At 41.8% G+C, this 144,179-nt stretch overlaps 2 protein-coding genes across 3 annotated transcripts in view; one reads left to right on the top strand and one right to left on the bottom strand.

Moving 5' to 3' along the window:
- The window catches only part of MFSD14B (major facilitator superfamily domain containing 14B), a 45,238-nt gene extending 11,423 nt beyond the window's left edge, over positions 1-33,815 (bottom strand). The window contains exons 1-7 of one of the 2 annotated variants that reach the window (XM_038402635.2): positions 33,303-33,815; positions 21,022-21,117; positions 13,261-13,323; positions 9,379-9,506; positions 8,157-8,271; positions 2,994-3,212; positions 2,389-2,502 (exon numbers count right to left, since the gene is read on the bottom strand). In XM_038402635.2, the coding sequence (XP_038258563.1) occupies positions 2,389-2,502; positions 2,994-3,212; positions 8,157-8,271; positions 9,379-9,506; positions 13,261-13,323; positions 21,022-21,117; positions 33,303-33,467 (900 nt within the window). In that variant the 5' untranslated portion in view covers positions 33,468-33,815. The remainder of the gene's footprint in view (positions 1-2,388; positions 2,503-2,993; positions 3,213-8,156; positions 8,272-9,378; positions 9,507-13,260; positions 13,324-21,021; positions 21,118-33,302) is intronic. The other variant, XM_043514498.1, reaches the window with a different exon arrangement.
- Positions 33,816-47,471: 13,656 nt separating this feature from the next.
- On the top strand, positions 47,472-141,913 carry LOC119855830 (acyl-CoA-binding domain-containing protein 6-like). The gene is made up of 19 exons (XM_043515468.1): positions 47,472-47,665; positions 48,544-48,612; positions 52,048-52,120; positions 52,467-52,509; positions 55,984-56,062; positions 62,941-63,029; positions 72,422-72,568; positions 78,018-78,069; positions 91,262-91,362; positions 94,006-94,091; positions 100,574-100,655; positions 103,272-103,357; positions 105,891-105,978; positions 110,276-110,324; positions 112,331-112,418; positions 115,558-115,658; positions 126,649-126,733; positions 137,269-137,373; positions 140,188-141,913. The coding sequence occupies exons 2-19, from the start codon at positions 48,551-48,553 to the stop codon at positions 140,290-140,292; spliced, it is 1,521 nt and encodes a 506-aa protein (XP_043371403.1). The 5' UTR covers positions 47,472-47,665; positions 48,544-48,550; the 3' UTR covers positions 140,293-141,913.
- Positions 141,914-144,179: the final 2,266 nt, after the last annotated feature.

Here is a 144,179-nt window from a genome sequence, read left to right as displayed (position 1 = left end):
TCCTGGGCAGAATTTAAACCTGTGGCAAAAACCTATTACCAACTCAACTCCATCTGTCCTGACTCCTAAAATCCTTACCACCTCTGACTCCTATTCACAGTCCTCAGTCTGCTTCCCCTCTGCCTCCAAGTACTGCTGCTTCCTCTTATCTTAAAGAAATCCTCACTTGACCCCACTTCTATCTCATCTCCCTTTCAGTCCCTCTATATCCAAGCTCCCGAGCAGACTATCCCCAGTTCCTTACCAATTTCTCCTCCAGCTCTGTCTTCAATCAAATCTGGTTTTATCCTTCCCACCATGGCAATTCCCCCACTAAAAGGCAATAATGACTTCTCCAAGTTTCAAGAGTCACTTAGTTCATTTAAGATAATGAGCGAAGCACGTCTTGAGACTATCTTTTCCATGATTTCTGTGACTTGATTCTCTTCCGACTTTGCTGACTGCTCCTCTGTTACCCTGAATGGATCCTCTTGCTGCTTCCTCCGCCCGTGTACAGTTCTGTCCTCTAGGGCATTTTGTGTTGCCTCCACACCTTGCCCCATCATTAAGGCTAAGTTTTTGTCACAGATATTTTTAGTAAAAGTCAGGGACAGGTCATGGGAAATAATGAAAAATTCACAGAAGCTGTGACCTGTCCCTGACTTTTACTAAAAATAACCAAGACAAAATGGGTAGGCTGGGTACCTGGGGGAGCTCCACCGTCCTCCCCGCTGCAGCTGGGAGCTGCCTAGTCTCCCTGCCACCTGCAGCAGCCAGGAGCTCTGGGGATCCCTCTTGCCACCCACGGTGCATGGGAGCAGTGGGAATCCCCCTGCCATCTGGGGCAGCCATGAGTAGCGGAGATTCCCCCAAGCCGCTGGCACTCACGGCAGCAGGGATTCCCCACTGCCGCCAGGTCCACCCGCAGAGGTGGGGGTCCCCCTTTCTGCCAGCAGGGGCAGGGAGCAGCAGCAATTCCCTCTGCTGCAGGGTTCCCCCTACCACAAGGGCAATGAGGAACGGTGGGCGTGAGGAGCGGCGGGGGAGCTACGGCACTCTCCCCGGCCACCCGCAGTGGCCGGGAGCTGCTGGGGTACCTGCAACTCCCTGCCTCCGCAGATGCCAGGGGACCCTGCAGCTCCCAGCCGACGTTGGCTGAAATCACAGAGGTCTTTGGAAGTCATGGATTCCAGGACTTCCTTGACTAAATCGCAGCCTTACCCATCATCTGCCCACTATTCTCTATTTATTACTCCCTTTGTCATCTCCATTTAATACCACTTCCTCCACCTTTCTTCCTATGTATTACACTCTCTCTCACACCTCTCCGCCTTAAAATTTCATTTTACCTCACTTTCCACACTGACCACCACTTAGATCTATGCCATTTACTCCTCCACTCAGCATAGAAGTATCAGAACATAAAAACAAAGCGAGTAATATTGTATCACCCATAATTTCTCTACCCTCTTCTCTACCAAATGCAAGAACATTTGTCAAACTGCTTATAAATGCACATGAGTACATTCACTTTACAGAAATGGTGCTTCGCATTCATATTAAATGGACACTATTAGGAAAACCCATGGAATTGATGCTGCATGTTTATGATTTCAGATTTATGGAAGAAAGCACACTCGAAAGAAACAGACTGATGATTCTTAAGCATATAATTGAGTTGTGAACTCTTAACTGTAATGCACTATAAAGTCATTGTGCTACGAAAAGGTTATTAATCATCATTTCCCTGCCTCACCTAGTCCAATTGACGATGTTCTTATATTTTCAGTGCTTTCAGCTTTAAAAGAAAATCTCTGTTCTTGCTGTTTCTCTACTGAAAAGTAAACTTATACTGAGAGGCAGGCTAGAATATTCAACCATCCTCAAGCAGCTATGCAAAACATTAGGAACATAAATGCACTTTAAGAAGAGGATCTTTTATTACTCAGAAGGGAGGGGAAAAGCAGCAAAGGAGGAGCAATTCTAGCACAAATTTAGCTTGTTTTCATTAAAACCAGTGCTATTCTAGAAGCAATACATATAATGCTATTAAATATACTAGATTGTAAGCACTGGTTCAATACTAAATTAAAACTAAACTTCAGTAAGACCTTTCCAGAACCACTTCAGAATTAAGTCATGCACTTGAGAAGTTTAGATTAAAAAAAGTCTTTAGATCATTAAAACCTACAAAAAGTTTTAGCAATAGTTACGTTCCCTCAAGGAAACCTTGTAATTGTTGTATACGAAGTACAATGTTTCATACTTTATGTACATACGGTACTTTAAAGGCACAGTTCCCCAAATGGAATATAAATTTAGAAATAGGACTCTGGCAATCCTGATTGAAGTGTAGCTTGACAGACTGAAAACATGACATGCATTCTTCAGTGACCAACAGTTACTCACCTGTCGCAAATAGAGAAAAAAGCTAGAATACTGGCCAGCCTCCGGCAGGTAGGACAGAAATACTGTGATACAGATCAGGAGGACTGTAGAATCTTTCCCAACTTTCTTCAAGGACTATAACAAAGAGAAGAGAAGGAAACATGAGCCAAACTGAACTACTCTCAAAGCTCCTTGTAAAAAGGGATAAAAACAGTAGTTCATTAAATTTTCCATTACTTCATTCACTTGGGATTAATTCTATGGAACAGTTAAAGGGTCACTATTACAGTAAAAGTTATTTAAAAACAAGTTTCCTTACTTGTCTAACATCTCACGAAAGAATTTTAACTTGATTCTCATTTATTTGTTTGCTTACTTTACACTTTATTCACCATGGACAACAGGAGCAGGCTAGTTAGAGTCACTTTGTCCTCCTGCAGTTGTATAATATTGCAATGGCTGGGGAAGGGACTGGCAAGGAAATAGTTAATGTAAATTAAAAAGATTTTTGCAACTGTAAGATTAATGTGTATTAGTTAAATGACTAATTTACCAATAAAATTACATTATTCCTGATGTTTAAAAATACTTAATAATTAAAGTATTTATAAAAATGTACATCTTACTGCAAAGGGATCTGCTTGTTCCCAGGTTATAGGGGCTCCCCATGAAGCAGGTCTCATTTTTTCAGGCAGAGATTCTGGTACAGCTAATAGGATGAAACAGATATCCAGGACAGCCACCACTGTGGCCACTAGTACTACAAGGTTATCTCCTTTGCTCGCAGACAAGTATGCTCCAATAGCAGGACTAGTTACCAAACTTGCTGCAAAGGTGGCAGAAACCTAAGCATAAAAACAATTTTATAAGTTAAATTGGTTTCATTACTACAACATACAATTAAGATTAATATAGCAATTTTAAATGGTTTTGAAAATACAGGTACTCCATTTTAAAAAAAATTACAGCTGGCCCAGAAAATGGATGGGGGGGGGAAGAAAATCTCCATTTTCTACAAGCAAAACCTGGAAAGCTTCCAGTTGAAAAACTTTGATTTTCATCCAAAAATTTAGTTTTCCAATGGAAAAAAAAAGAAAATCAAAAGTTTCAAGGAAGGTAGACACATTTTCCACAAAAGTTCTAATTTAACTGAAAACCAAATTTCCCAACGGAAAAAAAATTCAGCCAGCCCTAGTCAATATGCACAACTTCAACTGCTTTAACCTTTTTGAAATCAAGCACCCACATTTTGGGATAACTGATACCAGAATGTGTTATGCAATGCCTTGTCTACACTCAAAACTTGTACTCTTTGTGCAGCAGGACTACAAGTGCATCACTGTGAGCACTACTACAAACAGGTACTTCCATCGTTTTATGAAAATCTGTTCATGGCTGATAGCACTTCATGGTTCAGATGCACCAGCGCTAAAATATGGGTAACAATTTCTCTAGTGCAGGCATATCCTAACTTATAAACGCAGTAGTGTATATATCTGATTCAAATCCTAAATTAACAAAGTTCATGATTTTAGGCTTACACTATGTTTACAATGAAAGTTGCATTTTTCTTATGCCAATTAAGGGATTTCTTCTGATTAAAAGTTACAAGTTATGGTACTTAACACCATGCTGCTTGCTCTGCGGCAAGCTGAACTCACAGCAAAACCCCTTTATTTCAGTGGCAAACTGGTAGTTCTTTGGCAGGTACAAGAACATTTGAAAATTGAAGAAGTTTTCCTTCAATAAAATAAAAATGAATACAACTAATACCTTGTGTTGGGTTAATAAAAATTCTAGAGCATTCTGAAAATGAGGCATTTTATAACTGAATTTAACATAACTTGTAGAAGCTGGTGGAAGGGGAAGATGAAGAGCTGGAAGTTTTGAGAGCTGGGCAAGAAGGAAGACAACGCATAGTCGTTACATTTAGAATTGTTATAGTTATAACCATAAGAGCTAGAAACTTAATTTTACATATTCTGAGGACACAGAACCATAAAAAACAGAATTTACCACACTTATGTACAGTAATAAGATTGATTAGAAAAAGGCATGATCCTTACTGGAACAATTTATCACATCTTAGAGAGTCTATTCCTTTCTACAAATTTGTATTGAGGAATTCTAAGAGGGTTTTATTTTATTTTATTTTTTTGAAGGCCTAAGAAAGGGAAATGATCCCTGACTTTTAGCTATATCACATACATTTGCACAATTTAACAGTAGTAGTCTTTTTCAACTATGATTAATAAAATGAGCCAGGAAAGAACCATCAACTTTCTAATCGATTAATTTCTGTCTTTCACTACACCTGTGTGACTTTACAGCTAAGTCTCCTCTTCCCATCGCTGCCAGATGGACACTTGAGCATTTTTATTCCTGGGACTTCCTATCTGGTCTTTCTAGCTGATCTTTTAACAGCTGAAAAGTAAGAGAATATGGTACAACATGCCATGAACTGGAGTCCTGAACTAATATTAACCCTGAAACAGACCCTTTTAGTGTAGGGATGAAGGGAGAAATTATGTTTGAAGGCCCATTACTACACACCTCCAAATCTTGAGGTATGCAAGTATCTACCTACATTGTTATAGCTTTGAAGGAAATCAGACAAATTTCCTCTACTCAGACTCAACTGGTACAAAGTCGCTGCTTCCAAGTACTAAAATAGTTCAAATTCTAGTTGACTAGAGAAGGCTATCGCAAATGAAGTACTAGGAGGCTCCTAGCTATTTGAGAAAGATGACGACAACACTTGTGGCGAACAGCTACAAGACCTAAACCCATCTTTAAGAGCACATATGATGCAGAGATGCAAATAATTGAAAATAGGTGTCTACCTGCCAAATATATTAAGCTCCAACTGTTTGCATTCAATTCAACAAACTAAAACACAATTTATCTATACAGTTGAATTTCCTGCTCAAGCCATTCACTCTGACCCAATGTCCAAACTAACGAACAACAGAACTTATTTTGCTATGACTCCTACTTTCTTCAAACTTGTGCCAAAGTACTGAGAAGATTCTTTGTGACATTTTTAAGCAAGTTACTGTTTTTCAGAAGCAGAAGTAGTTTCAAGGGTTTCCTAATGCCAATGCATTAATGAAGTAACAGGAAATAGGTGCTTAGCACCTGTACATCTCTGCTCCAATGAGTTACTGTTGCCAAATAATTAAACAGCAGCTGATGTTCATTTTCAATTTTAAAAGAGTTGTACACTGTTAGCCAGACAAGAGAGGGATTGTTTGATGACGTGCCCTCAGAAGAGGTTTCCTATTAAAAGAAAGAACAGGAAAACGATTCATTTGAAAAGATTAAGGAAACATCCATTATTTTGGAGGATAAAATGTCAGTCTCCCAGTCAAACCATTCCATTCGGTCACAAACACAGATGTTACAAGGTGCTGCACAACATGAATGTGGATTTTTTAACTGATCATCATACTAGCATTGTCTGGGAGAAAGGCCAGTGTTGCCTCCAAAAACAGACTCAATAGTTCGAAGCAGCTAATTGATAGAGGAAACAATTATGCCATCTATGGAAGTGGAATTTCTGTATCTACTTATACTCTTGAATTCCATGCCAGCTCAATTAGTCAAAAAAGACTCTGAACTTACCCTGCACCACCTCCATTCCAAAACTTTTTTTTAAAATACATGTACATTTTTTCCTGAACAAATGTGGAGGACGACGACAGGGGAATTTTCTTCATTTAATCATTAATGTTATGCTAATAGCTAAAATTACTAGAACATTTCTGATAAATCTGTGGCTTTGCCAGACAGCAATCAAACAGAAGTGACAATTTACCTCAACCAGCAGACAAAAATGGAAAAACTCTAGAAGAGCCACCTATCCTCTAACAAAACCTCAAACAAGTGGCTTTTACAGCATTCTAAGTAATCAATCAAACTCAGGCTATTTAAGACCAAGGCAGGAGCAAGTTCCAGAATCCGAGGACCCTCAGAAAGATCACCTGGTCAGCATTCTCTCTTAAAAAAAAAAAAAAAAAAAAAAAAAAAAAAAAAAAAAAGGAGATTTAACTTGAGTCCACCCATTGACTGCAGCTGTAGCAGTGTCATGTCATTAAGCTCTTGATTTATACTCTTGTCCAACTCCAAAATAAACAGGCCTCATTTCACAAGGGAGACTGAATCAAAGCACCTTTCCTTCCTTCCTTCCTTCCTTCCCAAAAAGCAAAACTCACCCATTGGCTCAAGTGGCACATGATGTTATCCTGAGCAAGATACTTATTGGGAATCTCAATGAAAAACGCTGGCAGCAACACAAAGAAATGGAGGGGAGGAAATTGGTCATGTTCCTGCCCAAGCCACTAGGAATGGGCCCACTGAAAGCTGGATCAGGCTGAAGATGCTTAGCTTAGGCACTTGCCTAAATGCATAAGAGGAAACCTACACTTGGATGCCAAAGCTCCCTTTACTCCAGGGAAGAGGATAAACATGGTTAGTCCAAGTTAAAAATAGAAAAGACAATTATGTCACTGCACGATGCAAACAGTAAGAATTAAGTTTACAGAAACAAAAAAAATCAACTTATTTTAAAGAATTAATACAGATACCCCACGGTTATGTTAGCTTGCAAAGTTCAGTGCAGACATGTGGCTTATATAATTTTTACACAGCAAGTGCATGCATTAAATTCTTTTTGTACAGTTCCCAGAAAAAGCTTCATTAAGGCAAAATTAAGTTTGAGCAGTCACATCAGTAATTAAAGGGTAAAAATCCTTCTAAGAATGTTGTACTTAATAAAAACAATTGTCAAGAAATTCAGAGTCAACGTTAACCTTTCAAGCGTTAACTTTGTGTAAGACTTAAAACTCTTTCCCTTCAGGTGTTCTGGTTTCATGAGCGGTACTTAGATGGTTTGTATGTCTAAATACACTTAAAGACACACAGGGGACCAATCACGCCCTCAGAATTTCACAGAGCTGGGTCCAAAGCCATTTGTTGCAAGTTAGTGCAGTTTAAGGTTAAGAGTAGAGAGAGCTCCTCTAATCTGGTCTAGGACAGATTACTACAAAGCTCTGTCGGTTCTCATCTTCTCTTTTGCCCCTCTCCTGGTTTGCCAGTTCCAACATGACCATGTGAGGAGCCACCCTTTGCTAGGCAATCCCTAGGTTCAGGCAAAGCCAAGAAAGCTCTGATCCTGCTCTTCCATGAGGTATCTCCGCTGGCAGATAAAACAAGCAATGGAAATCAGAGCTACCAACCCATCCTGCCCCCACAGTAGCAGGCAGCTAGCAGATGAGTTGCTGAGCATCAGAGAAGTGACCAAAAATTGTTTAGAGATGCTCCTAGGAGAAGCAGTGCTTCCTATCGACTATTTACCTATAAGTCATATACATACATAACCCCTTTACTGTAGTATCTGAGCACCTCACAACCTTAAATAGATTCATCCTCCCAACACCACTGTAAGACGAGTATTATCCTCTTTTTACACAAGGGGAAAGAGGCTAATTGACTTGCCCAAAGCCACTAAGGAAGTCACAGGGACTTGAACAGAGATCTTCCAAGTCTACACTAGTCTAACCACTGTACCACTCTTCTACCTGTAGTAAAAAGGCTGATTCAAATATTTCAATTTTAATGTCAGAAAATATGGATCAAGAAACATTTTAACATATAATTAAACAAGTTTTCTTCTTGATACAATCTCCCTCAAGGGCCAGAATTTAGAGCCTCAAGGGCCACAGGTTAGCAATCTGTGCCCTAAACAGCTCTACTGTACAAGAATTTACATTTTTTAATATACATCTTACCAGTCCATAGGCAGTACTTCTCTGATCTTCTTGTGTTATGTCAGCTACATAGGCAAATATTACAGAGAAGGTAACAGAAAAGATTCCAGATACTGAAATCATAGCAAAGTACCACCTAAAAAGTCAAAAGGAGAATTAGAAAATATTCCCAATTTATCTTCTACTACAAAAACGCACTGTTTATGCCATGAAAATATTTGTTAATATTTAGTCTAGAACAACTTTATATATAATTTAAAATACAGGTATCCATAATGTTAACCAGTCTGTAGATTAACAATATATATTGTAAAATCTGTACCAATGAAGCTGTCAAACATCAAAGTATATTGATCTAACGAAAACAGGAGCATTTTCTTTTTCTAGAGAATTATGAAAAGAAATTCCCAATTTCTGACTGACCTCTAATGAAGGATAATGATTCCCATAAAATTATCGAACTGTCAAGGAAAAGAGCAATATAGGCTATGATGAATTTCAGTTGTGAAGTAGAACTGTGAAAACTTAATCCACAGTTGCTCTAAAGTGGAAAAGTTTTTCTGCAAAAAAAAGTTACTCTGGAATCACCTTTCAGTGAGTTAGTGGTAGTTAATCCCCATGTATTAAAGTTATAGACGCTTTCAAAATCAAGAGCATGATTACAGGCTCTAAGTCAGCAGGTGTAGAAAGTTCCCTTAATAGCTTTGCTTCCCCAAAATACTGCAAATAAAGGTAAAGGGAAATAAGGGAAAGGGAAAACAAGGCAATAGTTAAAATTTCAGAGCTCTATAATCAAACGCCAAAGATTTTCTGCATTTTATACTTCACACTGTTATTCGCCCATTTAGAATTGCTACCATGAGACATTAATTTGGCTTGTAAAGTATATTTAGTATACTGGTTATTAGTGCACCCCTGTAAAGGTCTCAAAGAAAAACGGTAGTAGAGCTTGGTGTTGAAAATTGCATAGTGCAGTCATTCAACGCATTCTAAGCATTTTTAGCAATTACTGCTGGACTTTTGTGTGTGTGAACATAGTCACTAAATCAGTTTACAGGAAACATTGCTTCTTTAACACCCCTATACACAAAATCAATGTTTAGAACATGAACAAAGAAGTGTCAGGATGATTTCATCATCTCTTGAGAAGTAAATCATTTTCTTATTGCCTAATTATCCTTACTTTTCAAACACCAATCTGCCTGCAATTGAGTTTGCCACAGTCCCCTGCTGTACCACTTACCATGGACTTATCCTCATTAATGGAATTGGTACACAAGTGAAGAAAACTGTAAGAAGAAGAAAAGACTTTCTTCCCCACACATCAGATAGAGCACCTATTAATGGAGCACTCATAAAGGATAAAAAACCCTGTAAGAGAGAAGAAAAGGTGATTTGTAAATGTATTTGAGGCATAAACATTTTTTTTAAACTACAATTTAAATTGAACTGATTTAATTTGTGATTTGATTCATAGATGTTGTAGGATTAGGAAACATCAGAGCTAATGATCAAGTGTTTTAGGTTTTATTTAATTTATCAGACAGGGATAAAAACCTTCTACTAAAAACCTATATAAAAATAAAGCTTATTGCAGCTAGAGGACACTTATAAAACTATATTCTTCCACTAACTTTCTGCCCAATTCAATTATTCAATTCTGTGCGCCACTATAACAAGGTTGGCCTAGGTTTCCTTTTCTGTGGCATGGAACTGGTTAGGCAATGGAACAACCTTTCCCCTGGTTTTGTACCCACGTTTATTATTTGCTATGTGCTTAAACCCTTCAGCTATTTCAGCTAACTGATATTCTAGCTAGGATTCCTTCATTTTATCCACAATTGGATAAATCATCAAATTCTTGACAAAGGCTTCAGATGTACAGTCACAGGACTAGCAGCTTTGCAACTATCAATAAACTCTTGGTGTTATACAAAAAAACTAAACTACAGTACTTAAAATGGTTCATTTTCTTCTTCTAATGTAATTTAATTTGGGGAAAAGATTCTGGAGTAGAGAGAAAGCAAAGGAACTCAGAACAACAGTTGTTTTTGTTTAAAAATGAGGACACCTTGGAGACTAACGAATTTATTTGGGCGTAAGTTTTCGTGGGCTAAAACCCACTTTATCAGATGTATGAAGTAGAACATACAGTAGGGAGGTATAAAAATACACAGCATATGAAAAGATGGGAGTTGCCTTACCAAGTGGGGGGGTCAGCGCTAACAAGCCAATTCAATTAAGGTGGAAGTGGGCTATTCTCAACAGTTGACAAGAAGGGCTGGAAATCACTTTTGTAATGCTAATGACGCCAATGTAAATAAGGTGGCCCATTTCAAACAGTTGACAAGAAGGGGAGAGTATCAGCAGGAGGAAATTAGTTTTCGTAGTCTTTATTCAAACGTAATTTGACGGTGTCCAGTTTGCAAATTTATACATACCTCCCTACTGTATGTTCCACTCCATGCATCTGGTGAAGTGGGTTTTAGCCCATGAAAGCTTATGCCCAAATAAATGTTAGTCTTTAAGGTGCCACAAGGACTCCTTGTTGTTTTTGCTGATACAGACTAACACGGCTACCACTCTGAAACCTGTCAGTTTTCGTTTAGTTCTTATTCAAAAGAGTTTCATTTCACTATAAAAACCACATAGGACTAATTTCCTCTTTTGGTTTCTTTGAGATGTCACAGGACAGGTGGTGGGTTTACTTTTTGAAACATGGCCAATTTGTATTTTTCTACTTTATGTTTTCTGTAGTAGTATATGTTATTTACAAAATTATGTTTATATTGTTTTTCCTTTGTGAATTGTTTTGTGTTTTTCTGGGTCTTTTTTAAACAAAGGGTAGAATGTCCGTGCTTTTAGGTCCAAGCATGATTCAATTAATTGTATCTTAATGGCAGAAAGCCTAATGTACTCAGATAATGCTTTAATAAGTCTACAATTCATAGATATTAAGGTCAGAAGGGACCATTATGATCATCTAGTCCGACCTCCTGCACAGCGCAGGCCACAGAATCTCACCCACCCACTCCTGCAAAAAACCTCACCTATGTCTGAGCTATTGAAGTCCTCAAATCGTGGTTTAAAGACTTCAAGGAGCAGAGAATACTCCAGCAAGTGACCAGTGCCCCATGCTACGGAGGAAGGCGAAAAACCTCCACGACCTCTTCCAATCTGCCCTGGAGGAAAATTCCTTCCTGATCCCAAATATGGCGATCAGCTAAACCCTGAGCATATGGGCAAGATTCATCAGCCAGATATCCAGGAAAGAATTTTCTGTAATAACTCAGATCCCACCCCATCTAACATCCCATCACAGGCCACTGGGGCTATGTACCATGAATATTTAAAGATCAATTAATTGCCAAAATCATGTTATCGCATCATACCATCTCCTCCATAAACGTATCAAGTCTAATCTTAAAGCCAGATAGGTCTTTTGCCCCCACTGCTTCCTTTAGAAGGCTATTCCAAAACTTCACTCCTCTGATGGTTAGAAATCTTCATCTAATTTCAAATCTAAACTTCCCAATGACCAGTTTATATCCATTTGTTCTTGTGTCCACATTGGTACTGAGCTTAAATAATTCCTCTCCCTCTCCTGTATTTATCCCTCTGATATATTTACAGAGAACAATCATATCTCCCCTGAACCTTCTTTTGGTTAGGCTAAACAAGCCAAGCTCCTTAAGTCTCCTTTCATAAGACAGGGTTTCCATTCCTCGGATCATCCTAGTAGCCCTTCTCTGTACCTGTTCCAGTTTGAATTCATCCTTTTTAAACATGGGAGACCTGAACTGCACACAGTATTCCAGGTGAGGTCTCACCAGTGCCTTGTATAACGGTACTAAAACCTCCTTATCTCTACTGGAAATACCTCGCCTGATGCATCCCAAGACTGCATTCTATCAATTCAAAAACATGGGATGGAGTTATCGACATGTGAGAAGTCAGTGTTTGCAAATGGAAAACTAAAAATTTCAGCCTTCAAAAAGAACAAGCAAAAAATTGCATGCTCAAATCTAGAGACAAAGTCCTATTGCCGCCTTCTACATCAAGAATTAGATTCATTCATGAACAATAGGTCCATCAATGGCTATTAGTAGGGGCCTACCAAATTCATGGCTGTGAAAAACACGTCACTGGCCGTGAAATGTGGTCTTCCCTGTGAAATCTGGTTTTGTGTACTTTTATACCATACAGATTTCATGGGGGAACTGGGGTGGGACGGACGAAAGCGCAGAAGGGTGACAATAACACCACCCCTTACAATAACCTTGCGAGACCCCCCCCACACACACACACACACAGCGCCCCGTTTTGGGTCAGGACTCCTACAGTTACGACACTGACATTTCAGATTTAAATATCGGAAATCATTAAATTTAAAATTTTAAAAATCCTATGACTGTGAAATTGATCAAAATGGACCATGAATTTGGTAGGGCCCTGGCTATTAGCCAAGATGGCCAGGGACTCAACCCCCATGCTTTGGGTATCCCTAAGCCTCTGACTTCCAGAAGCTGGGAGTATACAAAAAGGGACAGATCACTCAATTGCCCTGTTCTGTTGGTTCCCTCTGAATCATCTGGCATTGGCCACTGTCAGAAAACAGGATACTGGGCTAGATGGACCATTGGTCTGACCCAGTATGGCCATTCTTATGTACATTTCTTTAAAAAAAATATGAGATGCTGGTTTACCTGAGAAAGAGGGAGAATTAGGGGAAGAAATGTGAATATCTGTCATGTACTAGCACTGTTTACCAATTCAGGATTTGAAAAATAAGAGCATAGATATGAAGACTGTAAATATTAGGAAAATGGATCTTGTCACAGTTGTTCAACATATGACCTCTGTTTGCAAAATAAAGGTATTTAAGTTTCCAAACAATGCTTCAAATGTTAATTAAAAACAAACGCCAACGCCTTCGAACTGATGCATAAGCTTGTAAAAAATACTTATGGATGAGGAAAAAAAATGGTTTAGACATCTATTTCAACTCCAAGCATTCTAGACGTTACGATTAAAAATGAAGTGAAAAAGGTGACTGAAACATGGACATCTTTGTAACTCATAAGCACAAAAAGATTATGTTCATCTGTCTATTTAAGAGTCTTACCTTAACACCCTGAATAAGACCATTCATTAGAAATGTATGCTGAGGAAATGTTTCATGTAAGACCTAAAGAGAAAGAACATGTTAAAATTTAGATTGTGTGAATTAAGAAACAAAAGAAGGGAAAAGAGGATTGATAACATTTTTGTCATCATTTTTTTCCTCACTAATAAGGAGTGTACTAATACAAACACAGCTTCACCAAGCCTTGTTAAAAATTTATCTATCAGACTCACAGCAGAACTCTTAGGGTTTGTGTACAGGAGTAAATTATACTGGTTTAAGCTAAGATATGAATTTAAGCTAATATATTTATACTAATATAATCCTTGAGCAGGCATCTATTCCAGGATAAAAGTGTTTTTCCTTCTATTTATCTCATGGGAAGAGATTTAAACTACATCAGAGGAAAAAAGCCATTCTTAATCCTGGAATCACTGTGTCCAGTCAGGGTTCATACTAATATACCAGTATAGTTACACCAAAATACTGTAGTACAATTATACCAGAATAACTGGCTTAAGCACTGCTATATTAGGTAAACACCATTTTCAGTCTAATTTGATTATAATTATTCTTATTAGCAGGATGACAAACTATTTGAAAGGATGTTGAAAAGTTAGTAACTTAGTAAAAAAAAAAAAAAAAAAAAAAAGAAGATCTACAATTTGTATAGCCAACTATACTGCGATGAGTAAAGAGCCTGTTGGGTCTCTAACAGTTATGCAGATAGAAGCTATTGCTAGAATATTACCCATGAGGCATTTTACCAATATCTATAACTTAGCTTTGTCTATTAGAAGGGGACAAGTGCATATAAAAGTTTTATGGATTAGTGTTAGGAAGAGAACTGGATGTTACTTGTTTAAATCATCATAATTTTTAAACCTCTTCACAAAATGTCAAATAAAATGCATCCATATACTTCTATACCAGGGTTGGCAACATCCATAAAAGTTATTTATATGTATATTGAACACATACCAAAAACCAGCATTATGCCACAGTTTATGCCACATTAATAGCTTTCTTTCTAGAGATAATTCTGCTGATAGGATTATGTTTTTCATGCGTCTCCTCTTTTATTACCAGGGCTATTTAAAATCAACTTTTCATCAGCTTCTGCTTTTAATTAATCTTTTAAATCATAAACAGAAAATTAGGACTCCAGGTGGAGAAGAGGGACAGCAGAGCAGCTTTTAAAAAGATCCCAACTTCTTGCAAGTCTCTCATCATAAAAATAAAGGAAGAAGCCCAGCAAAAGTAGAAATCAAATAATTATCTTTAAACAGAATATCTCAAGTTTTTTTTCCTATGAAGCAATCACCACTCCGATGGAAGTCCCAGACTTCGGAATCAACCACTTTTCTCTCTTATATTTAGTTGGTTTTGGTAGAAAACTGTAGGAAGTAAATTAGATGTTTAAAAAACACTCTGATTTTACTAAATCTATGTGATTCTTTCTAACATAACTCATGGACGATGGTTGAGGTCTGAGGGGACTGGAGGTACAAAGTAGCTATCTTTAGACAAAAGAAAAAAGGACCCAGAGAATTATAGTCAGCCTAACTTTGATATCTGGAAAGATACTGGAAGAAATTATTAAACAAATCAATTCATAGGTATCTAGAGGAGAAGAAGAAGAAGATTATAAAGAATAGCCAGCATAGATTTGTCAGGAACAAATCATGCCAAACCAATCTTTTTCAGTGACAGAATTATTGGCCTAGTGGGGAGGTTGTAGACATGATTTATTTTCATTCTAGTAAGGCTTCTAACAGTCCCACATGACATTCTAGAAAACTAGGGAAATGCGATCTAGATGAAGTTACTAAAAGGTGGGTGCACAACTAGTTGAAAGACCACACTCAACAAGTAGTTATGGTTTGCTGCAACATAGGGAGGGCATACCTAATGGCATCCCAGAGGGGTCTGTCCTGGGTCTGAAATGTTCAATATTTTCATAAATGACTTGAATAATGGAGTGGAGAGTATTCTTATAAAATCTGCAGATGACCCCAAATTGGAAGGAGTTGCAAGCACTTTGGAGTACAGAATTAGAATTCAAACTGACCTTGAAAAATTGGAGAATTGGTCTGATTTTAACAAGATGAAATTTGATATAGTGCTTGCATTTGTCTGCAACTCGGAAAGAAACATCAAATGCACAGCTACAAAATGGGGGATTACCAGTTAGTAGTACTGCAAAAAGGGATCTGGGGGTTATAGTGGATCACAATAGGAGTCAACAATGCAATGCAATTGGGAAAAAGGATAACATTCTGGGATGTATTAATAGGAGTGTTGCAAAACATGGGAGGTAACTGCCCCACTCTACTCAGCCTCAATCAGGCCTCAGCTGGAGTCCAGTTCTGGGCACCACACTTTAGGAACAATGTGGACAAACTGGAGAGCGTCCAGTGGAGAGCAAACAAACATGAGAAAAGATTTAGAAAACCTGAACCATGAGAAGAGGTTTAAAAAAATGGACATGTTTAGCCTTGAGAAAAGAAAACTGAGGCGGGCCATGATAACAGTCTTTAAATATGTTAAGGGCTGTTATAAAGAGGACTGTGATCAATTATCCATGTGCACTGAAGGAAGGACAAGAAGTAATGGGCTTTATCTACAGCAAGGGAATTTTAGGTTAGCTATTAGGAAAAACTAACAACAAAGGGAGTTAAACTCTGGAATAGGGTTCCAAGGGAGGTTGTAGAATCCCCATCACTGGAGGTTTTTAAAAACTGACAGGACAAACAGATGTCAGGGATGGTCTAGGTTTACTTGGTCCCGCCTCAGCACAGGGGGCTGGACTTGATGTCCCTTCCACACGTAGTTAGCTTTTTGTTGTTAATACCGTTAAAAGTGAATTTAGTGCTGGCGAAGAGCATTGAGATTAACAGGACTGGAAGCCTAAGCCTTCTATCTAAAGAGCCTATGTAGCAAAAGGTATCAAATAAAAAGCTTAATTTCATTGTCATGACAATATACACCACCACCATTCTGGAGGGGACCCTCCTAGGGAACAAAGTAATGTTGGGTTTCATGCTCTTTGAATCTTGAATCTATTGAAAGATGACCAAGATGTTGTATGGACACTTTTCAATGAGAAACAAGACTGAGGGCTTGGTACACTTGCGAGTTACAGAGCAATAAAGGAGCCCCGGGCACACTACCTCACTACCCGTCCACACTGGCAAGGTACGTAGAGCGCTCTGTCTCCGCAGCTACAGCACTGCTGGTACTCCACCTCGCTGAGTGGAATAACGTTTGCGGCGCCACCGCTGCAGCGCTGCAGCGCAAGCGTGGACACCCTGGTCTGTTATTGCGCTGTGATCGGCCTCCGAAAGTGTCCCACAATGCCTGTTCTACCCATTCTGGTCATCACTTTGAACTCTCCTGTCTGCCCTCAGGGTGACCAACTGTCAGACCCCACCCTTTAAATTCTCTGGGAATTTTGAAAATCCCCTTTCAGTTTGCTCAGCCAGGCGTGGAGTGCTCTCAGCGAACCTTCCCAGGTGACCAGGCCTCCACGCACCAAGTAATCCCCAGTATGGAGCAATGGCGAGGTGCTGGACCTCATCAGTGTTTGGGGCGAGGAAGCTGTCCAGTCCCAGCTGTGCTCCAGCCGCAGGAATTACAATACCTTCGAACAGATATCAAGGGACATGATGGAAAGGAGCCATGACCGGGATGCACTGCAGTACAGGCTTAAAGTGAAGAAGCTGCGGAATGCTTACTGCAAAGCCGGAGAGGCAAACAGTCGCTCCGGTGCTGCACCCGTGACCTGCCGTTTTTACAAAGAGCGGGACGCAATACTTGGGGGCGACCCCACCTCCATGCAGAGTACCACCATGGACACTTCTGAGCCCAGTTCAGCAAGGCAGGAGGAGGAGGAGCAGCAAAGCGGGAACAAGGGTGCTCTGGCGTAGGAAAACACCCCGGAATCCCTAGATGCGTGCAGCCAGGAGCTGTTCTCAAGCCAGGAGGAAGGCAGCCAGTCGCACCGGCCAGTGCTTGGGGGAAGGACAAACACCAGAGGAGGTTTCCGGTAAGCGGCTTTTATTTTGGGAAGGAAGTTATTTCGTGCCGGCTCTTGGGGCGAGGAGGGTTAGGGCTGCGTGCATGCCTAGATGCGGAACAGGTCGTTGATGTGCTCTCTCATATCGCAGTAATCAGCCTCAGTGATCTCTTCAAAGGTCTCAGCCAGAACTTGGGCAATGCGCTTGCGCAGGTTTTTTGGTAGAGCCACTGTTGTCCTCGTCCCAGTAAGGCTAATTTGTCCGCACCACTGTGCGTGAGGGGCGGGGGGACCAGCGCTGCACACAGGCAAGCTGCATATGGGCCAGGGCGGAAGCCACATTGCAGCAGTCAGACATAGGTGAGGTTTTTTGCAGGAGTGGGTGGGTGAGATTCTGTGGCCTGCGCTGTGCAGGAGGTCGGACTAGATGATCATAATGGTCCCTTCTGACCTTAATATCTATGAGTTGTAGAAGACCCTCTCTTACTTCCCTGGTCACCCTCAGCAGCAAGATATCTTCCAGGATGAACTCCTGTGGAAAACGTGAGGACAGTGTTCAATATAATGTGGGGAGGGCTTTAAACTAGATTCACCAGGGGAAGGAGATCAAAGCACCAAGGTAAGTGGGGACATGGGATACTGGGAGGAATCACGAGGAGGAGAGCGCGAAAGGGGAGGGCTCCTGCCTCATACTAAAAGCAGGACAAACAGCAAGTTCTCTAAAGTGCCTATACCCAAATGCAAGAAGCCTGGGAAAGAAGCAGGGAGAACTGGAAGTCCTGGCACAGTCAAGGAATTATGATGTGACTGGAACAACAGAGACTTGGTGGGATAACTCACATGACTGGAGTACTGTTGTGGATGGATATAAACTGTTCAGGAAGGACAGGCAGGGCAGAAAAGGTGGGGGAGTTGCATTGTATGTAAGAGAGCAGTATGACTGCTCAGAGCTCCGGTATGAAACTGCAGAAAAACCTGAGCGTCTCTGGATTAAGTTCAGAAGTGTGAGCAACAAGGATGATGTTGTGGTGAGGGTCTATTATAGACCACCGGATCAGGGGGATGAGGTGGACGAGGCTTTCTTCCAGCAACTAACAGAAGTTACTAGATCGCAGGCCCTGGTTCTCATGGGAGATTTCAGTCACCCTGATTATCTGCTGGGAGAGCAATATAGCGGTGGACAGACAATCCAGGAAGTTTTTGGAAAGTGTAGGGGACAATTTCCTGGTGCAAGTGCTGGAGGAACCAACTAGGGGCAGAGCTCTTCTTGACCTGCTGCTCACAAACCGGGAAGCATTAGTAGGGGAAGCAAAAGTGGATGGAAACCTGGGAGGCAGTGACCATGAGATGGTCGAGTTCAGGATCCTGACACAGGGAAGAAAGGAGAGCAGCAGAATTCAGACCCTGGACTTCAGAAAAGCAGACTGACTCCCTCAGGGAACTGATGGGCAGGATCCCCTGGGAGAACAACATGAGGGGGAAAGGAGTCCAGGAGAGCTGGCTGAATTTTAAAGAATCCTTATTGAGGTTACAGGGACAAACCATCCCGATGTGTAGAAAGAATAGTAAATATGGTAGGAGACCAGCTTGGCTTAACTGTGAAATCCTTGCTGATCTTAAGCACAAAAAAGAAGCTTACAAGAAGTGGAAGATTGGACAAATGACCAGGGAAGAGTATAAAAATATTGCTCGGGTATGCAGGAGTGAAATCAGGAAGGCCAAATCACACCTAGAGTTGCAGCTAGCAAGAGATGTTAAGAGTAACAAGAAGGGTTTCTTCAGGTAAGGGTTAGCAACAAGAAGAAAGTCAAGGAATGCGTGGGCCCCTTACTGAATGAGGGAGGCAACCTAGTGACAGAGGATGTGGAAAAAGCTAATGTACTTAATGCTTTTTTTGCCTCCGTCTTCACGAACAAGGTCAGCTCCCACACTGCTGCACTGGGCAGCACAGCATGGGGAGGAGACAAACAGCACTCTGTGGTTCGGGACTATTTAGAAAAGCTGGACAAGCACAAATCCATGGGGCCAGATGTGCTGCATCCGAGAGTGCTAAAGGAGTTGGTGGATGCGATTGCAGAGCCATTGGCCATTATCTTTGAAAACTCATGGCGATCGGAGGAGGTCCCGGACGACTTGAAAAGGGCTAATGTAGTGCCCATCTTTAAAAAAGGGAAGAAGGAGGATACTGGGAACTCAGGCCAGTCAGACTCACCTCAGTCCCTGGAAAAATCATGGAGCAGGTCCTCAACGAATCAATTCTGAAGCATTTAGAAGAGAGGAAAGTGATCAGGAACAGTAAGCATGGATTCAACAAGGGCAAGTCATGCCTGACTAATCTAATTGCCTTCTATGACGAGATAACTGGCTCTGTGGATGAGGGGAAAACAGTGGACGTGTTGTTCCTTGACTTTAGCAAAGCTTTTGACACAGTCTCCCACAGTATTCTCGCCAGCAAGTTAAAGTACTACGGGCTGGATGAATGGACTATAAGGTGGATAGAAAGCTGGCTAGATTGTCGGGCTCAATGGGTAGTGATCAATGGCTCCATGTCTAGTTGGCAGCCGGTATCAAGTGGAGTGCCGCATGGGTCAGTCCTCAGGCTGGTTTTGTTCAGTATCTTCATTAACGATCTGGAGGATGGTGTGGATTGCACCCTCAGCAAGTTGACACAGCTGTCAGTGTGGACAGACTGCAGCGCTTTCCCTACAGCGCTCTACTAAGGCGGGTTTAATTCACAGCGCTCTACATGTGCAAGTGTAGCCATAGCCTGAAATACTAGCATATCTTTATCATTAAGATGCCGTTTGATAACTCAGAGCGTATCTACACTTAAAACACTACAGCGGCAGAGCTGCAGCTGCACTGCTGTCTACACTAAAGTGCTACACTCATTACAGTCACAAAAGGATTCTCCCATCACAGTCATTAATCCACCCCCTGGAGAGGCAGTTGCTAGGTCACAGGAAGAAATGTTCTATCAACATAACCCCTGCTGTAGACAGTGCTAAGTCACAATAACCACACCACATACCTCAGCTTGTGGATTTTTCAGACCCCTCAGAGACAGTAGTTATGCCAATATAAGTTCTCTGTGTAGACCAGCCCTTAAGCAGTCTTGATTTGGAAAAAATTTACATCTCTAACCTGAAGATACAAGGCTCCATATCCTGTTGCCAAACCTTTAAATGATCTAATCATCTGGAGAGTAGCTGCCTTCTATAAGGGTTTAAGCAGCTGTAAAAATCTACTCTAACATGAAGATCTTTAATAAATTTTACTGCAAATTTTATGTTGATATAACCACCCACATTTCAGTAAAAATTATAATATTCACTGCCCATGATTAGTTATAGTCTTTATATTATAAAACAAAACCTCTGCAGTTAATTTTTTCCTTTTAAATACTTTTTGCTCTTATAAAAATGAGGATTTGACAACACTGACTGAAGATACAGCACCATAGGTGCTCTACCAATGAATTGCAGATCAGACTTGCAGTCCCTCTGACAATCCAGCTGTGATCCCATTTAGCAGAATACCAACTGTACAAATAGTGATGACCTGATATAAGCAAAAAGAGTCAGAGACCTCAAATTGCTTTATTAAGACACTGGGGAATAAAAAAAACAAACAAACCTCATTTAAAACCAGAGCCCCCAGAGAGTATGAACAGGCTCTCCAAAGTAAACAAACTGATCTGTGACATCATCATAGGGAAAGAGAAACAGATTGGCAATACTTACTTTTAGCATGGGAGTTGTCAATAGTCCCCATGCAAAGAATTCCAGGAATATGACCACCACAGCATGGTACACACTTGGTCGACCAATACCTTGTTGCTAAAAATAAAAGGATATTTAAATATGAATAATGCATATCTTTTGAAGTGACTTCCCAATTTACGTAACATTTTGAAACAGTAAAAAGCTTTCAAGGTGACCTACAATTTAAAAAACCCAAACACTTTAAAGGTGATCTGAATGAGCCAAGTAACCAAGGTAAGAGAAATTGATCACAACATAAAAAAACCTTCCCTTCCCACTACTCTAAAGGACCACTAAAGCCCTAACCTGAAGCCACCCGCCATTCCCCATTTGATATGTTGCTTTAGCTTTCTAAACCTAACAGCTATAGGCAGTATGAATGATTTGTGGAGGGGAGTGAGCAGATCCAACAATGAGGTCTAGGGGCAATGCCCTAGGAAGAAGCTAAGCTTCCGCACTCAGAGAAGGAGGCGGCTTCTTAGATTTGTCTAAGACAGTGGTTCTCAACCTGTGGCCCATGGGCCCCTTGTGGCCCAGTCAGCACGGCTGCAGCCCATGTGACATCATAAGGGCCATACAGGTAGCATTGGGTGCGGGCCACATAACACATTGTAGGCTGTATACGTGACCCACAGTGGTAAACAGTTTGAGAACCACTGGTCTAAGAGTACTGCCCATGAACCTTCCTCAGGAGTTACTCTAGCATATCTGAAGACCTGCTTCCTCAACCTCCAGTTGATTAGGAGAAACACCTCCCCACTCTTAAACCTTCCTCTATGTCAGGAGAAAAGTTTCTACTCTTCTATCCCACCTCCAGTCTCCTTTTTTATTCCTATGAATAACTCCAGCTCCCATCACTTCTGCTGCTTGTAGATTAGCAAGCAGCAGCAGAATTAAATTTATTTTTCCCTTCGGTTTCATCACTGTCCAGAAGTTTTTGTTCTGCCCAAGTGAAACAAATCATTCTTACAAGCTACTTAGTTTGAACAGCAGAGGCACTACAGTAGTCTATCTTCAGTATCAGAAAGGCAACACTGCAGAGCACCACATGCCTAATGGATAGAAACATGACAAAAATAAATGAAAGCCTAAGTTCTGCAGAAGTTGATGGCTTCAGCACCCTAAATCAACAGGCACAGCTGTCCATCCACGAGTAGCAAGTAGGTGATTTTCAAGTCCTACATATGTTCATAGAAATGAGCAACAGCGATCTTTATCAACTGATTTCATCATAAATAGCAACATGACATGGTATATGTAGACCTTTAAATTTCTCTATCGTTCTCCATTTGGTATATTTAGCTCCATGGTATTAAAGGCACTAAATTACAACCTGTGCTTTGCTACATATTAGAAAGACTACTATATTCCATCTTGAATAACTGCATTGAAGTTCTCAATCTCAACAGATTTGAACATGTGATTAGAGTTTTTTCGTGGCTCACTATTTCAATATATTTTTTCAACTTGGAACAATTTACCTCATATCTTTACATAAGCACCAACTAAGACTTTCTCCAATTTTAATCATATGGCCATAAAAAGGTATACAACTCTGTAGAGAGAAAGAGATCTCAAAGGATTAGAGACCCAGGAACTTGTTGCTCTACTGGCTCCGATACAGACTCCTTCCCCTCTGTCTTAACTACAACATCTGTAAAACAGTTCAAGTATTGACCACAGAGGGGGTGTTTTAAGGCTTCATTAACTCATGTTTACAGAGCACTTAATGATGAAAACGCATAATATAGTTATGGATTTGCTGTTCCTCCTCTGCTCAATGGCTTTGATATACCAGGGGAACCGTCTGATTGTAAATGTGCTTTAATCAGAGCCTATGACAAGGCACTTTTATTACCATGTTAGTTCACTTAAACACGCTGTTCAGATGAACCATGTCATGGGTGGGATTTTAAAACAATTCCCTAGAGTAGACATCAAGTGTATAAATCTATAGTAATTGATAAAAATTTAACAACAGCCGATGGTCAGGTTGTTTGCTGTTGCATACCTCTTCTCCCAAAAGCACACATACACAACAAATTAAGTTCGGTATCTGTCAAAGCAGGCAAAAATCAGACATCTAGCTTTGAAATAAGGTACACTGATAGATTATATACATAATCCATAACATCATATTCACAGCCAGCGTCCCGCAGCCAGGTGTCTCTTAATACCAATCCTGCAATCACTGCTGCATGTTTCACTTTACCACCATGAGCCTTTCTATTTAAAATCAGTAGGACTACTCATCATAGAAAAGTTAAGCACCTGCCTCAGGTGTTTTCAGGACAGGGTATTCAAGTGGTTATACTGAAAATTTACACAGTAGTTGTAAATATTTAAAGTGTGGTAAAATGAATAGGCCACATCACAAAGCATTTTCATTACACAAAAGGAGAGTTTTCAGTTCTTTCTTGTCACAATCAAGATACTTCCAAACCATGTGTCTTGGAAATTCTCTACAGGACTCAAAATTGCAATACTTCAGAGGAACTTCGCCGAACATTGAATTTAACAAGACCTCTAAAAGGAGAACTTCCCCAGAAAGGAGAAGCACCGTACTAGTAATCAAAATAGTGAAACATACAGCTCTGGTATCTTGTAACAGAATGAGAATTTGTGTAACTCATTTTTTAAACTGGGAAGTAGGTTGAGACAGATCTAAGAAATACAAATGGATATGAGTTTAAAATGTAACAAAGCTTCAGAATTCTTGCAACTGGAAGATAAAGGATAGGCTCCTCACAGCCAAATCTTAAAGGAAAACCAGAAATGGAGTTATAGCAGCAGATGAGAAAGAACACATGAATTTAAGTGTGGCATTGAAAGAATCAAAGTGATTTGGATAATCACCTGAACCAGAGTGTAGATTATTTTCCTTGTCTCCGTCACAACATTTTGAAGAGTTAATATGTTAAAAGTTTAATGCTCCTAGTGACCTGAGGAAATTTCAGATAAAAGTATTTTCCTGCCATACCGTGATTCGTATTTCTTGTATAAGTTATTGGAATTTATGTACTGAGAAAGTGTAGAGCAAGAGCTACGATAAAGAAAAACGAAACCATCTTTCAACACACAGCTGCAAAATCAGTGAAGAAGAAAAGTACATGTACATGACACAAAATCCCCCTCTCTCATTAATACCAAACAATGAACCAATGACCAAAGTTATTAGCCAGTCAGCATTATTGGGCAAAATTAAAAAATCCTAACTTAACCTAACCAAGATGTTAAAAATATCAAACAAAAGCAAAGCTCCATTCTACCACACTTCTCTTCAACAAAAAAACTTCAAAAACAGACTCCAACAAGAGACTGCTGAATTGGAATTAATTTGCAAACTGGATACAATTAACTTAGGATTGAATAGAGACTGGGAGCGGATGGGTCATTACAGAAAGTAAAACTATTTCCCCATGTTTATTTCCCCCTCCCTCCACTGTTCCTCAGAGGATCTTGTCAACTGCTGGAAATGGCCCACCTTGATCATCACTACAAAAGGTTCCCCCCTCACCCCCACTCTCCTGCTGGTAATAGCTCACCTTAAGTGATCACTCTCCTTACAGTGTGTATGGTAACACTCATTGTTTCATGTTCTCCCTGTATATTAATCTCCCCACTGTGTTTTCCACTGAATGCATCTGGTGAAACGAGCTGTAGCTCACAAAAGCTTATGCTCAAATAAATTGGTTAGTCTCTAAGGTGCCACAAGTACTCCTTTCCCCCTCTCCTCCCCAAAGTTAAATTTCTTTCTGTGAAAGATAGGACAGTAAATTCACAAAACATTCATTTTAACGTGTTGCCTGTGACTTGAGTACTGCATTCCAAGAATGCCATCAAAAACATTTTCAACCAGAACACAGCCGTTCAACATGACTAGACTCCCAGTGAACTCTTACAGAGGATAAATCTAGCTTGTTAAGACTTCTATAATATAAGAGGAAGAGCATTACTTGTAATTACAAGAACAGGTACGAGAAGAAAAAGATAAAGCTCATTTTATTAGTGGTTCAAATACCATACTTTTAGCCTTTATTGAGGGTTACATTTTTAGTATTTCCCTGAAAAAAGTACTATAGCAGGATAAGTGTGATAAAGTGAAGCAGGTTATTTAACTCCTCTGATCAAAGTTACAGACTGGTGTCAGATTCCCCTTTTGGCAACATTTGTTCCTCAGACAGCTTCATAGCAACCATGTACCCATTAACTCTTTTCCAAGCAATTTTCACACATTAAATTTAACTTGGCAATATAATAATGCAAATTTCAGCATCAATATTGTTAACCATTTTACTTATCTTAATTGAATTGTCTAGCTAATAAAAACATTTTAACTAACAGTCTAGCTAAGAAAAAAAACCGCCTCTCATGTTTCCCATGCCAAAAGCCTTAAATATCCCTTTCCAAAGTTATTTCATTTGTATTATGTTAGTGCCAAAGGGTTCCATCATGGCCACAGAATACTAGGTGTTGTTCCCCTTCAGCGCACCTTCCCCATGTTGGATGCTTTTAGTTCAACCAGAACCATTTTATTTTCACCACACTGGCTGCTCAAATCCACTAAATAGTGAAAAAACTTTAACTGAGTTTAGTCTATGAATCTTAATTGACATTTGCAGGAACTTTAGTATTTTTCCTCCCTCTCCTGGGAATTCTTTCCCAGACAATAATATAACGTATTAAGACATTTGGTACCAGCTAAGTGTGGTTATGTATTTCCACTGATGTAGACATTGTATTCATGCACTATTTGTCTTTCAAAAGAACACATTGTCTATATTAAGTGACCTGATAATGTGCTGTTAAGAAAATAAAAAGTGAGAAATTTGACCGTTAAGGGATTTTTAAGGTGAAGCTTTTTACCTTTATGGATGATCTCTCACCTCTCCTGTATTCATACTGCTACAATCAGCAGAGTAGCAACTCGCAGCACTACTTCAAACTCTCTAATCACCTACTCTGTATTTATTTTCAAGATGCTTTCATTTTATTATTTTTTTTTTTACACAAATCAAAACACTCCAGCTTGTGCTTGTGTCACTAAATCTTACCATTTTAAAGATTTTAATTTTATGTGCCTTTATCCAATTTATTCAGTTAACTAAGATTTATTAACACTTCCATGTATCTATTTTGGTACAGAACCAACAGTTATCTATGCAGTTGCTTTAAAAAGAAGAGAGAGACTAGAATTAATGCAATATTACCAAAATTTCTAAAGTCAAGATCTCCCAGGCTAACGGCCATGTTACACTTCCTGTCTCATAGCATACACAACATTAGTTTACATTTAATGAAACGGAAGATACATTTGTAGCTCGTTTGTGTATACCACAGGAGAAAACTTCTTGAATATTTAGTTTTGCATCCCTAACTAGAAAGAAACAAAAAGGGGTAGGGGGGAGGCGTCAACCTTGAAATTCCCTTAAAAAAAATAAGTATTTTAATCAAGTAAATATCCACTACCATTTAAAACCTCTGCAGACTTCTCCAGTGGAGTCCAGGCTTCTGCAAAGTTGCCAAAAGCTCCTTAAGCCCGGAGCCAATCAGTTTGGCTGCACTTTCGAACCCCAGCATCCCCTGCTCCATGGCTATTACGTCTCTTCAGCTTACTATTTCTTTCTGTTTAAAGAGATAAACTTGTAGATTCAGCTAACCAAATAGCTGTGAAGTTAATTACTGATGAATGCATCTCTCTCAGCTGAGTAATTCAGTTTAACAGAATTTTCTCTTATTCCACTCTGCCCTTACATGTGGATCAGAAAAGGGAAGATGTTCCACAAAGAAACTAACATATCCTAATTTAAATCGAGATGAAGGCCCACTTCTACTAAAATGCCTATAAGGATTCAGTCAATTATCCACAGCTAGGAAGAAAGGCTAGTAATAATTTAATCTGCTAATTAAAAGAATATATACTATTTCAATATACATTAACTGCATTTCTCTTCCCCATTCTTTGTAGAGCACTTATCTTTTTCAGATTATAAACTTTTTAAGGAAGGGACAATATCTTCGTAAAAGTCTGTATATGTCCTACCACTCCTAACACTTCTGAAACGCAAAATGTTTAATAAAAATTGCATATGCTCAGGTCTACCACTGAGCATTCACAACTGATTAAAACAGATTCTTCGCTCCCATAACCACTATACAGGATGCACCACTCAGCTTCATCATTAGTACAGATGCAGTATTTTAGTGACTCTCCAACATCTCTCCTTATAAAGGATTTCTTCCATTTTCTTCTAAACAGAGAAAGAAAGCTACTATAAGGAGTCACATGTGACCTAGAAAGAACACAGAAGAGGCTGAAGAGTGATGGTAAAAAAGTTGAGTCTTGCTATATAAATGGTGACATGTGCATTAGATAATTTGCATTGAGTCTTCTTGCTTCCTCAGAAGCTAAGCTTTACAGTAAGTCATTTTGTAGGATGATCAGAGAGGAAATACAATAAATGAGGTGACATGATATTTTGTTTCAGTAATATCTATTTTTGTACCCAAGTGCCATTTTCTCTAATCTTAAAAAAAAATTAGATTACATTGTTTTTCTGACTCCTTATTTACTGATGTATAATCTGCCAGTCAAAAGATCTTAAACAATACATATTACAATGGCCTGATAATGCCACAGTCATAACAATTCAAATCCTGATGATTTTTCTGGATTATTTTAATAAAATTTTCTGCTCCCGAAAAGATCCTAGTGCTGATGCTCTGTAGCCACAACAGGTACAGTATCGGCAACAACTATGCAAGCTTCCCTATCTGGTCCTCCTAAAAAGCCTCAACCCTAAATTCCAGGAAGTATCTGTAAGGATGCACACAGTACTTTTCCATGCTTCTTCAAATCATCAATATCTCTGGAAATCTGTCTGAGGGCAGTTTCTTCACTTCAGGCATTTTAGAACCCAAGTGAGACAACAAGGCACTGATTTATGTAGTCTACCAGCCACCCAGAGATCAAAGTCTCTCTGTTCTGCTACTGAACCTGCAAGACATCCAGTCCCCTTTAATTCAGTATTTCAAATTACACTGAACTTATCTCTTTTGTGTTATCATCAGAAAGTAAATTTTCCATGTTGGTATTGGTTCATGTCTATTATTTGTAAACCACACACAGTACTCATCAAATTTAGTGATAGTTACGCACTATCATAACGTTGTGCTTTTTCAAGCCCTGAGTTGTTTCAATTATTCCAGGCAAGTTATTTTACCAATGACTTCCGATACAATGGAAGTCTTGTTCAGCATACATAGTTCCTAGGCAGCATACCACAAACATTGTGGGTAGGTGGCAACTCAAGTCTAAAATCTCAGATATCAAATGCTCTGTTTGTTTTCATGAACAGTAGTGAAGTACTGAGTAGTCATTAATGCAAATTAAATGGCATATTGATATAGACATTCCCACAGGAGAGAAAGCAATTTAAAGTAACTTAAGTACCACTGTAATATGCACAACGTAAGAAACTTGGACAGAACCGCAGAGCAAAACAAAGATGATCCCATAATGCTGCTTTCTGACCTTTATTGCTTTATTCACAGGTTGGTCAGCCGGCACAAACAAACTCTAGCTTGTACAACATGTGGCAGTTTGTCTAGGTTGGAGCAAGCTACAGAGCACACATCACACCAGTTGTCCACATTCTCCATTCGCTTTGTTGTCCAATTCACGGTGCTAGTACTAATAATCAACGATTTTGGACCAGACTACCTCAGAGGCCACCCATTAAGACAGTTGCATTGAGTGGGGCCACAGAAAAAGTGTCCAAAATAAAACTTTCATGAACTGGAGGAACATCATTTCTGATGTTGGGTCCTAGACTGTAGAACACTAAGAGAGCTCAAAATGATCCTATCTGTACATTTTCAGAGCCCAATATGAAATCTACCTTTTCACCAAAGCCTTTGAAGAACATTGAGAGGTAGTAAGAAAGAAAACAAGTCAAGTCTGAACAGCTGAATGGCAAAAAACAGAGTGCACAGTTAATTTTTATGATTGTTGTATAGTAAAATTCACACCCAGTTACTGTATAGCCAGGGTTCCCAAACTTGGTTTGCGGCTTGTTCAGGGTAAGCCCCTAGAGGGCCGTGAGATGCATTGTTCACCTGAGTGTCCGCAGGTACAGCCGCTCACAGCTCCCACTGGCCATGGTTCGCCATTCCCAGCCAATGGGATCTGCAGGAAGCGATGGCCCGGCCCTCACGGCTTCCCACAGCTCCCCTTGGCCAGGAACAGCAAACCGCGGCCAATGGGAGCTGCGAGCAGCTATACCTGCGGACGCTCAGGTAAACAAAGCATCTTGCAGCCTGCCAGGAACTTACCCTGAATAAGCCGAGAACCAAGTTTAAGAATTATAGTAACTGTCAATCTATAACCAACAGACAAAAATTAAAGAGATTAGATACTGACTGATCTTTTAAAGATCATTTTTGAAGTAATCCATATACAACATACAAAAAACAAAAACAGTACAAAAAGGTTGGTTATTCTTCACAGTTTATCTTTAACCAATGACAAAATGACAGAATTAAAGACAACTGTTAAATCAGTTTGCTGGGTTTACTCACATAAGTTTTGTAACAAGTTTCATTCTTTAGAAATAAAGAAAATTTAATTCCAAAGTTTGGCAACACTTGTTTTAAGACATTTAATCAAATCTCCAAGGGGCTTAGATTCCCAAACTTTTCATAGTGAAAACTATATCTTAACAAAAGTGAGTCTTGGACCACCTTCCCTCATGTACATGGACTGATTCCCCACCCTTTTGCAATCCATCTTTGAAGCAACTACAGCAGTTGCTTACATGGAGGTAATACTACAAAACTATTTACTTACATTCAGCTCTCTTTAATGCAATAAGTATTTTGTCTTTAAGAGATTAGTCAGAATCTCCTTTTGCTCTTCATTCCCTCTCCCCAAATCCCATCTTCCTGACTTCTTTGTCCTCAATTCTACATGTGCAGGGAATAATGGGACGGTCTTCACACCACTGGTCACCTTGTATATTAGATAGCACTGGCCTATGATTCTGATCAGATTTAGTACACCACCACCTGCAAGACTCTTCTTCCACATGTACAAACAGCAAACTATGGTGAAAACTGTAGAGATTCCCACAATTCAGCAGTTACTAATGAGAATGAGTAGCATAAAAAATTTAAATAAATCCACTTTCAGTTTTGTACATGTCTCATCATTGAGCTTTATGGAATGGGAATGAAGTAAAAAAGCATCAATTTGTTCAGCAAATAATAAATCCTGATCAATTTAATTTTTCATTTGCCAGACTGAATTTAAAATTGAAAGTTCAACAGACACTCTGAGCATTAATCTGTAAGAAATCAGGAAACCATGCTGTACTTTAAACAAGCAACGTCTATATCGGGTGTAAATATGCACATTTTTTAAATGAATAATGATTTTTCCAGGTATTTAGGACCCAAGAATGGCCATACTGGGTCAGACCAAAGGTCCATCCGGCCCAGTATCCTGCCTGTCGACAGTGGCCAATGCCAGGTGCCCCAGAGGAAGTGAACCTAAAAGGTAATGATCAAGTGATCTCTCTCCTGCCATCCATCTCCACCCTCTGACAAACAGAGGCTAGGGACACCATTCCTTACCCATCCTGGCTAATAGCCATTAATGGACTTAACCCTCCAAGAATTTATCTAGTTCTCTTTTACATCCTGTTATAGGCCTAGCTTTCACAAGCTCCTCAGGCAAGGAGTTCCATAGGTTGACTGTGTGAAGAAGAGCTTCCTTTTACTTATTTTAAACCTGCTGCCTATTAATTTAATTTGGTGGCCCCTAGTTCTTACATTATGAGAACAAGTAAATAACTTTTCCTTATTCACTTTCTCCACACCACTCATGGTTTTATATACCTCTATCACAGTATTTCTCAAACTTGTTCCGCTGCTTGTGCAGGGAAAGCCCATGGCGAGCCAGGCTGGTGTGTTTACCTGTCGCATCTGCAGGTTCAGCTGATCGCAGCTCCCAGTGGCCGTGGTTCACTGCTCCAGGCCAATGGGAGCTGCTGGAAGCGGTGGCCAGTACGTCCCTCGGCGGAACAAGTTTGGGAACCACTGCTCTATCATATCCCCCCTTAATCTCCTCTTTTCCAAGATGAAAAGTCCTAGTCTAATCTCGCCTCACATGGGACCTATTCCAAACCCCTAATCATTTTAATTGACCTTCTCTGAACCTTTTCTAATGCCAGTATATCTTTTTTGAGATGAGGAGACCACATCTGTACGCAGTATTCAAGATGTGGGCGTACTATGGATTTATATAAGGGCAATAAGATATTCTCCATCTTATTCTCTATCCCTGCTAACCTCAAAGGGAGCTTTGCAAATACACACCCACAAAGACTTGGTCCTTATTATTTTAGCTTGAATAACCCCATTCAATAAACTCTCATCATACAGAGGTCTAGCAATATGACAATCACATGGTTTTCAGCTGAGATTACTTCAGCTGACATAACAAAATACAGTAGAACCTCGGAGTTATGAATGCCTCTGTAATGGAGGTTGCTCGTAACTTTGAAATGTTCACAACTCTGAACAAAACATTTTGGTTGTTTTTTCAAAAGTTTACAAACATTGACTTGATGCTGCTTTTAACCATCTTAATTTAAATGAAACAAGCAAAGAAACAGTTTCCTTACTTTGTCAAGTTTTTTTAAACAAGCATTCCCTTTTTTTTGTAGTTTACATTTAACACAGTACTGTACTGTATTTGCTTTAGTTTTGTTTCTGCTGCTGCCTGATTGTTTACTTCCCAGTCCAAATGAGCTGTGGGGAAAAATTTCACGACCTGTACAATTTAGTCAAATTGAGCTAAGCACCAGATCAGACACCACTAGATCAATTTAGAAGTACTCTATGACTTAAATCCACTTCTCCAATGGTAGCTATTACATCAACAGAAGAACGTTTCCATCCCTGTAATAAGTGTCTACACTACAGAGGTGCCTCTGTAGCATTTCTAATGTAGGCATAGCCATAGGCTGAATCAGTTTAGGAAAGAAAGACAACAGGAAAGTGCTGAAACAACAATGGGCTGGGAGATTCAGGAGCAGATCTATTACCTGAAGCTACTTTTAAATAGACTGGATTTCAAGTTGACAGTATCCTTTAAAGTACATAATAGCTCTATGGCTTCAGCTTCTAGGAGGCAGAGAGAAGTTACCACAAAATAGAAATGTGAAAAATAGGCGGATAAACACAGGAGATGATTTTAAGGGCATAATATACTTAAACAAAATATTCCTTATATATCATCCACCCAGGGCTCACACAAACTGCAACTTCCTTTATATGAAACACAGTAATAGAAACTCATACCAACGTGTTGTGACTCAAGGTTAGGGGTGAGCAGCAGAACAACTGCAGAAGCCTTCCGTACAACTTTTCAGCCAGTACAACAGATTGGGTTTGAAACCAAATTCACTCACCACCAATTATTTACAACATTATGGTCCACTTGACAAAAGAAGCGGCAAAACCGACTACAAGTTAGAAGCAAGTTGCACAGAGTTTTTACTCCAACCAACTGAACATTTTAACCTACATTTGATATGTGGAAGTTCATTCACAGTGAAGGGAAACTACTAGGAAGGACGCTGTTAAAGACACTCCCAACTTCAGAAAAGTTTATGCAATACACCCTAAATACAAACTGGATTTTCCCCATGCACGGTGGGTAAGGGGGTTATTTAATTACGCAGGCGGTGAGCAATTAACCAATGCCACTGCCAATGATACCTTCTAGGACTTCAGAACAGAAATTAAATTCAAATTGTTTCCGGCTAGCGCCTTTGTGTCCCTCCCCAAGTCAACTTCTAAGAGTCAGAGACATAGAAAGTTGCCCCGAGTGACAATTTGCTGCTCTCACGAAGAGAAGCGAGCAGGCTACTGCCCTGGCTCCAAGCAGGGACCGGCTATTCATTCCCCCAGGCTACAGACAATAGATACACAATGAAGAACGTAAGGCTGGAAACCGCCGCGCTACAGGGCTGCCCCGCTTAGCTGGAGAACAGCTCGGCCAGCGGCACAAGCAGCCGCACGGTCCCGCCGCCCTGGCACAGTGACACCGCCGGAGCCACGGCAGCCAGGGCGGCGTCCTCGGCCCCCGGCCCTCCCTCACCCGCCTTTGAGAAACTGAGCCGGCGCCGGGCTGGGCAGCGGCCAGGGTCTCACCCACCTGCCCCCCAGCACAAGCGGCCCCGCCCCGCACTCACCGCGCTGCCGCCGCCGCCGCCCGCTTTCAGGCCGATCCTCTTCACCAGCATGACGCAGATGCCCCGCTTCTCGCCGCCTGCTGCTGCTGCTGCAGCTGCTGCTGCTGCTGCTGGCGCCTCCGCCTCCCCGGCCGGGGCTGGCGGCGGCTCCGGCTCGGGGCTCATTTCGCTCCCATCCTCCCGGTGCAGCCGGGACGGCAGAGCGGCGGGGGCAGGGCAGACTCGGGGCGTCCTCCCACCGGCACCTTCATCTGCAGCCGCCGGGCTCCCGCTAAGCCACGGAGGGGGACGGGCAGCAGTCCCCGGCCACAGCGACGGCCGCCACCACGTGACTACCAGCGCTTGGCTCCAAGCCCCCCCCCCGGAAACCACGTCACGGACCCGCTCCGCAGCGCTTCCGGCCTGCGGCAGAGGAGGGCGGGGCCGGAGCGCCGCAGCGGGTCGTGTGGCTGGGTCCTAGCACCGACCCGTCGCCAGCGCGAGACAGCCGCCCGCTCACGTGATGCCGGCGCCTTTTCCTCTCCTCCCCCTCCCCGCCTTATGGTCAGGGTTTAACCCTCGCGTTGCCGTAAAGCTGGGCGCCCGGCCAGGTCCGCGCCAGGCAGCCCGCTTGCAGCGGCACCTGGGGCTGGGGAGCATCCATTGCCCAAGGTCACCCAGCCAGCAGTGGAGCCAGGAATGGGACCCAGGCAGTGTTTCCCCTCCCCCCGGATTTCCCCAACTCCCCAGGTTTGTGAACTAGTTACGTGCCAATTTAGTGACTGTCTGGAAGTTGGAATTGAAATTGAAACATTAATACACAGTGTATGACAAAATACCTGCATCTGAAAAAGTGTAATAGAGTTGAAAAGGATGAACATAGACTGGCTTCCTCATACACCTGTGGTGTGTGATGACAGCGTCCGTGCATTCGTTTCCGTGCGGTTGGCCAACCTAATAATGTCGGATGATGATTTGTAAGCAACCTCTAAAGGAGCCCTCCCTGACAGCTACTGATGAGCTGTGGGGAAATGCCTCAGGAGCAGGTTGTATTTACATTCACACCTACTCTACCTAGGTATCCAGCAAACAGCTGTGTTGCCCAAGTGATAGACTTTGGCTGGGGTTGGGTTACAAATCACTTGAAGGCGGGGGAGGGGGGGAGAATGAAATGTTGTTATTCTTATTAAAAGGAGGACTTGTGGCACCTTAGAGACTAACAAATTTATTAGAGCATAAGCTTTCGTGAGCTACAGCTCACTTCATCGGATGCATTTGGTGGAAAATCCACTGTATTTTCCACCAAATGCATCCGATGAAGTGAGCTGTAGCTCACGAAAGCTTATGCTCAAATAAATTTGTTAGTCTCTAAGGTGCCACAAGTACTCCTTTTCTTTTTGCAAATACAGACTAACAGGGCTGCTACTCTGAAACCTGTTATTCTTATTGTATGAGTAAAGGACAGTAGAACTGTACTTAGCCCATGTTGATTGAGGGCATCAAGAGAGAGGGTGGGGACAGGTGTTTTGCTTGATGGTCTGCCTGAGTCACAAGTACGATTTGATCTGCCCCTCTCCACTGTTTAAAGACAGAAATGATTAGGCTCCATAGATACTCTTTTGTTTTCGTAAGTGACCACTGCAGCTGAAATCCCTGTGGGAGTGAATAATTAGGCATACACATGTTGTAGCGGGGTCGGGTCGTATTGGAAACCCGGGGAGTGGGTGGGTGCAAGCCCACCCACTGCTAAAGGCCCCTCCCCCAGCCTAGTGGGATGGACCACTGGACCAACTGATTACGGGGGGACAACTAATGAAAAACAGGGACCGGAGTGAGGGTCAAAGGTTCAAAATGAGGATACCAGATGGGGACACCGAGCAGAGAACCCCAGACGGCGCCCACTGCTCCTCGAAGCTGTCTAGGGAGCCAGCGGACGCTGCCCAGTGGAACTCTGCCCGGATGCGTGAAAGTAGGGAGAAACGGAAATAGGCCCCACACTCGCAGAGCACCCCCTCGTCTAACATCCTCCTCCTGGTATTATAGATGGAAACTTTGGCCAGAGCCAGGAGGAGGTTGACGAGGAGGTCTCGTGACTTCGTGGGGCCACGGATAGGGTGTGCAAAGAGGAACAAGTGTGGGGAGAAGTGCAACCAGAACCTCAATAAGAGGTTCTGAAGGAGCCGGAATAGGGGCTGCAACCTGGCTCATTCGAGATAAGCGTGCACCAGGTTCTCCCTAACGCCGCAAAAGGGGCAGGCCTCAGGTGTAGGGGTGAACCGCGCCAGGTGCACGCCCGTGCTCACGGCTCCATGAAGAAGCTGCCAACTAATGTCCCCGGCGGGCCGTTGGACCAAGTTGGAATAAAGGCTGGCCCACCAGGGCTCCTCACCCTCTTTAGGTGGAAGATAGTCCCGCCATTTGGTGTCGGGGCAGGACACAAGGGTGAGGAAATGCAATGTATGGAGCTTGAGCGTGTACAGATGGTTTCGGGGCGCGGTTCGAAACCGGACCGACTGCAGGGTATGCAGCCGGCTCGGAGTATGGGAGCGGGGAGGCCGGGGGGGCTCACGGAACAGGAGCCCAAGAAAGATGTCCGGAGGGCCAGGGGTGAGCGGGGAACGCCGTCTCGCAGGGCTCACCGCAGGAAAGCGAGAGAATCGGGTGACAAGGCGGCCTTCACCTCCTGGAGTACACGCCTAGGGGTTGGAAGGGTGGAAAGCCCCATGTGTCGTCCGAGCACGCGGGGCTCCACCCAATCCCCCCTGTTGTGGTCCAGGAGGTCTCCGACTCTCATGGTTTCTGCCAGGACCAGCCTCCGACACACTGAGGGAGACTCTGCCACCTGCACATGGAGATTGAGGTTGTGTAGCAGGGGCTCCGTGAGGAGGTCCACTCCCTCGGTGGCCACAAATGACCTGGTCTCCAAAAAAGCTTCCAGGTCCAGAGGAGGTCCTGGTAGAAGACCGGCAGCTTGGAGAAGGCCTCTTGGATGGAGAAAAAAGAGCTGCCGGTCATATCGGAGCCCTCAGAGGTGGCGGAGGAAGGCGTACACCAACGTGCTCCACGCCGGACTACCTGCACCATAAAGGAGCCTCTGCTGGGCCTGGAGACGGAAGACATGGCTGTGCAAGCAAACCAGGCCCTGTCCTCCCTCCACCAGGGGAAGACTTGGAGCCCCTGCACAGACCCAGTGCAGCCACAGCCAGAAGAACTCCAGAGCCATCCTCTGGAGCCTGGCCAGGTATTGAGTCGGTGCCAGAGCATGGACAGGACCAGTTGGTTCAGCACCAGCACCCTCCTCACAGGGAGAGACACCGAAACAGTCCTGTCCATCTCCACAGCCGCTCACCCACCCTGGCCTCCAAATCCTGCCAGTTCTCCGGCGGAAAAGGATGCGTGGCAGATAGATAAACACCAAGATAAAGCAGCAGACCCACGCTCCACCGGATGGCTTGAAGCGGGTGTTTCTGTGGAAGACACAACCCAGACTGCACTAGCAGTGAGGTTCCCCCACTGAGAGCTCAGCTGAAATCACTGAGAGCCAGTGGAACCTCAAGAGACCAATTCACAGAGGTCACAGTGGCAGGTGGCAGTAGAAGGTGACTGTGCAGGGCTATTGGCAACAGAGCAGTGGAGTGAACGGTGGCACAACAAATAACAGTGGACAGAGCGAACAGTGACCAGCTGGAGGAACAAGCAAGGTGCCTTCTTGCCCCCTACCTGGGAGGTGAACTCATGTGAAAGCACCTCTGAACTCTGAGTCTCCACTAACCAGGGACAACACCCATGAGTGGGGTGCGGTGGAGGGAAAAGTGAGGGGCACGTTAAATAAACATTTGTTTGTTGGACTATATTTTAGTGACTTTGCTCCAGAATGCTAGATTTGTGACTGGGAATGGAAACTTATATACATTTGTTTCCTAGTAGGCCAAGATTTTTAAAATGCATTATTTGCCAAGGTTGTTATCTCACATCTTTGCTATCTTGAGAGGCCATTATGTTGGGGAGTTTCTGTACTAAACATTTTTATTATTATAATTAATTTTTATATAAGAATGGTCATACTGGGTCAGACCAATGGCCCATCTAACCCAGGATCCTGTCTTCCAACAGTGGTCAAGGCCAGGTGCTTCAGAGGGAAAGAACAGAACAGGTAATCATCAAGTGATCCAACCCTTTTGCCCATTCCCAACTTCTGTCAAACTGGCTAGGGACACTCAGAGCATGGTATTGCATCCCTCCCCGTCCTGGCTAATAGCCATTGATGGACTTATTCTCCAGGAATTTATCTAGTTCTTTTTTTAATCCTGTTATAGTTTTGGTCTTCACAGCATCCCCTGACAAAGCATTCCACGGGTTGACTTTATGTTGTGTGAAGAAGTACTTCTTTTTGTTTTTTTAAAACCTGCTGCCTATTTAATTTCATTGGATGACTGCTAGTTCTTGTGTTATAGCTGTTGTTACAAAGTATTGCTTTGAGAACAGACTCTGTTTTAGGATGTACTAACACAATTAGCAGCTTGCAAGTTTCACACAGAGAGGGAGAGAAACAGTAAAAATAAGAGACTGAAAACCAAGAGACCTCTTAATTAGTAATACCCTGGAATTTAAACTATGGGGAATCAAACTCATTTGTGATTTTAATACAGAACTTCTTTAATATGATCCAACAAAGAACTCTCTTACCAGATTCAAAAAAATCGCATACATGGCTGATGAATGCACCAATGCAAATGGGCATCAAGTATTAAGTCATTGTGTATGTTATTTTGATGTCAGTTGTAGGCCAGTAGATGCATTTCTAGTTGTTCAAGTTATAGAAGACACATCAGCTGCATCTGTGACAACCAACATCTTAGAAGAGTTAAATGCTTGTCAATTGAACCCCAAACAGATGGCTGCTTGTGCATTTGATGGAGCTGCAAACTTCTCTGGAAGACATGGTAGAGTCCAAGCTTTGCTCACAGAAAAGTGTAACCCTAATCTCTCCTATACACACTGCACAGGCCATCTACTCCAACTATCACTAGTATGAGCTGCAGAATTTTCAAAAGACATTAAAAAAGCTATAAATTTAATGTCTTCATTATATTCTTCTTTCAGCAAGAGTCCAAAAAGACTGAATATATTGGAAAATATAGAAGATACGCTGGGACTGAAGTTCATATTAATCCAAGCTGGGAAAACCCTCTGGCTTTCTCATGAGCGATCCTTGGCTGTTGTCTTAAAATTACTCCAGCCGTTATTACTGGCTTTGGAAAGTATCTAACAAGATGGGATAGATCTAAGTAGTGAGGCTGGTGGATTACTTTTGCTACTACATTCAGAGAAGACTATTGCCATTCTCTCTCTCGTAAGTCTACTGTTGAAACCACTTGGGTCATTAAACAATGCCATCCAGGCATCTGCTACAACAGTAGTAGATCTTTGTCCAGCAATAGAAGCTACATTTGGATCAATCAGAGAGCTATCCACGGAAGAAGTACTGGAAGAAACAAAGACTTCAGTCCAGAAGTTGACTAATGAAGGCATTTGTATTGAATCCTTAAGTGAAGAGGACAAGAAGTGTTTGTTAAGCCATCTGAAAAAGTACACAGAATAGATTCTTAAAATTCTACAACAGCGACTTCTAGATTCTACTCAACCTCCAAGTAGCTTTTACAGATGCCTGTCTGTAAAACACCAACAGTTGAGTGGAGTGAGGCACTACCATCAATGGGGCTGTCATGTGATCGGGACACAACAGAGAATCTGAACACAGAGTGGAATATCATACAATGAATGAATGAAGATTTGATTAGTGGCTCGACCAGATCTTTGTGCTATGTTTCCTGGGATGAAAGAAGTAGGAATTCATCTCTTGCTACTCCCAGTCAAAAGTTCAGTGTTCTTTTTCACCATTGAATAGAATTTTGTGTTCTGAAAGAAGTCTCCTTCTGCCTGATCATGTGAATGAACTAATGAGCGTATCAATTGAAGGAATGGAAGTACCGGACACACGAGAAGCCTCTAAAGATGAACGCATTGCATTCAAGAAGTTCATTAACAGAGTTGTGCAAAATTATAACAAGAAACCAAGAAGGATGTAGACGTAGTGCTTCCTAGAAGGCTTGAGTAGCCAACTTTAATTTGTGTGATGATTTTAAAACAGGAGTTAAATCAAATAAAATGGTCATGAAACATTTTTCAGTTTTTAGAATGGTGCCATAAAGCCCACCTTCACCCTCACAGTCTCACCCCTCATCGGCCCTGACACACACCCCTGTAAATTCGAACATCCCCCCGCAATTTCAATTCCTGGGGAAACCACTGGACCAAGGTCTCCTGAGTCCCAGCCCAGTGCCCCTCCCCCAGCCATTAGACAGGGCCACTTACATTAATGACTGTTAGACCTGACATTACCAGTCCCTCTGGACCACTGTTGCATTGTGCCCCGGGATGTGACTCGGCAGAGCGGGGTGTCCTGAGGGGTAGCCACTAAGAAGACAAACGTTCGCGGGACATAGGGTTGCCAAGAGTCTAATCACACATCGCAAACCCAAACACCCTTGCCATGCCATGCCCCTTCCCCGAGGCCTTGCACCCTCCATCCCCCCTCCCTCGGTCACTTGCTCTTCCCCCCCCCCACTTTCACTAGGTTGAGGTAGCGTGTTGGGGTGCGGGGGGGAATGCAGGTTCTGGGCTGGGACCACGGGGTTTGGAGTGTGGGAGGGGGCTCTGGGCTGAGCCTGGGGCAGGGGGTTGGGGTGCAGAGGGGGTGCATGGTGCAGGCTTCGGGAGAGGGCTGGGGCAAGGGATTGGAGTGCAGGAGGGAGTGCGTGGTGCAGGCTCCAGGGGGGGCTCAGGGCTGGGGGATGGGGATGGGGTGGGAAGGGGTGAGGGCTCGGGGTGGGAGTTTGGGTGCAGGGGGTGCTCAGGGCTGAGGCAGGGGGTTGGAGTGTGGGAGGAGGTGAGGGGTGCCGACTCCGGCCAGTTGGCGCTTACATCAGGCAGCTCCCAGTTGGCAGCACAGCAGGGCTAAGGCAGGCTTCCCACCTTCCCTGGCACTGCACTGCTCCTGGAAGCAGTCGCATGTCCCTGTGGCTCTTGGGGTGGGGAGCAGGGTGGGGAGTAGGGGGCTCCGCGCACTGCCCCTGGCTGCAAACATCGCCCCGCAACTCCCATTGGCCACAGTACCTGGACAACGTGAGCTGCGGACTCAAAGCTTCCAGGAGGGAGCCTGCCTTAGCCCTGCTGTGCTGCCAGACATTTAGCGCCTAAAATCTCCCAGTTTGTCTTCAGTAGACTCCGGGAGATAGAGCCTGATTCCAGGAGACTCCCGGGAAAACTGGGAGGGTTGGCAACCCTAGTGGGATGGCACCCTAATTCAAATGTGGCCCATGATGTAAACAAGTAACAATGTGAGAGCTGCTGTACAACGCCATACATCCATCCAGACACCCCAGGTAGTGACACACTTGTAGGGCAATCAAGTTAATGCTGCTTTGACATTGTAACTTTCCATTACTGGTCTCCTAAGAAAATACCAAATAGACCCTCTGCAGCATGCCTCCTGGGTTCCCAATGGCTTTCTCTGTCCACCTGTGTTTCTGCTCTCTCTCTTCCCTTAGGATCCACAACATCTCTTCCTTTCCTTTCCTGAACCTGTAAGAGGGTGTGCCCTCAGGTGGGTGAGAGAGAGAAATGGACCTTTTCTCACTAATTTTTCCGACCACCCTTCCATCCTGTTCAAGACCACCCTGTCTCTTCCAGAGAAGGTGAGGGCCATGAAACTGATCATGCTTGCATCTGACTGCTTCTCTTACTCTTAGCCATTTTTCTGAGCAACTTCAAAAAACCAACATATAAAAAAAAGAAGAAATAAATCACTGCCAAGAAAATAGTGAATGTTTGTCTTATAGGCTAAGAATGTAAGTTGAGTAATTAGGAAAGCATTAAATGCATTCTAAGTTCTTACTACTGCCATGGCTATGCCCTCCCATTTTTTACTGGCTGTACGGGTGAATGTCAGGGGGGAGGGGGCACAGAGGAGCAAATGGGGGGTGGGTTTTTTTGGGGGGGAAGCAGCAGTGTGAGGGTGGGGCATTGGGGAAGGGGTGGCATGGGGGCAGGGCTCCAGGGACAAGGCACAGCATGGGGTGGATAGGGCTATGGATTGGGCACCAGTGGCCTCCCCCACACACGTTTAGGGGGCTTCCGCTGCTCCTGCCTCCTTTAGTGTGTGTTCATTTTGTTGTGTTCTAAGTAATGGCATGAGACTTTAATAACATTAGCAATGACAGATCCAGTTCATCTCTACTAACTTCTTCTCTTTTAATCATAGATGCTATTTTAGCAATCTCTTGCCCCACTTGCCAGGATTTCACCCCTTATGTTTATTAGCACAAGAACTTCAGGGCACTTATCACTTTTGAAACTCAAGACATTTATTTAGATATGAAATTATGAGTTTAACTTTAGGCACTCTCTCTAGAAAACTTCAGCCACAGATGTCTCTGCCTTCCATTTCAGATTCATAATTTGTATTGTGTGAAGTCATTAGTATACTTCGAAATTTTCAGTATTATCATAGCCTCACTATGGACCTGATCCAATACCAACTGAAATCAATGGAAAGATTCCCATTGGCTACCTTGAGTATTTGACTAGCCCTTATGAAAATAGGACCTAAGCAATTAATTAATTTCAGAACAATAGTGTACAGTCCATTCTCTGCACTCAGTCTGGAATTTGAAGTTGTAAGGCTTTTCCCATGTCAAAATGATTTTGGTATCAGAGATTTTGGTGTGTTTTCCTGAATAATTACGGTCTATGGCTCCATCCTGCTAGGAGCTCCGCATTCTAAATGAAGTCCTGCCCCATTTAATCAATGGATATTTTGGCATTGACTTCCATGGAGCCAGGACTTCACCATCTAGTTCTAAATGTAGCACAGCACTAAAGCACATGCTTAGCATGTGCTTAAGAGCTTTTCTAGGTCAGGGTGAAAGAACTGAGTACCTTGCAGGATTGAGTCCTACCTGTTTATATATGTAAATTTTAAGTTTTCTATAGTGCTTGTAACTGTAGTGTCTAAGCTCTGCATAAGTTAGATCTGTATTGTGATGAAGTTTGTAGTGGACTTCATGAAATATTCTGCTCTTTGCTTATCCCTTCCAAAGTTTTCCAGGAAGTTCTATTTAGAAAATATAAAATCATCATTTTGGTTACAGTGGAAAAGCTTTATCACAAAGGAGAGCCTTGCAGTGTGTTCTAAAAAGTGGTTGGACTCTAGACTGGAGTCTAATCATTTTCTGGTAGCTCGTTCCTGAGTTGAGTCCCTTCCTCCAAGAACATTTTGGCTCTAGCTTCCATACACTTTGTTCTGTGTTTATTAGCTGCATTATTCTAGAGGACTACAGCACGTGATGTATTTTTGGCTGATTTTTGTTGGCCTTACAAACCTGCACTTTTGCAGACTGCCATTTTATGCTGCAGAATAATAATTATTTTTAAAGTCTCTAATCTTTATGGTTGTGAAGATAACCTTTAAAATATAAATCAATTCAGTGATGGCTAGCTAAATTTGTAGACAAGGAAGTGTGACTGCTACTAGTTCATTTCAATGCTGTGTTAACTCTATAAACTAAGATGATAATTTACATGTCTGCATTGTTAACTATTGTTGCTTAGCAAAGTGCACAAGAAAAGCAAAGAATAGTACTAAGAATCTATACAATCTTCTGTTTCAGAGTAGCAGCCGTGTTAGTCTGTATTCGCAAAAAGAAAAGGAGTACTTGTGGCACCTTAGAGACTAACAAATTTATTTGATCATAAGCTTTCTTCTATACAATCTTCTGCAAGTGATGACTTGCTTTAATGTCCCAACTGGGTGGCGCTTGGGACAGCACTAGCTCCATTTCCCCCCAGTTCAGCCTTAGAGCACAGCTGTCTTAGCAGGCCATGGATGGAGATGATATCACCGATGTACTGAACTGGCAAAAAACCACAGACTGAGAATCCACAGAGGAAGTGAAACAAATCAGTGATCTACTCAGCTTCTGTATTCAGACTCTGCTGCAACAAGTTACAATAATCCAGCCTGGACCTGATGAACATGTGGATTGCTGTGGCCCATCTTCACCCAAAAGGAATGGACAAAGTCTCCCGGCAAACTGAAGTTAGAATTAGAGATCCATCTTTTCTCTTCCATCTTGCAAGAAAAAGAGCAAGGTGAACATGGGCAATAGATATACACGTTTTCCTTGTTGAAGAAAAAAAAAAAGTATGCTACCCTCATGTATATCTACTCACCTAGGACTTAACAAAATTTATGTAATCCGAGTATATAAATGCAGGAAGTCTGTGATCTTAGTTGCTTCCACAGGGCAAGAAATATTTATTTCCTTCTCCCAACACTGATGAAGGTGCTCATAAAGCAAAAATGATCAATTTATGTACATAGCCAGTACTGATTGTATGTGTATATAGCGCCTAACACATTCTGATCCATTATTGGAGCTACCACAATGCAATAATAATAATAATAGGAAAAAATGCCTAATGTTCTTTGGCCTCCTCTGCTGGTTGCATGGAATCTCACTGGAGCATGGCCTGGATGTTAGGTGATGGAATTCAGATAAACATCTAATGCTATAAAATAGGAATGCAAGATAAGCAAAATAGCTATTGTAGGTGCATTAAGATTGTTATGAAAAACTTTGCTTTTGTATTTCCTGACTTGTGATTGTTTACAATTATAACCTTGATATTATGTGAACATAAGGGAGGTTGTTTTTGATATTTAAATGCTGAGCTTACTAAGTCTCAATAATAAATGTCATTTCCTTTATTTTTTGTGTTTAAGAATAATGAAAAAATAGGTTCATTATCTCACCTAAATTTAGTGAAATTAAATTAAATTGGGGATAAATCACTGGTCTATTTAGATATTTAAAAAAGAAAACAACTGAAAGTCTTATTTCACACAGAACTGTAAACAGGTAAAAAAAAATGCATGAGAATTAAATCTACCCCCCACTAAGATTATAATGTAGTGGGTTTTTTTGTTTGTTTGTTTTTAACCAATAATAAGACCCATTGGAAAAAAGTAATTTTATTTGATACCACCTGAGAAACGTCAAAGCTCCATTTTCAGCAAGATTCTTAAGCATTTAAGCATTCCATCTGCAGTCAGTGCATACAACTCTAATTCAGTATGAATAGTGGGAAACAAGAGCAGTATGCAGCCTTAACAATGCTAATTACCTGCATTTCCTGATCTCTAAATACACCTATCATAGCTGAGAGGTCTCTCTACTATTATCATTTGTTTCAGAGTAGCAGCCGTGTTAGTCTGTATTCGCAAAAAGAAAAGGAGTACTTGTGGCACCTTAGAGACTAACAAATTTATTAGAGCATAAGCTTTCGTGAGCTACAGCTCACTTCATCGGATGCATTTGGTGGAAAAAACAGAGGAGAGATTTATATACACACACACAGAGAACATGAAACAATGGGTTTATCATACACACTGTAAGGAGAGTGATCACTTAAGATAAGCCATCACCAACAGCACGGGGGGGGGGGGGGGGGGGGGGGGGGGGGTGGGCGGGGGTGGGGGGGGGGGGGGGGAAGGAGGAAAACCTTTCATGGTGACAAGCAGGTAGGCTAATTCCAGCAGTTAACAAGAATATCAGAGGAACAGTGGGGGGTGGGGTGGGAGGGAGAAATACCATGGGAAATATTTTTACTTTGTGTAATGACTCATCCATTCCCAGTCTCTATTCAAGCCTAAGTTAATTGTATCCAGTTTGCAAATTAATTCCAATTCAGCAGTCTCTCGTGTGAGTCTGTTTTTGAAGCTTTTTTGTTGAAGTATAGCCACTCTTAGGTCTGTGATCGAGTGACCAGAGAGATTGAAGTGTTCTCCAACTGGTTTTTGAATGTTATAATTCTTGACGTCTGATTTGTGTCCATTCATTCTTTTACGTAGAGACTGTCCAGTTTGGCCAATGTACATGGCAGAGGGGCATTGCTGGCACATGATGGCATATATCACATTGGTAGATGCGCAGGTGAACGAGCCTCTGATATCAGAGTAGCAGCCGTGTTAGTCTGTATTCTCAAAAAGAAAAGGAGTACTTGTGGCACCTTAGAGACTAACAAATTTATTAGAGCATAAGCTTTCGTGAGCTACAGCTCACTTCATCGGATGCATTTGGTGGAAAAAACAGAGTAGAGATTTATATACACACACACAGAGAACATGAAACAATGGGTTTATCATACACACTGTAAGGAGAGTGATCACTTAAGATAAGCCATCACCAACAGCAGGGGGGGGAAGGAGGAAAACCTTTCATGGTGACAAGCAGGTAGGCTAATTCCAGCAGTTAACAAGAATATCAGAGGAACAGTGGGGGGTGGGGTGGGGGGGAGAAATACCATGGGGAAATAGTTTTACTTTGTGTAATGACTCATCCATTCCCAGTCTCTATTCAAGCCTAAGTTAATTGTATCCAGTTTGCAAATTAATTCCAATTCAGCAGTCTCTCGTTGGAGTCTGTTTTTGAAGCTTTTTTGTTGAAGTATAGCCACTCTTAGGTCTGTGATCGAGTGACCAGAGAGATTGAAGTGTTCTCCAACTGGTTTTTGAATGTTATAATTCTTGACGTCTGATTTGTGTCCATTCATTCTTTTACGTAGAGACTGTCCAGTTTGGCCAATGTACATGGCAGAGGGGCATGCTGGCACATGATGGCATATATCACATTGGTAGATGCGCAGGTGAAGGAGCCTCTGATAGTGTGGCTGATGTGATTAGGCCCTATGATGGTATCCCCTGAATAGATATGTGGACAGAGTTGGCAACGGGCTTTGTTGCAAGGATAGGTTCCTGGGTTAGTGGTTCTGTTGTGTGGTGTGTGGTTGCTGGTGAGTATTTGCTTCAGATTGGGGGGCTGTCTGTAAGCAAGGACTGGTCTATCTCCCAAGATCTGAGAGAGCGATGGCTCGTCCTTCAGGATAGGTTGTAGATCCTTGATGATGCGTTGGAGGGGTTTTAGTTGGGGGCTGAAGGTGATGGCTAGTGGCGTTCTGTTGTTTTCTTTGTTGAACACTTCAATCTCTCTGGTCACTCGATCACAGACCTAAGAGTGGCTATACTTCAACAAAAAAGCTTCAAAAACAGACTCCAACGAGAGACTGCTGAATTGGAATTAATTTGCAAACTGGATACAATTAACTTAGGCTTGAATAGAGACTGGGAATGGATGAGTCATTACACAAAGTAAAACTATTTCCCCATGGTATTTCTCCCTCCCACCCCACCCCCCACTGTTCCTCTGATATTCTTGTTAACTGCTGGAATTAGCCTACCTGCTTGTCACCATGGAAGGTTTTCCTCCTTTCCCCCCCCTGCTGTGGGTGATGGCTTATCTTAAGTGATCACTCTCCTTACAGTGTGTATGATAAACCCATTGTTTCATGTTCTCTGTGTGTGTGTATATAAATCTCTCCTCTGTTTTTTTCCACCAAATGCATCCAGTGAAGTGAGCTGTAGCTCATGAAAGCTTATGCTCTAATAAATTTGTTAGTCTCTAAGGTGCCACAAGTACTCCTTTTCTTTTTACTATTATCATTATTTATCTAACATGCTTAACAATCAAAGAACTCCCAAATTGCCAATCTCCTTCATATAGAGGAAAGCAATGGAATGGTTGTGTATATTGGAGAATTAATTTCTACTGCAACAATGAAACAGGATTTTATTTTTAATTTTGTGGTCTGGAATGACTTCAGTAAAAATCATAGTCACATATCAAAACAGCAACCAATGTACCATGCAATTCATTTTCAGTGAACATGGACCGAGTGAAACTGCTTCTAATTTAGTAGAATGAAAGTCCCAAAGTTTCAATGTATTACAATTTCATTTATACTGAAACTCTGTTTATAGGTCCAGATCTTTTCTCTTTTACTCAGGAGTTCAAGATTTGGTGGTAGACTTATTTTACCATGACCGGTTTCTACTGTTTTATAAGGTACCTCAGACAAATTACTCTAATAATAAACAAAGAGCATAGTCTTTGTTAAATTAACCAAATTAAAAAAAAAAATCAGCTGCTGACTGCAACTCTGATGGTTCATGAATGCAGCATCTGTAAAGTATCTTTTTAACCTACAATGTGTTTCAGTAACCCGGAAATAAGGCTGCATCAGATAAATAACGTAAAGGTGTGCACGGCTCTCTGTGTACCTTTGTGTCATAGCAACTGCCATCAATGTAGGTAAAGAATGAACTGGAGCTGAATAAATTAGACGAGAGATTAATTTCTAGCAGCGTACTTAACCTACAGAACAGTCATTATCTCCTACACGAGTGCAAGAAACACACACAACAGGTGAGTGAAATATGGAGTGGCTGATAAGTAGAAGAACAACAAAAGAGGAGTATACTTCTGACTCATTCATTGTCAGTATTTAAACTTTTTCTCATGTTAAGTAGAGCTTTTTAGTTTGGAAAACCTATCAGAAATGCTATGCAGTATATGAAATACCATTAACAAGTTGTGGCAAATTGCCAGCACTACTTCAATGGGTCGTGCTCTTTCTATTCTTGGGGAGGGTTCAGGGCATCGTTTCTCACCTGAACTGGGATATTAACTGCCCCACTAGTGTCCTAGAAGAGGGGAGTGGAGCAGGAGGGACCCAGGTCTGCTCTCTATTCCAGGTCCCAGCTCAGGAACCCTAGGAATAGCAGTAAACCGCTTGAACCAGTTCCTTTCCCTAGGCTACTTCCCTCTCCTGCCCTTCAGCTTGTGGGGCTTCCTGCCCTCCCTCTGCACAAATCAGGTGTCCCTTTACCTAGGGTCTTGGTTTTCTTAGCCCACCACAGCACTTCTCCAGATTCTCCTCTGCTTCCCTCCAAACTGCTCCTTGCTCCAACACCAATCCACTCTATTTCAACTCCTTCCCTTGTCTGATTGAAGCAGGGGGGTTTTATCCGATGACTGGCTTCAAGTGCTTTAATTGGCTTCAGGTGCTTTAATTAATCTATAGCAAACTTTCTTCCCTCTACAGGGAATAAGGCTCCCTTCTAACACTCTCGTGCTGCCCTCTGGCCATGCTGTATCACAAAATATTACATATAACTGATTAATAAAGAAATACTGGCTACTGGTTTTCTTTTAAATCTGTTCTTTTTAAACACCTGTACAAAATCAAGAACATTCATACATTTTGGAATTTTCTTGCTGACTATATATATTTTTCTGAATAGTTCAAAGATGGCATTAGCAAGTGGACATTGGATTAGAAAAGAGGTAATTGGAGACTCTCCAAGCCCTAGGTATGTTATAAGTAATAACGTACTATTGTCTATCAGTCTCCTTCAAATAATGTGTTTTCTGTTTTACTTTTATACAGTAAAAGTGTGAGCTGGATTTAGTTCATGTTGTTGCACCTAATTTGGCCTATGAATAAGAAAATCAACTGTTATTCAAACAGTGTTTTACATTGTCTATCTGCCCTTACAGCTTAACATTAATTAAAAATCACATATCTTTCAGATGAAATATAAAACTGAAATTCTGATCACTTGTAATTACATAAGATTCCATAATAAATTTTTTGCGGGGTTGGCAAACTTTTTGGCTCGAGGGCCACATTGGGGAATAGAAATTGTATGGCGGGTCATGAATGCTCACAAAATTGGGGTTAGGGTACGGGAGGGGTGAAGGCTCTGGTTGGGGGTGTGGGCTCTGAGGTGGTGCTGGGGATGAGGAGGTTGGGCTGTAGGAGTGTGCTCTGGGTTGGGACTTAAGGGTTTGGAGGGAAGGAGGGGGATCAGGGCTGGGGCAGGGGTGCAGGAAAGGGTGCAGGTTTTGGCTGGGGATGCGAGCTCTGGGGTGGTGCTGGGGATGAGAGGTTGGGGTGCAGGAGGGTGCTCCGGGCTGGGACAGGGGGTTGGGGCATGGGGAAAGGCTCAGGGGTGCAGACTCTGAGCGGCGCTTACCTCAAGCGGCTCCTGGAAGCAGTGGCATGTTCCTTCTCTGGCTCCTATGCGGATGTGCAGCCAGGCAGCTCTGCACGCTGCCCCATCCACAGGCACTGCCCCTGCAGCTCCCATTGGTGCACTGGAGGGGGCCATTGGAGCACGTAGGAGCCGGATCAGGGCCATGCCATGGCTTCTGGGAGCTGAATGGTGTGGCCCCCAACGCTGCACCCCAGCTAGAGCGCCAGAGTGGGGCCATGGTATGGCCCCTGACCCTGCGCCCTGGCTGGAGGGGGGCCAAGCCACATGGTGCGGCTCCCAACCCAGCGCCCCAGCCAGAGCGGGGCCGAGCCACGTGGTGCGGCCCTGACCCAGCACCCCAGCCAGAGTGCCAGAATGGGGCCGAGCCATGTGGTCCGGCTCCTGACCTCGCTCCACAATGGGAGCTCATGGGCTGCCTTAAAACAGCTTGCGGACTGAATCCAGTCTGCAGCCTGTAGTTTGCCTACCCCTGCGCTAGTCAGTATTATACAAGCAGTTTGTAAAGTGCTTTGGGATCTTGCCAAATAAGGGTTGTATACACAAGGTAATTCTGATGATGATGATTATTATTTCACTTCACTCATTATGACAGAGAACCTTAGCTATCTATTGCTCACTGAAGAAAACTCTAATTTTTTATTTTTTTTTAGCTATTATAGATATCAGAGTACTTTTATTTACCTCCTAAAATTTAAAAAAGTTCATGGTGTTAAGCAGATGTGCTTATTATATTTGAAAATTTGCGTATATTTTAGTAGTTTAAATATCCATATGCACCTTAGGATCTGTGTGTGCAAATGTGTTTACAGGAGTAGGCCTATAGTTTTTAAAGTGGCAAGTGCTATTCCAGCAGAAACTGGGAGGGAACCACTCCTTACCAACCATTAATTTGTTTGAAAAAATATTAATGGGATATATCAAGTCTAGATAAAAGTAGAGATAAGTAGGGGTATTGTAAAAAGGAGCTTCTTTAATGGGGGGCGGGGAAAGAGTTTATGGACAGAATATATAAAATGAATTCTTTTCTTGACGCTAATGGTCCATCACATCATTTATTGATTTAATAAATCTAAACACACAGGCACTTGGTGATATTTTTTTTAATTTACTGAAATTCTGTAAATACTTTTGTTGGTCATTAATTTTATACCCTTTGTACTTGGATACTTAATCACAGCTGAAGCTGTGCTGGGACATTCTTCATTTGAACAATTCATCTCTGGAAAACAACTATGTCCCAGGGCTTGTTAACTAAAAGGACACACTGGTGATAATAATCTAAAGGATTTTTTTATTTCCACTTCTCATCTGCTACAGTGGCCAGTGCTGCTTCATGTGTTTGAAATGCCAATATTCCAGTCACGCAGCAGAATATGCTTTCTTCTATTTTTGACAATCAGGTTCTCTGTTTACAGTTCTCTCTCCTGGATTCCTTAATACCAGAGAAACTTTGCTCATATTAGTTTCAGTTATTCCTTGACATTAGACAGCCCATGGAATAAAACAGTCCTAAGAGCAAGCTATATCTAGGTGTGACTAAATAAGACTGAAAAAATTACAAAGAGCTTCTCATGTCACTAGCAAAGCCCTGTGGAGATATTTCTGGAAGTGCTAAGCCAACCACTAGTATTATCTGCAATGGGGGAGAAAAGGAAGAGGTAGATTGAACACCAATGCTCCCCTAAAGTGGAGATGGAGAGGGGGATGGAAGACACGCTGCTTCTGTGTGAGAAGGGCTTTTGTCTTCCCTTGAGAGCTACCAAATTAGGAAATCTCTAGGTGTCTAAAGAATCATTTCTGACAAGAAATGAGAGGATCATAGGAGTATCAGAAGACCTTGGGGATGTGGGCTTCAAACTATTAAAAGAAACACACAGTATTGGTTTCTAAACAGCTAGCTCAGTGGTGGGCAACCTGCAGCCCAAGGGCTGCATACGGCCCATCAGGGTAATCTGATTATGGGCCATGAGACATTTTACTAACGTTGATCGCCTGCAGGCACGGCCCCCCACAGCTCTCAGTAGCCACGGTTCTCTGTTCCTGGCCACTGGGAGCTACGGGGGGTGGTGCCTTCAGACGGTCAACGTCAGCAAAATTTCTCACGGCCTGAAATCAAATTACTCTGATAGGCCGCATGTGGCCCGCAGGCTGCCCACTACTGATCTAGTACAAACTTTTTGCCCTAAACTTCAAAGGCATCTGCAGTTTACTCCACTTATCCATCCTATTATTTTGTTGTGAGGTTGACCCCTGTCCTCACTCTGCCAATGAGGACAGCCTCAGTAGTTTGTATCTCCCAGAATCAATTTCAGGCTCTCTCCCTTACTGTTACTTGTGTGTAGGAAAAGCCTCCACCTTCAGGTTCCTCCTTAAAACTCACCTCTGCTGCTATGCATACAGAAAAATAGCACTGGATAATGGGTAGGCAGGTGGCAAGTTGTGATTCCTGCTACTGATTGGCTATGAATTGTGCCCTATGCTTATCTGAACTGACATCCTAATATTTGATAGCCCATCCTCTTCCTCCTCCCTTCCCTGACTGTATGTAATTTAGGCAATAAACACTTTGGAACACTGATTCTTGTACAGTGTCTAGCACAATCAAGTCCTGACATGGCTGAGATTTCTTGTTGTTACCACAATATAAATGGCAAATAATCATAATGAACAGCCTTGAGAGAAGAAAAAAATATTGCACAGTCATGTCAACGACTCAGGTTATTCACCGTTGTTCTGCTTCATTTTTAGGCATGGACATGCATTGACAATGGCAGGCAACATAGCATTTGTATTTGGAGGCTGTTCCATTTATAATACCTTTGTAAGTATAGCTGGGTATCCTTGCCATAATTTATTGAACTGTTAACACTGAGCAATTTGCGGTAGAACTGTATTCAATGACAACATTTTTATTTTAAATCTACTTTTACTGTTTGTTGTTCTGAGTTCAGAAATGTTTACTTAAGAATCGTTGCAGAAGCATTCCATCTATTGTGTGCTGTGATGTATTTCAGTACTACACCCACTGCTCCCTGGTAACAATCTGTGTATTATTCTTGTACCAGTCACTGTTTAATTAAAAGGGTTTTCCCTACTTTGGTGGCATTATTAATGTCCTGAAAATAAATATATCAACTTCAATTTCTCTCTCTGTCTCTTTCCCTCAGGATGATCAGCAAACATATTTCAATGACTTCCACATGTTGACAAGTGAGATATTATTCATCTTTTATGGCAGGCAAAATACTCATAGGTTTATTCCTCTTTTTTGGCATTGCACATATTTCACTGCGATAGGATGATTATTTGTAATACATATAACGTGTTATCACCATAGAAATAGTGAAGGGTTACTGAAAAAAGCAGTGAGACCAAGACTAAAATTGCTAAACAATAGTTTACAAATTATTTCAGGTTTTCTTCCTGTTCTGCTAGGTTTGAATAGATGTACTGAAACAAAAGCTGCATAATCATAATTCTCCATGGAATTCAATGTACTTAATATGATCAACCAACGTCTCCTCACTTAGCGAGTTACCAAGATATCTTGTTTAGATATATTTCACAATCTATTTGCTGATCTGCTGTGATTAATTATTTCTTTGTATTTCTGGAGCAATGATATTAGTATAAATGCTCCTGCCAAATTACTAGCGCCCAGAATGCCCAAATTCGTGAAAAGAAAAGGAGTACTTGTGGCACCTTAGAGACTAACAAATTTATTAGAGCATAAGCTTTCGTGAGCTACAGCTCACTTCATCGGATGCATTTGGTGGAAAAAACAGAGGGGAGATTGATATACACACAGAGAGAACATGAAACAATGGGTTTATCATACACACTGTAAGGAGAGTGATCACTTAAGATAAGCCATCACCAGCAGCGGGGGGGGGGGGGGGAGGAGGAAAACCTTTCATGGTGACAAGCAAGGTAGGCTATTTCCAGCAGTTAACAAGAATATCTGAGGAACAGTGGGGGGTGGGGTGGGGTGGGGTGGGGGGGAAGAATTAACATGGGAAAATAGGCTTGAATAGAGACTGGGAATGGATGAGTCATTACACAAAGTAAACCTAAGTTAATTGTATCCAGTTTGCAAATTAATTCCAATTCAGCAGTCTCTCGTTGGAGTCTGGTTTTGAAGCTTTTTTGTTGAAGGATAGCCACTCTTAGGTCTGTAATCGAGTGACCAGAGAGATTGAAGTGTTCTCCAACTGGTTTTTGAATGTTATAATTCTTGACGTCTGATTTGTGTCCATTCTTTCTTTTACGTAGAGACTGTCCAGTTTGGCCAATGTACATGGCAGAGGGGCATTGCTGGCACATGATGGCATATATCACATTAGTAGATGCGCAGGTGAACGAGCCTCTGATAGTGTGGCTGATGTGGCTAGGCCCTATGATGGTATCCCCTGAATAGATATGTGGACAGAGTTGGCAACGGGCTTTGTTGCAAGGATAGGTTCCTGGGTTAGTGGTTCTGTTGTGTGGTGTGTGGTTGCTGGTGAGTATTTGCTTCAGATTTGGGGGGCTGTCTGTCAGCAAGGACTGGCCTGTCTCCCAAGATCTGTGAGAGTGATGGGTCGTCCTTCAGGATAGGTTGTAGATCCTTGATGATGCGTTGGAGAGGTTTTAGTTGGGGGCTGAAGGTGATGGCTAGTGGCGTTCTGTTATTTTCTTTGTTGGGCCTGTCCTGTAGTAGGTGACTTCTGGGTACTCTTCTGGCTCTGTCAATCTGTTTCTTCACTTCAGCAGGTGGGTATTGTAGTTGTAGGAATGCATGATAGAGATCTTGTCGATGTTTGTCTCTGTCTGAGGGGTTGGAGCAAATGCGGTTATATCTTAGAGCTTGGCTGTAGACAATGGATCGTGTGGTATGATCTGGATGAAAGCTAGAGGCATGTAGGTAGGAATAGCGGTCAGTAGGTTTCCGATATAGGGTGGTGTTTATGTGACCATCGCTTATTAGCACCGTAGTGTCCAGGAAGTGGATCTCATGTGTGGACTGGTCCAGGCTGAGGTTGATGGTGGGATGGAAATTGTTGAAATCATGGTGGAATTCCTCAAGAGCTTCTTTTCCATGGGTCCAGATGATGAAGATGTCATCAATGTAGCGCAAGTAGAGTAGGGGCATTAGGGGACGAGAGCTGAGGAAGCTTTGTTCTAAGTCAGCCATAAAAATGTTGGCATACATTGGGCCATGCGGGTACCCATCGCAGTGCCGCTGATTTGAAGGTATACATTGTCCCCAAATGTGAAATAGTTATGGGTGAGGACAAAGTCACGAAGTTCAGCCACCAGGTTAGCCGTGACATTATCGGGGATACTGTTCCTGACGGCTTGTAGCCCATCTTTGTGTGGAATGTTGGAGTAGAGGGCTTCTACATCCATAGTGGCTAGGATGGTGTTTTTAGGAAGATCACCAATGGACTGTAGTTTCCTCAGGAAGTCAGTGGTGTCTCAAAGATAGCTGGGAGTGCTGGTAACATAGGGCGTGAGGAGGGAGTCTACATAGCCAGACAATCCTGCTGTCAGGGTGCCAATGCCTGAGATGATGGGGCATCCAGGATTTCCAGGTTTATGGATCTTGGGTAGGAGATAGAATACCCCAGGTCGGGGTTCTAGGGGTGTGTCTGTGCAGATTTGTTCTTGTGCTTTTTCAGGGAATTTCTTGAGCAAATGCTGTAGTTTCTTTTGGTAACTCTCAGTGGGATCAGAGGGTAATGGCTTGTAGAAAGTGGTGTTGGAGAGCTGCCTAGTGCCTCTTGTTCATACTCCGACCTATTCATGATGATGACAGCACCTCCTTTGTCAGCCTTTTTGATTATGATGTCAGAGTTGTTTCTGAGGCTGTGGATGGCACTGTGTTCTGCATGGCTGAGGTTATGGGGCAAGCGATGCTGCTATTCCACAATTTCAGCTCGTGCACGTCGGTGGAAGCACTCTATGTAGAAGTCCAGGCTGCTGTTTCGACCTTCAGGAGGAGTCCACCCAGAATCCTTCTTTTTGTAGTGTTGGTAGGAAGGTCTCTGTGGGTTAACATGTTGGTCAGAGGTGTGTTGGAAATATTCCTTGAGTCGGAGATGTCGAAAATAGGATTCTAGGTCACCACAGAACTGTATCATGTTTGTGGGGGTGGAGGGGCAAAAGGAGAGGCCCCGAGATAGGACAGATTCTTCTGCTGGGCTAAGAGTATAGTTGGATAGATTAACAATATTGCTGGGTGGGTACTGTTGTGGCCCCTTGTGGCATGTAGTAGTTTAGATAGCTTAGTGTCCTTTTTCTTAAGTTTATCAGCTTGAGACACATATTTCTTGCAGCCAGACATATTGCAACGGTAATGAGTTTGTCTTGGAAGGACAAAGAGAAAGGGCAAGGGACTAGTAGGTCAAAGTTTTCTTCTTGCAGCTAGTTGACACTCCGTGGCTCACAATGGGAATCAGTTTCACCGGAAGCAGTACAATCTTTTTCTCAAATAAAAATAAAAAGATTGCAGGAAGAATAAGGAAAGTCTATGAAGTTATTTTTAAAACTGTACTAGTTCTAAATGCACATTATGAGAGAATCTTATTGAGAATTTGAAGCATAACACTCCTTTTCAAACTTACTTTTCAGTGTGTTTATCTAATTATGTTTTATAGAATGATACTGATTTTAATAATCAAACATATCCTTATTTATCAACAGTTACTCTTACTGATTTGACTTGGGAAAGGATACCTCATGATGGACATATTCCTTGTGCCAGAGAAGGTCATACACTTTGGTAAGCAAAGAATTCAGAAAGTTTCCTGCCATAGTTTGATAAATCTTTAGGTCATTCTCTCACACTTCCTCATTGTTATTTGGACAACATTTTGTTCACTTAAGTAGTGAACCCTTGTAGTATTAGTCCACATGCTAATCAGCAACTTTTGAAAATTAAATCACGTAAGGAAAAATCAAATCTTTTCATTTCAGGAGAATTGCTAAGAAGCCTGAATTCTGGTGGTAACTTAAAAATTGGAGATCATGTTCAACAATTATTAGAATAAAAAACTAAATGTGTTGTTATAGACATCTGTCTTTTTCTGTAGACAAAGCTCCCAGAATTCACAACTGGATATAGCATCAAGCAATGCAAAAAATCATGAAGAATTAAATAAGGATACACCATTAAAGAAATGAAAATAAATAATAAAAGCTAGTAGTGGCAACAGAAGAATTTACTTATAAGTAAATATATCGGTAACATTTTGGATTGTTCAAGTGCCTAAAAGTTGTGGATTGCAACTATTGCAGGCCAGACTATTTAGAGGAAAGTTTTCTTAATTCTGCATTCCACAGCTGCAGGATATGGAAGATTTCCCATGCTTGATTAGCTGTTGTTGTGGCAAATTTCAGCTTGATTGGACTGTAGTTTTTCTTCAGAGGTTCATCAAAAAATTCCTTGATATTCAAAAGTTTATGGTTGTGCACAAGATTCACCCATAGGAAAGTAAAGTGTTCACCCTTAGAAATGTGTGTTTCACATTCCTATTTGATAACTATCAAATTAGATAGTAATTATGCCAGATTATGCCTTCCTGCCAGAGCCTTTCCTCAGTGCATGTAGCTATACACCGCAACGTGGACAATCCATCTTTTCACTGTGGCGTGTGGCTACACACGGCCACAAGTGTCATAGCCTAAATAGTATATAAGAGATTTTGGCAGATGATTCATTTGATCACAGATAAATGCCATTTTAAAAAACTTTAAAGGTGACATTGCTAATGAATAGCCAGACTTACTGTTGATTCTTAGAGAAGAAAGGCATGAAAAGTTTTGTAGCATACAGACATTTTTAAAGATTATTTTTGAGATCATAAATTTTAAATGGTAACAATCACTTGGGTTCCAGTGTACTCCTCTGCTATTTGGTGTGAATGGGAGCAAAACCGCAGAAATCTCATGTGGTTGAAAAGGAGGCTATGGGAAAGGCAATTGCATAGTAGCATTTTGCCCTACAGGGTAGCCAGCAGCAGCCACTGCATGACCATTTTAGGAAACCACTTTATACGACAATTCCATCTTTCAATACACAGAAAGAACTAAAGAGGTTGAGTTAATGTTGCTGGGAGCAGCATTATTTCTAGCTGTATACTCCGGTCACCCAACAGGAGAAATCATTCAGTGCAGGCACTGACCAAGACACTATGAATTCCATATTTCTTTAATAATTAACACATAGGCAAAAATTTTCAAACATGCGTGCCTTAAGGTAGGCTCCTAGATAAGAGCGGCCTGATTTTCAGAGGTGCTGAGCAACAGCAGCTCCCATTGACATCACTTGTGTTCCCAAGAAAAAATGGTTGTTCAATGACCTGCACTTCTCTTGACTTTAAGAGACGCTGTAGGTGCTCAGCAAGTATCAAGATAAGGCCTTTGTTTTTAGCCTAATTTTAGGCACCAAGTTTAAAAAATTTGGACACAGTATCTCTGTAAAATAAGGGACGGATATCCTGAACATTGTTTTTATTGATTAAATTTAAGTGATAGCTAGCAACCGTAGACCCACATACCATTTGGCTAAGTTATTTAAGAATGAGGACATGAGGGATCACTCAGTACTTCAATATCAAGAATCATACTGAGCATAGAAATGTAGGGTTGAAAGGGACCTTGAGAGGTCATCTAGTCCAGTCCCCTCTTTTGAGGCAGAACCAAGTATACCAGGAATGGCCAACCTGTGGCTCCGGAGCCACATGTGGCTCTTCAGAAGTTAATATATGGCTCCTTATATAGGCACCGACTCCAGGGCTGGAGCTACAGGCACCAACTTTCCAATGTGCTGGGGGGTGCTCACTGCTCAACTCCTGGCTTTGCCACAGGCCTTGCCCCCACTCCACCCCTTCCCACCCCCTCCCCTGAGCCTGCCATGACCTTGCTCTTCCCTCTTACCCCCAGAGCCTCCTGCATGCCACGAAACAGCTGATTGGGAGGTGCAGGGAGGGAGGGAGAGGCACTGATCAGCAGGGCTACCGGTGGGTGGGAGGTGCTGGGAGCAGGGAGCTGATGGGGGGCTGTTGACGTATTACTGTGGCTCTTTGGCAATGTACATTGGTAAATTCTGGCTCCTTCTCAGGTTCAGGTTGGCCACTCCTGAAGTATACATTGACCATCCCTGACTAGGATTGCCAACTTCGTAATATTTTAAAAATGAATATTCCAGCAGGAGTGCCGGAACCTCCCCCGCCCCCACCTCCACCCTGCGTCTTCCCCGAGGCCTTGCCCCCTGTTTGCTCCTCTTCCCCCCTATTCCCCATCACTTGCTGCTCTTCCCCACCCCGGCTTGTGTCATGAGGTACTTGCCTGTGGAACCAGGGCTGGGAGCTGCAGACACCCAATGCAGGTAGGAGGCGGCCCCAACTGAGTAGGGGATGACGCGGGTGACGACTTGGTGCCTCTCTGCCTCCCCTGCCCTCAATAACCAGACTTTGGGTGTCTGGTCAATAGATACCAGCAATTTCCCTCACAGCTAGATTTCCACTTCAGTCATTCTTGGATTCCCTGTTGTGTGATTATTTGGCTCTCTTATATATTCCTTTATAATTTGTTTTAAGATAGTGAGCCCCAAACTCTTTTTTTGGTGGGGGGGATCTCTGAGGGGATTAAAGGAACAAAACAGCCTCAAAGAAAGAGGGAGTGGCAGCTCAGTGACATTCTTCTGTCCTCTGAGTGAGCCCAAAACTCTCAATGGAGCTCCTTCCCACATACATATTTGGGGATGACATGGGGCAGAAAGAGAGATCAGCTACTTTGCACAGCATGTTCCCCTTAATTACTGGCAGATTCCCATGTGAAAATTCACAGGGTACTTAAATACTGGACAGACCAATATTAACTCTTTCCTGGGCCTTCTAGGCCCCTCAAAGAATAGGTAAAGCAAATAGGTGGGTTGAGCCAATGGTAACCTTGGTTCTGAGAGAGGATGGGCCATCACAAACACAGTCTGGCTCAGTAATCGCATGGAGGGTGTCCAAGGGTGGCCTGGTCTGTGGCAGCAGACTCCGAAAATAAAGGAAAAAATGCCCAGAATATATTTTAAACTGTCCTTTTGAGGATCCAAACTCCAGTTAGAAATGTTCTACTTAAAGGAGCTTGCCTGTTTCTGGAGAAGGAAACCCAGGATTCCATCAGTTGTGGGATGTTTGGAAAGAGTCCACTGCAAAGACTCTAGCAGGCTCCTTTGAGGTCTTATAAGGAGATTAAAAAAAAATCAAACAGCCTTATCTGCAGCCCTCTCCAAGTAGAGATAGAGCACACTGCTGTCCAAATAGAAGTAGCTCTGATTCTTTTCCTCCCGAGACTGTTTAAATAGCTGCCTTGCTGAATCCAGGTGGAGATTCTCTCTCTTCATTTGACAGGTTTCAGAGTAGCAGCCATGTTAGTCTGTATTCGCAAAAAGAAAAGGAGTACTTGTGGCACCTTAGAGACTAACAAATTTATTAGAGCATAAGCTTTCGTGAGCTACAGCTCACTTCATCCACCAAATGCATCCGATGAAGTGAGCTGTAGCTCACGAAAGCTTATGCTCTAATAAATTTGTTAGTCTCTAAGGTGCCACAAGTACTCCTTTTCTCTCTTCATTGGCAGGCAAAACAGGTTGTGTGAGCTTTTTCCCCTTTCCCTGTAGGAAATTAACCCCTTCCCTCACTGCTGTAGTGTGACATATGTACAACCAGTCCCAGAGGAGCTCAGTGATGTGCCTCCTGGATGCCAGCACAAGGATTTATGAGATTGGACCCTGAGTTCCCTGCAGCTGGGTCAGATTTGCAGGCTGCACCCCATGTCCCTCCCCAAAGCCACAAACCCCTCCTCCCTGAGAGAAGAGCAAAGCACTAACTCCAGGTTCTAACTCATGAGCATATCTGGCATATCTCCATCATTAACTTCAGTGCCAATTTACAACAGTGGAGGATGTGGCCCATGGATTTTTTTTAGTTATTTTTCCTATCCTGTGTTTTTTCTCCAGGAGAGGAACCCCATACCAGGCACTAACAATATTTTCTTTCTTCTATTTGGAGCTCATCAGTACATCCTGTAGAGGAATCACATCAAGAGTGTGGTAGGGGAGATCCCAGGCTGTTTACATTAGACAAATTTGCACTGGTATAACTACATCAATGTACACTGGTGCAAGTCCCTAAAGTGAACATGCTGCACAGATGTGAAACAGAGTTTTCACCAGTGCAAATTCTCTGATATAGATAGGGTCCTAATCTCAATGCCTGACACTTACGTAAATGTACATCAGTAGAGCAAACTACACTTTAGTACAGAAAACAATCTCATTCAAATAAAAATCTGGTATCTAAGAAGTAGAAACTTGCCATATAAAACATTCCACAGGAAAACTCTATCTGATCACATTTGTTAATCATTTTGGAATCACTTGTAAGGATCTTTAACATTATCCCTGACTTATTGCATTGCCTTTCGAATAGGCTATCAATGTACCTTGCCCATAGAGAGACCATATTAATGCACCACAGAAAAAAAATCATTCTCAGAGAAAAATGGAAGTTTTATCCTCTAAAAAATAATAATTCAGGACACTCTGCCCTTCTGAGAATGTCAAAGCTCTTTACAACATCAGTTAATTAAAACTCACAACATCTTTATGGAGTAGATTAGTATTATCCCCCTTTTTACAGATAAAAGTCCTTGTGCCTCACTCTCATTAAGTGTTTTGATAAATCTGTGACTGAGTCAGGAATAGGGTTTAGGAGACTTGCCCCTGAGCACCTTCTTTTGTACCACATTCCCTCCTTTATTCTTTCAGTCTATGTGTATTTATTTATTTGTCATCACAATATACTTGCAATTTGGGAGTTTGTAGTAAACAAGTACAATTTGCCTTTTCAGAAATGTTTTATTTTGTTGGTTTGGAACTCACTTAATGTGACACGTACAGTACTACAAACAGACAGAATTCCTGAGAGACGAACAATTGTATGGCAAGGAGTCCTCAGTGATAAGAGACAAGTGGAAGTCTGGCTGTGAAGAAAATAACTGACTTCACTTTATTTTAAAATGGTCTCTACTTGAGGCTTACATTTATAATCTCTAACTTCCATAACATGGCCCCATGTGGGCCATAACAGTGGACTCTTTAAGTTTGTCTGCTCCTGCAAGGTAAATAAACACTAATGTGCAAGATACAAAAGACTTGTGATTTGGCTTACATTAATTAAGCCTGCTGTTCTGAAATACTGTAATTATCCAGCTTCTTGGCTCAAGAAATCTAGATTTTCATAATAACATCCATTAATTCATCTTCATGTAAGTGAAATTTGTTAGGGATACTGGAATGCATTGGATGTTAAATACTGCCTTGTTTTCCAGGAACGATAATGAATCATTATAACAAGGTTGTATCCATACTTTAAGCCAATAAGTGACATGTATGTCTACAAAAAGTGCTGCTTAGCTGGAACAACTTACATAGAACAGTTGGGAGTATGCAATAGGTAGATAAAAGTGCAGCACAAAATCCTTCTTTAGCAAAACCAACACTGCAGAAATAACCACTGACTAAAAAGAAATAATTTGCACTTTATTAACATCTTTTATCAAAGCATTATATCTCAAAAGCACTTCAAAACATTAACTATGAAGCACTGGTGTCAATAAGATGATATATGATATTTATTTGCTGCCACTTTCAGTTCCCATTAATATTAATACAATGTAAAAAAATAGAAGGAAATTGAGGCTAGAATACAAAAGCTCACATTAGGCAAATTTGAGAAAGAGACCATTTTAAAAGGTACCATTTTAACAGTGATGATTAATTAAATTTCAAATTATTGCATCAATGTGCTTTTGCTTTCCAGGTTTTTAATTTATAGATGAATTTGGTTTAAATACATAGACATGTTTCCATTTTTGGGTAAAAGGGTACTGCCAACTATTTTCCTCAATTAAAAAAATACAATTCATTTTTGTAATGCTTTCTTAGAAACTTGAAAATAAAATGTATTTCCTTGTTTGTCATGGCATCAGCAGGAATGTGCAAAGCTCTAGAAATATTTGCTAACTGACAGCTTTTGCAGAATAGCAGGGGGTATCCACACTTCGTTATTAGATATATCATGAAGCCAAAACAACACTGAATATTTTAGTTACTCAGTGATGGAGTGGGAAGAACTTTTTACTATATTCTTGGAATCAGAGGACATCTTTTTCTATAATAGTTTTAAAGTCTGTGGACCTAAACAACTTGACATTGTACCTTTTAGTAAATCTAAACAAACAGCGTAGACACTGGTTTCAGAGTAGCAGCCGTGTTAGTCTGTATTCGCAAAAAAAAAGGAGTACTCACTCTCGATGAAGTGAGCTGTAACTCACGAAAGCTTATGCTCTAATAAATGTGTTAGTCTCTAAGGTGTCACAAGTACTCCTTTTCTTTTTAGCGTAGACACTATTAGTGGGGAGGTAAAAACTTTAACCGGAATCCAGATAAAATTTTATTGCAGCTGGATACAAAATACAGTTTATATATGTGCATTGCTAACAGGAATGAATCAAGAAATGTAATGGGTTTTCTATATAAATCACTTTTAATAATTCAAGATATGTTTTATGAACCAATTGTAAAATCATTATTTTTCATTACAGTGTAGTAAGAGGGAAGATATATTTATTTGGAGGGTGTTCAACCCAGGATGCTAAAGAATGTCTTCCAGGAGTCTACAGCTTTAATCTTAGTGAGTAAAAATATAAGATTACATTTTGTGCTATTTATAGTTCACTAAGGTAATGACAAGTGTAAGGGACCATTATTCAAATTAAAACAATATGCTGCTTTCATTATGAAAACTTGCAATGATTATTTTAATGTATTAATAATCAAGACCGCCCCACATATGACTCCTAACACCTTTACCCTCCTTCAAAAATGGCATCCTTATCTTTTGTATGGAAAAGACTATGCTCTCTGCAGATTGAGAGCTGTAATTATCTGAGAATGAGAGGTTTTAGAAGATGAAACCTAAACAAAATATGCTTTAGAATCTGCATTTATAGTGCATCTGTTGGGTTTTTTTTATTGGCAGAAATATTTATTAGACCTAATCCCACACAAAAATTGAGCTAATTCTGTGTAGATGTTGTTTCATAGTCAGTTACCTAAATAAAGATGGTTGGCAATGGATTAACTGAGTTTATTGCTATGTAGCTGTTACTCTAATTCTAGAGTTTACTTTTCCATGCCCTGTAGAGAAATAAAGGGAATACAGCTCCTTTAAGAAAGCCTCTTTGAGGTATTAGAGAGATGAGGTGTGAGTAAATATCTTTTATTGGACCAACTTCTGTTAGTGAGAGAGATGAGTTTACACAGAAGTCTTCTTCAGGTCTTCATTGACATTTGTCTTCTTACTTCAGTCTCTGAGGCAATGTTATTACTGGGTGAGATTCCCTGCAGTAAGCTTTCCAAGTGAAAGGTTAATTCTGTACCAAATGTCAGTTCATGATGCACTACATTTCAAGTCAGACTAACTAGTTCCACAAAGGAACATACTTGTAGGCACTGAGCTAGACCTGGGGCAAGATCCTCTAAAAGTTATATTGTAAGCATTCATACATAAAACAAATAAAACTTTAAGGGCTACATTTTGAAAAGTTAATGTACAAGAAACTTTCCCAGACATGTTGCATAATGTACATTATATATTTGGTTTGGGGGGGAAGTAAGTTTTCCCCCAAAGATTAATGCACGTTTTCAGTGTATATTCACATTTCTTCAGCAGAGGCCAAGAATATAAACACTATATCTATATCACTTTGTACTGTATGATCATTGGATTTATTTATTTTGCAAAGTAAAAAACATTAAATAGTAATCAAAATTCAAAAGTAAGGGCCAAATTTTCAAAATATTATGAACAAAAGTGCACGAGCACCTTGCCTAGATATGCTGATATCCCTGACTTCAGAATATGCATTAGGGCAACACACAGAGTTTGCTTTGTATGTGACCCTAATTTGCCTACACACATTAGGAGATTTGCACAAGATTTTGGAAAGCTTTCTGAAGGTGATTACTATGTAATTTGGCTCAAAAATCAAGAGCAGAATTCAGTAATTACAAAAATATATTATTGAGTTGGTCTATTGTAAAACATTATTACAATAAACCTGTTTAAGATTGTTTGGTAATACTATAAAAAGTTGCTGGTAACAGAGAGGTGACCTATGATATATGTACTCTCTATACAAATGATTTAATGCTGCAGACATGCTGTACGGCTTCTGAGCGGTAAATGAGATAGACTTTTACCAACCCCTCTCGTTATTCATTTTTCTTTGTTTTGCTATTCTGCAAAAATAACACATTTTAAAGGCTTTAGCTTTTTTGATAAATAAGCTTTTTTATTATTTTTTCAAGTAAGTAGCAACAGAAATAAAGGAATGAGTAACAGACAAGGTGTGTACCAACTAAATTCATGATGTAAATTTACAAAACAATGAAAATAAAAAGTGCAGTCTCAATCAGACAGTTTATCATTATTTGAAAAGATGAGTATACCATGAGCATGGAAGTACACTTTGTGCTAATGTTTAATATGTGAGTTAAAGGCCTGATATAAGTCCCATTGAAGTCAATGGGATTCTTTCCAATGACTTCAGTGGGCTTTGGATTGAGCCTTGACCCTACCACTACCCCACCACTGTCCATGGACACCTGCAAGGGGGGAGTCTCACACAACAGGGGGGGAGGATTTTGTGGATGAGGAAGAGGAGGAGGAGGAGAATGTGCAACAGGCAAGCAGTGAATCTGTTCTCCTCGGCACCAGGACCTTTTCATCACACTGGAGCCAATACCCTCCGAAGGCGGGATCCCTGACCCTGAAGCTGGAGAATGCACCTCCGGTGAGTGCACATTTGTAACTACAGTACAGGATTAAAAAGCAATAGTGTTTAATGTTTGATTTTCCCTGAAGAATTGGGATGCATTCGCAGTCAGTACAGCTACTGGAAAAGTTTGTTCACATGTCTGGGGATGGAGCGGGAATCCTCCAGGGACATCTCCATGAAGCTCTCCTGGAGGTACTTTGAAAGTATTCTGGAATCATTGCAGCACAAAGCATGGCAGCGAATGGTCCTGGGTTTTGGCCTCATTCAAGCAACATTTGGTCTATATTTTTCTGTGTTATCCTCAAGAGAGTGATATCATACAGTCACCTGGTTCAAATAGGGGAATTTTTGTAAGGGAACAGTAAAAGGACCCCTTTCATGCTGGGCTGTTTGCACTTGGCTAAAAGCGTTCATCCTGGAGAATAGCCATGTGGTGGAGTAGGGGGAGGTGTGTGCTGCACATCCACCCGAAAACCGCAGCCCCTTCGTTTAAATGTGAAACCCAACCCATTGCTTGCTATGGGAAAGGATGGCGCTGCAGTTTGAAACCATTTCCACATGATATGCATAAGAAGCCAACCCCGCGTACCCTTTGCCTTACCATGGCTGTCTGGAAACCGAATTCTGTTGCCCAGCCATGTGTGATGTGTCACCATACCAGCAGGCACTCAATATAAAAGGCAAAATGCGACCTTGTACCCAAAGCACATGTGCTGTCTGCTGTGAATTGCTTGATTCACTGTGAAAGAGTCTCCCTTTTGTTCTCAGAAATGTATCATCTTAAATTTTACTCTCCCTTTTTGTCTCCCCCAGGTGAAAATATTTCTAGACTCCCCCTATCATCTCTGTCCCTGAGGTTATCGCAGATTAGAAGGCGAAAAAAACGCACTTGCAATGACATGTTTTCCGAGCTCATGCAGTCCTCCCGCACTGATAGCGCCCAGCTGAATGCATGGAGGCATTCGGTGTTAGAGGCGAGGAAAGCATTAAGTGAACCTGAAGAGCAGAGGCAGGAGCACGAAGAGCAGAGGCAGGAGGTGATGCTAAGGCTAATGGGGGAGCAAACGGATGTGATGAAGCGTCTGGTGCAGCTGCAGGAAAGCCAACAAGAGCACAACCCCCCGCTGCATCCATTGTACAACCGCCTGACCTCCTCCCCAAGTTCCATATTCTCCTCACCCAGATGCCCAAGAATGCGGGGCTGGGGGGGGGAAGGCTCCGGGCACCCAGCCACTCCACTCCAGAGGATGGCCCAAGCAACAGAAGGCTGTCATTCAAACAGTTTGATTTGTAGTGTGGCTACAATAACCAAGGTGGCCTTGTCCTTCCCTCCTCTCCCATCTCACCTGGGCTACCTTGTCAGTTATCTCCCTTTTTTTTTTAATTAATAAAGAAAGAATGCATGGTTTCAAACAATAGTTACTTTATTTCGAAGGGGGGGAGGGTGATTAGCTTACAGAGAATTAAAATCAACAAAAGGGGCGGGTTTGCAGCAAGGAGAAATACACACAACTGTCACACCAAAGCCTGGCCAGTCATGAAATTGGTTTTCAAAGCCTCTCTGATGCGCAGTGTGCCTTGCTGTGCTCTTCTAATCTCCCTGGTGTCTGGCTGCTCAAAATTGGACACCAGGTGATTTGCCTCAACCTCCCATCCCTCCATAAACGTCTCCCCCCTTACTCTCACAGATATTATGGAGCACACAACAAGCAGCAATAACAATGGGAAGTTGGTTGCGCTGAGGTCTGACCTAGTCAGCAAACAGTGCCAGCGAACTTTTAAACATCCAAACATACCACCATTCTGCACTTGCTCAGCCTATCATTGAACTGCTCCTTACTACTGTCCAGGCTGCCTGTGTACAGCTTCATGAGCCATGGGAGCAAATGGTAGGCTCGGTCCCCAAGGATAACTATTGGCATTTCAACATCCCCAAAGGTAATTTTTTGGTCTGGGAAGCAAGTCCCTTCTTTCAGCTGCTCAAACAGCCCAGAGTTCCTAAAGATTCGAGCGTCTTGCACCTTTCCCAGCCATCCCACGTTGATGTCGGTGAAACATCCCTTGTGATCCACCAGTGCTTGCAGCACCATTGAGAAGTACCCCTTGCTGTTTACGCACTGGTTGGCAAGGTGGTCCAGTGCCAAGATAGGGATATGCATTCTGTCTGTTGCCCCACCACAGTTAGGGAACCCCATTGCAGCAAAGCCATCGATTATGACCTGCACATTTCCCAGAGTCACTACCCTTGATAACAGAATGTCAATGATTGCATTGGCTACTTGGATCACAGCAGCCCCCACAGTAGATTTGCCCACTCCAAACTGATTCCTGACTGACCGGTAGCAGTCAGGCATAGCAAGCTTCCATAGGGCTATCGCCACTCACTTCTCAACTGTTAGGGCAGCTCTGATCTTGGTATTCCTGCACTTCAGGGCAGGGGAAAGCAACTCGAAAAGTTCCAGGAAAGTGGCCTTATGCATGCAAAAGTTTCTCAGCCACTGTGAATCATCCCATACCTGCAAGACTATGCGGTCCCACCAGTCTGTGCTTGTTTGCCGGGCCCAGAATTGGCGTTTCACTGTATCAACCAGCCCCACTGCCGCCGTGATGTCCCAATTGCCACAGCCTGTGCTTTCAGGAACGTCTGTGTCCATGTCCTCATCAAAATCATCCTCGTGCTGGCTTCTCTTAGCCCAGTTCTGCATATACTCCAGGATAATGCACGAGGTGTTTACAGTGCTCACAACAGCAGTGGTGAACTGAGAGGGCTTCATGCTTGCCGTGGTATGGCGTCTGCAGGAGAGCAGAGTTGCAGCGGAAGCGGTGGATGACGACGGATGCCACAAGAATAGATATTTATACAGAATGACGAGAGGACATCCGAGGTGGATTCATGGCACCAGGAGAGCAGAGTTGCAGCGGAAGTGGTGGATGACGACAACATCGAGAAATTTGCTATTGAGACTGAGCTCATTGACAAGAGCAGGAGAGGAGAGTTGCAGTGGAAGTGGTGGATGATGATGGTTAGCAGTCGTACTGCACCATCTGCTGACAGCAGCACCCAGGACACAACATCAGCAGTGATGGTGAGCTGAGCTGAGCGAGCTCCATGCTTGCCATGGTATGGTATCAGCATGGAAAAAAGGCATGAAACGATTGTCTGCCATTGCTTTCACGGGGGGAGGGGTGACTGACGACATGTACCCAAAACCACCTGCAACAATGTTTTTGCCCCATCAGGCATTGAGAGCTTAACCCAGAATTCAAATGGGTGGCGGAGACTGTGGAAACTGTGGGATAGCTACCACAGTGCACCACTCTGTAAGTCCATACTAGCCACAGTAATGAGGATGCACTCCACCGACTTAATGCACTTAGTGTGACATACACAATCGACTGTATAAAATCGATTTCTAAAAATAGACTTCTATAAAATCAACCTAATTTTGTAGTGTAGATGTACTCTAAAAAAGTAGCATTAAAATCTTTCTAATAGCTACAGCTGATTATTGCATATAAAGTAAGAAGTGTGAGAACAAATTTTTCAGGTACAGTAACATGGCACTGTGCTCACCAATGCCAAGAAGACAACATTGTGGAGTGGAGCTGGTGGAATAGTTTAGAGCTTATGCAGAAGGTTGTCCAGGTCAAGGAATTTTTGGCAAAGAATCATATAAATATAAGGCTGGAGGGCACCTGGAGAGGTCATTAAGTTCATCCTCTTGCGCTAAGGCAGGATTAAATAAACCCAGACCGTCCCTGACAGAAGTCTGTCTTATCTTTTTTTGAAAACCTCCAATGACAGAGATTCCACCATATCTCTTGGAAGCCTATTCTAATATTTAATTATTTTTATAGTTAGAATTTTTTTCCTAATATCTAACCTAAGTTTCCCTTGGTACAGATTAAGCCCATTGCTTCTTCTCTTACCTTCGGTGGACATGGAGAGCAATTGATCACTGTTCTCTTAATAACAACCTTAACATATTTTAAGACTAATCAATTCCCCTCTCACTCTTCTGTTTACTTGACTAAACATGCCTAGTTTTTTAACCTTTCCTCATAGGTCAGGTTTTCTTAACCTTTTATCATTTTTGTTGCTTTCCTCTGGACTCTTTCTAATTTATCCACATCTTTCTTAAAATGTGACGCCCAAAACTGGACATTCCAGCTTTGGCCGAGTGCTAAGTAGGGTGGGACAATTACCTCTAATGTCTTACATACAACACTCCTGTTAGTACACCCCAGAATTATATTCGCCTTTTTTGCAACTGTATCACATTGTTGACTTATATGCAATTTGTGATCCACTATAATCCCCAGATCCTTTTCTGCAGTATTACTGCCCAACTAGTTATTCCCCATTTCATAGCTGTGCATTGATTTTTTTCTTCCTAAGTGCACTACTTTGCACTTGTCTTTATCAAATTTTATCTTATTGATTTCAGACCAATTCTCCAATTTATCAAGCTCATTTTGAATTTTAATCCTGTCCTTCAAAGTGCTTTTAACCCATCCCAACTTGGTGTCATCTGCAAATTTTATAAGAATACTTTCCACTACATTATCCACATCATTTATGAAAATATTGAATAATACCAGACCTACAACAGACCCCTTCTTGACCCCACAGTGGGACTATGTCAAAAGCCTTACTAAATATCAAGATATTATATATCATGTTACTGCTTCCCCCATCCACTAGGCCAGTAACCCTGCCAAAGAAGCAAAATAGTTTTGTTTGGCATGATTTGTTCTTAAGTAATAGCCAACATGGATTTGTCATCACCCTATTATACTCTAGGTGCTTACAGATTAATTGTTTAATAATTTATCCCAGTATCTTTCTAGGTATCAAAGTTAGACTGACTGGTTTATCATTCCCCAGGTCCTCTTTGTTCTCCTTTTCAAAGATAGGCAAACATAGTGCCTTTCTCCAGTCCTTTGGGATCTCACCTGTCCTCCTTGAATTTTCAGAGATAATCTCTAATGGTTCCAAAATTGATTCTGCTAGTTCCTTTAGTACCCTAGGATGAAATTCATCAAGCCTTGCTGAGTTGAATCAATTTAACTCATCTAAATATTCTTTAACCTGTTCTTTCCCTACTTTGGCTTATGTTCCTTCCCCTTTGTTGTTAATATGAATTGTGTGTCACCATTAACCTATTTAGTGAAGACTAAAGCAAAACAGGCCTTAAACCCTTCAGCCTTCTTGATGTCATACATTATTAGCTCTCCTTTCCCACTAAGTAGTGGACTTATACTTGATTTAATCTTTCTCTTGCTCCTAATGTATTTATAGAACCTCTTCTTGTCTTTTATGTTCCTTGCTAGATGTAACTCATTTTGTGACTTAGCCTTTCTGATTTTATCCCCATATGCTTGTGTGCCTCTTTTGTGCTCATCCTTAGCAATTTGTCCATGTTTCCACTTTTTATAGAATTTTTTTTTATTTTCTAATAATTAAAGAGCTCTTGATGTAGTCATATTGGCCTCTAACTATTTTTTCTCTCCTTCCTTTGCATCAGGATTATAAGATGTTTTGTCTTAAATATTGTCTCTGAGAAACTGTGGTTTCTCCTGAACTTCTTTTTTTCCCTTAGATTTTTTTCCCATGTAATACTACCTACCAGTTCTCTGAGTTTGTAAAAGTCTCCTTTTTGAAGCCTTATTCTGCTGCTCCTTCCTTTCCTTAGCATCATAAAATCTATCACTTCATGATCACTTTCACCCACACCTCCTCCAGATTCACAATCAATTCCTCCCTGTTAGTCAGAATCAATCTAAAATGGGTGCCCTCCCTCAGTAATTCCTCCACCTTCTGAAGCAAGAAGTTTTCCCCAACACATTCCAATAACTTACTGGACATTTTGCCTTTTGCTGAACTACTTTTCCAACAGATGCCTGGTTAGTTAAAGTCCCCAATTACTACCAGGTCTTATGTTTTGGATATTTCTGTTAGTTATTCTAAAAATGCCTCATTCACCTCCTTCTAGTGATTTTGTGCTCTGTAATAGGATCTCTACATGAGGTCACTCTGTTTTTTTCTCCTTTTATCTTCAACACACACTCTCCCCGCCTTAATATGACTATAGACTTTCAATTTGTCTGTGTGATAATGAAACAGGAAAATGGTCAAACCTCCAGCAGACTGTACAATCTGTGACGTTTTCTGTCTGCAGTTTGCTAGTCTCCAACATAATCTGCTCGGTACTTTATTTTGAATTAGGAATAGGTTGGCTGAAAGGTGGTAATTTTATGTTCTGTAATTCATCCCCTAATGAGATGTAAATATGGTCAGAGAACTTAAATATATTATCTGTCTCCTTCTCCCTCCCCACCCCCTTCCAGTCTGTGTGTATCACTTGTCTTCTCAGGCCCTGATCCTGCAATCAGATCCATGTGGCTGGATCCCAGCACCTGAGCACAGTCTCCTTTCACCTGCATGAATTCTGATGCAGGATAAGGACAAGTGTTCGTCTCAGAATCCTCAAATATCTCCTCCCCTCCTGCTGATTTTTGCAGAAGCAAAGTTCTGTTTCTTCTCTAGTTTTAGGACTAGACATCTACTTCCACAAATAGCCTCTTTGCCAAAACATAATCTTGCCATATTTTTAAAAGGCAGATATATCATCTGAATATTTACCTATTTTAGAGTTTGAAACAATAATTCACTAAGTGTTTGATTGTAGAGAGCAAGACTCCCACCCTACACACACCTGCATAGTCTTCACAAACTTTGGTACCAACCATGCAGGAATGAGTGTGCACTACACAGCTGCTACTCTGTTTCCAAAGCAGGTGCACAGAAAGTGGACAGAGCATTAGCTACCAACCAATGTGCCAGCCAGTGATGTTGAGCCTGCATGGAGAAAGTGGATAAAAAATTCCAAATATTTTGTTCTTTGGGAAGCAGAGGTTTTGTTCCTAGATGAATTAGGCTATTGACACACACACAAGTCACCAGATCCAGGGAGTGGAAATGGAAAAAAAAAATCCAAAAAACTTATATTTTAAAAAGAGCTAGGGATCATCAGAGTCCTGCAGAGACTCAAGGAGCATACCTTCACATGTGTGCCACTCGTGTGAAAAACATTGACAGATCTGATGGGTTTTTTTCGTAGAGCTGCTGTGCTGAGGAGAATTTGTATAGTGTGTAAAAACTAAAATGAAAATGTATGTTTCCCTTTCTACTTGGTGAAAGTAGAGGAAGATTCTCTAAAATTTTGATTTGTTGTTTTAGGTTCTTTAACATGGCAGAAGGTAAAAACCAATGGCATTGCACCTCAGACCCTCAGACACAGTTCAGCAGTAGTAGGAGAAAATATCTATGTCTATGGTGGAGTTCATTATGGAAAAGCTGTTGATGACCTGTATATGTTCAGTACTGGTAAGTAAATCTACTCTGTTATAAGAAATCATCACTCAGATTCTAGGAAAATATCTTTAGTCCCACTCTTGCAAAACCATATGTAGAATATTTTTTTCACAGAAAGATGCATCTTCCAGTCAATGAAAAATTCCTGCATTAAAAAATCTAAACATTTTACCAGAATAAGAACAGTGGGTTCTATATATCATAAACTTGACCAGCTTAAGACAGTTCATAAATTAGTTTGAAGACTTACATTCGTTCCTCATACTAAGATTTCCCAAAAAGGCTTCAACTTAGCCTTCATTTCCCTGGGCTCATGCAAGTACATAGATGTCTAAATGATAACATTTGCACCCACAATTAATTGAAGGTACAATTTTTGTGAACCTAAATTTGTGCCTTCAAAAATGGAAGCCAGCCTCAAAATTAGGCCCTTTAAGTCTTTTTTTTTTTTTGCATCTGCCATATGAACATAGAACAATTTCTTAATCATCAGTAACTTGCTTGTTGTTTTTCATATTATGCACATGAGGTGAGACCCAAGAGTGAGCATATAGGCCAACATTTTTCAACTTGGGCACTTAATTTTTTTTAATCGTTGGTCATATTGCAAGTAAAATACATACTACCTTCCTATAGCAGACTACTAAACTACAAAATCTCTCCTACACCTCACATTCTATTGATGTGAATTATTGTGCTCTGAAAAATATGCAGCCATATTGTGTCCGCAATTTTTAAGCAGAACGCATGACTGAAGTCCAGAAAAAACAATTATATGTTAAATCAATTGGGTTTTATGTATTACTGTTAGTTCAGCATATTAGCCCTGGTCTACACTAGACGTTGAGGTCAAATTTAGCAGCGTTAAATCGATTTAACCCTGCACACGTCCACATGACGAAGCCCTTTTTTTCAACTTAAAGGGCTCTTAAAATCGATTTCCTTACTCCACACCCGACAAGGGGATTAGCGCTGAAATTGGTTTTGCTGGGTCGAATTTGGGGTACTGTGGACGCAATTAGATGGTATTGGCCTCCAGAAGCTATTCCAGAGTGCTCCATTGTGACCGCTCTGGACAGCACTCTCAACTCAGATGCACTGACCAGATAGACAGGAAAAGGCCTGCGAACTTTTGAATTTCAATTTACTGTTTGGCCAGTGTGGCAAGCTGCAGGTGACCATGCAGAGCTCATCAGCAGAGGTGACCATGCAGAGCTCATCAGCACAGGTGACCATGATGGAGTCCCAGAATCGCAAAAGAGCTCCAGCATGGACCGAACGGGAGGTACGGGATCTGATCACCGTATGGGTAGAGGAATCCGTGCTATCAGAACTACATTCCAATTATCGAAATGCCAAAACATTTGTGAAAATCTCCCAGGGCATGAAGGACAGAGACCATAACAGGGACCCGAAGCAGTGCTGCGTGAAACTTAAGGAGCTGAGGAAAGCCTACCAGAAAACCAGAGAGGCGAACGGTGGCTCCGGGTCAGAGCCCCAAACATGCTGCTTCTATGATGAGCTGCATGCCATTTTAGGGGGTTCAGCCACCACTACCCCAGCTGTGTTGTTTGACTCCTTCAATGGAGATGGAGACAACACGGATGCAGGTTTTGGGGACGAGGAAGACGATGATGAGGAGGTTGTAGATAGCTCACAGCAAACAAGTGGAGAAACCGGTTTTCCCGACAGCCAGGAACTGTTTCTCACCCTGGATCTGGAGCCAGTATCCCCCGAACCCACCCAAGCCTGCCTCCCGGACCCGCCAGGCGGAGAAGGGACCTCTGGTGAGTGTACCTTTTAAAATACTATACAAGGTTTAAAAGCCAGCATGTTTAATGATTAATTTGCCCTGGCATTCGTGGCTCTCCTGGATATACTCCCAAAGCCTTTGCAAAAGGTTTCTGAGGAGGGCAGCCTTATTCCACCCACCATGGTAGGACACTTTACCACTCCAGGCCAGTAGCACCTACTCGGGAATCATTGTAGAACAAAGCATTGCAGTGTATGTTTGCTGGCGTTCAAACAACATCCGTTCTTTATCTCTCTGTTTTATCTTCAGGAGAGTAATATCATAGTTGAAATAGGGTGCTTTTCTTAAGGGGACATTCAGAGGTGCCCCTTCCTGCTGGGCTGTTTGCCTATGGCTGAACAGAAATGTTCCCCACCGTTAGCCATGCGATGGGGGGAGGCACAATGTGACCTTGTAATGAAAGCACATGTGCTATGTATGTAATGTTAACAGCAAGGTTTAATGTGAAAGAGTGTACCCATTGTTCTATAAAATGTATCTTTTCAAATACCACTTTCCCTTTTTTTTTCTCCACCAGCTGCATGTGTTTCAGAGATCACAGGATCTTCTCCTTCCCAGAGGCTAGCAAAGATTAGAAGGTGAAAAAAACGCACTCACGATGAAATGTTCTCTGAGCTCATGCTGTCCTCCCACACTGACAGAGCACAGACGAATGCATGGAGGCAGACAATATCAGAGTGCAGGAAAGCACAAAATGACCGGGAGGAGAGGTGGCGGGCTGAAGAGAGGGCTGAAGGTGAAAGGCGGCGGCAGCGTGATGAGAGGAGGCAGGATTCAATGCTGAGGCTGCTGGAGGATCAAACTAATATGCTCCAGTGTATTGTTGAGCTGCAACAGGAGCAGGAGCACAGACCGCCGCTACAGCCCCTGTGTAACCAAGTTCCATAGTCTCCTCACCCAGACACCGAAGAACACGGTGGGGGGGCCTCCGGCCACCCAGCCACTCCACCCCAGAGGATTGCCCAAGTAACAGAAGGCTGGCATTCAATAAGTTTTAAACTTTTAAAGTGCTGTGTGGCCTTGTCCTTCCCTCCTCCACCACCCCTCCTGGACTACCTTGGTAATTATCCCCCTATTTGTGTGATGAATTAATAAAGAATGCATGAATGTGAAGCAACAATGACTTTATTGCCTCTGCAAGCGGTGATCGAAGGGAGGTGGAGAGGGTGGTTAGCTTACAGGGAAGTAGAGTGAACCAAGGGGCGGGGGTTTCATCAAGGAGAAACAAACAGAACTTTCACACCGTAGCCTGGCCGGTCATGAAACTGGTTTTCAAAGCTTCTCTGATGCGCACCCTCCTGTGCTCTTCTAACTGCCCTGGTGTCTGGCTGTGCGTAACCAGCAGCCAGGCGATTTGCCTCAACCTCCCACCCCGCCATAAATGTCTCCCCCTTACTCTCACAGATACTGTGGAGCGCACAGCAAGTAGTAATAACAGTGGGAATATTGGTTTCACTGAGGTCTAACAGAGTCAGTAAACTGCACCAGCACGCTTTTAAACGTCCAAAGGCACATTCTACCACCATTCTGCACTTGCTCAGCCTATAGTTGAACAGCTCCTGACTACTCTCCAGGCTGCCTATGTATGGCTTCATGAGCCATGGCATTAAGGGGTAGGCTAGGTCCCCAAGGATAACTATAGGCATTTCAACATCCCCAACAGTTATTTTCTGATCTGGGAAGAAAGTCCCTTCCTGCAGCTTTTGAAACAGACCAGAGTTCCTGAAGATGCGAGCGTCATGTACCTTTCCTGGCCATCCCACGTTGATATTGGTGAAACGTCCCTTGTGATCCACCAGTGCTTGCAGCACTATTGAAAAGTACCCCTTGCGGTTTATGTACTTGCTGGCTTGGTGCTCCGGTGCCAAGATAGAGATATGGGTTCCGTCTATGGCCCCACCGCAGTTAGGGAATCCCATTGCAGCAAAGCCATCCACTATGACCGGCACATTTCCCAGAGTCACTACCCTTGATATCAGCAGATTTTTGATTGCGTTGGCTACTTGCATCACAGCAGCCCCCACAGTAGATTTGCCCACTCCAAATTGATTCCTGACTGACCGGTAGCTGTCTAGCATTGCAAGCTTCCACAGGGCTATTGCCACTCGCTTCTCAACTGTGAGGGCTGATCTCATCTTGGTATTCTTGCGCCTCAGGGCAGCGGAAAGCAAGTCACAAAGTTCCATGAAAGTGCCCTTACGCATGCGAAAGTTTTGCAGCCACTGGGAATCGTCCCAGACCTGCAACACTATGCGGTCCCACCAGTCTGTGCTTGTTTCCCGGGCCGAGAATCAGCGTTCCACCGCATGAGCCTGCCCCATTAGCACCATGGTGCTCACATTGCCAGGGCATGTGCTCTGAGAGAAGTCTGTGTCCATGTCCTCATCACTCTCGTAACCGTGTTGACGCCGCCTACTCGCCCGGTTTCGCTTTGTCAGGTTCTGGTGCTGCATATACTATTGGATAATGCGTGTTGTGTTTAATGTGCTCCTAATTGCCAAAGTGATCTGAGCGGGCTCCATGCTTGCCGTGGTATGGCGTCTGCACAAAAAAAAGGCTCGGAACGATTGTCTGCTGTTGCCCTGACAGAGGGAGGGGCGACTGACGACATGGCTTACAGGGTTGGCTTACAGGGAATTAAAATCAATAAAGAGGGTGGCTTTGCGAGAAACTGAATGGCCACCTCAAGGATAGAACTCAAAACCTCAAGGATAGAACTCAAAACTGGGTTTAGCAGGCCATTGATTTCACAGAGGGAGGGAGGAGAAAATGAATACAAAACAAATCTGGTCTATTTCTTGTTTTGAGCCACTTCATCTGTCTTTATACATCTTGCTGGCAGCAGACTGTGCAGTACGACCGCTAGCCATCATCACCTCCTGGGTGCTTGGCAGAAGATGGTGCAGTATGACTGCTGGCCATCATCTTCTGCTGGCTGCAGATTAAAAGACAGTGCACTGCTGGTAGGACTCAATCGCAATGAGACGAAACAAGGGAAATGACCTGGCCGAGTCACTCCCATGTTTGCCCAGGCGCCAAGTTAAAAGAGCACCCAGGACTACGTCGACAACGGCTACCAGTCATACTGGACTGTCTGCTGCCAAAAGGCAATAAACTGCTGCTGTGTAGCAATGCAGTACCCCCTCTGCCAGCACCCAGGAGACATACGGTGACGGTTAGCTGAGCAGGCTCCATGCTTGCCGTGGTATGGCGTCTGCACAGGTAACTCAAGAAAAAATGCGCAAAACGGTTGTCTGTCCTTGCTTTTATGGAGGGAGGGAGGGAACGGGGGCCTGACGACATGTACCCAGAACCACAAGCGACAATGTTTTAGCCCCATCAGGCACTGGGATTTCTACCCAGAATTCAAATGGACGGTGGAGACTGCGGGAACTGTGGGATAGCTACTCACAGTGCAAAGCTCCAGAAGTCGACGGTTGCTTCGGTTCTGTGGACACAGTCCGCCGACTACATTCACTTAGAGCATTTGTGTGGGGACACACACACTTGACTGTATAAAAACGCTTTCTACAAAACCGACTTTTATAAATTTGACCTAATTTCGTAGTGTAGACATACCCTTAGTAATGTCTTGTTTGCATTGCTGTTACTATATCCTGTAATTTAAAATTCTATATTATGTTTCAGTATCTCTCAGCTGGATCCCAGTCAAAACCACTGGTTCAGGACCTGGTGCAAGGTTAGTGATTTTCTAAGACTACCCTCATAGGGAATAAGAATTAAATGATTAAGGGGACTGGATCAAAATGGAGTCACATGCTCAGAAGGTTTTGCCAATTAGCTCCAATTTCTACCCAAAAATAGCAAGAGTGTACATCAGATTTGGGATAATTTTGTGCTTCTTTCTGAGATTCACAAAGAAACAATGGCAACTTTTTAATATAGTCACACAAAAATAATTAATTAAAATTATGTTTAGGCTGTGATAAATCAAGGTGGTGCACAGATAGGGAAGAAATGTACTGGATTCTTCTGTACTGACAAAATAGGCCACATACAGAAAGTCAAATATAGGCTCCTTGGGCCATTAAGTTAGAGAACAGATTGTGTTCACACCATAACAATGCTTTCAATCTGGGGGAAAAAAAATCAGGCTCAAAATAGAAAGAACTTTGAAGGAGAAATTTTCCTGGATGTTCAAGACTAAAGGGAAAAAACTTTTATCTAAAAAAAAAATTCAGCAAATATTTCACTAAAAAAAAAAACCCCCACTGTATTTAGTTGACTTCTGAAGAATTGTTTTGCACAATTTGGAAACTAAGCAAAGATATTTTTAATCCCTGCTTTAAGTACAAATCTCAATGCTGCCTCAATGATAGAGCCATTACCAATGCCTCCACAACTCAGTGCTTATGTAATACTAATTTGATTACTTTAAAATAATTCTTTACTTCACAGAATAAGAAATGTCACTTTCATTATTAATATTCTGTTATTTAATGCTGTGTTTTGGCATGTGTTTTGCATAAAACAGTGAAGAAACACAAAATAACAAATTAACAGTTATTGTGTACAGTATTGAAGGGTCAGAATCTTCACTCATTTCTCAAGCCTTTTTCTTGACGGTTTATTTTCAAAGAGAAGCTTTTGAACAATTAAAAACAAAATAAAGATTAAATCCCATTAGGCATGACAAATATGTATTGCTTTAGTGCTGCTAAACCTCATGTAGTTGGAGAAACATTGAAACAATATCATTTTCCATAACCTCATACACTGTGAAAGTGGCTGCATTATTTTTGCTGGATCTGGCAATCTCCAGAGTGAGTTTGAAAAGAAGAAATGTACAATCTTTTGTCACTGTTTTAGGGAAATTTCATATAGCCCTACTGAGCTTTGACTTCATTTTCCTGCCATGTCAGTAGAATCATTGACACATAAGAGAGGCACAGACAAGTGTTTCATAAAATAAAAATCCCAAATTATCCCAATGTTCAGCTCGCTCCTGGATAGTTCAGAGAAATAATAAGGTTAATTTGTTCCTTTACAGAGAAGGAAGCATATCACAGCTTATTAACCCAAATGAGGTAATGACACTCTTCCCTGCAAACACAGCCCTGAGGTGGGCTATAGTAAAACAAATTTAATAGCAGGACATAGGTTAAGTGATGTCAAGTAAAAGGAATATAGTTAGAAAGGGTACAAGCAAATAAGAGTGAAAACACATCTAAAAGTCTAAAACTAAATCCGAGAGTGCTGAGGGAATTGGCGGCTGTGATTGCAGAGCCCTTGGCCATTATCTTTGAAAACTCGTGGCGAACGGGGGAAGTCCCGGATGACTGGAAAAAGGCTAATGTAGTGCCCATCTTTAAAAAAGGGAAGAAGGAGGATCCTGGGAACTACAGGCCGGTCAGCCTCACCTCAGTCCCTGGAAAAATCATGGAGCAGGTCCTCAAAGAATCAATCCTGAAGCACTTAGAGGAGAGGAAAGTGATCAGGAACAGTCAGCATGGATTCACCAAGGGAAGGTCATGCCTGACTAATCTAATCGCCTTTTATGATGAGATTACTGGTTCTGTGGATGAAGGGAAAGCAGTGGATGTATTGTTTCTTGACTTTAGCAAAGCTTTTGACACGGTCTCCCACAGCATTCTTGTCAGCAAGTTAAGGAAGTATGGGCTGGATGAATGCACTATAAGGTGGGTAGAAAGCTGGCTAGATTGTCGGGCTCAACGGGTAGTGATCAATGGCTCCATGTCTAGTTGGCAGCCGGTGTCAAGTGGAGTGCCCCAGGGGTCGGTCCTGGGGCCCGTTTTGTTCAATATCTTCATAAATGATCTGGAGGATGGTGTGGATTGCACTCTCAGCAAATTTGCGGATGATACTAAACTGGGAGGAGTGGTAGATACGCTGGAGGGGAGGGATAGGATACAGAAGGACCTAGACAAATTGGAGGATTGGGCCAAAAGAAATCTAATGAGGTTCAATAAGGATAAGTGCAGGGTCCTGCACTTAGGATGGAAGAATCCAATGCACCGCTACAGACTAGGGACCGAATGGCTCGGCAGCAGTTCTGCGGAAAAGGACCTAGGGGTGACAGTGGACGAGAAGCTGGATATGAGTCAGCAGTGTGCCCTTGTTGCCAAGAAGGCCAATGGCATTTTGGGATGTATAAGTAGGGGCATAGCGAGCAGATCGAGGGACGTGATCGTTCCCCTCTATTCGACACTGGTGAGGCCTCATCTGGAGTACTGTGTCCAGTTTTGGGCCCCACACTACAGGAAGGATGTGGATAAATTGGAAAGAGTACAGCGAAGGGCAACAAAAATGATTAGGGGTCTAGAGCACATGACTTATGAGGAGAGGCTGAGGGAGCTGGGATTGTTTAGTCTGCAGAAGAGAAGAATGAGGGGGGATTTGATAGCTGCTTTCAACTACCTGAAAGGGGGTTTCAAAGAGGATGGCTCTAGACTGTTCTCAATGGTAGCAGATGACAGAACGAGGAGTAATGGTCTCAAGTTGCAATGGGGGAGGTTTAGATTGGATATTAGGAAAAACTTTTTCACTAAGAGGGTGGTGAAACACTGGAATGCGTTACCTAGGGAGGTGGTAGAATCTCCTTCCTTAGAGGTTTTTAAGGTCAGGCTTGACAAAGCCCTGGCTGGGATGATTTAACTGGGACTTGGTCCTGCTTTGAGCAGGGGGTTGGACTAGATGACCTTCTGGGGTCCCTTCCAACCCTGATATTCTATGATTCTATGATTCTATGATTCTATGAAATCTAGCAGGGTACAGGTTTTGTTGAAGATGGTCTCTCTCAACACTCATTCCTCTCACCAGTCATTCTTCTTCCCAGCCATGGTGACTTTCATTCAGTCAGGACCTTCAACAGAAGTATACGATGCAGGCTTCCCTTGTCTTTCTAAGTGAAAGATCTTTGTCTACAGGTTTCTTACCTGTATTCCGTTTCCAGAGACTTCAACCCCTCCTTGGTTGAAAAACCATCTTTCTCAGCTAGCAACAGCTCTGTTCCCGTGAGTCTGTCTAGTGATGGATGACCAAGATGGCTTCTATCCTTGCTTTTATCCTTAAAAGTTCAATGACCTCATGCTGATTTTCCCTTCCTGTGGGTTCCCATCCCCTGTATGTAAATGGGGCTTTCATTGCTTTGATTCCACTGTGCTTATTCTACATAGGAGACACTATGTACTCTAGACTGGGCTCTGGCCTTTGTTCATAGGAGACTGGTAGATAGCTGCCTTCTCTCCTGTCTGACAGGGAATCTGTGTCACCTGGTTTAGTCACAGGCTTTAAAGCATAATATCATTAAGTATCTATATTTCTTCATATAGTATTACTACATGCATGTCAGTGACATTAATCACCAGTGTGTCATTAACTTTTAGAAAAGACCTCACTCTATACACTTTTTAACACAGTAATGTAGTATACAAGTAATTCAATTGCTTATCACTTGAGGATGAATACCCCCGGCAATGATGCAATAGGATTTAGCCACTGGCTACTCCACATGCATCAATTCAAAGTTCCCTGAACCCCAAAACTGTGGCAACATATATTTCTTCCCCCTTTGGGTAGGACGTGGGATAGGGACCACAGTGTCCATTGCTAACCTATAAAATGCCTCTTGTATTACAGGCAAGGGGTGGAGACAAACTTTCTAGGGTCCTGCAGGTCTTTTTCTTTTTTGAGACAATTCACAAGACCTGCAATAATCTCCCTCCTCATTCTGTGTCCCTGACCAGTAGAAATATTTCTATAACCTCTCATAGGTTCTCTGGTCCCCTAAGTGACCAGCAAAAGGACAGTCCTGGTGCTGGGAAGGTACAACCAGCTGCTTGTAAGGTTTTCCATGGCTTTCCCACCAGGGGACATTCCCTGCATAGTCTCTCTTGCTTTTCAAAAAACATTTCCCAATTTCCCTTCAGTGGGGGAATCCCTTCAGGACATATCCCTTTATGCACCCTAGAATAGGGTCTGCCCTTTGTTCATCTGCAAAATACTGGCAGCTGGGACAGATTATTCAGTAACAGGGTTTAATTCTTCCCATCCTCCAGCTCTAAGAGCATACTACTTTCCTTTGCTATGCAAAAGCTGGCCTCGGCACACTTGAAAGCACAAGACAGCTATATCTTTATCTACAGAATTCTCTGAGATCATGGGACAATTATTCCTTTTTACTATGGGTTACAATTTTAACAGTTTTGCACATATTAAGAATATCATTTCCTACCAGCATTGCTGTGGGAATGCTGTCTAACTACCCCAGCCTTCAAGGTAACTTCCCAATCCAAATGCATTTTAGCCAGAGTTACAGGGATTTTATATTTCCCCAATGCCAGGAGCTCTACATCCTCACCAGCTAACATATTAGTTTTTCTGACCATGCTTTTCCACAGAGAAATTTGTGCGCTACCAGTGTTTCTCCAGGCTGTGATTCCCTGCCATTTAGTTCAGCAACCTTGATAAATACCAGTTCCACCTCCCCAGAGTCAGACCCCACAAAATTAACCAGGGGCTCAGCATGAACCTCTGTGTGTCGTAATTGGGATGTGAGCAGTCAGACCTAGCGGTCAGAGCAGAGGTCAGGCCTGGTTATGTACCAGAGGGCCAGAATCCAAGACTGGCCAGAGGGCAGAACAAGACCCAGGCATCAGGAGACCGGCAGATTTGGAAACCAGAGTCTGTGGTCTCTTGCACACAGTCTGAAGCTGAAACTGGCAGGCAGTCTGACTTAAGAACTGTGCCAGCCAATCAGTGGGCTGTGAGGAACTGTCACTTAGGTCCTGCTGGTGTTACTTCCTGCTGAGTCAAGCCTCACAGGGTCCTCCTGCCAGAGCCCAGCCTAAACCTCCTGGGGTGATGTGGAGCTTTCAATGGCCCAGGCACCCCATAGTACAGTGTGTTAATAGTCACAGTATTAACCTGGGTGGTGGCTAAATGTTTTGGGGGGTTTTTAGCTTAGAGCAATTATGCTCAATAGAGTTACACTGATAGCACCCTCTTTGACCATTCTCCTGCACAGGAGGTCTGTGATGGGGATTTCTAGGAGGGGAACAGTTCTGGGAAAAAGAAAAGGAGTACTTGTGGCACCTTAGAGACTAACAAATTTATTAGAGCATAAGCTTTTGTGAGCTACAGCTCACTTCATCGGATGCATTTGGTGGAAAAAACAGAGGAGAGATTTATATACACACACACACAGAGAACATGAAACAATGGGTTTATCATACACACTGTAAGGAGAGTGATCACTTAAGATAAGCCATCACCAGCAGCAGGGGGGGGAAAGGAGGAAAACCTTTCATGGTGACAAGCAAGGTAGGCTAATTCCAGCAGTTAACAAGAATATCTGAGGAACAGTGGGGGGTGGGGTGGGAGGGAGAAATACCATGGGGAAATAGTTTTACTTTGTGTAATGACTTATCCATTCCCAGTCTCTATTCAAGCCTAAGTTAATTGTATCCAGTTTGCAAATTAATTCCAATTCAGCAGTCTCTCGTTGGAGTCTGGTTTTGAAGCTTTTTTGTTGAAGAATAGCCACTCTTAGGTCTGTGATCGAGTGACCAGAGAGATTGAAGTGTTCTCCAACTGGTTTTTGAATGTTATAATTCTTGACGTCTGATTTGTGTCCATTCATTCTTTTACGTAGAGACTGTCCAGTTTGGCCAATGTACATGGCAGAGGGGCATTGCTGGCACATGATGGCATATATCACATTGGTAGATGCGCAGGTGAACGAGCCTCTGATAGTGTGGCTGATGTGATTAGGCCCTATGATGGTATCCCCTGAATAGATATGTGGACAGAGTTGGCAACGGGCTTTGTTGCAAGGATAGGTTCCTGGGTTAGTGGTTCTGTTGTGTGGTGGTCCAGATGATGAATGGACACAAATCAGACGTCAAGAATTATAACATTCAAAAACCAGTTGGAGAACACTTCAATCTCTCTGGTCACTCGATCACAGACCTAAGAGTGGCTATACTTCAACAAAAAAGCTTCAAAACCAGACTCCAACGAGAGACTGCTGAATTGGAATTAATTTGCAAACTGGATACAATTAACTTAGGCTTGAATAGAGACTGGGAATGGATAAGTCATTACACAAAGTAAAACTATTTCCCCATGGTATTTCTCCCTCCCACCCCACCCCCCACTGTTCCTCAGATATTCTTGTTAACTGCTGGAATTAGCCTACCTTGCTTGTCACCATGAAAGGTTTTCCTCCTTTCCCCCCCCTGCTGCTGGTGATGGCTTATCTTAAGTGATCACTCTCCTTACAGTGTGTATGATAAACCCATTGTTTCATGTTCTCTGTGTGTGTATATTCAAAAAGAAAAGGAGTACTTGTGGCACCTTAGAGACTAACAAATTTATTAGAGCATAAGCTTTCGTGAGCTACAGCTCACTTCATCGGATGCATTTGGTGGAAAAAATGCATCCGATGAAGTGAGCTGTAGCTCACGAAAGCTTATGCTCTAATAAATTTGTTAGTCTCTAAGGTGCCACAAGTACTCCTTTTCTTTTTGAGAATACAGACTAACACGGCTGCTACTCTGAAACCTGTGTGTGTATATAAATCTCTCCTCTGTTTTTTCCACCAAATGCATCCGATGAAGTGAGCTGTAGCTCACAAAAGCTTATGCTCTAATAAATTTGTTAGTCTCTAAGGTGCCACAAGTACTCCTTTTCTTTTTGCGAATACAGACTAACACGGCTGCTACTCTGAGTTCTGGGAAAGTGAGTGCCTGGGCTTCTCACTGCCTTCCGTCTTCCCAGGGATAAAAGAAGGGTGCCCCCCCTTTACACCAAGCTTCTGCCCGTCCTTCTCTGTCTTGCCCTCATCAGACTTTTGGGCTTGCATGAAGGAATCAGGATGTCAACTTCCTGTACAGAATGTAGAGATTTATCCCAACTGTGTTTCTGATTTCCCCAGAACATTTGAGCAAAGAGGTCTAACAACTGGACACAGTTCTCAGCCCCTTGTCCCTTTGCCTGTTCTCATTCAATCTCACATTTTATAGACATATTCACTATGACTCATGCCAGCACTTTTCCTGAGATTTCTGAGTTTCAACCTTTACACCTCAATAGTAATTTGAAACCTTTGCAAGACAGCTTTTTTAATTTGGGATATTTCAAAGCCTGTTCAACTGGCATTTCATTAAATACATTTAAGGTTTTATCAGACAACCCTGCAATCAGTGTGGGGACTTTCTTGTGTTCTAAAACTACAGTATGATCCTTACATAATCTTTCAAAAGTGGTAATGTATTCTTATACAGTCTGCTTCTTTATGTGCAGGGCAGAGCTTCTCCCAGGTGGGTGTTCCTTGGATGGAGGGAGCACCTGGGAACTCTGGGATCTTCCCCTACTTCTAAATTATGCTCTGGGCATGCAGCTTTTCCTTCTCATTTTCTTGGGTTCCTTTTCTTTCAGCTCCATGGCATGCTGGTGAGCAGCTCGTTCTGCTTCCAGGACCCTCCAGCGTGCTTCTTCTTGCTGCTGCCTTTCTGCCTCTCTCTCCTGGGCTCTCATGTCTGCTTCCCACTTTTGTGTTCACACTCTTGTCTTTCTGTTCAGCTAATCATTTTTGGTGTTCATGCACCTCTCTCATTTTTTCATTCTCCAACCTGGCCCACAATAAGGGCTAGTCTACACTAGAAGTGCTACGGCGGCAGCCACTGTAGCGCGTCTGTTGAAGACGTTTTATGCTGATGGGAGAGAGCTCTCCCATCGGCATAATAAAACCACCTTCATAAGAGGCAGTAGCTGTGTTGGTGGAAGAAGCTCTCCCACTGACATAGTGCTGGCCACAATGGCGCTTAAGTCAGTGTAACTTACATCGCTCAGCTTATTCACACCCCTGAGTGACAAGTTATACCGACACAAGAGGTAGTGTATACAAACCCTAACTTTGTAGTTTCTGACATTCCTGTTTTCATCTTTACGTTTGTTCTATTTCCCTTACCCAAAATAAACAAACAGAAAATAATAAAATTGTAACCTTTCTTTTACTGTTTCCAGCCTTCACACTTGAGAATCACTTAAAATTGTTACACCAGTGCTTAAAGTGTAATACGCAGTTAAAATAGCAAGCTGTGTGTAAACCTTGTTTTGACTATGCCACTGTCACCTTCTTGTAGGGTGATCAGATGTCCCAATTTTATAGGGACAGTCCCGATTTTGGGGTCTTTTTCTTATATGGGCTCCTATTACCCGCTACCCCCTGTCCCGATTTTTCACACTTGCTGTCTGGTCACCCTACCTTCTTGGGTGCAATCCAGACTGGTGAGGTATTGTGCCACCTCAGACCCTGTACTACTGAGTGCCTCAATGCTTTGCTACTGTAGCTCCCAGACTGGGACACTGTTAGCAACAAGCACACAGGTCACACTCTGAGTGTCTGTGTTATGCAGCCAGCTCTGGTTCAGTAATCCTGACCTCGGCAGCCTGTCTGCAGCCCCTCAATCTTTATAGACCAGTAAACCTTTGAAATGGATTCTTCTAAAGGTTACCCCTGAAATTAAAGTTTATTTAAGCTCTGAGGAAGGTGACATGGAGTCTAATGGTGAAGGAAGCTCCACGTTTTTTCTTCCCCTCCTGCTGTTTGCTAAAATGCAAATTGTTCTGTTTCCTTCAGTCTCCCGCTTCCACCACCTTGTTAGTTTGATGGCCCTATTTACAGCATATATGCAAATTGGGGTAAACCCATATTCTTTTGTTTAAGGCAGACTGTGCTTATGCACTGCTTGTGAAACACATTTTAAGAATATAATTCTGGCACATATCATAACTCTTAATACGCACCACATACATACATCACACAAGAATATTAATGATAAGTGAGTTATTAGTTTTCAAGTGATACCTCAGAAGGCGTATTTTGTACAAAGATTACTACCGTGTGTGTAGGCTGTGAATACAGGGGTGCTTCGAGTCACAGGTATATTTTTAAATTAAGGGATTTCTAATATTGTGCTTGGGGATGATTTGCTTTATTGGCTTTTCTCACTTGTTGCACCTTTGCTGATAGAATCAAGAAAGTTTCATTGTAAAATTAATCCCATAACCCCTTGTCACCCTCTATGAGAGCTTCTTATTTTTTCATAGTGCTTTTTTATTTCTGCTTTAAACTAAATTCATTCATGATGACTGACAGAATGATTAGTACAGGTTTGAGCGTGACTCAGACATGTTAATAATCCAAGATCTTTACCCTCTTCTTGTTTTTCCCCTTCAGTTTAATTACAAATCTAAATTAGGGAAACATATGACTGTACTCTATGATGACTAATTGTAGAGGCAAATGTGATGCTTAAAAGCAGGAATTGTTGCACTGTATTTATAAATAGCAGATGAGGAGCTTTAGACCAGATTTAGTCCTGCAATTGTTTTTATACTTTGTATGCTAGGGTTGAATTTGGCTCTGTGCGACTGAAAATATATATATATATAGAATGCAGAATTAAAAAATTTAGTGTCCAGAAATGTTGATGGCTAAGATTCCAGTTATAGAATCACATCACTAAATAGCCATGTGATTTTCAGCAGTCTTTCAAGGTACTTTAAACCCAGTAATTGTCATGGAAATTAAATATTTCTCATACATTTGCATTTACCATGAAAAAAGTTTTACTCTAAAAATCACAAGTTCTGCTTTATATATCAGGTGCACAAAGAATTGGTTGTCAAATAGAATTTATTCTGACCCTGGCTCTGTATCTATATTTTGATGACATGGGATTACTCATGGCAAAGAAAACAAGGGGGTAGGGAATTAGTAAATAAGCTTAAATCTTCGCACCTCCCCAATGCTTGATTTAAAAAAAAGGCTTCCCACAGAGGAGTTCTGCAAGGGCTATGGGGAATAGAACCTTCCTTTGAAGGTCCTGGAATGCAGCATCCTACTCAGGAATGTGTGACATACACAGACATACACACTGCCCTCCAACTGCAGCAGATCAAGACTCCATGAAGCAGTGCTCCACAATTCAGAACTTCCTTTGCAGATCTCTACATCCTGCTCCTGCTGTTTACTATGAGCCAACAAGAAACTGGCCAAAGTAAATAGGTTAGGGTATCTTTAAAATAGTTTCTTTTTCCTCTCAGCCAAAATGTTGCAAGTTATGATTGAGATGCATTGGCAGGACTATGTGGCTGTTCACTAAGTGTCTCTTCCCTGCCATCAGTGTCACTTTCATTAACACCGTAGAAACTTTGAGTTCCAGGTCTGCACTAAGCTCTGTGGACCTTCACACCTACATGGAGACTCAATTAAGGTCATTGGGATTCTTTAGCAATGGTCTTGACTACACCCAAAAGTTGTTAGAGCTTTAACTATATTGGTATTGGGTTTTCCATGGCCAGGTGGCCTAGTAGCTGGTATTTCAATCTGTAAGGCCAGAGAGGGTGGTAGGGGGACCCAGGCCTTCCCTCTCCACCAGGTCCCTGCCCAGGGCCCTATGTAGTTCTACCCCTAAACAGGAAAGATGTGTCTCCCTCCCAGTGTGTGTGGGTGTAAAGACCAGCTTCCATGGGTTACTTCCTACAAGTCTCTTTAGTTTGGAGCATGTCCTCACTAGTCCAGTTGCCTCACAGCTAGGGCTTATTTGCACACGCCCCTTGGCAGGGGAACCCTTACTTGCCTCAAATTGCTGTGCTGGCTGGAAGGTTACTGATCCATCTCAGCCAGCAGATAGCTCCTGCCATCTCACCACTCAGCTTCCCTTATTTTCTACCCTGACCAGGCCTGGTATTAGCTGCAGGTATAGCGGGGCAGGGCTAGCTGAACCCAAAGATTTTCTTTAATCCCTGCTGTGCTGGATGGCAGTTGCTTTGCTCCTTCATAGGCCCCGATTCTGCAACTGATTGGCCCCTACAATAGGTGCAGTGGTTGCTTCCATGCTAACAATTGCAAGATCAGGGCCTAATTCTCCAACCCCCCAATATCCCTGTTACTCAAAATTTGTGCTCTAGCCAACCCCATATCCATAATTCTTACCAAAATTAGTAGTTACAAAATCCGAGTTTTGTAAAGATTTTGTGATGTTCCCTGAGACCTTAAAAATTAATAAATCAGGATTTATGTGTATCACTGGTGACTTGCACAGGAAATGATATCCAGTTTGTATTTTTCTCTATGCTGTATAAAAAAGGCTTGAAAGTCTTGTAAAACTATATATCTGTTCTTTATATTAGCAATGCAAGTCTTGCCTGAGCTGAAAGACTCTACAGTGCCTGGAGAACTAGTGAAATGGTGACATCACAACACCCAAAAGAGTGCAATTGTGGGGGAAGGATTTAGTTATACTGTTTAAAATCTTTTGGGGGTGTGTTTTAGTAATAACTATTTAATTCCAATGACAAATTAACATTTGGAATTAAGGGAGCATTTGTTAAAAGATCGAGTATTCTCTTCAATCACAATAAACATCCCTTACGCCTCCCAGGCTTGACAATCCAGAACCCTTATATTTCTATGTTGAAAAGCAAGTATTAACAATGCAAATGACAAACAGGGCATTTGGGTAGACTTTATAAAGAAAGGGACACCAGACCAATTTAAAAAAAAATACTTCACAGATCACATTTAGGGTTAAACTGATTCCTGTAGCTTTTATATTTTAATAAAATGTTCAGAGGCTAGACTTTTGAAGGTATTCAGGTGTCTAAAGCTGCAGATAGATGCTTAGTGGGATCTACAAAGGTGCCTAACACCTATTGATTTCAATGAAAATTAGGTGCCTTGGTGCTCTTAAAATCTGACTAGGCATCTATCTGTATGTATAAGCCTTTAATATACCTTTAAAACTCTGGCCCTACATTACTTTTGAATACTGCAAATCCTTATTCATGATGAAAGGATGATATTTTAATGATACTACGCATACATGCACTTGTAGGTCCAGCCTGTTATATTAACATTTTGGGAACTTTTTGGGCTTGGAGAAAGCCAAACATTTTCTCAATGCAAAAACTCTCTCCTCTCTGAATCAGGAAGAAATGGTAATCAATATGGTTAATGTGGCCATTTCTAAAAGCTCTCTTCTATCAGAATTCTCCCATCTATTATTTTAAGTCTTCTCTTTCTCTTTTAGGATATAATTTAATGTAGGAGTTTTCCTTCTATAATACCAATTTAAAACAGGGAATTGCTGTATCAGAGTTACTATGGAGAAATGATTTATCAGATGTACAGGTGTCTAGTCTTTGTTAATTATGCTTTAATTAGAAAACATAAGGGTTTTTTTTCTTTTTTAAACAGATGATTTCTTTCGTAAAAGGGATTTGTTGTTGCCTTCTTATATCTTCATTTATCTGCACTGGCATATAACAGTCCCTAAAGATCACTTGAGAACCTCATGCTCTGCCCCACCCCTGACATGTCCCCTTCCTTTCTGCTCCCAAAATGTCCCTTACATAGGATGGGGCAAGAGGAGCTCATGTAGGGCTCATTACTCCATTCCTGTGCCAGCACACTCCCTGACATCCCTCAGGTTCAGGAGGTTGAAAGGTGGGGAAAACCACCTAAGCCCACCACACCACCTCCATGCACTGACTCCCACTTTAGTGCACCTGGATTTAGCCCGAGATATTGAAAGGTGGATGAGGGAACCTCTCTAGAATAACAAGGAAAAATGGTTGAGTTGTTTATAGATGTAATGCACACAAGCAGATGTGCAGCTACTATATGGAAATAAGAGCTAATGCTTCTTCAGAGAAGGGGAGGAAAGCACAGATGCTGTAACATTACACCTCTAAGAGTGTAACAAACAGAATATATTTTCCCCTATGTTGTTCTGACCGGTAGCAAATAGCAGTCTGGCTTCTTCCTGTTTCAGTAATTTTGCTTACTTAGTGAATGTTAGAAAAACGATTGGCTACAAATGTTATTTTATTCGTTTCAGGTCAGGCCATGCTTTTGCAACAGTTGGACAAGTAATATACATGTTTGGTGGTTGTTCGGGTGAAAATACTTACTGCACTGATGTGCATGCATTGGATACAGGTATCTTTTAGAATTGCAGATAATTTCCTTCTTAGTACATTTTATAGATATATAAAGTGTGATAAGAGGAGTATCACAGACCTGTCTTACAGATCCCGTGGTACTATTTCTAACCTCCAAGCAGGATCCAGAGTTGGTGCAGAATTGCTCTGCAGCCAAAACTCCATTCTGAGGACAGGACTAGGCCCCGCAGCCTTAGTGCCCCTTCCACTGACAGAAGGATTGGAGAATCTGCACAGCAGTAGGTACTTCAGTCAGACTCCCAGAGATCTGTGGCTGTGCAAGACCTTCTTCTGTACTGGACTCTATGCAACGCAGAAGAGCCTGCACCCACTTTGTGAGCTCTTGGATTGTTTCTTCCTAGCCCCTGTGCTGCAGAACTACCAAGGTTCATCTGTGTTAGTGGGCACCTACAGAGGAGGGGAGAAAATTTTGACCTTTGTGTGAAGTATCATTTCTGTTACCTGTTTTTGAGAGATGCGCCAAGAATATAGTCTTAAATATAAGCTTGTAAATATAGTACTAAAAAGGTGAATTCACAACAGAAAATTAAAGCCAGCCAAAGTATATTGAAAGAGTTGCATAGTTTATTTAATTACATTTGCCTTATTCGTACATCTGATAGGCCTGCAAAATAGAAATCCTTAAAAGAATCATAAAACAGGCATACACAGCTGGAGAGTAGATGAAAATTTACCCATTTTTCTATCCTTCCCACTTAACTCCGTCCTCACCCACCACATTTACTGTCTTCAGAGGAACCACACAGGGTAAATTGAGGTACTTCCTGGAAAGTTCTCATTGGTTCATTTCAAATACCTTCTTTCCAAGGATGGATATGAGCTAACTCATATGAAATAATTGTATTGCTTTGTCATGCATTTGGATATTTCCTCATGAAAATACATCCAGTGTATTTACATCTGCAGACCAGATTCAGGGACAACCCAAATTATTAGGAGGGGACAGTCATTAAGTTATTTGTCTGGAGACAACTGCTTCTTTCACCTATCCTGAGTCAGGAAAAAAGACGTTAGAAACAAGCCATTATCTCAAGCCCCTCTTGTGAACTGTTTGTCCTCTGGGATAAGTTAATTGAAATTTCCCTCTCCCAACTCAAACTTGAATTTTAATATGTCCAGATGGAAATAGGCCATTTTTGCAGAGAATTTGGCTTTTTCACTGTAAAGGGAGTGTTCCATCTGCAAAATCGGCTTTATTTTTATCAGAGGTTTGAGGTGAGACTGCATGGGGGCAAATTGGGTGTGGCCTCGGTATGGTTACATGGGACCAGGTGTGGCCCCTGCACAACTACATGGGGCCAGAGGGGTGAGCAAGACCATTTACCCCTCTCTGCAGCTGTGCAAAGGTTACACACAGACCAGTCTCTGTGCTCCCTGCACTTTGGGGAGCATAAAGACAGCCTAGCCTTGGTCACCCCCCTCACCCCCAGGAAGCAGGGCTCCGCAAAGGGAGGAGGGAGGAGGCAGGGCTGTGATCCCACTCCCCTTTTGCATCAGCTTGTGGAGTGGAGCCAGCACATAAAGGTAGCAGATTGCTCACCTCTTATGGCAAGGAGCATCACCGGAAAGATTGTACCAACTTCCCGAGTGCTCCTTCTGAGGCATTGCAACTTGACATGGCCTTCTCTTCAGGACAGTGGCTAAAAAGTCACAATCTAGCTCAAAATGGTTCACTCCAGCTGACCTGCAAAAAATATTTTTCCCGCACATTGTTTCTTCAGCAGTGAGAGTTGGTTGTTTTGCACCACTCTGTTTTGCTAACCCATGAACTATAACTGTAATTTCCTTTGATCTATTAGCCTTTCAGGTAAAACTTCTTGCAACAATTTACTATGCTGTCCCACCAAGTTTTCTGCTGAAGTGTAATATAGGAAAATTAGTCACAGTCTGGATATAATCAGAAAAGTAACTACATAAAAATGGTACCTCTCACTCAACATACCATGGTACTTTATGGCTTCAAAGCCTGTCCACTTACTTTCCTGACAAAAATGAGTTTTTAAATACTGTTAGCACCATAGAGCAATCCAAGATATGTAAGAGTGAGCTAAAGTCTATTCTGCCTCAGGCATCATCAACAAAATTGTTGAATAAATTGTTGACTGCAGTCTTTATTATTGGTAATGATATAAGAAGCAGAAAGAAGATGACAGGTTTCAGAGTAGCAGCCGTGTTAGTCTGTATTCTCAAAAAGAAAAGGAGTACTTGTGGCACCTTAGAGACTAACAAATTTATTAGAGCATAAGCTTTCGTGAGCTACAGCTCACTTCATCAGATGCATCCGATGAAGTGAGCTGTAGCTCACGAAAGCTTATGCTCTAATAAATTTGTTAGTCTATAAGGTGCCACAAGTACTCCTTTTCTTTTTGAGAAAGAAGATGGTTTGGTTTTCAGATCACACATTGTTTGCAGTGTTGTCAATTTGAAAAAGTATCTTCTAACTGGTGAACTGAACAAATTGGGAGAGAATAAATCTGGATCCCCCACAAGTCTATTTTTGCAACCAGTTTTTGGATTATAGCTGCATTTTAAAAGGCTGTAGTATGTAAATTTTATGATTTTCAGATCGCAAGGGAAATCAGTGGAAAATATATAATTATGTGAGGCTCTTTTCCAACAGGTTTGTTAACCTGGCAGCAGTGTGAAGTCAAGGGAGTGATACCCAGTGGAAGGACACGTCACACATTTACAGCACACCATGACAAGGTATAGACGAAATGTCATTTTTCTGTCCTGGTTTATTTTTTCTGTAATTCCAGTATGGAGGGAAGATGTAAGAATGTCTCCTTCTCAACACTTCTCAGATATATTCTCTTAAAGAAGGTGTAATGGGATTTCATCTCTAGGTTTTTCTGAGCAGCTGTATGATCAAGAAGTCTAGTACAGGAGTAGGAGCCAGGAATTCCTGAGTTCGAATTCTGGCTCTGGCACTGTATGAGCTTGAGAGAGTCATTAAGGATCAGATTTTTAAAAGTGCCCTTTAATTTTTGTCTACCCAATTTGAGGCCCCATTTTCAAAGGTGCTGAGCAGCCACAGATCCCATTGACTTCATTTGGCTTCATATGGAATTTTGGGTGCTCCATGCCTCTGAAAGCATCTCAAGTTTAACACCAAAAAACTGAGACATCTGATAGAAATGGCCGCTTTAGAAAAAGTTGATCTTAATATCTCTTCCCCTGTTTCCCATCTGAGAAACAGGGATAATAATACTAACTTACCCCACATAAGTGCTGTCAGAATATATTCATTAATGCTTGAATGTGGAGTATATTTTGTTTTTCAAATGTAAAGCCATATGCAAGTGCTAAGTTTTCAGTTGGGATTTCCTCATAAATATCACTGGCACAATGTGATCCATTTGGCACATAGGTCACTTGTTCAAATTTAGCCCAGATTACTAGTGATAGAATGTTATTGCTCTCTAGCTTTTTTGTCTGTGTGAGTGAGTTGATGTCCCTGGTCCAGTTCCCAGTGGACAAGTGCCCACATCAATACACATCATTACAATCTCATCAGAGAGACTCTAGTCCAGTGGTGGGCAACCTGCAGCCCGCGGGCCGCATGTGGCCCATAAGGGTAATCTGATTGCAGGCCGCGAGACATTTTGCTGACATTCACCATCCGCAGGCACAGCCCTCCGCAGCTTCCAGTGGTTGGGAATGGCGAAGCATGGCCACTGGGACCTGCAGGGGGCCATGCCTGCGGATGGTCAATGTCAGCTAAATGTCTCGTGGCCCGCAATCGGATTACCCTGATGGACCACATGCGGCTCGCGGGCTGCAGGTTGCCCACCACAGCTCTAGAATGAATGGGCATGTGTGGTGTTTAGATGTTGCTTGTAATTATTAGAATTGTGAGCACTGGCTGTTGGAAGTCTGAAAGGACAGGAAACAGGAGGATGGGGGAGGAGTTGAGAGCCTGGGAGAAAGCTACAAAGGGTGCAGCAGCAGCTTGGTAAAGAGGTTTCCACTTTGAAAATAAAGTCCTGTTGAAGCTTGTTAGTACCTTGCCTGGTTGATACATTTTGGCGACAAGGATGGATCTTCTGCCTCTGAACCCACCTGCACCCTTTCTGCAAAGCCCAGGTGAGCCTCCAATTGCTTTTACTACCTGGATCCATATGTTCGAGATTTATCTGCTTGCAATCAGTGCTACAGAGATTTCTGAAGTAAAAAAGTGTGCTCTGCTGATCCACTGCCTTGGAGCAGAAAGGGAGCATATATTTTACACTTTTCCCCTTGCAGATGATAAATATGAGACTGCACTCACTGCATTAAAGAATTTTTTTGTGTCAAAAGTGAATGTAGTAGCTAATCACCACAGATTTCACCAGCATGAGCAGAAACCAGGGGAAACTACAATGCAGTATATTGCTTCCCTGAAGAGTCTGATTGTAATTTGCGACTTTGGGAATATGGCAGATGAGATGATTAGAGACCAGCTCATTGAGAAAACAACCATGCTTCGTGTAAGAGAACACTTACTTCTAGAACCACAACTTACACTAGAAAAAGCAATAACCATTGCTACTCAGATTGAGTCAGTTATAGCTGAAGCCAAAATAATGAACGTGGATACAGGAGGCACAGTCTAGGCTGTGACTCCTTTGCAGAAAAGTTCACTACCACAGTAGACACACAATTGCAAGAGGAAAATTAATGAAAAACCACCAAATCAGCAAATTCAAAATACAGTAAAAGCATGTTTTCACTGTGGATCCCCACAACATCTTGCAAGCTACACAGGATGTCCAGCAAAAGTAGCTCAGTGCAATCATTGCAAGAAGATTAGACGTTTTGCTAAAGTATGTCGCAGTAGCCAGTTCAATCAACAGGTGCATGCAGTTACAATACCAGATGTTACTGTGCTGAGTGTGGACAAAATCACTACTGCACATACTCCAGAACAGATAACGTGCACTGTAAATGTTTCTGCCATGCCCTCAAGCAAACCACACTCTATTCAGCTAATGTTGGACACTGGCTCAGCAGTATCTATACTACCTGATTCCATCTATCTGCATTACTTTAAAGATGTGCCTCTTACTGAACCCAAACTTCACTTGGTGTGCTATTCGAAAAACCATATTACAGTACATGGCTGCCTGACAGTAATAGTGACATTTAGTGATTGCTGTGTAACTGCAGAGTTCTACATTGTCCACAAAGGCACTCCTATCCTTGGCAGAGATTTATTGGCTGATTTAAATCTCAGGGTAGTTAATGGACGAATTGATCTTCCTCAGCAAAGCATTCTTGTGGTACACACACCAGTTTCAGCTGGGACCCAACACCAGGTTTAGGAGAAACTCGGCTGTGCTTATGGGTTTCTGCATAAAGTTAAAATGCGGAATAATGTGATGCCTGTACGACAGAAGTTACGGCACTTACCATTTTCAGGAAGGGAATCTGTTTCAGAGGAACTTAGAAAACTTGTTCAAGAGGACATTATTGAAGAGATCGACTCCTTGGAATGGGGTTCACCTATAGTAGTGATGCAGAGGAAGGGTGGAGGCATTCACCTTTGTGTGGACTTAAGGGAGCCAAATAAAGCTATTGTGATTGACAGCCATCCTCTTCCTCACCTAGAAGAAGTATTTGCAGAATTCCGTGGAGCAAAGATGTTTTCTACTCTTGATTTGTAGAGCGCATACCACCAGGTTATGTTGCATGAAGACAGCAGAGACCTCACAGCATTTATTACACATGAGGGACTATTTCATTTTAAACATGTTCCATACGATCTCGCATCTGCCCCAAGTGCATTTCAAAAAATGATGTCATTGATTCTGAAGAATCAACGTGGTTGTGCTATCTGTGTTAAGTTCAATGCTATCTGTATGATATTATCGTGTTTGGAAATGCTTCTGAGGAGCATGACAATAACCTGCAGTCTGTACTAAACTGCATCAGCACAGCAGGCCTCCAGCTCAATAGGTCCAAAATGCAAATTTAGACAAACTGAACTCTCCTTTCTGGGGCAAACAATTTCATAGGCTGGACTAAAACCTGATCCAGATCATATCCTGGCAATTTCAAATGCTCCTCCTCTAACAGATTTGCAAACCTTACGTTCCTTCTTGGGTCTTACCTCCTGGTATGCAAAATTCATTCCCAATTATGCTTCTGTCATTGAACCGTTACGGGAATTACTACAGAGAAGTTCAACCTTAGTGTGGACAACGGATGCACAAGCTAGTTTTGAAACGGTGAAAGACTTGATTGTACATAGTCCAGTACTTGCACTATTCAGTCCTGCATTGCCCACAATTGTAACTACCGATGCTTCTGATTATGGACTTGGGGCTGTTCTCACACAACTACATGAGGACAACACAGAGAGGACTGTTGCATTTGCTTCAAGGACACTATGTAATGCTGAAAGACAATATTCTACAGTCGAAAAAGAAGCACTTTCTTGTGTCTGAGCTACTGAAAAATGGAGAACTTACCTGTGGGGCCGCACGTTCAGGTTGCACACAGACTAGCGCCCTTTGACGACGTTGCTCACTATGAAAGGACTGGGAAGAGCAGGATACTGTATTGCTCGATGGTCTGCAAGACTACTGTCTTTCAATTATGAACTGGAATATAAGCCTGGAAACCAAAATGGTCACTGATTGCCTTTCTTACCTGCCTTTGCCTTCACCAGATGGTCCACCGGAGGATGAGGATGTAATGGTTGCACTTATTACAAGCAGTCTCACTGCAGTTACAAGAGAACAATTTCAAGCTGCTTGTTCAGTGTGTTCAATTGAACAAAAACTATGGGAATTTCTGACAAAGAGATGGCCCAGTCACCTTAAAAACCTTGACCCAGTTTTGCTGCCTTATTTTAGCGTTCGGGATGAACTTTCTTTGTTTGATGGCTGTGTGCTACGAGGTAAACACCAGCTCCTTATGCCAGAAGAATTACTGTCAAAACTCATACACCTGGCACATGATACTCATCAAGGAATTGTCTGAACCAAACACGGCTACGGGATCTATATTGGTGGCCAGGGATGGACTCTCAAACTGAAGCACTCATAAAATCCTGTGTCACTTGCCAAATGCATGATAAGACAGCAGTGACATGTACCCCTCCATTACAGCCTGTTCCTCTTCCTGAATCTGCATGGGAAAAAGTGGCAATTGACATTGTAGGACCCTTTGATACTGCTCCAATTGACTGCCGTTATTCCATCACTTTAATAAACTATTTCAGTAAATGGTTTGAGGTAGCGTTTACATGTCAAATCTCTTCTGCTACAGCAATTAAGTTCCTCTCTTTAGTTTTTAGCAGGGAAGATAACCCCAAAGAACTGGTTTCAGATAATGGTAGTCAATTTACTTCCCTGGAGTTTGAAATTTTTCTGGCATAGAGGAACATTTTACATAGAAGGTCATCCCTATATTACCCTCAAGCCAATGGGGAAATCGAACAGTTTAACAGAAGTTTGAAAGAGAGTTTGCAAACGGCTAAACTGGAAGGGCGATTGTGGAAATCCCTCACTACTGATATCTTGCAAGCATACCGGGCTACATGACATCCCACAATGCAAAGATCACCCATAGAGTTACTGCATGGGAAACAGATGAATACTAAACTGAACATTGCTGGATTGTTAAAGGCATAACCAGATGCCCCAAACTAAGGATGATGTGAGAAAAACAGTTGAACAGAACCAAGCAAAGTCTAAGGCTTTCACAGACAAGCAGTGGGGTGCTAAGGAACCAAAGTTTGAGTGTGATTCCTTCGTTAGAATACGAAAACCTGGAATTTTACGCAAAGGGGACCATAAATTCACAGCTCCTCTTAAAATCATAGAGAAGAAGGGACCTTATACCTATAGACTTTCTGATGGACGGATATGGAATGCTTCTTATCTTGCACCTGCCTATGCACCAAGAGGAGATTATGCCAATACCCAGTCTGCATTGGATGACTTCACTGTAGTACCAACACAACAAGACATTGCACTGGAACCGGGGCTTGAGAGATGGCCTGTCAGACCCAGACGACCACCTGTCTGGATTAGAGACTATGTTATGTAGTATCTACAGTGTTTTCAGTGTAATATTTCTGCCAACAGTACAATGTCTTGTTTCATATTTGTTCCTGTGGTTAGAACAACAATGTTTATTTTAATTGGGAAAGTTTCTTAAGAGAGGAGGGAATGTGGTGTTTAGATGTTGCCTGTAATTATTAGAAATGGGAGTACTGGCTGTTGGGATTCTGAAAGGACAGGAAACAGGAAGGAGTGGGGAGGAGTTGAGAGGCTGGGAGAAAGCTACAGAGGATGCAGCAGCAGCTTGGTAAAGGGGTTTCCACTTTGAAAATAAAGTCCTGTTGAAGCTTGTTAGTACCTTGCCTGGTTGATACAACAGCATGGAGGCTGAACAAACCTCACAACCCTTGCAGCATTCTTTCCAGCACAGAGCTTAGGACCAGTGGCAGAGCAACGGGGATTCCTAACACGGCCAGTGCTTTTTAGAAGTACATAAATTAAGGAGTTCAGTTTTCAATATTGTCAAGTGTAGCAAATAACTTTCATGCAAACACTGTGCTCACTTTTAAAAATATCGTTACTTCCTGCATGACTTGCTTATGTCTCATATTTTCCTCTGTTGCCATACTGCACATCAGCCTGCACGGGTTGCTGAAGGAGTGCTGAATACCATATCTTTTTCTTCTAAAGTCTAGCCCTGCTATATGCGCTACCTTCTGGGAATCCAACAACCTGGATGAGGAGTGACAGTACTGATTCTCTTCCTTTTCACTGCAGTCTGAAACACCTCTTACTTGCAAACACTGAAGCATTTCTGCATTCACTAATATATGAAAAATGTTCAGAATGCCCAAGAATCTGTCTATTTTAAGGTTTTCCATAGCCTAATCAGTGTAATAACCAAGCAGTAAATCCAGGTAAATTAGTTCCACACAGGGAGTCCCCAGTAGATTTCATTACATTGTCTACTCTTCTCTTTTCATTAGTAATAAGAGTTAATAAATTATTAGGTTCCCCCCCCCTTTTCTTTTTTGCAGGGTGGGACAGGGGATATTGTGTGTTGAGAGGAGAGGGGAGTTTTCATGTTGTTTTTCTAGATACATACAGTTAAATTGCAGGGAAAGAGGCTTTCCATAAGATAATACTTTGAGTACAGAGTCATATATATTGTATTACAGTTGCAATTCTTGCCAACAGGATATCTATTTGTTTGGAGGAATATATGAGTCTAAAGATGATAATAAAACACCAAAGAATGATGTAATGAAATTAAGCCTAGGTGAGTAAAAATGCAAAAAGAGGGTTGTCAGCACAATTTTTAATCACTGAATAGAGCAAGATACTATCCAGAAGTATCCTAAAGCTAGATGGCTGCACAAGGCCATAGTCTTGTAATAAAATGAACCTGAATATATCTTTCAGTATGTGTGGAGCTACATAAAAATACATCCAAATGCACAAGTACATCTCTGTAGTCAATATATGATCAATCATTTAACAATTTATTGAAAATTTGTAAGATTTAATTAAATGTTGTATAATATTTATACACACATATATGCTCCAAATCTAACACCACTCTCTATCCCCTTAAAGATATTACCACACCTTCCAGCTTTGCCTGGAATCTATAATGTAAGGCTGAGCAGCATTTTATGGTTTACGTTAGGGTACAATGTTTCTCTAGACAAGCTCTGTAAATCACTTTAATTCAATGCTTTTTGTTGCCTGAGAGATTGCAGAAAATGCTGACTTTGTTATCTTTTGATCATACAAACCACTGAACTTCCCCCTTCCTTCCCTTGGTGAGCAGTTACTCACCCAAGTGGTTCTATAGAGACTACATAGGCAAGTAACCATTCAAGAACAGGAGCAGGAGGTTCACAATGTGACCTACAGTGATCTAGGAAGGGTGCAAAACACCATTCTTTAGGAAAGTCAGATTTCAAATATGATTTCACCTGTTGTTCTAAACAATGGACATGCAAAAAGAATGGCCATACCATGGAGTTGTACAGTACTCATGTTGGGCAGCAGTTAATAACTGCTTAGCTGATTTTTTCTAACTGTTTTCATCTATAACAAAGCCTTTAGACTCATAGAATATTAGGGTTGGAAGGGACCTCAGGAGATCATCGAGTCCAACCCCCTGCTCAAAGCAGGACCTTTTCCTTAAACAGAGAAGAAAAAGGTTAGACCTGTTTATAAATTCATTGTTGTTTAGTTTTTCCATGTTTTTGTGCAGAGAAGCTTTTTTAACCAACTTTTCTGGTTTAAAATAAAAAAGTATATTTAAAATTAAATAGTTTCAATGACATTTTAAAAAAGTTAAATCTGACTACATTGGATCACTTTTCTGTGTCTTCTTTCAGGTGAATCACTGCAGGACACAAAGTAAAAAGGAACTTTATAAGTGTAATTTATTATGGAGCCACAGTGTTGATGAGAATTAGTGGGAGCAGGGAACTATTGGAAATATTTTCAAGAAAATTCATGCACCTTTTTTTAACAGGTTTTGGTTGGTTGGTTGATTGGTTTTTTGCATGATTTCACATGCCAAAATTTCAGGTGACTGAAAATTATTTGCACTGAAGACTGCAAAAACTTGAAAAGCCACTTTTGCATGAAAATTCATCCACATGAATTTTGACAAAGTTGCTGGAGGAAGTTCCTTCCAAAACCCACATGATCTAATGATTACGTGCAGCAGACTAAACTGTGATCTGCTGGTGCTGAGTTATTCTTTTCAGAAGTTCTACCTTCTTGGCCATAATGCAGTATGGCAAAGGGCATGATCAGACAGGGATCACTCACTGTGCTTTATCGCACATTCACACCCCCATATTGTGAAATATTTATACACAATTTTTATTGGATCTACCAGAATAACAACACAAATAGTGCCACAGAATGCAACTTCTACCTTGTATGTTCTTTGTGTCCTTTATCACATATAATCACTCCTACCACATATCTATTTTGCTTGACAATACATATCATCACTTTTTATTATGGCTGTCCCCTTGTGCCCTAAATTATTGTTTAGAGTTGCTGGTCTTGAATCAATCCTGAGATATTTTTGACTTCTATCAGCTTATTCCAGCAAACAAAGTCTTTAATGGCAGGAAGCCTACCTGGAAGTGGGATTGAGATGCAAAACACCTGTAACTCATGCTCGGCCTTGAGATCCAGAGCCAGATAGCAATTATGACAGTTTAAAGCTACCAAACACTTGGCGTTTGTCTCTCTACAGCAGAGCTGCCCTCTTTGTCACAGGGGAGTGAACTGAGTTCACGGTGTGAAGCTAAACAGATGCCATGTTCACTCCATAGATGGCTGCATTTCCCTGATGGGCAGAGATCCCTGTATATGGAAGTGGGAAACTACTTTGGGATCACTTGAGATTAAAAACCATTATATAAATGTAACAAATGTACTGAATTAATATTATTATCCTCCTTGACATTACAAATAGACTTTTCTATCATCTCCCATCCTTGGAATGTTTTTCTTAGCTGCTTATTTTGAGTAAATCTATTTTATGACAATAACTTGGGTATACATTTCTTTTTGGAATGTGTTTGACTTTAGTCATTTTGATCTTTCTGAGGTCAGTGATTAGTCTTTGGAAGACTGAAAGATACCTGTCTGAAAGAACCTTTCCTTTTGTCATTAGAGGATTACTCAGAATTCTTTGGTTTGCATTTTCCCTGTGGCTTTCACTACTGCCGTTCTTTACTTGGCAGGTCCTATAATTATACAAATGTCTTAGGGTTGCAAATGCTTCATGTGTAATACTGAGACTATCTAGGGCCTAATTTACTGCAAAGACACGTTTGTCAATGCATTGACAGTAGACGTTCTATTTTTGAATTCTGTCTTTTGTATTTTACAGCAAAGATGAAATGGAAGATGCCACTTTATGTAGGGATCCCCCCCGCTTGCAGACACAGCCATGTAGCATTTATTCTTCATAGCCATGTAAGTGAATGTAATGTTAAAGCCAGAATTCTGCCATCCCTAAACTTTACTAACTGTGTTTCATTTTTACTGATTTAAAGAACCTACCTGCAATCTTTATTTATTCAGGCAACATACAGCTCAGCTGTTTCTTCAGTTCTTCAGTGTATATGTAGTCACCATATAGACCTACATTTTAGTTTTTTATTTTCTGTTAAATCCCATGTTGATTTTAATCATTGTTTTCAAAACACAATTTACAACAATTAAATAGTTGCATTTAACAAAGTAAAAACAGTTTATTAATACATGAAACAAAGTACAGAAAGTCCAATAAATCAAGGTTTTTTTCCCACCCTTAAGGGCAGTAGTAGGAGCAGAGTGAAGTACAAGCAACACTTCTTATGGATTGTCATCGCTCACCACACTGTTTCAAGTATAAAAGCAGACTTCCAAGTATTCCACTCAGCATCTTTTTTGACTGTCATTAGTGAAAGAGTTCTCCACAGGAGCTACACCACAAAGGTTGTTGCTCCAGCTCTTCTTCACATCCCAGCAATATCTCTGGATATCCTTTTCTCAGATTCTACCTTTTTTTCAGTGATTAAATTTCAAAGGTCTTTGCCTTGAGCATTTCAATATATTTTTGCTGCTCATCCGTTCATCAGTTGTTTTTTTCACTGCTCTGGTGGCTGACTCTGGCATCTGCTTGAAGCTCTGGCACTCCTGGTTTCTTGTGCTTGATATTGTCTCTGCACCTCAATGTCTGTTCTGGTGCAGCTTCATTTTTTTTTCTTTGTATCTCAGTGCCTGTGCTTCTAGTGGCACCTTAGAGACTAACAAATTAACTAAACAAATACAGACTAACACGGCTGCTACTCTGAAACCTGTCATTATGCAAGGCACTGAATTTAGCCATATGGAGTGGAAATCTATCAACATAATTTGTTAGTCTCTAAGGTGCCACAAGTATTCCTTTTCTTTTTGCGAATACAGACTAACATGGCTGCTACTCTGAAACCTGTGCTTCTAGTGACTCAGTGCTACTGCAGTACCTCACCACCAGTGTTTCTCAGTAGTTTAACACCAAACTTTGCATTTCAGCTTGGCTTCCATCTTGGCATTTAACATTTGCTTCACTCTTCTACTTCTTTGGGACACCACTTAATGTAGCGGTTTGTCTATTAGGTATGGTGGGTGCTTCCCTGGAGGAGCCTACACCCTTTTCCTTTTCACGGGAAGTAACTTCTAAAATGGAAGGAAGGTTGCACAGTAGCAATTCATGTGAGTGAAACACAACCAATGTCTGTGATGACTGATAATCTTTGTGCCATCTATCTTGGAGTTAACCACAACGTGCATGGGTGTCAGATTTGCTTGCAAATATTATCCAAAGAACTTAAGAAATGTGCAGAATGACTCCAAGCACTCTTTGATAAACTCCTGGGATACTCCTTTAAGTCCAAAACAAGGCTGTCTGGGTGTGTCACATCACAGGCTAAACCCTCAAGGCATAAAACTGAGTTGGCCAACACTCCTGAGCACTAGAACCCAGCACTGGTGCTGTGTTGGTACAAACCGACCTTCTCTATGGCAAGTCCATTGTAGCCTTTTCCTCAAAGTGGCCCACACCGTCACCTCTAGCATTGGGAGATTCCACTAAGTATCGGTTCCTGAATGCACTCGCGTGGTCTCGGAGCCTGATCTTGCAGTGAGGTCAATGACAAAGCTCACATTGACTCCAGTGGTGCAGGATCAGGCCCTTAGTCCTTGAAGTCAGTTGTTCTGAGCTCCAGCTCCTCAGGTGAGGAGGGATCCTCCACATGAGAGACTGCAGTAGAAGGCACTGATTGCAGGCCAGCAGCCTGTTGAAGCTGCTAACTAGGCAGCTCTATCGTGTGGGTTGTAAACTTTCTTTTTCAGGTAGTAAATATAAACCAAAAAGGATTTTTGTGTTTATTTTATTTATTTAACACTCTCCACCCAACAGTGTTACCAATGCATTGGAGTGAGCAACAGAAATTATTCAGGACTGTTCCTCCATGAGATTAGATGGTAGTGGGTCTTCTTCCCTTGCTGACACAAGGATTGTGGGAACAGCTAAGGAGGCTCGCTTCTGAACTACTGGAAGTCCCAAACTGAGCATAAAGTCACTCTCTGGGATGAGCTGCTCCTCTTCTTTCAGAGGGGCAGTGAGATTGGAAACATCTTCTCTAGAGGGAATTAGGGAGCAACTTCTTCAAAGTCCTGCATAGACCAGGCTGAGCAGTTCCTCTCCTCCTCTGGGGCAGGGCGGGCAGATTATGTCAGAGTCTTCTGTGCGGGGATCCCAGGCAGTGACACAGTCAGGCATTTTCCATTTAATGAAATTATACAGTTTTTTTCAAGAAGAGTTTTACTGTGTTTGATTGAAGTGAGCACCAGGAACCGTAAATACAGAATGTACTATACTAAAGGGCCTCTACAAACATTAACTGATACATTAATGTGATTATGTAACTCTGTCATTATATTGGTTTGCTACTGATGTCGCTTGCTTTTTCATTGTTCCCAGCTCTATATCTTTGGTGGCATGAATGAGGAAGAAGAACTCAATGATATAATGGGGATGAAATTGATAAACCCTTCAGATAGACAACCAAGTAAGTTTACTATGCATTTGGTAAATTCTAAACTTATTGTTAACTTGAAGTCAATTCTTCATGTCTCTGTCCTTTCCCACTCCCATCTTATGACAAATTCTGTGATAATATGCCTACAGAAAGACAGTACTATTATCTTTGTTTAATAAAGGCTTCCAGAACTGCTGTTCACTCCTTAAAATGCTGTTTAATACATCACCTAAACTGATAGTCATGATCTCTGGAAAACATACACTCTATGTGTATATAGGGCCCAGTTCTCTGAGGTGCTGAGTGCCACCTGCGAGGAACTGAACTCCTCTGACATTCATTGACTTGAAGATCAAATAGGAGTGTGCATATTTTCTGAAGAAAATAACTTTCAATTAACGTTAGTGAGAATTAAGAGCTCTCATCACCTGGTAGGATCACATGCTCAGGTATTACCTTATTTTACACTTTAAAATAGTACACTAAAATGTACTTAGTCCCTTAATACCATAGGATTGGTTTTCCACCTATTGGGTTATTCCTAATGTCACTTCACACATGGTATAAAGTTAAACTCTTACTTTTAGCCTTTTTAAAATAAGAATAATGGTGATATCAGCTAGTTGTAGTCATAGATCTAACTAAAATATTGTAAGTGTGACAGGGTACGGCCCTCTGCTCACTTCTGTCTTCTTGTTCAAATGGCTGTAACAACTCTGGTTTGTAAACACTAACGAAGGTCCATCTAGCCCAGTATCCTGTCTTCTGACAGTGGCCAATGCAGGTGCCACAGAGGGAATGAACAGAACAAGTAATCACCAAGTGATCCATCCCGTCGCCCATTCCCAGGTTCAGACAAACAGAGGCTAGGGACACTCCCTATCCATCCTGGCTAATAGCCATTGATGGACCTATCCTCCGTGGCTTCCATCAGTCAGGTCTTCCTTGGGGAAACTAATTGGACTTAAATTGACCAGAATGCTGGTTCAGCTGCTGGGTCTCATCACTCTGTCACAGTAAGTAATAGTTCATCTGAAATGTGTTTCTTATTAAATGTCTGAGTAAAATGATCACAGTAGCTCATAACAAAAGGAGCACTGGCACTAGCCCTAAGGCAATCCTACCACATGATCTTGGTATCATTTACAGGTGGGATTTTTCTTCTTGCACAAAAGCCCCAAGTCAATCAGGGGAAGTTCTAGAAAAGACTCTAAAATGGCCCTTCAACCAACGTTGGCCTATTGCTGACTACACAAAACATTGCCAAGCATAACAGACTTTGTCTAACAGTTAACATAAGCGCTTGATTACAGTGGTTACAAGAACTGTTTTCCTCAGGGTTTCAGATAGTCCTGAGTGTAATGAGAAGACTCCACAAATAATAATCTAAGTCCCCAGTTCAGCAAGGTGTTTGAGCACATTTTAATCTATTGAAGTAAATGGAATTTATGCATGTGCTTAACTTTAAGTACATCATGAAATGCTTTGCTGAATTGAATCCCTTGGCCACACTGCATAGCGCCATCCACCTGCCACTGCACACGCTTTTACCTGTTGCATTGAGCATACCAGACACAGTACAGGACATATGAGGAGAAAATGCTTCCTGTGATTTTGATATGTACTGTAAAGCTTGATTTATTTCAGTGGACTAGCCACTTAAAAGAGCAGCACAATGGAATGGTGTATGGGGTGGATGAGATAGGGGTAAAACTATAAAGCTGGAAGAAATGTCATTTTCACATAAAGTTGTGCTAGTGTGATCATAGTGCTGCAATACCTAGAGATGAAACAAGCAATTTTAATAGGTCAAGATTGTCCTAAAATAATAAAGGGTTGAAGTTAAGAGCAAATAAGAGTAATTTACTATGCTGTGTAGCTCTTTCATTAGGAACCTCTTCTCTGAGAAAAGACCACAGGGAGTAACTCAAAGTTATTATTGCCTCCTTCTGATAAGCTTTGTTAAATCAGTCAAAAGAAAAATCAGTTCTGATAAATGGTGCCTTTGTACCTCCTGTTCTCTGTTTGCTAAACTTTGTGTCCAATGGATGAGTGGAATTTCATTTTAATAAAGTTTGATACTTTAATAATTTTTACTATCATTCCTCTGACCTCTGGCTATCATCTATCCAGAGCATATGGATAGGGCAGGAAACAGTTTCATTAGCATGCAAAATATCTTTAACAGTAAGTACCTCCAAGTTGTAATGCTCCACAGTGGACATCAAAAATGAAATGCACGTACATATAGTGATATTAGTATTCTGGACATAAACACACAAACATGATCAGTGGATTTGAATAACTAATAATGCTGAATTGATTTTAATTCATGGCGTTACTAAAAACTATTTTAAAATATCTGAGAGAATACATTATTTTCACCCATAAAAAGTGGTGTGAATCTTTAATGCCTCCAGTGCTTATTTTGTGAATTTGGGGTCTTAATTACCAGCTTCCCAGCAATATGTGTCTACCATAGTTCCAAACTAGACAGCATATTACGGAGCCAGTAGTGTTGTTTTCACAATTACCACAAGATGTCATCACATTAACCCACTTTGTGGGTGTCAGCCTAGTAATGTGCTCCAGCTTCACTTGTACACTGTGTGACTGATGACCATTTCAGCTGCATACATCCTCACTGTCCTTCTTTATAATTAGCAATAGGTAATTCTCATCAGGGACAGGGTTTAGTTCAACATTACAATTTTTGTTTTCATTCAAAGCTCTGAAGCTTTTCCAGTATCCCTCGGACAGTCCCCAATTGTCAGCTTCCCTGCAACACAGTCCCTCCTCCAAGAAGCCCCATCTCCCCTCAACTAGCAGCAGGATCTAATTTGAGGTGTGTAACCTCTTACTTGAGGTGTGGGCCTCTATCTTCCCACTGGAGGCAGTAGCTGGTGGCATGGTGGCAGGACCCTGAGGTCTAAGTGATGCATTTCTCTTCATACTTCATGACGCTATGGCTTTTCCTGTGCTTTCACCCCAGAATGCACAATGTGTGCTTCTCAAATCAGGGAACAACTGAAATCTCATGCTCACTGCATTCTGGGACTCAAGTTAGTAGTAAAGCCTTGCAGTGTCAGGAAGTTGGAAGAAAGCTGCAACAAATAAGGCTGTAAGCCACTGGGCATATTCTCTGGCTGGGGAAGGTATAATTAAGCTCCCAACAACTATTTAGGTCAAGACCCTTCCTAAGGACTGGTTTTATTTTCAAACCTGTCTGCTGTCCTTGTCTAAGAGTATGTCCACACTGCAAATAAAAACCTGCAGCTGACCCATGCCCACTGACGTGGGTTGCAGAGCTGTTTCATTGCTGTGTAGACTTCTTGGCTCAGGCAGCAGCCCAAGCTCTGGGAACCGTCACCTCACAGAGTCCTAGAGCCCAGGCTGCAGCCCGAGCCCGGAAGTCTGCACTGCAAAGAAACAGCCCTGCAGCCCGAGCGCTGGGAGCCCAAGTCAGCTGGCACAGGCCAGCCGCAGGTGTCTAATTGCACTGTAGATATACCCTAAAAAGCGGGAAGCATTATATCTGCCTTCTGGTAGGTTACATATTTGGTACTAGTCATGTGCCCTGCCACTGCAGCTCACAGTTTTAAAAGGCTCAAGGACTATAACAAGTGCCCTGAGAGTCTGGGACATGTGCATGTTCACCAAGGCCCATCTTGCATGTATGCTGAGGTACAGATGTTTCCAAGTGTTATGTAATGAAATGCAAGAAAAGAAAATGAAGAGTTGGAGAGAGAGAGAAGCAAGAGCCCATCTCAGCTGATCTCAGTCCATCATGCTGGTAAAGAGAGGCCATTCCTGAGGTAGCTAGAATCCAAGTAATATAGGGGTTTACTCTTATTCAATATTTATCTAACAGTAGTACCCAAAAGCCCCAAACAGAATCAGGATCCTGTTATGCGAAGCCTTATACAAACCAGGATGTGGACACAGTCCATGTCCTGAAGAGTTCAATATTAATACCTTAAGCTGCATCTAAAAGTGAATAGGGATAGTTTTTGGAGTCTTGTATAATAAGTTCCAGGCAGCATACCTCATTGCCACTGTGGCAAGCTGGCAGCCACATTCTGTATCAGCTGAAGCTTCCAAATGATCTTGAGTGTGTGACTTGCTGTGCTAATGTTTTATCACTTCAAAACTTGTCTTGCAGATAACATTCATAGCAGTTACAAAAGCTACACACATGTTATTGTAATTATATGGTCTTGGCCAAATTATAAATATAATAGAAAGACCCCATAATGGTTCTGATCTATCATTCCTTGTTCATAAAATGTGTTAATGGACTAACAGCAAATTGGTGTCTTGATTTCAGTAATGAAGGAGATTCTCTCAGAATTTGGAATCCAGGGAGTAAGCAGCAGGTATTCTTTATATTTTTGTTTCTTTGCTTTATTTCCCTCTATGGGAAAAGGCAGGGAAGATTGAATATTTGTGATGTTTTTCATATTGGCTTTGCCTTTGACTGAGCTGGCCTCTCCATGCAGTACAAAGTATTTTCTGTGTATAAATCATCATAAATATGTGATTAGTTGATTTTTTTAATCTGGCTCATCACTAATAATTGCCCACATTTCAGTGACAAATACAATGGCTGACGGCCCAACTAGGTAAATCAATTCCCTTGCTACCCAGAGAACAGCATTTCATAGGGATAAAGGAATAGGCTGACATTCAGATGTGGGTCCTATTATTCTGGACCATTAATACAAAGGCTGCCTGCCTTTACTCCTCTCCTTCTCTGGTGTATCTGAGGCTATGTCTACACTGGGCATGTACCCAAGTCCTGGCTCGCATGCATGCATCCGTGTATTAGCTAAGCTCACCACCACAGTCCACGCTGCAGAGCTGCACAGACACCATACCCCATGTAGCCATGTCCATACCAACAGTGTAGCTACATGGCATTTTGTAGTCCTGAGTGTCCTCACCATCTGGAGCAGCCATAGTACTGGTTTGTGGGAGACCCCTGTGCAGAGGTGCTTTCAGCGTGCTACATTTTAAATGCTGATTTTTTGTGAGGCACTTGCAAGTTGTGAATGCTGTTCACTTCTGTCCAATCCATCCCGGGAAGATCTTGGGGACCAGTTGTTTAGCTGCTCCTGTTTGCATATTAATGGTTTATGTAGCAGAGCAGATGTTCGGCAAGACACTGGATGGCATTTCAGGAGCACTTTCTGAGACAAAGAAAGCAACTGAACTTGGAGGAGGATTCATTCACAGCAGACTGGACACAGCAAATGAATGCCACAATTGGTGCTTATTTTCCATGTATAGACCGACATTTCTGGTGCAGGACAACTAGCATAGTGTGGTGGGACCACATGCATCCATGTTGGATACCATGTGGTGTCAGCCAGGTTAGGAGGGAAATCTGAGGACAGGGTGGATGCCCTATGGGAGTCTCTTATGTACCTCCTTCTGCCCACTATAAACAATAACAGAGTGTTTAAAAATAAACTTTTCTCAGCTTGGCATCCATCTTGGATACCACATGGTGGTGGTGGCAGCTGGAGCAAGGGGGTCTGGAGAGAGGGAAGGTGCCTGGCGAAAGTTTCTTGTGTACTGCCCTCCACCCAGGATAAACAAACCTGTTCCCAGAATATAACATCCTTCTCCATAGAAGAACAGGGAATTGTGTGAATGACGGTGAAAGAGTAAGTAGACTCGAGGACAGGTCACCATGTCATAGCTATGACCACACCACACAGTGACCAGATAGAGAGGTGGGTCATGTATCAATGTGCAGCCTTACCCAGGCCCCCAGACAGGTTTGCCAACTCCATTTCTACACACCTTTGAACACACATCTCAGGGATTTGAGCGTGGATGATAGGGACATTGGAAGCAATGACTAGCGATTTGACACCGAAAGCCAGAAATGTAGACATACTCTCAGAGAACATCTTTTGCCACCCTGGTCTCCATCTGGGCAAAGTCTCTTATCTGTCTTCTCAGCAAGAATGCCAGTAATATTCATTTACCTCCTGAAGACTTAAGGAGGGAGGACCTGAAATAGTAGATTGAGGATATCAAGTAGGAAGATACTGGATATGGGGAGAGAAAAATAGAAGAGTCAAAGATTACACTAATGCTGAAAGATTGAATTCTCAAATATTGCTACTGTTTTGGAAATGTATTATTTAATTCAGCCAACTGTAGCAAATAGCTCTGTGCTTAACAGCTTTGTCCCCTTGAACTAAATTAATATTCTAGTACCTGACCTCAAATAACTTCCAGAACAACCAAGAGAAAAAGAAAATTCATTTCCTTTGCAGCCATTTGTATTTGTTTAGAAAAGTGTTTAGTTTCAGGCTCTTTATTAATACCATGATTTTGTGTATGTGTGTGTGTGTGTGTGTGTGTGTAGGTTTACTCCCACCAAAATACCCAAAGTGAAATATGAATTAATGGCATCGTCTTTACCTGTCAGAATGGAGTCCCCACCTGCAATCCCAGTAAGCATCTCACCTCAGTTTCAGTAGATCTAAGGAGGTTTGTTTCTTTGTGTAACATTGGAGCTGTGGTTTTATCCAGAACACTTAGGAAATGCGCATTCACCTGAAAGTTAAGCAGTAAGACATGACAGGATGTGCTTCATGCTGTACAACATTACTCCTCAGGTAGCTTGTGAGGAACAAAGCTAAAGCAAGTGTCCTGAATCTCTTGGGCATGATGTTGTACCTTATTGTGCCTCTGTGTAATTACAAAATGGCTTTGTGGAAGAAAAATTATTCCTGTTTGCTCGGGGGTTTAGTTGGTTGTTTTTTTAGTGTGGATTTTATATAGATCCTTCCACTTGGAGGGAAAAAAGTCACAGAAATAAACATTTTAAGGGCCAGATCTCTCTCACACACACACTCTGACTGGAATGCCCAAGAGGGAGGGAAACTCCATGAGGTGACCCTGGCAGAGATTTTCTTGAACCAGCCCTTAAGGATTTGTACTGAGAACAGGAATTGTCTTACAGGGGTGACTGCTGCATTGCTGCTTCTCCTAGCTCTCCCCCCATCACCCCCGCAACATAATTTCTGCAGTTATTGGCTGGGGTCTCCCTCTGGCAGCTCAGTAGCTGCTGCAGAGGTGAGCAGGGCCAGATTAACTTTTTGTGGGCCTGGCACCAAACATATTTGAGAGGCCCCCTGGAGAGTGAAGGGGCCAGGGGCAAGAGCATAGCATGCAGGGTGGATTTGGTCAGGAAGACTCAACTTAATCATGGTTTTCTACATAAAAGTGCATTCTTGTTGGTTGTTATGACCTTAATACATATTCTTCACAGCTCAGAGATAGATATAAAACCTACATCGAGATAGATGTAGGTTTTATTTTTAGAAGGTACACACTCTATTTTTAAACAGTGATTTATTTTGAAAACTTTTCAGATGAGTTTTACAGCTGTATCAGAAAATGAATGATTGTTTGGTTATTTTATTTACCAATGATAATTGAAGCAGATATTTATAGATTTTTTTCCCCTCAAAAATCCAATGTAAATCAAAAAGCTTCTGTTGCTGCCCCCTCAGGAGAGAACAGGGGTGGAGAAGAGTGGGCCGGGCCGGGGTCCCTTTGGCGAGTGGGCCCGGCGCTATTGCACCGGTAGCACCATGGTAAATCCGGTCGTGGAGGTGACTCAGAGGGAAGCAATATAGCTCTCAGCTGTACTGCTTTCACCTAGTTGTCTGCAAGGCAGTTTGAGGTGCTTCAGAAAGCAACACTTCCTCTCTTCTACTTCTTTGTCTTGTACCATAAACTCAGCAGTATTCCATCCATGATGCAGAGCTGCAGCAGAGAAGCATTAGGATTGCCAATTTGGTTGGCCATATTCCTAGAGGTTTCATCTCATGACATGATCTTTGATTAAAGATTAATCTTTAATTCCTGGAGACTCCAGGGCAATGCTGGAGGGATGGCAACCCTAAGAAGCATCCACATTCGGTAAGGAGAGGGAGAAGAAGCAATGAAGAAAGTACTCTCCCTTCTGTGCAGCAAGGCCAAGGGCTTCTGCCTGGCTTTTTTATACTAAGCATGAAAGTAAGAAAAAGAATCTACAGAACCAGAACCTATTTTAATCATTTTGTTAATTCTGAAAGAGGCTTCTCTTCCTTTCTCCTTTGACTTAGCAGAAATGGGGGTTAAACACTGAACATTTTCTTTTTTGACGGAAGCTGCTAAAGTGTTCGACTATCTCCAGGAGGAATAGAATTATAGAATATCAGGGTTGGAAGGGACCTCAGGAGGTCATCTAGTCCAACCCCCTGCTCAAAGCAGGACCAATTCCCAATTTTTGCCCCAGATCCCTAAATGGCCCCCTCAAGGATTGAATTCACAACCCTGGATTTAACAGGCCAATGCTCAAACCACTGAGCTATCCATTAATTAATTAAATAAACTGGAGAGAAAGTTCTCAGGGGGGACAAAATGTATCTCATCTTTCTCACCTGACAGGTGTATCAGGTTAATGGCCTCCACTCTGAGTCATCTCTTGTGGTGCTAAGGTTTTGAGTTGGGGTTATTTTGGGAGGTATTATCTGTAAGGTCCCAGTTCAATAAAGCTTTTAAATACATGCTTAAATACTTTGCTGAATAGGGCTGAATGGCTGAATTAGGGCCTAAATTGCTCCTTCTATTTTCACTGTATCTTGCATAGTAATTTTAGCAGTTATTTTCAAATGATGGGCTAATATACTCTTTTAATTTGGTACAAGCCATTCAGGTCTATTTTATGTATTTCTAATGGTATCACATGAAAAAATTGAGTATGCCAGCTCCATATGCAACCTGCTTTTGAGGATATAATTTGAAAATTATTGCTACAATACAATTACTTATACAAACTATTTGCTGTCGGGAACAATTTAAATGGGTCACATGTTCCTTGAATCACTTGCATATAAAGATTTCCCAGATTACCCAATAACACCATTACTTAGCAAATAAATAACTTATGTAGTAAAATATTTAATTATTGATTTAATTGCTAAGTAAATACGTTGCTCAGTAAAGGAATTAATTTCAATTACTAAACATTATACTACAGAGTATTTGCAGAATGGATGCATTATTTTATTACTATTAATAATTTCAGTGTAGGATTCCATCCCCCCTGCAGATGATTTGAGTCCATCCTTCAGAAGAATTTCAGCCCTGTCTCTGAGACCAGTGGTAGAAGCCAACATGTGCAGGCCACTCTCCTGGAGAGACTGGAACTTAATAACTAATGCTTTCAACAGGGTTAAATGAGGAAAATTCATAGCAAAACAAATGTGTTGTTTAGAACAGAAAAGATAAAAATCACTGCTGAGGAGAGACAAGGTGGAAAAATGTGCAAATAAATGACTAGAGTAAACCAAAAATCACAACTGGCATCGCCCTATGAAATAATGATCAAAATGGGTCTGTGTTGTAGTGAAATCTATCTCTTATCATCACCAAGGGAAAAACTGGTAGATAGAACAGTGGGTCTTGATGGGAAAACTCATAGATGACTTAGACCATTGTAGGTTTAAGGGGAGATGCTAATAATCATTAAATGCCTTCTCTTCTTCTGTGATTCTTTATGGTATCTCAAGCTGTGTTACCTTATGACTTTCTACACAGGCAGCTCAACTCAGAGATTTCATTTCTGTGCGTAACCAAGCAATGGACATGATCACAAGGGCCTTTGACTTGCTTGACTTGGAGTTTCAAAAGCTAGACACGTATGTATTACTTAGAGTCTCTAGAAATGTTCTTTATATGTTTTGTGGGAGACAGGGCTGGGATAAAAAATTCTTAAAGGGGGCAAGGATAAGGATTATTACGGGACCCAATGTTTTACTAGCAAAAAATAAGATAGACATGTCTACAAATGTAAAAGTTCAGCATGATGATTTGGCTTTTTAAATAAAGGGCTGCAAGCTTCATCATCATTAAACAGTAGTATGCATCATATGGCTGTGGCTGCTGCGAAAAAGGTAATGTGATATTCAGAAACCTGAAAGGGCATAATTGCTGTACTGTTTGCTCACAATTTGTTTAAAATTTAATCTACAGTATGTATTTTAAAATGTGGATGCTAGTTATTATATCATGAATGTCAAAGTATTTTAAAAAGAAAAGGAGTACTTGTGGCACCTTAGAGACTAACAAATTTATTAGAGCATAAGCTTTCGTGAGCTACAGCTCACTTCATCGGATGCATTTGGTGGGTTTTTTTCCACCAAATGCATCCGATGAAGTGAGCTGTAACTCACGAAAGCTTATGCTCTAATAAATTTGTTAGTCTCTAAGGTGCCACAAGTACTCCTTTTCTTTTTGCGAATACAGACTAACACGGCTGCTACTCTGAAACCTGTCAAAGTATTTCAAGCAACTTACAGAGAAACATGCAAGAGTTACTACTTGGCTTAGTTCTAGTTCTCATGAGCCCGATTGTCCCCTCTGGCAGAAAAAAAAATACAGAAAGGGACTCAGAGGGAGGAAATTTCTCTACGGATCCTCTTGCAGAGATCCTTCCCTCTGGTACAGGTTGCAGGACTCACACACAAATCTGAAGGATTCCTGGGGATCTGTGAGACATCAGAGTCATCCATGTGGATAACCTGTACCTCCACAGCTGCTTGAGCCCCCAGTGGAATCCTGTGCCCCATCCCTGGCAGCACACCACCACTGTAGCTATGTTATCAGGGACTTGCCTGCAGCTGCCCCTGGGAAAAAGATAATACAGCCCCAATTCGTATTTTCTAAGTAATCTTTGCAGGGCTATACTGGGGGAGGGGGATCCACCCAGGTCCACCTATTCTCTGTTCCTTTCTCCAGTCCTGTGCACACAGAGTGCCCTTCATGTGGTAAAGATGAGGGGAATATTACCCAATTCCCCCCTCCTTCTTCCTAGAGGTGGGATAACCACCCTCAGTTCTTAGGCTATGTACCATCCCACACAGAGATAATTAGTTGAAGGGCCTTTTGTCTTTGCACTAATTTCCGTGTTACCTACCTTTTGTTTTTGTTTTCAGTGTTGTTTAGAGCTTATTTCTTTTGGATGTTTAATTTCCTTTTAGACTTTTCTGTAGCAATGGGTGAACCACACAAAGTTTGGAAGTTCAGATCAACAGCATAAAGTTTGATGCTGATCTGAAGCTTTTCTAAAATCTTTTTGGTCTGAAAACCTTGAAAGATCAAGCTCTGGCAGGATTTCCAGTATTTACTACAGCTTTAGCCTGGCTAGAAATAGCACACAAAAAGTCTTTCCCATGGTTTTTTGATTCCTGCTATCCTAGCCAGAATCACTGTACAGAAATGAGTGATAATTGTGTTGGGAAAGGGCCCAGGGGAGGCTTACTTGCTTCTCTTCCCTCTGAGTTGTAGTGCTCAAATTGCCATTGGATTTATAACACAGCTACTGGGCTTCTGTGAATGAGCTGCTATTGCTGTGTGTGTCTGGGCAGGTACTGGTTGCTGAGGTTCAGCAGCTCCCTGCTAGTTTTGAGAGGCCTTGTTCAAGTGCAGCCAGGTTCAGTAGACATCAAGCCAAATAGTTCAAGATTATATTACATATCCCATTGCCAATATTTTTTTTTTCTTTCAAAATAAAGCCACAAGGAAATTGTGCACACAAAACTAGCATAAATGCCGTGCTGAAACTGGGAAATCAGATCTCCAGAAGAGAGGAAATGCAGGATTAAAGTTGGAAACCTTAACTCTGACCCATCTGCTAATTCCTTGTTAATATAATACAAACAGGGATTTCTTATAACAGCCCTGTGTAAAGTATGGTTTGATTGTGTAGGAATGCACCGGAAGAGAGAAAGGGCAGGTAGAGAGGTGTCTACGTAGAGAGTCTGTTCCTTTTAAGAGCAATGGGGACCCAGGGCCAGCCAACTCTGTTCCAAGTCATGGCCCCTTTAAGAAAAGGTATTTTTGGGGAGGATCACGAGACCAAACTGGGAATAGGACACCGGTGCCTGAGGCACGTGATCATCTGATGTAGATTAAAAAGTAGTGCAGTTAGGTCAGTTAGGAGGAACCTAGAGAGGTTACCTTGGGTAGGACTGCATGATGATGGGTTTGGGGAGCCTGACAGTTCTGGCATAGCCCCAAGAAGGAGGGCTCTGGTGACCTTATCCCAAAGGAAAGAGGAATTTGAGCCCAGGGACTGGTGCCGGGAAAAGACCTGGTGGGGTGTTTCTTACTAGATGGGCCCACAGGTTGGAGAGGGACAAAAGAGCTCCCCAGGCAGAGAAGGAATTGGGGAGCTGTGAGAGCTTGAAACAAGGGACTTGATTCTTGTTCATCTCACGGCTGCTCACCACTGAATAACAGGTGTAAAAGTGACTAGTCTCTTGTTCACCCGACAATAAATCTGGTCTATTTCACGGTTACAATTCAGCAGTGACTAGTATGAAACTGACAAGGATCGTGTCAATGTCAATGAGTGTTTTCCAGCCTCCATAGCTCCATTTGCAAAATGAAATACTGTGGGATTTCAGCTCTGTGAAAACTTTTGAGTAGTTGGCTTTTCACTCCCATTTGGGATGAAAAATATTTTTTAAAATACAAAATTTTTTGCAGAACTAAAATTTGGTTTCCTGGCCAGCTCTGACAGTATCTGTTTAAAACAAAGTGCTTCCAGGAGCCCTGTTGCAGCAGTGCACAATTAAGCCCACAGTTCCCAGTCTAAACTGGATCTGCTCCAGTGAAATTCATTACCTTGAGATTATTCCACTGAACAAGGTCTTTCAGTAGGAAACTTTTGCTAAAACGTCTTATAGTTGTTCCTTGTGTTTGAGCTCTACCGGGGATGACAATGTACGCAAAGCTGCCCTCAATTTCCAGTGTTTTAAGTAAAGTTGGGCAGGAACCTGACTTCCTGTTTCATGGGAAATTCTGAAATTTTTCTGTTTTGAAATAGAGTAAAAAAAAATTTGAAATCTCCCAGGAAACATTTTGAAAAGTTCATTTTCAGGTCATTTGAAATGTTTTGTCTTAATTTTCACTTGTATTAAAAAACTTGAAACAGTAAAATCTTTGAAAAACTGGAAATTTATTGGAATGCCCCATTGTTTAATTGTTAGCTTACCAGTTTTAATAATGGGTTCTTTCCAGGTCAATTTTTAACTTGAACAGTGGTCCTTAAATCAGGACACTTCACACTTGCTTATTCTTAGCCAACCAACAATTTATTAATTCACCCAGAACCTCATTAGTATACAATCAACAGTTGACCACTCAAATGTAGACACAACCAGTATTCTAGGTGTGTACTACGCACACAATACAGTCTTGCAAAAAAATATCACCGAGTAGAGTTGAGGCTCAGCAGTTATATTGAGGAACAATGACCAAGATTTCTTATTATGCTTACTTATCAATTATTTAATACCTAAACACATTTATCACACTTCCAAGGATACACTTGTCTTTAAGGCACTTTGAAGAGTGTGGGTAGTATGGTACAAATGGATTGGTCCGAAAAGGACAAGTTTAGAATATTAAAAGCAATTGCTTAAAGTTATTGTTTTCAATCTCACTTGGTTTATAGAGGAGTTAAAATTAAACATATGGTTTCTTGAAAGAAGCCATTAGACAGTGTAGGCTCAGCAATATTATATACAGTTATTTATGTTAAAGAAATAGGAGTAATACAGTCTCTGAATTGAAATCTCACCTCTTTTTGTTCCTTTAGCCCTGGGATGGGGGAGGGTCATTTCCACAAGGCTGATCTGGTTTGGTCTGGTCGTAGGTCACATTTAGGATTCCGAAGCTTCTTGTTAGGTTCAGTCAACTCTCTTGAGCACATGGTGACCTCAGTTTATATACCCTAGTTTCAGGATTAATTGGAAGGGGCCACCCTCTAATTCCTAACACATGCCAAGTAGGTGCTCAGATTTCAGCTCTTAGTTTCTCTGCTGCTTTCATTGGTACCAGTAGATGGCACTGGTGTATAACAATTTTTTGTAATCCTTTTCCTATCGGAGGCTTTTTAAGTTCAATTCATTTCAAGGTTTGTTCTTCATTATTAGTCCCTACTATTAATTACAATTCCTTCTTCTCCCCACCTCTTTTAAGCAATCCTTGGAATTTCTAAACATTATAGATGACAGTTTCCTAACTCAAAAAGTGTTACAGCCAATATTCTGTAATTGGGGAATTCTATATTAGGCCTTGTCCTAACATAAAGGGAAAAAGACCACAGAACTAAAAGTTATTGATAGCTGAGTGTACAAGTGACCATGAGTTGATCATATTTATAATGTGCAAACAGAATAAAGTCCAGACCAGAAATATATATATCTATGGTGCTTTAATACAGCTGAGCTAACTCAGCTGGTAGAAAGAATTTAATCAGAAAAATGTGCATGATAATTCACATCCTTTAAGAATGCCTTACTAGATGCCCAAAAAGCCACAATCCCACAACTGAGGAAGAAGGCTGTCCTGATTTAAAAACAAAACAAAAAACAGCAACCACCTGGTTTAGAAGGGAAGTGAAGACCGCTATAAAAATAATATATAATTAATGGGAAAAAGGGGGAGTTCATAGTAATGAATATAAATCAGAAGTTCGGAATTGTAGAAAATTGATAAGGAAAGCAAAGAACACAAGGAGAAATGTATTGTCAACAGACAAGGACAATAAGGAGTTTTAAAAATATATTATGTGACAAAGTTCCTCCTCTACCTTGGTGGATCTTGCACTTATTAGCGGATTTGCTTGCCTTGGAGATTCATGGCCGCCCTCAGTTTGGCCGTTTTCATGAACCCACAGTCCAGGTCAGGAGCGTCTGACCAGGAGTTGGGAAGTTTGGGGGGAACCCAGGCCCGCCCTCTACTCCAGGTTCCAGCCCAGGGCCCTGTGGACTGCAGCTGTCTAGAGTGCCTCCTGGAACAGCTGTGTAACAGCTACAGCTCCCTGGGCTACTTTCCGATGGCCTCCTCCCAACACTTTCTTTATCCTCACCATAGGACCTTCCTCCTGGTGTCTGATAATGCTTGTCCTCCAACAGTACCCATTCTCACGCTTAGCTTCTTGCTCCTCTTGCTCCCAGCTCCTCACATGCACCCCACAAACTGAAGTGAGGTCCTTTTTAAACTCAGATGCCCTGATTAGCCTGCCTTAATTGATTCTAGCAGCTTCTTGATTGGCTGCAGTTGTTCTAATCAGCTTGTCTGTCTTAATTGTTTCTAGAAAGTTCCTGATTGTTCTGGAACCTTCCCCATTACCTTACCCAGGGAAAAGGGACCTACTCAACCTGGGGCTAATATATCTGCCCTCTATCCTGTATCCATCTGGCCCAACCCTGTCACAATTAGGAACAAAAAGAATCCTGACAATGATATTGGTTCATTATTAGATAGAAATGAAAGAACTGTCAATAATAATGCATAAAAAGCAAAAAAAGGAAAAGTGCTCAATAAATATTTTTGTTCTGTATTTGAAGGGAAAAAAGATGATGCAGTTTCATTATATGGTCATAACACTCTTTCCATTCCACTAGTATCTCTAGAGGATGTTAAACCGAAGCCTCCAAAGTTACACATTTTTAAATCAGCAAGTCCAGATAACTTGCATCCAAGAGTTTTACAAGAGCTGGCTGAGGAGCTCAGTGGACTTTTAATGTTCCTTTTCAATAAGTCTTTGAGCTCGGAGGAAGTTCTAGGAGAATGGGAAAAAAACCCTAATATTATGTCAATTTTTTAAAAGGATAAACAGGGTGACTCAGGTAATTATGGACCTGTCAGCCTGATGTCAATCCCAGGAAAGATAATGGAGTGATGTTATGGGACTGGATTAATAAATAATTAAAGGAAGGTAATGTAGTTAATGCAAATCAACATTGGTTTATGGGCAATAGTTCCTGTCAAATTAATTTGATATCTTTTTGATGAGATTACAAGTTTGGTTGATACAGGTCATAGTGTTGACATAATGTACTTAGATTTCTGTAAGGATTGTGACTTGGTGCCACATAATATTTTTGATGAAAAAACTAGAACGATATAAAATCATCATGGCATACATTCAATGGATTAAAAACTGGCTGATAGGTCTCAAAATGTAACTATAAATGGGGAATAGTCATTGAGCTGGCCTGCTTCCAGTGTGGTGCTGCAGGGATTAGTTCTTGGCCCTATACTATTTAATATTTTTATCAATGAACGGGAAGAAAATATAAAAGTTTGCAGATGACACAAAAGTTGGTGAGGTGGTTAATAATGAAGAAGAAAGGTCATTGATACAGAGCTATCTAGATCACTTGGTAAACTGGGCACGAGCAAATAATGTGTGTTTTAATACAGCTAAATGTAAATTAATGTAGCTGGAAACAAAGAATATTGACCATACTTATCATATGGGAAACTATCCTGGGAAACAGCGACTCTGAAAAAGATTTGGGGGTTATGGTGGATAATCAGCTGAATACAAGCTCCCAGCATAACACTGTGTCCAAAAGAGCTAATGCAATCCTGGGATACATAAAAGAGGGGAATCTCAAATAAAGAGAATAGAGAGTTTATTTACTACTGTATTTGGCACTTGTGAGACTGCTGATGTAATAGTGTCCAGTTATGGGTTCCCATAATTCAGGAAGGATATTGATAAATTAGAAAAGGCTCAGAGAAGAGTCACAAGAATGACTAAATAAATGGAAAACATGCTTTATAGTAATAGACTAAAGGAATTTGATCTTTTTTAGCTTAACAAAGAGAAGGTTAAGGGGTGACTTGGTTACAGCCTTTAAGTACCTGCATGGGGAATAACTATTTAATAATGGACTTCTCAGTGTAGCAGAGAAAGGTCTATGACGATCCAGTGACTGGAAGTTGAAGCAAGACAAATTCAAACTGGAAATAAAGCATGCATTTTTAACAGAGAGTAGTTAACCATTGGAACAATTTACCAAGAGTTGCAATGGAATCTCCATCACTGGCAATTTTTAAATCAAGATTGGATATCTTTCTAAAATATATGCTCCAGGAATTATTTTAGGGAAGTTATGTGGCCTGTGCTATACAGGAGGTCAGACTAGTTCCTTTTGGCCTTAGAACCTATGAATTTCTCTATATTTCAAAGGTTTACCTTGGTTTACATCTTTTAATATTCCTTCTTCCTTGTGCCAGACAATTCCTATTACTTTGAGAAAGTAAAAATTATTTATGATGAAAACCAACATTCTTGGATTATACACTATCATTTCACATTATTTATGACTTGCAATAGAACAAGCGATATTTTTTACATATAGAAGGATGTAGATCTGACTCATAAGGCAAAGAAATTGTGCAATTTCCAAGTTGGGATGCAAGACAGATTATCTCTGATAAATTGATTTACAAGGAAAATTATATATAGTTTATAATTTGGGGTTAAAACATGTGAATTGTATTTCTTGGTAACAGGCATTTTGCCCAATTCAACCTTCAATCTTACAGCCATATTTCTGGTTTGCTTAACTTGCAGATTCCACACCCAACCCTTGTCCCCTCAAAATGGGCAGAGGGTCACTTTGCATAAGAAAGAAGGAAGTCACCCTTCCTTGGTAACTTGAAATGCTATAGCAACACAGCTGTGCCACTATAGCACTTCAATGTAGACATTACGTACACCGACGGGAGAGGTTCTCCCATTGGTGTAGGTAATTCACCTCCTTGAGAGACGGTAGCTAGCTCAACAGACAAATTCTTCTGTCGACCTAGTGCTGTCTGCACTAGAGGTTAGGTCGGCTTAACTATGCAAATTCAGGGGTGTGGACCAACACATCTACATCACTGCATACAACTTGGTAACTTAAAGCTGCGGCAGCGCTTTAAGGTGGTATGTGTAGTCGCAGCAAAGCGCTGGGAGAGAGCTCTCCCAGAACTCTAAAAAAACCCCACCTCCACTAGGGGAGTAGTTACCAGCACTGGGAGAACAGCTCCCAGAGTTGTTGCACTCTCTACAAGGGCACTTTACAGCGCTGAAACTTGCTGTGCTCAGGGAGGTGTTTTTTCACACCCCTGAGCAAGAAAGTTGCAGCGCTATAAAGTGCCAGTGTAGACAAGCCCTTAGTGTTCTTTTTAGTTAGGTTGGGAGGGAGAAAGAGGCTTTATTTATATGCCAATTATGAAAGATTCTTGTTAATCACCAGGACAATACTCTCACTTAGCCATTTTAGTTTCTATTCTTGGCAAAAGGAACTCCTATCCTAGGCTGATCTGTGGGTGCTTAGATAAAGTGTCTCAAATGATGTGAACCATTTTCTTAGTGTCTTTACTTCTTAGGGGGATCCTATTTTGGAATAAACTGAGGTGGATAGCTTTTTTTTAAATTCTGAGGGTCAGAAGGAATCAGTAAGTATTGATCATTCAAGGGATATCTGTTCTATATATCCCTTACAAGATTATAGCAGCTTTTATGTAACAATAAATATATCTTAAACATCCCATTTTCTAAACAAGGTCACAGAAAGAAATAAAAATATTGTTAAAAGTAACGTTAAAAATGTGTTTTAAAACTACAATCTGCTTTTAAAAATGCTGTACCATTAAAATTGGTTTACACTTCATAGCTATTTTAATATTCTCAAAATATCTTTTTAGGAAAAATAAAAATGATGACAGAAAAAGCACTGGAACCGAAAGAGTTTTCTTGTTCATTTTGGAGTTAAGAGTCTTCATTTGGAATGCAGAGTTTCTCAGAAGTATGACAGTAACTTTCATCAGATAGATAGAAATACATAGATTACTCTTCTTGCAAAAATTTAAATCTTTCTCACTATATGTCAAGAGTTTGGATAGTTTGGATAAATGTACCCACTACATTTATTTTGTTACTGCACACAAAAGATTTTTTTTTAAAGGAGTTCAAGCAAGGAATATAAAAGCACAGATTCTACTTTACTCAACAATATAGATGTATTTGTGATTGTCAGAGAACCTGTAAGGGACTGCTATAGTTCAAGCCTCTAGCTTTGATCCTGCAGTTGACTTTGTGGCTGGACCCTAGCCCATGTGACGAGCTTCATTGACTTTAATGAGGATCCACCTTGTAGAGGGGGTTTGACCAGGGCTCATCCCTCTCCGGGGTGGTAGGGGTCCACATCACCTCGGTACTTCCTTCCAGTTGTTGACGGGGAATTAGCCTGGCCGCAGGAGTCTCTCGCCGCGACAGCAGTAGAGGCAAACACAGACAGTTATTCGCACCCGGCCCGTGGTCAGCAGCAATAGTGAGTCAAGGGCTCAGGTCCTCAGACAGGAACTAAGCAAACAGTTATATAATTAGCAGGTCCAGGTCCTGGGTCAGGGCGGGGAAGCAGAGTGTCAATGGGCAGGGGCTGAGCAAAGGCAGGTAAAGGACAAGGCAAGGCTCTCAGCTCAGAGGGCAGAAGGTCGGTTGCTGAGTCAGTGGGGATCCTGGCTGCAACAGACTGACATAGGCTCTGAAAGTGCTGCAGCCAGACTAGGGTCAGCTGCCCCCAGGCCACTTCCTAACTCCCCCTCTAGAGATACCTGGGTCCAGACGGTGTCTCTGGGGGGGTCAATTCCCAGGGCTCCTCTGGGTAACTGGCAAGGGGTAGGCTTGGCAGCTCCTCCGGGCTCTGGTCAGCGTCAGGCGTTGGTTCGGCGGGCCAGTCTTCGGGTCCAACGACAGTTGCCGGGGTCTCCCAACCGGGAGCTAGGCCGCAGGCATCTGGCCTCTCCAGTGGCTGCTTCTCCAGTGAGCTCTGGGCTTGGGCTTTTATACTTCTTGTCCTGCGCCCTGACCTCTTGGGGGTGGCTGCAGGACGCGCTGGCTCTGCCCACTTTGGTGTCCAGAGGGGCTCGTCCCTCTCCGAGGCGGTGGGGGACCACACCACCTCGCTACACACTTGCATAGAGTTCATTATGGAACTGAGGCTTTAGATTCTAATCCTGCAAACATTTATGCACGTGATTAATTTAACTGTACCGTTAGTAGGCCTACTGAAGATAAAGGGCTATTCAAAATAGTAAAGTTAAGCACATGCAGACTTGGGGCCTACATCAGCAAGGTCGCGTGAGAATATTGCCATGAGACTTGGGGAAAATGCCTAAATTCACATTTTTGAAACTTATCCTGCTAGAAACTCCACCATGTTCATGTTAAGGCATTTTCTTTCTCTTTTTGCGTCAAGGGTAAGGGGTCTCTAACCTGACAATTGAATGAGGCCTACTGAGGCCTCATTTAGGGTTCCTCAGAGAAAACAGGCTGCAATCCTGTGGATCTTGTGTTGTAGCATGGAAAGATAAAACCCTCGCTGGAGTATCCTGGATCCTCAGCTCTGTGTAGTATGATTCCTTAAGAGCTGTTTTTCTGCTATTGCTTCTCCTCCCCAGAGTCTGCAGTCTCCCCACATACCTCCACCCCAGCGGATAAAAGGAGTGAAGGAAGGAAGTTTGGAGCAAAATTAATTCCTGGGCAGATTTCCACTTGGAAATTTGTGTGGTTAGGAGGGAAACTGGGCATGTTTAGGGGCCGCTCTAGAAGTGTGCCCTCCTAAACCACAGATTTCTAATACCTGTTATTCAGCACAGATCAAATAATCCCATCTACATTTGAAATATATATTTAAAATGGCATATCGTGTTTTAAAAACAACTGAAGCCACCAACATCTTTGGAAAACAGGCCTTTTTAATTTGGTAACTCATGACTTGTTTATTTTTACTAAACATATCCCTTCTCCCTCCCCCACTCCCATTTACTTTACAGTGAGAAAGCTGAATTAGATCAGGCCACAATTGATTTCCAACAAGAAAAGGAGGCTTACAAAAAGCAGTTCAGATATCAACAGCAGGTGAGTTTCTGTATTTATAAAAAATATGGTGAAAAAGTGGCTGCATGTTCATAGATGGAATTTATTTCTTTAGCAATTACATATTAGCAAAGTATGGGGACACAAGAGTTAAAACATCTTTTGATGCTAATTAGGCTCAACTTGCACAACTCAGGTGTTGATAAATTAGAGAGGGTTCAGAGGAGAGCCCCAAGAACGATTAAAGGATTAGAAAACATGCCTTATAATAATAGGCTCAAAGAGCTCAGTCTAGTTAGTTTAACAAAGAGAAGGTTAAGAGGTGACTTGATTACAGTCTAGAAAGTACCTACATGGGGAAAAACCTCATCTTTTTTTAAATGGATAGTTGCAGGATAGAAAAGGGAATGGGGATTAACCTGCAGAGCTGACCCCTCCCTTACTTTATTTTCCCAGCTATAAAAATCTTAGCTGGTAATAAAGCAGAAATGGAGACTGCATCATTTCTTTTACTTTCAAGAATGGAAATGGGCAAGTTCACAAAACATCTTGGGCCAGATTCACCAGGCTGCAGGCCCCTGAAAATAGAAAGTCCACTTGGAGCTGGGGCACAGCACCTCTCAGGAACTAACATTACCCTGAAATTGGAAATTGCCACTACAGCAGAGAGCAGGGACAGATCAGTTGAGAGTTGCATGGATTCATTATCTCTCCTAAGCAGTTTCCTGCAGAGGAGCTCTTGTACTGCCCCAACAGTAATTTAAAGCTGTTTTTCTCTGGCAGAACTGATGAGGATAGCATTTGCACTGCTGCCTGCCTTTGCAAAGCAAATCCCCCCTCCATTGTTGCTGCTTGTGAAGATGTAAGGGATGAGCTTTTCTATATATGGTTTTATCACCGTGACATGTAGGCACCTGTTTTGCATCCCAACCCCATCCTCAAAGAAGTGAATTTGTCTGTAATAGAGCCAGACTCACCCAGCAGTGCCTCCTGCTGGTCATCCTTGGGAATTAGCTCAGCAGCCTCCAGAGCACCCTCTGGTGATCCACCTGTCACCCACCCTTATGTCCCTCCCGGACCCAGTACCATTTGTCTGGGGTGCTGCCCCTCCGGCAGCAACCCCTCAGTCTCAGGGTCTCCCCACCTACTATACCAACTTCACCTCTGTCTTGGCTACTGCCAGTCCTCACTTATCCCCACTACCTGGGCAGACTGCAGTGTATCACAAGCAAAGGGGTTGGACCTACTGCCTCTGTCTACCCGTGGGCTGGCCCCTTGCAACCCCAGTACCTATTAGGCCCTAATCTAGGTCTCACAGCCTGGGGGTTTCCAGGCTAGAGCTCCCCAGCCTTTCCCCCTCAGCCCTGCTCCAATCTAGGTACTTCCTAGGTCCATGCAGCCAGGCCCTTCCCTCTCTGAATGCAAAGAAAGACTGGCTAAGCTTCAGCCTAGCAGCCCCTTTACAGGCCCAGCTGTGGCCATTTCCCCAATCAGCCTAGCTTTTCTTGCCCTCAGCCCTAGCTGTCTCCCAGGACTGGCTTTTAAGCCCCACAGTGCAGGAGTGGGTAACCACCCCGCTACACTGTCCCTACTGTAAATGTGCAAGAGGTAAGACAGAAAACATATTAACCATCAAATTACACTCTGTGGGAAAGTGTTAGATCTACACAGGCATTGTAATATGTCTCTACATAACTTAGCCAGCTGTTATGTCCCTTAGCTACCAAATTCCAAGACATCCTGCTGTTCTTCTGAAAGATTAATGGTCTGTTTTTCCTGTAACATTCTACTCTGCTTCTCCTCTTTTGTAGGATCCAGATTCCTCTCTGTCATGTAGCAGTATCTACATATATTTGCTATTAGATGAAATATTTCATTTTGATAGCTTACTATAAAGGATGCTTTCACCTACCACTTAGAGTTTAGGTTCCTGGTTTTGGACATTTAAAGTGTAGGGTGTCTCTAGATCTTCATATAACTGCTCTCTCCCTGGTTCCTAATTCCTGGTAATGAGTGGATCACAGCATTTTCTTTCCTTTGTCTGCTCTTTCTGCTAACCTAGACCTGCTAATCAAGGCTCTCCACATCCAATCCTTTCCAGAACAGTACTGCAGGCAGCAACAAATTCATGTGCTTTATGGCAATCCAGGCACAAATCTATCCAAGAATCTCTCCCATATCTATGATGAAGTCATGCTCAGAATCTCTTGCCTCCAGCCTGGTTGCAACAGATTATTTCACCCAGTTTTATCCAGCATGGAGATGACTTAAAATTTTAGGACAAATTTGACAAACAGGGTTGGCTTGAAAAGCAAGTTATTTACTGTGTATTCAACTGCTTCCTCCCTCCAGTCCTGTAAGGCCTTTCAAGGTAATGGCTTTACTTGAAGGGAGGAGATCTGAGCGGTTGCCTGCTGGTGGGAAGCCTGAACTGACTTCCTGATATATAATATTTGCCTTCTCCACAAATCTTGCAAGCCATTAAAACTGATCTGTGTCTTTCCTCTGCCCAATGCCCATTCCTCAATGACTGGAACTGAAGGAGACTCATATCATTGGTCCCCAGCACCCAGTCTCCACAGTACCCCTACCCACACCACACTGGATCTGTAAGTCCCTCCTTCCCAATTTCTGCTCCTTTCATGTCTTCATAGGCGCTGACTCTGTTGGTGTTCTGGGGTTGGAGCACCCACAGGGAAAAATTAGTGGGTGCTCTGCACCCACTGGCAGCCAAGCTCCCCTCCCCCCACCCCAATTCACCTCAGTTCCACCTCTGCCTCCTCCCCTGAGCACGCTGCGTCCCCGCTCCTCCGCCTACATCCCAGTGCTTGCCACTGCCAAACAGCTTTTTGGCAGCATAGCAAGCTCCGGAAGGGAGTGGGAGGAGCAGGAACGTGGTGCGCTCAGGGGAGGAGGCGGTCTGGGGCAGGGACTCTGGGAAAGGGGTTGGAATGGGGGTGAGGCAGGGGTGGGAGGAGGTGGGGCAGGGGTGGAATCAGGGCGGGGCCAGGGCAGAGCGGGGTCGAGCATCCACCGGCATGAGCAGAAGTCAGCGCCTGTGCATGTCTTATTCTTTATTTATGATAAATTAGTGCCTACTATATACTGGTCATTTTCCAAACATTCAGAAAGGACAGCTGTTGCTCCAAAGAGCTCACAATCAAAGGGTGTGTCTACAGTTAAAACATTACAGCGGCATGAATGAAGCAGAGCTGCAGCTGTAGCACTTCAGTGTAGACACTCACTACAACGATGGGAGAGGATCTGCTTCTCTGTAGTTAATCCACATCCCCAAGAGGCAGTAGCTAGGTTAATGGAAAAATTCTCCCATTGACTTAGCACAGTCTACACCAGGGATTAGACTGGCAGAGCTATGTCTCTCAGGGAAGTGGAAAGGCGGAGCTATTCCAATGTAAAGTTTCAGTGTAGACCAGCCCTAAGTCTCTCCATTGCCATAGAGCCCAAAGATAGAGCCTGAAATGCCAGCAAGATGTACATGGTACTCAGCTCCTTGTTGTCTTTATTTAAATGCAAATAGCACCATCTCCCAAATATCCTGTCTGGCTGAGACGACTGAAAGGCAGCTGCGTGAAGCTGAACTGGGGCAAGATAAGGGAATGCTAGTGGAAAAAGGGGAAACTTTGAAGACTTAGAAAGAAACCCTATCGCCTGACCCCAGATTGTTAAATTGGTCTGCAGTATCGGCGCTCCTCCTGGCCTCCTCACAAGTGCTGGACACAGAGATAGTGATAGCCACAAAAATGTTTTTAATCCATCTAAAACTAGCAATAAGACTGCATCCCATTTTACCTAATATAGACCAGGCCATAGGAATCCATGCCTTTGTTACCTCCACAATGGAGTATTCCAACTCACTACTCCAATATTAAAACAGCTTCAGTTAGTCCAGAATGCAGTAGCCCTCTTCTTCTGCATGACTGGCAACTGAGAGCGGTGCTCGGCTCACTATACTGTCTCACAGAGAATGTGGAAACCTTTAAGACCTTTGTTACCTTACACCAGTGCTACCACTTTTCTCTTTCTTGGTTGTGTTAGCTACTCCCCAAGTATTTGCCTGCCACTGCCTTTTGCAACACAACACCGGAGTGGAAACCCTTTCCCGTGCCTTGTTGTCTGAGGTGAAAGTGGGGAGGTTAGGTTCCAGAACCTTTTTTTCCATCCATATCCCTCGCTGGAGTTTGCAGCATGCTTTTTCATGTCCAGGACCAGGACGGACTGGGTGAACCTTCCCCACACACTGCAGCAGATTTCTTAATGAGGACAAGACTGATTAAAAACAGAGAGAAAGTGGAGTAAGAACAAAAAAGAAATTCTTTGGGTTACATACCTAGACATACGCTTTGCACAAGTTAAATAAGATGCTCTCTGCATCATGTTCCAAAAAGCACTATGTGGCTTGGAGCCCAGAGTCAGAGTTCCACGCCCACCCTGTTCCAAATTGAAAGAGAGAGTATTTCTTCCCTAAAAAGAAAAGGAGTACTTGTGGCACCTTAGAGACTAACAAATTTATTTGAGCATAAGCTTTCGTGAGCTACAGCTCACTTCATCGGGTGCATTCGGTAGAAAATACAGTGAGGAGATTTATATACACACACAGAACATGAAACAATGGGTTTTATCATACACACTGTAAGGAGAGTGATCACTTAAGATGAGCTTTTACCAGCAGGAAGGAGAGGGGGGGAAGGAGGAAAACCTTTTATGGTGATAATCAAGGTGGGCCATTTCCAGCAATTAACAAGAACATCTGAGGAACAGTGGGAGATGGGGTGGGGGGGGAGAAATAACATGGGGAAATAGTTTTACTTTGTGTAATGACCCATCCACTCCCAGTCTCTATTCAAACCTAAATTAATTGTATCCAGTTTGCAAATTAATTCCAATTCAGCAATCTCTCGTTGGAGTCTGTTTTTGAAGTTTTTTTGTTGAAAGATAGCCACTCTCAGATCTGTAATCGAGTGACTGCAGAGATTGAAGTTTTCTGCAACTGGTTTTTGAATGTTATAATTCTTGACGTCTAATTTGTGTCCATTTATTCTTTTACATAGAGACTGTCCAGTTTGACCAATGTACATGGCAGAGGGGCATTGCTGGCACATGATGGCATATATCACATTGGTAGATGTGCAGGAGAGGTTTTAGTTGGGGGCTGAAGGCGATGGCTAGTGGCGTTCTGTTATTTTCTTTGTACAATCCATCGGTGATCTTCCTAAAAACACCATCCTAGCCACTAGGGATGTAGAAGCCCTCTACACCAACATTCCACACAAAGATGGACTACAAGCCATCAGGAACAGTATCCCCGTTAATGTCACGGCAAACCTGGTGGCTGAACTTTGTGACTTTGTCCTCACCCATAACTATTTCACATTTGGGGACAATGTATACCTTCAAATCAGCGGCACTCCAATGGGTATCCGCATGGCCCCACAGTATGCCAACATTTTTATGGCTGACTTAGAACAACGCTTCCTCAGCTCTCGTCCCTTAATACCCCTCCTCTACTTGCGCTACACTGATGACATCTTCGTCATCTGCACCCATGGAAAAGAAGCCCTTGAGAAATTTCACCATGATTTCAACAATTTCCATCCCACCATCAACCTTAGCCTGGAACAGTCCACACAAGAGATCCACTTCCTGGACACTACGGTGCTAATAAGCCATGGTCACATAAATGCCACCCTATATCAGAAACCTACTGACCGCTATTCCTACCTACATGCCTCTAGCTTTCATCCAGATCACACCACACGATCCATTGTTACAGCCAAGCTCTACAATATAACTGCATTTGCTCCAACCCCTCAGACAGAGACAAACACCTACAAGATCTCTATCATGCATTCTTACAACTACAATACCCACCTGCTGAAGTGAAGAAACAGATTGACAGAGCCAGAAGAGTACCCAGAAGTCACCTACTACAGGACAGGCCGAACAAAGAAAATAACAGAACACCAATAGCCATCACCTTCAGCCCCCAACTAAAACCTCTCCAACGCATCATCAAGGATCTACAGCCTATCCTGAAGGACGACCCATCACTCTCACAGATCTTGGGAGACAGGCCAGTCCTTGCTTACAGACAGCCCCCCAATCTGAAGCAAATACTCACCAGCAACCACACACCACACAACAGAACCACTAACCCAGGAACCTATCCTTGCAACAAACCCGTTGCCAACTCTGTCCACATATCTATTCAGGGGACACCATTATAGGGCCTAATCATATCAGCCACACTATCAGAGGCTCATTCACCTGCGCATCTACCAATGTGATATATGCCATCATGTGCCAGCAATGCCCTTCTGCCATGTACATTGGTCAAACTGGACAGTCTCTACGTAAAAGAATAAATGGACACAAATCAAATATCAAGAATTATAACATTAAAAAACCAGTCGGAGAACACTTCAGTCTCTCCAGTCACTCAATTACAGACCTGAGAGTGGCTATCCTTCAACAAAAAAACTTCAAAAACAGACTCCAACAAGAGACTGCTGAATTGGAATTAATTTGCAAACTGGATACAATTAACTTAGGCTTGAATAGAGACTGGGAGTGGATGGGTCATTACACAAAATAAAACTATTTCCCCATGTTATTTCTCCCCCCCACCGCACCCCCCACTGTTCCTCAGATGTTCTTGTTAACTGTTGGAAATGGCCCACCTTGATTATCACCATAAAAGGTTTTCCTCCTTCCCCCCCTCCCCTTCCTGCTGGTAATAGCTCATCTTAAGTGATCACTCTTCTTACAGTGTGTATGTTAAAACCCATTGTTTCATGCTCTCTGTGTGTGTATATAAATCTCCCCACTGTATTTTCCTTCAAATGCATCCAATGAAGTGAGCTGTAGCTCACGAAAGCTTATGCGCAAATAAATTTGTTAGTTTCTAAGGTGCTACAAGTACTCCTTTTCTTTTTGCGAATACAGACTAACACAGCTGCTACTCTAAAGCCTATCCCTTCCCTGTGTCCAGAGACATCTCTTTTCCCTGCCCTACAGCTTGCCTGTCTAGAAATGCCTTCCATCATCTAGTGTTGCTGTAGCCATGTCAGTCCCTGAAACACGATGGGTGAGGTAATACCTTTTATTGAATCAGCTTCTGTTGATGAGAGAGACAAGCTTGGGGGCTGCAACACAGAGCTCTTCTTCAAGACCTGAAAGAAGACTTCACTCTAGAGGGTGGCAGCTTCATACTTCTAATTTGTATTGCCCATCAGAAACCACTTTACTTGATGGGCAGGCTGCTCTCTGAAATACAGTCTTTCAAATGGATAGTTAAACTTTTGAAAGGTGATCATTAAAGGCTGTTGGAATCTCAATAGGACATCTCTCAGACATCAGCTCAACAAAACCTTAGAAACAACAGCAAGTCCAAAATCTATTGTGTAAAAAAACTAAATACCTAAAAAGTTATCAGGGAAAGACTTGTTTGGAGAATGGGGGTAGCCGCCCTAGATAATGGACAAGACATGATAGGTGAGGTAATATCTTTTATAGGACCAACTTCTCTTAGGAGAGAGAGACAAAGCTTTCGAGCTACACAGAGCTCTTCTTCAGGTCTTCCCCTAAGAACTTTTTAGGTATTTATTTAGTTTTTTACCCAATAGGTTTTGGACTTGCTATTTTCTCTAAGATTTTGTTGAGTAATGCCTGAGAGATGTCCTATTGAGAATCCAATGGCCTTTAATCATCGCCTTTCAAAAGTTTAACTACCCATTTGAAAGATTTCAGAGTAGCAGCCATGTTAGTCTGTATCCACAAAAAGAACAGGAGTACTTGCACCTTAGAGACTAACAAATATATTTGAGCATAAGCTTTCTTGGGCTAAAGCCCACTTCTTTGGATGCATAGACTGGAACATATAGTAAGAAGATATATATATATATATATAGATATAGATTAGATATAGATATAGATATAGATATACATACATACAGAGAACATGAAAAGTGGAGTAAAAGGCTAATTAATTAAGATAAAAAACTATATTTCACAGAGCAGTCTGCCCATCAAGTAAAGTGGCTTGTGATGGGCAATACAAATTGTTCACTGAATAAGGTCTGGCTGAGGAAGAGTCTTTCTAAAACTGAAACTCCTCCCCTCCACAGATTATAAATATTACTTTATTGACATGTTCAGTCCATCGCAACTCTCCAGTGAAACAGTACAAGATATTGTACCTCACAGAACACCTTTCTCTTCACAACCTCCCTCAACTACTACATTCTTCTGCCACCCTCTGTGAAGCTTGTGAGAGTGAGGGATTTCTTAGCAACGGGCCCAAAGCTTTGGAACTCATTAATGGAGGAGCTAAGAATGAGCTCAAATCTCATCGCCATCATGATAAAGTGCAGTGCTCACTTATTAGACTGTGCTATCCTACAGCAACTATACAAAGCAAAGAAAAATAGAGGTGGGAGAGGAGGAAAAGAGAGGCAAAAGAAGAAAGAGAAAAGAGAAGATGTAGCAGGAAAGATATGGAAGAAACTGGACAAAGCATCGTCTGATATAGAAAGTCCTGTCTCCCAAGCAGAGGAGGGGGTTATACTTGGATACTTGATAGACATTTTAGATCTCAGACAACCATTACTTGAGTCTATTTGAACACGAAGACCAAATATCCACCTTTTAACCTTATATAAGATTAACTAATTGGCAAGTAGCACAGTTGCCTCTTTTCAGAGTGGCAGCCGTGTTAGTCTGTATCTGCAAAAAGAACAAGGAGTCCTTGTGGCACCTTAGAGACTAACAAATTTATCTGGGCATAAGCTTTCGTGGGCTAAAACCCACTTCATCGGATGCATGCAGTGGAAAATACAGTAGTACAGAAAAAAAGTATATATATATATATACATACACACAGAGAACATGAAAAAATGGGTGTTGCTATATCAACTCTAAGGTATGGCAACACCCATTTTTTCATGTTCTCTGAGTGTATCTATCTTCCTACTGTATTTTCCACTCCATGCATCCGATGAAGTGGGTTTTAGCCCACGAAGCTTATGCCCAGATAAATTTGTTAGTCTCTAAGGTGCCACAAGGACTTCCAGTAGTCTCTTTGTTTCTAAATCACAGCGTGTTTTAGGTAACAGATAGGAGCCAACTATTGAAGAGCAAATCATCCCAGGAAATGTAGATTTTCTTAATGTGAATGTTTAAAGTGCAGGAGTAAAACCCTGAATCAGGATCAAATCCAGATGTGTTGTACACAGTATTTTTAACTAATATTTGTGAAAAACTGAAAAGCAATTTTCCTTCCTTCCTTCTGACCTGCTGCTCCTCATTCAGACAGTCCTGTGCTCAGCTAACTATCTGGCTTCCCCAATATTTTTTTATGAGTTCTCTTCCACTCTTCTTTCCCCTAGACAAACCGCAATTCTCAGGCTGTAACAAAAGTCCCAACTTTCCTGGAGAAGTGGCAGCAGACATCAGATCTCCCAGCCCCATTTATTTTCTTTTTCAGAGCTTTCAGCCCCCACTTCTGGCATCTCCATTGGCATAAGCTGGCACAACTCTGTTGATTTCAGAGGAAACCAGATTCAGCTGTGTCTTGAAATTGTTGTGCTACACTAGAAGTTGACTTTGTATTTGATCATGAGCCTTCATATTTATTGCGTTTCAGTTGTTCCATAACAAATCTGTTCAATTTACAAATAGAAAAATATGTTCTAATTGCCAAGTCTGCAAACTCAGCTTTTAACCTGAAAATCAAATTGAGCTCATACTGGCTAAGCCACAGAAATCCTATAATTGGAACTTATTTAACAACTCTGTTGATGCATGAGCCAGAATAAACTCAGCTCATTCTCTCTTAGTTTTGTTAGCTCTGCAGGGTTAACAGGAATAAGAAGTTGTACAGATTTATCAGTAAATTCAGTTGATGTGACACTAAATATCCACTGGATCAGGTCCATTAAGTAAGAAGGTGACATTTTGTATAGGCACTTTTCAAAGATGGAGTGCAATTTACAGGCCCTGTACTGTTCATACAAGTAGTCCTTACTTGGACCATCTCAGTCTTGAACAGTGTCTGTAAGGATGTCTCCTGTCAGTGACATGAAAGGCCAGCCTGTCCTTCCCCTCTGTGATGCAGAAGGGGTCTCCAACCTAGCCCCACACAATGTGGGATAGAAGTCCACAAAAGGGGTATTGCATTTCACTCACAAGTAGCACCATTCAGGTGCAAGCATAGGCCTGCTAAGTATTATTATTTACATGACCAAGACTTACTTAAATGAGTAAACATCTGCAGAAATAATAAATTACTGCATTTGTCAAAGAAAAGAATTTTCTGTATTATCACTCACTGGTTAAACAGAAAACTGAACAAAATACAGCTTAGGAAGACTGAAGAAATTTAAACGTGTCCTGAAATGTGGAAGAGTCCTAGGATGTGAGTATGCCTTTGACAGCTGTTTCCTGAAAAATGCACTGGACTAGATACTGGGTTGTTTTTTAATGTATGTAATTGAACATGGACACCTTTAAAGCCAGTACCACTTAGCATATCTTTTAATTTTTGTTTGTTTTTAAACCAGGAGCTGCAAGAGATGCTAGATAAGCACAAGGCCCAAAATGAAGCCTGGCTCAAAGCCAGAGCAGAGGAAAATGACAAGGAAAAAAAAGAAATATGTAAACTGAGGGTAAACTTTTTCAAAGTAACGTACAACTGTATACATAACTGGAGAGTCCATTTGGATTCTTTCTATATGTCTTGTGGGCACAATTCTTGTAGCAATAGTGAAATAAGCAAAATGTTTCTTTTTTCTTGAACACCGCATATGAAGATGACACAACAACAACAAAACCACTGTTACCAAAGTATTCTAGATGGAAATGTTAAATGAATCACCGACTGCTAGTTCTGGATCACATTTTTAAATTGCTTTCAAAGATGTTAATTGTTTTCTCCTTCAGCTTTTTAGTTATGGTAGCTAAAATACATAGACATGTTTCCAGCAACAAACAATACATTTTTGTATGAATGATAAATGTGTTTTGTTTCACTATTGCTCTGTTTTAGCTCTGATTTACCTTTAAGAATTCCTGTGGTAAGAACTGAACCAAAAAAATCTACTTTTAAAAAAGTTAACAACCCCCCTGCCCTATACTTGTTTGTTTTTAAAACTTAAAATACATTATTTTGTCCATCTAGAACCAGGTTTAATAATTACCATTGCAATGATTTTCCTTATTAATGTAGGTTTGTTTTTGTTTTGTTTTTTAATGTATGCAGTCTTTTAATCCTCCTTCTCAGTGGTCCAGTCCTGCCATCCTCACCCCCACATCCTCACAGGGGAGCCAGATTCTCCCCTGTGCTTTGAGTAGAGAGGATGCAAGCAGATTGTAACTGGGCCAGTGCCACAGAACACAACAGCACCAGCTCTGCAGTATGTTCTCCTCTCCTCCCCCCACTAGGAAAACTGCAGAAGCCTTTTTCCTAGACTGTGCCAGGTCAGGCCTCTGAGGTATTTGGAGGTAGGGCCAGGGATAGAACTAGGGAGCAGGTGCAGTCTGGAGTGTGCTGCCATGCTGAATCTATGGATTATCCAATCAGGTGTTCACTGTAATAACTAGGGACTCTCCTTCATGGCTACGACTGTGAAGCTGCAGGGGGTGTCAGAAGTGGTAGAATGGTTCCTGAATAAGAAACGAGCAGGGAGAGGGGAGCCCTGTGCATTGGCTGCATGGGACCCTGGGCTTCTGGAAATCTCAGGAAGTCAGGAGACCAAACCCTCACTCCAAACATTACACAAGGAGAGAGCAAGCCCAGGCTTCTGAAGTTACAGTGAGGGGGGAACTCCAAGGCTGAAACTTGGAGATTCCTCCTGCTACTGAGATAAAAAACCAGTTTGGGAAGAACATGGTTCTGAGCCCTTACTCAGACAGAACTCCCACTGGAGTTGGGGTTTGACTAAGAAATAATAGATGGTAGTTATAAATTCTGCTGTACAACATCCTGCACAAGGCCCACTCATGCTCAGAAAGCATGGAGCAAATGCACCCATTTGGCTGAAAGTTTCTGGAGGGATTATTTTGGCCCTGCTGATAAGGCATGAGAGGGAGTTAGTTGGTAGGTAAAGAGAAGCTATTCAATAGCTTTCATGAGAACTAGATTCTCTGTGGAAAATTGGAATCATCCTCTGCTCAGCCCATAGATTTCCACACAGAAACTAGAGTTGGAGGTAATGCTGTTAGAAACGTAATAATTCTTGCTGAGTTCCCTCTGAAGTTTCTAGTAAGTAGCCTCAGGGGAACTTAGCCTGCTAGAACTGTTTTCAGAGTAGCAGCTGTGTTAGTCTGTACTCGCAAAAAAGAAAAGGAGTACTTGTGGCACCTTAGAGACTAACAAATTTATTTGAGCATAAGCTTTCGTGAACTACAGCTCACTTCATCGGATGCATTCGGCGGAAAATACAGTGAGGAGATTTATATACACACACAGAGAACATGAAATAATGGGTTTTATCATACACACTATAAGGAGAGTGATCACTTAAGATGAGCTATTACCAGCAGGAAGGGGAGGGGGGAAGGAGGAAAACTTTTTGTGGTGATAATCGAGGTTGAAATTGGAATTAATTTGTAAACTGGATACAGTTAACTTAGGCTTGAATAGAGACTGGGAGTGGATGGGTCATTACACAAAGTAAAACTATTTCCCCATGGTATTTCTCCCCCAACCCCACCCCCCACTGTTCCTCAGACGTTCTTGTTAACTGCTGGAAATGGCCCACCTTGATTATCACCATAAAAGGTTTTCCTCCTTTCCCTCCTCCTTCCTGCTGGTAATAGCTTATCTTAAGTGATCACTCTCCTTACAGTATGATAAAACCCATTGTTTCATGTTCTCTGTGTGTGTATATAAATCTCTCCAGTGTATTTTCCACCAAATGCATCCGATGAAGTGAGCTGTAGCTCACGAAAGCTTATGCTCAAATAAATTTGTTAGTCTCTAAGGTGCCACAAGTACTCCTTTTCTTTTTTGCTAGAACTGTGTTACTGAAGGGGAAGGGATAATACAGAAACACAGGAAGCAGCCATCCATCTGGGCTTTTTTTTGCCACAGAGGATCTGGAAGTATTTTTTCCTGTGGATCCATTGGATTTATTAAATAGAGAGGTTTCACTCCCTGCCCACTCCAAGCCCCAAACCCCTGCCATGAGAAGGGACAAATTCCTGCAACCTATATGGCAAGCCCTTGAATTTTCAGTTTGATCTGACCCTAAATTATTTTTTCCACTTGGCAGTGAGCTAGTTTGATTTTGTTTGTTTTGGTTCTTGAATTTTACTTGACTGAAAGAGAGTCTTGTTATAGCTGTGGTTCTCTAGCACTTATGGGTTTTTTGGATTGGAGAGAGGTGGGTGGGGAGGAGGTGTTACATTTTAATTCATTTTTCATATTAGTTGCCAGGACTGGATGTTTCATCTAAAGCTTGGTCTCCTGCTTTTTGTAGGAAGAGATTCTTCATGATCAGGAGAGGCTAAAAGAAGAACAGCAAAATGTTCAACAGCGCAATCAGCAACTGCTTTCTATTATGCAACAGTTCAAAGGAATGTGACCAGTCTGCTGAATAAAACCTGAACCACATGATCAGGATCATAGCAACAATACAACCCTACTTGAACAACTGAGCTCTTATATACTAATATAAAAAAGATCCAGTTACTGTGCATGTTGAAGGACCATATTCAGTTAGTGTGAAAAAGAGTTTAATCTCCCTAGGTTTCTCATGAGCACTGGAATGATATCTCAATTAAATTTCCACCCACTACCTTTCCTGCATTTTCCATTTTGATTCAATGTTCTTTCAGATTTTTAAGGAGATTTTAAGGAGATTTTTAATCTTCTTGCCTTGTTGAGCTTAAAAAAGAAGAAAAGGCAGAACACTATGGCTGCCCCTATGAAAGCTAGACCCGCAGAGTTTTATTTCAGGGTCATGCGGATAAGATTAGGATGTCATTCATATATCAGCAAAAAGAACAGCGCAGTTGTCAAGTAGGGGACATTCTTGTTTTTTTAAAAAAAAGTTAAATATTTTGTAACAGTGGGAAAGAAGACAGAAACCACAACTAGGATAATATGGTTATATTTTATGGCCAGATTCTGCTTACAGTTAAACTGGTGTAACCAAAGAACAAGTCCATTCACTGAAATGGAGTTACATTCAATTCATACAGGGGGAAACTAAGAACAGAATTTTGAAACTGAGTTTTGCATTGGAGGGACCAAATATGGACCATGTTTAAACAGCTTTCAATGATAAGGCAAAAAATCATGTTTGTTGTGTGTGGAAGAATTGTCAAAGGTTTTAGGCATTTTGTTTTCAACTTGATTCATGAAAAGGAAAGTTATTTCAGTCATCTGCTTCTCTGTATTAAACTGTTTCTCCTTTTTAAATTTCAATGGGCTGCTTTATACCATCAATTTCAGGCAGAATTCACTGGTGTTTGAAATCAGTGGGAGTTCTGCTGAAAAATTGCTGGCACTATATTATCCCACATCTTAAAAATCATTTTTTCAACAGACAAATTGTCAGTGTTGTAGCAGGAAAAATTGGAAATATTATACCATATTAGTAACATTCACAGCCAATTTCAGAGGGAATGTAGAAGTTAGCCTCTTTACACTCATGCTGTAGTACATTCATGCCCAAAGCATAAGTGACTTTAAGATGGTACAATTTAAACACTGTGAAGAAAGGAAATGTGAGTAAAAGTAGGGGAGAAGTCGTACTTGAACTTACGCATTCTTACATCCTCCTGTTAGTTGGTTTTCTTGGTAGACTTCTGTATGGTCCCCTTGGCATGAGAGTATCAACTCAGGCCTGGTCTACACTAGAAAATTAGGTCAGTTTAACTACATCAGTTAGGGGTATGAAAAGTCCACACCTTTGAGTGGCATTATTAAGCCAACATATGTCTTTGTGTAGCCAGCACTAGGTCAACAGAAGAATTCTTCAGTCGAGCAAGTTATTCTCTCTTGAGCATAGGTACTGGAACTAGAGGTGCTGGGGGTGATGCCATGCCCCCTTGTTTGAAGCAGGGCTGGATTACCCAATAGGCACACTAAGCACAAGCTTAGAGCACCAGCAAAGCAGGGGGCACCAAAAAAAAAGAGGTTTTGGGGTTTTTTTAGTTTGATATTTCAAAAAAAGCATCAAAGTAGTCATCATGGGAAAAATCAGAACTTTGTTAGACTTCCTTACACTCCACTACATGCTTTTCCCACATTTTTCAGTTCTCTTTTTATTTTTAATCCCCACGTAAACCAGCGGGGCGTCCTACTAATGTAGATCGAAATAATGCAAGGAAATCAGATCCTGTAATGTATTGCAATAAATGTATGTTTTATTACTGATATATTCTTTTGAGTTATACATACTTGATTCGGGTTTTTTTTCTTTCTATATATACATAAAAATAGTGTACTGTGACTGGGTCAGGCCAGATGGCTACAGGAGAGTGTTAGAAGGCAGATATATTAGTCCCAGATTAAGCAGGTCCATTTTCTCTGGGTAAGGTAACAGGGGCAGTTCCAGAACAAGAAGGAACTTTCTGGAACAAATTCAAGCAGGCAGGCTAATTAGGACAACTGGAGCCAATTAAGAAGCTGCTAGAATCTTCAGTTTGTAGCATGCATGCGAGGAGCTGGGAGCAAGAGGCACTAGGAGCTGAGAGTGAGAACGCGGACTGCTGGAGGACTGAGGAGTACAAGCATTACCAGACAGGGAGGAAGGCCCTGTGGTGAGGATAAAGAAGATGTTGGGAGGAGGCCATGGGAAAATAGTCCAGGGAGTTGTAGCGGTTGCACAGCTGTTCCAGGAGGCACTCTAGACATCTGCAGTCCACAGGGCCCTGGGCTGGAACCTGGAGTAGAGGGTGGGCCCGTGTTCCCCTCAAATCTCCCAACTCCTGATCAGACACAGGAGGAGTTGACCTGGACTGTAGGTGCCACCAGAGGGGAAGGTCTCTGGGCTGTTCCCCGACCCACGTGGTGGATCAGCAGAGACTGCGGGGATTGTTCTCCTTCCTTTTTCCCAGGCTGGCCAGTGATGAGGTTCGCTGAGTGAATGGCAGGTTTGAGCCACGAGCAAAAGTGGCCAAACTGAGAGCTGCCGTGAATCTCTAAGGCAAGCAAATCCGCCAATAAGCGCAGGACCCACCAAGGCAGAGGAGGAACTTTATCACAGTACGTTGTGTAATTTGTTTTTTGGTTTTTTTAAGTTCAGATAACTGAGATAAGGGGCAGAATGAAACGTAACCAACTGAGTGGAGCACAGAAACGTAAACTGGTGGAAGAAAAGAAACAAAAAACTAGTGAAATTTTCCAAAATCTTCCAAAGCTGACATCATTTTTCAAAGCGAATCCATCAAAAGCAACATCTTCTCTTAGTAGCACAGAGATTGTTCCAAAACCTGTAGGTGGTTCAGAGACTGACCCTTCTTCTATTGGTGAAACAAGCACCATTCCAGAACATGTGGATATGTCAGAGACTGTAATTGGTCATCCTACTCCTGGAGGTAAAACAGACATTGTTCTAGAAGGTGTGGATGTGTCAGAGACTGAACCTGCTCATGTTGTAAATAATAGTAGAAAAGATCCTGGTATGTGGGTTGATTTCAGTACCGATGATGTAGCTTACTGGATAGATCGTGGACCAAATGACTGTCAACACCACGACTCGGCCATTTGAGAAATCACGTCTGACTTTTACCAATGGCAAATAAACAAGACATTTTTCAGAGTAGTAGCCGTGTTAGTCTGTATTCTCAAAAAGAAACAGAGTACTTGTGGCACCTTAGAGACTAACAAATTTATTTGAGCATAAGCTTTTGTGAGCTACAGCTCACTTCATCTGATGCATTCAGTGGAAAATACAGTGAGGCGATTTATATACATAGAGAACATGAAACAATGGGTGTTACCATACACACTGTAAGGAGAATGATCACTTAAGGTAAGCTATTACCAGGAGGAGAGCGGGGGGGAACCTTTTGTGGTGATAATCAAGGTGGGCCATTTTCAGCAGTTGACAAGAACATCTGAGAAATAGTGGGGGGTGAGGAATAAATATGGTGAAATAGTTACTTTGTGTAATGACCCATCCACTCACAGTCTTTATTCAAGCCTAAATTAATTGTATCCAGTTTGCAAATTAATTCCAATTCAGCAGTCTCTCGTTGGAGTCTGTTTTTGAAGCTTTTTTGTTGAAGAATTGCAACTTTTAGGTCTGTAATCAAGTGACCAAAGAGATAGAAGTGTTCTCCGTCTGGTTTTTGAATGTTATAATTCTTGATATTTGATTTGTGTTCATTTATTCTTTTACTTAGAGAACTGTCCAGTTTGACCAATGTACATGGCAGAGGGGCATTGCTGGAATATGATGGCATATATCGGGCGCTATTGCAGTGGCGTCAATTCGATGGTGACTGCTTGGGGCGGCAA

The sequence above is a fragment of the Dermochelys coriacea genome, chromosome 5 (assembly GCF_009764565.3).
Source record: "Dermochelys coriacea isolate rDerCor1 chromosome 5, rDerCor1.pri.v4, whole genome shotgun sequence".
In the NCBI taxonomy this organism is placed as follows: Eukaryota; Metazoa; Chordata; order Testudines; family Dermochelyidae; genus Dermochelys; species Dermochelys coriacea.
This window is presented reverse-complemented; position numbering and strand designations above follow the sequence as displayed.

What these genes read in the sequence shown, in the direction of transcription:
- LOC119855830 (XM_043515468.1), top strand. Translation starts at nt 48,551, where the DNA reads ATGGCATTAGCAAGTGGACATTGGATTAGAAAAGAGGTAATTGGAGAC. An exon ending in GTTCCATTTATAATACCTTT is followed by an intron (nt 52,121 to 52,466) that starts GTAAGTATAGCT and finishes TCTTTCCCTCAG; the next exon opens with GATGATCAGCAAACATATTT. An exon ending in GGTTCAGGACCTGGTGCAAG is followed by an intron (nt 78,070 to 91,261) that starts GTTAGTGATTTT and finishes TATTCGTTTCAG; the next exon opens with GTCAGGCCATGCTTTTGCAA.